We start from the raw sequence: 121,896 nt of genomic DNA, 5'->3' as shown, positions 1-121,896 counted from the left end.
CATGCTCGGCAAGGCCCCCTTGCAGCAATACAGTCGCCTTTGGGTTTCGGCCTGTACAGCAGCCGTAGGCCGGCGCGGCTGTCCGAGCCGGCGCCAGCGTTGGACAGCCCTCCGTCCGATGAGCTGCACGACTCGTTCGAGAGCGGGATCCGCGACGAGTTCAGCTTTCTGCGGGAGCCCGAGTCCGAGGACTCCACCTTCTACGACGACGACGTCTACCCCGTCCACCTCCCCGAGCAAGGTGAAGGGGTCACCTCTGAGCATGAGCTTGCGCTATAAAGACTGACAAAACATTGGAACATTGCGTGCCGAGTGTTGTACGGAATGGTGTCGCGACAAATCAGCACAGGCCAAGGCAGCACGGTTAGAAAAGCACGGGGACAATGCAGCCCTGCGACAGGAACAACCGCAACCTAGCTACTTTGTCATGTTTTGTCGCCCAGCACTGCGTTGTGGTACCGTATACTGAGCGTTGGTGGGCTCATCGTGCTGATCAAGCGATCCATATCATGGCAGTTGTAACTGAGGCCAATGTACTTTACATAAAGGTAACACCTGCATGTTGAAGTTCTTCACATCACAGGCGACCCAAGCACGTTTCGTGTGTGATTAGGCCCAAAGTGTGTAGAAACCGGAACAACTCGTTCTTTTCAGCGGTCTTCTGAAAACACGAACTAAGGTAGAGGGAACGTGCCACACTTGTGACACGAAGGGAGTACTGAAGGCCTGACCTTGGCTACAATCAAGGTATCTCGGTAATACGCATTCTTCGCGAGAACTTTTCTTATATGAGAACGGCTTCGCGAATATCTGTCGCATGCTTTTACAGCGAAGCTGTTAAGGGTTACTTTCCCCACTATCGTGTCCGCGTGTAGAAAAAAAAACCCGAAGATAGTGCAATATGCCGGGCCGACCCGCGGCGGAGGTGACGTAGGCGGGGAGCACTCCCCATACGTGGGCTGATCCCGAAGATAGTACAATACCTGGCCGACCCGTGGCGGAAGTGAAGCAGGCGTTAAACACTCCCTATACGTGAGCTGATCCAAAAGATAGTGCAATGCCGGATGACGTAGGTGCCGTTCGCCATTAAGGGGCCCATATAGAGAGCTTCGCTGGTCATCTTTCTTCACAGAGTGGAAAGGCACTGAGTTTTTTATTTATAAGATGGGGCAAGCTGTGGTAATATTAGGCGCTAAAAATTATAATAAATTATTTTCTTGCTGAAATGTGCAGAAATTTGCGCAAAAGGGTGATACCCCAAAGTCTTCTTACAGCCCTTGGAAGCAGGCCTGCCTGCTAATCACTCCACATGGCCTTTTCGCTAAATGCGCGCTTTGTGCGCACGGCATCAGGGACCAATGAGGGAAGGGGGAATGTAGGGGTGGTGCGGCATAGTAGGAAAGCTAAGACACCAGCCACATTGACCGCGACACTATGCGAATAATGCGTCGCAGGAACAGAAATCGATAGAGAAGAAGCACGGTGTTAACAAGTTCGCTACCCCGCACGAGAGAAATGGATAAAAGGATAAAAAAAAAATGTAAGTAATGTAAGGTATGTTATAGGCTGGTGTTAGTGACAAATAAATCCTATAATTTCTATTTTTCATAATAATATTCTGGGGCCGAATTCATGAAGCTTTTCGGTTCGTAAGTGCTGTTTGCCAATTGGTTGGCCGCCTTCGATCGCTAATAATACGTCTGACATGATGGTTGAATGGCATTTGCTCTTACAAAGAGTTACAGCGTAAAAAAGCTTTTTTGAATACGGGGCCCTAGTGCCCTTTTGGTAAAGCGGTTGCGGCGACATAAAACCACAATTCAACAAGCACTGCGTAGAGGTGGTGAAGTTTTTTTTTTTTTTGCAGGTTGTTCTTCCTTTTTTAGTATATAGGAAGCTTCCGCTCAGTCCCTGCCCAGTCCCGACTACTTTTTTTTTAGATTCGCCTCCGATTTTGATTGCCTCGAGAAGTGTGCACCATAAAAATTGTTCTTAGACGGGAAAGAAAATTAAAGCTGATGAGAGGGCAATAAAGGCGCCCATACACAGCGTTCAGCATTTAACTTCATATCACGGCAGCCAAGGAGATGAGCTCCGAACTGCGCTGGGAGCTGTGAACGGTGCCCGTCGGTTGGCGGTTCGTTAGCGTCTTCAGAACGGACTGGGCACGCGCGACGTGGAAGAAGACGACGGACCTTCACCGCGTGTGCGCGCGCTGTCGCGCGCTCTCGGTCCAAAAGAACCAGTGCGGCGGCGGGGGCGGCGGAGTCACGCGCCCAGCGGTTCCGAAGGACCACGGTCCCAGCCCAGGTCGTCCGCGACATGTAGCGGCACCGAAGGGGTCCAGCAGCTTTCCATCCAGCGTCCAACCCGGTCCCCGATGACGAGCCATCAGCAGCAGAGTCCGAGTACCACCGCACTGTCCTAACAGAGTGAGCGCACACTAGGTCCAGGTCGGACACTGGACAAGGGCACCGTCTTGCAGCACGGCGCTAAACGCGACGGGGACAGAGCTGTACATATGTAACATGTAAAGAATCACGGATGGAAAGGCAACATTAGGCGAAGCCGATAGCCCTTCAGTGCATGCATGGCCTAGCGATCTCATTGGCACAATTGTAGCTTCCACAAAAGGGAATGAAGGGGCTCCCTGAAGGGGCTCTGTGAAGCCACAGTGGTGGCCCAACACGTGACCTCTTGCGTCGAGTTCGCGGAGCAAAAATCGAGATTTGTTGAGATGCTTGGTTCCCATTAGCTGTGCCAGTAGTTTTTATTCGGTGCGCGCTTGTTCAGCTGCCCTGCCGGGGCTCTGCCTGCAGAGCGGGATCACTAAAACCAACCGCGCACTTTGACGTGCGATCACGTGTTGGGCCACCACTGGCCCAGCAGATTTAGGCTTCAATCGCGTTGCGATATGCTCCTTCCTCATTTTTCCTTTCTCCGTGATTTTGTCTGCTGACCGGAAAGTTGGCAGAAATTAGCCGGCGGTTTCGTCCTTACTAGCTGGATGCAACCATGTGATCACATGCATGCATGCTCTTAACTCCAGACGCCACCTGAGTCGTCTGAGTGGTGTACGTATACTGCCGTGAATCAGCAGCGCAGCGCAAACGTGTGCAAAAAAAGTAATAATAATAAAAAAGACGTGTGAGCATTTTGGTCAAAATCTATGCATTGAACATGTACATGTTGTACGAATGACCAGCGAATGCGGCGGGTGAATGGCAAACATCTCTTGGCAACGAAAGTCGTTGCGAATGCGGCCTCTGGGCCTATATTCACAAAAATGTTCTTACGCTAGAACTGGTCGTAAAGAGTTGATGCCCGCTGAGAATAGTAGCGGACTGGGCGAGTTGGTTGTGCTATGAGTATGGTAGTGCAATACGAGTACAAGGAAGGAAACAGGATGGACGTTTCCTTGTCCTTTCTTGTCCTCATCTTGTCTTGCACTGCCCTACCCATAATGAATCATTGCCTACTAGCATGGTTGTCAGTTATAAAGTTGGTTTTAGTTCATTAAAAAAAAAAAGCCCGTTGAATGAGGGACAAGCTAAAGGAGGAAAATGGCGCACGTGTCCTGTTTTCCTCCTTTACATTGCCAAGTTCTACGCGCCTTTTACAATATGAACTAGTGCCATCCAATGATAATGGTGGACATATTATTAGCGAAAGTGGCCGTTAAATTGCAAACAGCACTTACGAACGGAAAGCGTTCTGAATTTGGCTACTGGGACCGTATTCACAAAAAGTTGTATAACGCTGGAATTGTTCGCAAGAGCGAATTCCAGTCAATCCTGATACTGTACATAAAATTAGCGAATGGGGTCAGCTAATGGCAAACAGCACTTAGTAACGAAGAGCTTTGCCTAAACGTCCCCGAATTCCTGTTTAGTTCGGCTTCACTTCGCGCCTCGAAAGGCGATGTTGAAGGGGTACATCACGTTAGCGTTTTGTCATTCATCTTAAGCTTTTTCACCGCCTGTAATCTTCTTGTTCCTTGTTTTTTACTAATCGCTGACATGGTCCAATGAAAATGTAATCGGTTATATCGTTTCATTTTTTTTTTCCTGTCTTTTTTTCTTACAAGTAGGCGCTTGGAAGCTGCAATCGTTTGATGTGTAGAGACAATGTCGCCAGTTTCATTAGACTGTTTGTGAAAAACTAGCATTTATTGGGCGAACTACCTTTGTGGCAAGGTCTAGTAGTTCAACGGCACACACTTACCGATGGTACCCAGGATTCGATCATCCTTGAGGCAGAGCAAGCTTTTTTTTTTTTTTTTTGATACACACTTAGGTAAAACACTGACTCCGCGTTACACAACACGGTACGATACGCTAGTTTTGATACGAGTTAGGTTCAGGATGAAACTCTGAACCAATATTTTAACGTTGACCGCAAAAGCGAAAGGACGCGGTATCCCATTAGTGAGGAGGGTGCGCGCATCTGGCAGCAGAATGTGCAAACCCTTCACTTCCGCTCAGTTTCAAGATCGTACCGGCGGGCCCTTGACACCATTAACATTACGGCATGCGCCACGCCAATTTCGCGCCATTGCTTTGTGGGCGTGCGGCGCGGAGTGAAACGCGGCGATTCTAACGGACGAGCCTGGTGGCGCAGCTTGCTTCAAGGAGGACTACGGCAGCGGCGGCAGCGGCGGCGGCGGAGAGGAGGCGGACCGGCATCCGCCCTGGTCGGGCCCAGTCGGAGGGCGCTCGGCGACGACTGCGGCCAAGTCTGCATCCAGCGCCAAGAGGAGCGCCAGTCCGGCCGAGCACCGCCGCAGGGGAGCCATGGGTAACGTCCTCTCCTGCTTCCACGGCTCGTTTTCGCCGAGCGAGGCCGAGACCGAGCACAAGTTGCTCCCAGTAGCACCCCAGCCACCGGCAGGTGAGTGAATTTCTACACAGAGGACCTTCCCAACTACATGCCCCTCCCCGTTTTTCTTTTTTTTGACAGCAGCGTCTCCCGATTTTAGCTTGTACGTGCAAGTTCTCAGGCGAGTCTCACTGGGCCAGGATAACTGCTCCACTGGACTTTTCGGTTTCGTAGCTGCCTACGCTAAGAGAGCACGAAAAAAGGCGAGGAGACAGTGGCAATATTGTTCTCGTGGTCAACTGCGCCTCTCTGTCCTTGTCTTTTACTGCGCTCTTCTTGTTATCGCTGAACAGTTTGTTCGGGAGACGTCATAAGTCGATGTCCATCCTGATGTCCCTGATGATGTATTTTGCAGCCGCAGCATAGGCAGAAGCGATACGGAAGTTGTCATCGAATGATGTGGCTCTCCACACACTCGCCTTTCGTGACCGTGATAATGTGGTCACAGTCACTTCATTTTCGCACAGGGTGCAGCCCGCTGTAATTCGCAGTGGTGACGTAAATGGTAATTTCGTTAGTAAGCTGTTTAGGCTGCACAGACTGTTCGACGGCAGCCAAGAGAGTACTCACGGACAGACGCGCGACAGCGCCCTGTATGGCTGTTTGCTCTTCTGTTCGTCTTAGCGCCTTTTGATGTTCGGTGTTTGCTGCCACCTTGCATCTTTATACATACATATTCGCATAGCACATTGTACTATAGTGTAATAACAAACATTATAGCTCACTTTGGCGTGGCAACCATGAATTATGTAGCCATGGTGAACTTTCTCATGGTTATCATTAGTCTAGAGGTTACGAAAACAACCCGAGAACTTCGTTGCATGTCTGGCATGCGAGAATACACACACACAGAAAAAGAAAAAATTCACTGAAGAGTCGTATGACGGGCACCAGTGACCTATGAAACAATGTCTGCGACGCACATCTGAAGGCATGTACGTGGCGCTTACCTAATTAGCTGTAGAAAGCGCGCGTAGAAAAAAATAAGCTCTACAAAGAACCCGTGAACTAAAGCAATTCACGGGGTTGAACGAATTTTGGCACACGCTCTGCTTTCCGCAGTTAACTTTGACATCTCAAAATAATTTTTTTTCTTCTCGTCCGTGTGCGAATGGCACTACCACTTATGTAAGACCCGCAGACATGACACGATATTCATTTGTGCTTCACCTTACGGGGTACATGGGGCCGAAAAGGACGTAAAATTGTGTGTATTTCACTTCCCCAACGAACAACGATTGGCAGCTTCCGCCTGCCCAGATTTCACCTGCACTGCATGGCACGACGTCTGTTGGGGAAAGCGAGCTTGGCTAGTGTTGTGTGGGACGCGCGTCATGATCGTGCGTTGGCAGACAGCACAACACAAATGGCCTCTATCAATTTTTCTTTTTTAAAAAATCATTTCTCCCGCCGGCGTAGCGTCTTCCTTAAAAAGGACCGCGTTCATGCAACTTCAGTTCTTCGCAATCACAAACATGTCAGCGCTTTCCTTTTATCGAGTTGTTGCCGAAATGGGTTGGGAACGTCGTTTGTTACAAGCACAAACAGCTATATCAGAAATGGCGCTAGAAGTGTCTCTAACAGTTTAACGCGAACAATTTGATGCAAACTTACGTGTCGAAGATGTGTCTTCCAAGCAAATGTATACATATAAAAAACACTACTAAATGTCTTCAGAATGGCCCATTCTTACTTTTGAAGAGTGGCTGCTCGTTAGTAATGTTTAGTTCAGAAATGTTTTCAGGCCCATTATGCGCACTGTTCAAGCGAAGGCTTTAAGCAACTCCCGTAGGCAACGCAATAAATGTGATGCTGCGTTTTCTTTCTTTCTTTCTTTCTTTTTGATAGCGCATTATTAGCGGCGACGGACGTAAGCAATTGCACAATTATCGCCGGTAAACACGCTAATCAGCTGAAGTTCACCGATAAAACGTTTAATTCATAGCGTTAGGGAACATATTACAACTGATAAATTGAAGCCAGATAATGCTAACGTCGCATGAGCTTACTAGTAATCTGAGACTATTATTATTTTCTAGACACCTGCCCCGAAAAGTAGCGCGAAATACATAGGCGCTACTTGTAGTTTTTCAGACAACGCGGAAGAAAGGCTTTTGAGAAAATTGTTACATGGAAAACCAATGTATGTTGCTCCACATTTGAGGAGGCATATCGAAACTAGTCCTAGCATATTTATAAACTGGCGCTTCCTGTAGTTTATAAACTCTTTACTTCAAGTGCTACGTTTGTTTTGTAGTATTTATTTGAATCCGAAATTTTTACAAGGTCGAACTTCTTTTTCTGTTAGGTATCGCGCATAGTAGTCTAGTTTGTTGCAAAAATTAACCGATGGTCTCGTCGGAGCCTTTGAGTTTGGGACCTTAGTTTGTATTTTAGGCAATGTCTCTTTACAAATTATTTCACTCACTTGAATTTATTCAATAAATATTGGTCTCAGCCTAAAATAAAATGTACGTGCCTTCAACAGTCATTGGTATTAATTAAAAGGTGAGTTCATCGCCCTTAGTAACTAATGAGCTTATTATTGCCCATTGCAAAATTCCTCATGTAAGCTGCTGCCAATGATCGGCCCCCACACCTTACTTATCATGTATAAAGCGTGTGATCTGACTTAACTGCACAGTGTTTAAATATCACTCATGACATCTTGGCCTCGTCGTTTCAGAGCGCTTCAGCAGTGCTACGGAGGTTGTGTGAGGCAACGACTAAGCTTTATTACGAGACAAAGTCGGCTCCAATATGCGTAATCGAGTCTGACCATCACTGCTAGACCTCACTTAACCTCAATGTACAGCTTGATGGCTGTATTTCAAGAATTTGCATCGCCGCTGGAACTCTGTGAACTGACCAGTCAAAGGGTACACTGAATTCTTCGCTGAAACATCCAGTAGCCTTACGATGAAAGGTTACTCAGTTCATCTTTATCATCCTCCACTCTGAACAATCGAGCCTAATAATAACGCAGGCAAGATATCACATGAGCGATATACGAAGGGAGAGAACAATCGGCCTTGAATGAAACTTAAATGTAATCGTAAATGTCTGGTCCTGATATACGAAGGGAGGTTAGCCCCACAGATCGCCCCAGAAGCTTCGTATAGACCACTCCACACTCTGCGAATACGTTTCGTCGTAGTGCACGCAGCGCCAGTTCGTTGTCCGGGGGCACCAGTTTTCTCTCCCGTGGGTTACCAACAAACTGGCGAGCATAATGGGAGAACGCCGACGTCACTAAAATGTCAACGACGCTGGACACACGGAGTGGTAAAAGGAGCGCCTGCCCTCTTTGCCGCTCAACAGGAAAAGCGCACAGACCCCTACAGTTCTCCTGTTCGGCCCGCGTGTGTTGTCGAAGCTAACAAACGCGCACGACCGGAAGGAATTCGTGGACAATAGCCGCCCCTTTCAGAGGGGAGTCGCGCGGGAGTGAACTTACACCATTGGTAACAGCAGAAACAACGAGAAATGCCCACCGTGATGCAGTGAAGCAACGCGCTAGGGTCGCAGAAGAGTGTTGTCTCAAGTGACGCTGTTTCAGAATGCGGGATTCGCTTTCGCGCTGCGGTGAGTACCTGAAAGCTTCGACGATTGGCCGCTGCCGCCGCAGTCAGCAAAACCTGTGCCACTTATGATTTATATTGTGACGGAAGTTCAACATGCTCGCACGTTTGCGGACGCGTACCGAAGTCGCCTTACCATCATCAATGGGTCCAGACGGCGGCCGGTGCCTGTGGCGTCTCTGAAGATTGAGTGCAGAATGCAGTGGTCCCTGAACTTTACTACTTTAGGCTATGCACAGTTGTGTGAGAGAGGTCCAACGATAGAAAGGTTTGAAGATGCGTGCATATTATGACGAAACTATTTTCTTGTACCTTTCACTATCGGGGAGAATAAATGAAAGGAAGAAACCCCTCGAAGTATATAGACATAAATGCGCATTATTGTTTGCGTAGGTACCAGCTATACCTGCTGGGACGCGACTCCAATCTGCAGCCTGCTTTTTTGATTGCTCATCACTTTTTTCGACGCCAGACGTTCCCCGTTGTAATGCAAGAATTGCGAAAATTATGAATAACTTAAATGGAGAGCCTTGGTACATCGTGTGCTAGTGCGAATTTACAATATTTGTTACGTGCACTTAGTGGTGCCAAACACATTTAGTTGAAGCGTCATTGCATCACTGTCGTTAGTTGCGTTGGCGCCTGTGATCGACTTGGTTTTACCACCTTTAACACCGTGAGAAATTTTGGCTATCGACCAATTGACCGTTTTGCTATTGCTATGACCAGACGTCCTGCCGCAATGTTACGGTAGTTGTACGACATTCTGTTGCTAAAGGCAAAGCCGTAAGTTCAACTCTTGCCCTGGAGGCAACATTTCAACACGGACAAAACTTAGAAGCGCCTTAGCGCTGAGGTTTCCTTGCATAACGACCGTTGAAGCCAATCGAGAGTCATTGCTAATGCGTCTGTCACAGCGCAATATGCGGTTTTTGGGACCTGTATGCTTTAAAAAATATATAAATACAACTAATTCAAAACTGCGTGCGGAATTCCGCTAAGCTGCGCATTTCGAAAGTAGAGGAAGTTGGCGGCGACCTTGATGATCGCGGTGAGAGCGATACAAACAAGTCGCCATGGATGCACGCGAGCCAGACGCGACGCCGCGTGCTGCTTTCACACGTGGGCAGTGCGCAGGCACGACTCACGTGAGCGCGAAATCCCTTTCTCGGTTCCTTTGTTCCGTGACGGATGCAGCGCGGGTCGGTACATGCGTAATGGTCTGCCGCGCTGGCCTACGGCGCTAGGATTACGCGAGTCGCGTCGGGGCTCGGGCCTGACAGGGAAGCGTCTCTTGCGGGCGAAGGATTTACGATGACTTGCCTCATCATCAGTCGCAAGAAAAAAAAAAAAAAAGAAAGCACGTCAAGACACGTTCATGCCAGCGATTTCTCGGTTCCAGGCAATCGTTGGCGCAATTCACGCTGGACATCTCTTACCACGCAATTATTACGGGAATGATTGAATAAAGTGTTTATTGATTGAAAAAGAAGGTCCTCGCCCGTCCTACGTGGATGGTCTTCTTATTCCAGAAAACCTCTGGTGCTTGCTGCCTTTCGCCCGATTGGCCAGTATTAAATTCCTGATCATCCAGGCTCCTGCCAGTGAGCAGCTCCTCCCACATTTCAACGAGGTCGTTTTCGGTTCTTGTGGCTGGTTCTGTTTGTTCTTCGCTCGTTTGAGGCTGGTCTAGTTCTTGAGCTTCAGACGAGGGGTGTTCTGCTGCGCTTTCATCTTTATCTGTTTGACTCGCGGTGCGAGTCTTGCGTGGACATTCGATGATGAGGTGCGCAGGAGTGTCGGGTACGTTGCACTGAGGGTACTGAAATTGCGTCCAGTAGATGCGATGCATAATGATTCCATGTCATTATCATCATCATGAGCCTATTTTATGTCCACTGCAAGACGAAGGCCTCTCCCTGCGATCTCCAATTACCCCTACCATGCGCCAACCGATTCCAGCTAACGCCTGCGAATTTCTTAATTACATCACCCCACCTTGTCTTCTGCCGTCCTCGATTGCGCTTCCTTCTTTTGGCACCCATTCTGTAACCCTAATGGTCCACCGGTTATCTAACCTACGCATTACATGACCTGCCCAGCTCCATTTCTTTCTCTTAATGCTAATTAGAATATCGGCTATCCCTGTTTGCTTTCTGATCCACATCGCTTTCTTTCTGTCGCTTAACGATATGCCCAACATTCTTTGTTCCATCGCCCTTTGCACGCTCCTTAACTTGTTTTCGAGCTTCTTTGTCAGTCTCCAAGTTTCTGCCCCATATGTCAGCATCGGTAGAATGCATTGATTGTACACCTTTCTTTTTAATGATAACGGTAAGCTTACAATCAGGATCTGACAATGTCTGCTGAATGCGCTCCAACCCATTTTTATTCTTCTGTAAATTTCCTGCTCATGATCAGGGTCCCATGTGAGCAATTTACCTAGGTAAACGTACTCCTTCACAGACTCTCGAAGCTGACTGGCGGCCCTGAACTATTGTTCCCTTGCCAGGCTATTAACCATTATGTTTGTCTTCTGGATATTAATCTTCAACCCCGCTCTTGTACTCTCTCTGTTAAGGTCCTCAATCATTCGTTGTAGCTCGTCCCCAGTGTTGCTGAATAGAACAATGTCATCTGCAAACCGATGGTTGCTGAGATATTCACCGTTGATCCTTACTTCAAAACCTTCCCAGCTTAATAGCTTTGATTCTTCTTCCAAGCACGCAGTGAATAGCATTGGGGAGATTGTGTCTCCTTGTCTGACCCCTTTCATTATAGGCATCTTCCTACTTTTCTTGTGGAGAAATAAGGTAGCTGTGGAATCTCTGTAGGTATTTTCCAAGGTATTTAGGTAAGCGGTCTGTACTCTTTGACTGCGTAATGCCTCTATGACTACTGGTATCTCTACTGAATCAAATGCTTTTTCGTAATCTATGAAAGCCATATAGAGAGGCTTATTGTACTCTGCGGAATTCTCGATTACCTGATTAATGACGTGGATGTGATCCATTGTTGAGTATCCCTTCCTGAAGCCAGCCTGTTTCCTTGGTTGACTAAAGTCCAGTGTTGCCCTCATTCTCTTGGAGGTTATCTCGGTGAATATTTTGTATAATATTGGAAGTAAGCTAATGTACCTATAAGCTTTCAATTTTTCAACGTCTCCCTTTTTGTGGATTAGTATAATGTTAGCATTCTTCGAGTCCTCTGGCACCCTTGAGGTCGATAGACAGTTCGCATAAAGGGCTGCTAGCTGTTCAAGCATTATGTCTCCACCATTTTTGATTAACTCGACTGGTAGTCCATCTTCTCCTGCCGCTTTTCCCCGTTTCATGTCTTCCAAGGCCCTTCTAACTTCATCGCTAGTTATAGAAGGAGCCTCTGTAACCTGTTCATTACTACTTCGATTGGAGGTAACGTGGCTGCTTTGGGTACTGTACAGGTCAGTATAAAATTCTTCCGCTGCTTTTACTATATCTTCGAGATTGCTGATGCCCTTACCTTGCCTATCTTTCAGTGCATACATCTTGGTTTGTCCGATGCCTAGTTTCCTTCTCACTGTTTTCAGGCTGCGCCCATTTTTTTACTGCTTCCTCAGTCTTTCTCACGTTATAATTTCGAACATTCCTCGAACGCGTCTTTCTAGCTTATAGTGTTGTTATATGACCGATTAGGTGGTGGGTATGTCTTATGTACTCGTTGCGGCGCGGATTTGAAGTATATCAGTCTTATGCAGCGAAAGTGGATTTATTTTTTTGATAATGTGTCGGGCCCTACGGGGCGGCTTAAAGAGGCACTAAAGGCAAATATTAAGTCGAGCTAGATTGAAAGATTATGATTCTATAACGAATTCTTCATTCGTAATGAAAACAGAGCTTTTGTAAGCGAGAAAATGACCAAAATAAAAAATTGCAGTGGCTCCATCTGTTGTCGATCATGGTAAGTCTTATGTGTAACTCTTATGAATCAGCACCTCTGATTCGCAGAGAGCGGTTGTGACCCGCCACTGCGAACGGCATCGCTTTTCTGTGTTTACAACGGCTGAGGCGGCAACGTGTGGCAATCAACCACCCTGCCGGCTCCGGCAGCGGAAGCTCACGTGACCGCAACTGGTAACCTTAATCCAAGCAGAGCCGCAGAAAGACTCACGCAAGCGGAACACCTACACCCTCCAAGCAGTGCGCTTTGTATATATAGCTAAATAGAGAGTCCACAGTATCGAGGGTGGTCACATGCCGATGACGCCAAATCCAGCGCTCTGGCGCGGGCGGTTCAAATTGAGAAGCAGCAGCGGGACCTTCGACGGCAATTTCCTAGGCAAGAAATTGATATATTGACATGCAGAAAATGATGATAGACCTCTAGACCAATACTATATCGATTTAGCTGGACCTAGTGCTTTCCTTTAGTGTCCTTTTAAGATCTCTGCAGAAGTCGTCAAAATTCGTTGAGGCATCTTGTTCAGGTTACTTTTAGAGGTACCTGGGCCCGTAGTTCCAAAAAGCCTTCATGCCAGAAATTTTCGCAACAGAACATTCCAGCCAATCCTGATGCTGGACACTATAAATAAATAAATAAATAAATAAATAAATAAATAATGAATGAATGAAACTGGGCCAATGGCAAAGAGCCTCTACGAACGGAAAGCTTTGTGAATTTCGCCCTGTTTTGTTGAACTATCCGATGTTGACAACTCAAATAGTCTCAAGCACTTATTCATAAGCGTGGTTGTGCTTCTTTTTCTTCTCTTTCTCTCTCTTTCGTTGTTGCTGGCACACGCTTTACAGTACCAACTTTCAGTACTTTTACAGCAGACGATATACGCACAATTTTTGGGCGAAGCGAGCCCTTGTGGAATCAGTCTTATAGTTCGTCGGGTGATATGCGCGAATTCCCAAGGTCCTGCCATAGTACTGCATCGTGGCTCGTAGTTCGTACGCACATAGACTTATCACGTTTGTCGCGACACGTCGAAACGTAGCGCGGCGCGGGACGACGCCCCCTTTTTTCCTTAACCAGTCATAATTCAGCAAGACGAACATGATCGAGGGAAGGCGGGCGTTGTCCACCTTTCGTCGTTTGTCTTGTCCCACAGCAGCACGCGCATTTGATCCGTTGGCGTTTACGTCGGCAACCGCGCAATGGATTCCCGCGCACGCGCCGGCTTCGCGCGCTGCAGGTTCGACAGCCCGCACAACTCGTGCGCCGGTGGCGTTGTTTATGTGCGGTGGGAGCGGCGCATCCTTTGTTTTAAGCTCCGGCCGCGCACGAGCCGTTGGTCGTCGTTTGCGAAGAAGCCGTAAACCTATAGACGGCGTGACGGCGTGACATTGGAAGTGTCGGCGAGGGATTGCGCTCCCAACTTGGGGTACCGTTGCTGGTACACGCTTCAGTTCGCGAAACTTTGAGTTGCTTACGCAAGGACGGCTTGCGAAGGCACAACGACGAGGCCGTCTATCTCTTGGCATGCAGCTCGTTAAATCTCCGAGACGGTATTTCTGAAAGGTGAGCGCACTTTCAAAAAAAAAAAAAAAGAGAGAGAGAGAGAGAGAGAGAGAGAGAGAGGAGAGACTTCGCGGAATCATGAAGCATATTGTCACACTTTTTGCTAGGTTCCCGGCACCTTTATTTAATAAGAGAGCAGCTGTAGTTGCGCGATCCCGCTGTGGATGTGGTTAAGCTGAACTTCTCTTGCACGGTAAACTGTGTTCGTTTGCAAGGAAAAGCACCACATTTTATGCATACGCAATTACAACGTGGTATAACGGACTGACTGCGGCTAGATTTTGCGTGTAACATCTAACTGCGATAGCCCGTAACTGGAATTCAGGGCCCGCATTCACGAAAACGTTTGCGCGCTAGAATAGTTTGTAAGAGCAGATTCCAGCCATTCGTGATGTTGCACTTATCATTAGAGAAAGCGGCCAGCCAAAGGCAAGTAGTATTTACGCCCGAAACGCTTGTTGAATTCGGCCCTAGACTCGCAATGTTTGGTGCGCCCGTGCAACTCTAGGATGTTCAGAACAATTTCCACCGTCATCACGTGGGTGTTGTGAAATTGTGGCACTGGCTGCGCTTCGAATATCTTAAAATTAAATTACGGGGTTTTACGTGACAAAAGCACGATCTGATTATGAGGCACGCCGTAGTAGCGGACTCCGGATTAATTTTGACCACCTGGGGTTCTTTAACGTGCACCTAAATCAAAGTACACAGGTGTTTTTGTATTTCACCCCCATCGATACGCGGTCGCCGTGGCCAGGACTTGATCCCGCGACCTCGTGTTTGCTTACCAGCGCAACACCAAAGCCGCTTAGCAACCACGACGGGTACTTTGTATATTGTAATACTCGATGTCACAACGCCTCAGTTTTCAACGTTGGTGTTCTTAGGGTAATAACAAATTAATAATAAGGTTAGCTAAGAAGAGAGGATGTCGCTCACTTTGTCTTGATCAGCTTAGTTTCACCGTCCGCCGCATTGGCTGAGTGGCTATATGGAGTTGTGCTGCCAAGCACGAGGTCAATGGTTCGATTCCCGGCCAGCGGTCGCATTCCGATGGGGGCGGAATGGAAACAAAAAGAAAAGACCCACTCGTGTACCGTGCTTTGGGTGCACGTTAAAGAACCCCGTGGTTGGTCAAAATTACCCCGGAGCCCTCCACGCACTCGGCGTTCCTCATAATCCACTGCGCAGTTTCGGGACGTTAAACCCCTTAATTGAATTGGTTTAACCTAGCTTTATCAAGCCTTTTGGTTTGTTTGGTTGACCTAAGTTCGGCACATAAACCTTTGTGATACTTTCTCTAGCATTCTCAGTAAGACACGGTATTATATAGCCTTCGCTAAAAGTGTATAGAATCAACTGCGCGAGTCACCCGCGGTGGCGCTCTGAAGTGAAGGAAGTGGCGATGGCTGGCCCCTTATTCCGTGTTATTGTAAAGCAACCAAACCTCGTTTTTTTCTGTTTCTGACATTGCGGAGCTTGTGCTCGACAATGATGTGCGCCAGATTTCGGGGCGGCGTCAGATAAGGTGTCGGATGCATACGTGTCGTGAGCACTTCTGCCCGAGCCCAAAGCCGTGCTGTTTTGGGGGCATGAACAGTTCAAACAAAGCTCACTATGTGCACACGAATCGGAGAAAATGACACATTAGAGCATAAGAAACGTACGATGGCGGGACAGAATACGTGAATCTTTTGATTTGAAATAGTTGTTTTTGATTGGTCAGCCACTTTCGTTAATAACTTAAGTATCACGATTGGTGAACCTCTCTATTCATGAAACGCTATGGTGTACGGTATGCTTTATGAATAACAGCATATCTTATGAGTCCGTAAAAGGGACATTACGTCGAATGATCGATTATTGTTCTTTCACGAGAACCGTGAATTACTCTCGAATTAAACTTGGTTTATGTTAGGAAGTTAAACGTGCAAAATAAACTTTTCTGTGATTCTTCAAAAGTACAAATGTTATTACGGAATAAAACTTGCAGTTTATTAGACATGCATTATTGCGATATAAGACTAATGGTGATGAGGCCATGGTTGCGGAACTTGCTGGAGTAAAAAATAAAATGAGTTGCCACATATTGCAGCTCGAGACGATGCCAGGTTTATTTATGCACCGCGCATGTTAGAATTTCGCATATATGGACGTCTGCTTCAAGAAGGCCATTCGTAACGACCTCCTTGTCTTGAGAAAGCGCTTAGTAACGCTTCAGCGCAACTAGGTAAACATAGCGCTGCAATCACTTGCACGAGGGAGTTAGTTCCGGTATTTGTGATCCTCTATTCGTCGAAACTTGTCGTCTACCAATACGGCGACCGGCAGACGGGTTCTTGTGCAAAGAAAACTGAGCTCGCTGTAAGACTCTAGACTTCTGTTTTGCTTTTTGCCTATAGTTTTGCTGACTTGGTGCCTCTAGCGGTAACTACGACTTGCAGTGAGTGTATATGCATCTCCTCAAGTACGCTTGGAGGCCGCGGAATCCCGCGAAGGACGATGAATGGAGGTATGAGGTGGCTCACCCGCCATTCGAGTGGGCGAACAGTGCGGCACACATTTAATTTCGAAGGATTTTACGCGACCTACGTGTTCCGTAAGCCTTTTCAAATCATCCGCATTATAATGGCACGCAGCTTTGCTCACGAGTTGCATTCGTGCGGCCTGTTTTCCTGCTCCCTCACTGTTCCATCCAACGCAGTGGCTCACGAGAGGTAGGCACCCCCTTTACCTTTCCCAATAGCAGAAACTCCTCCAGACCTCTCAAAAACAATCCATTGGAGGGAATCGAGGATTGATCCCCCGTATCTTCTACCTGTTCGTTTCCTTAGCATTCGTCTATAAGCAACACGATCTTGGCCACGAATTGGGCTTTCGCTCGGCTCCGCCGCCGAGCGTTAATCGTCGTCGCCTAATCGCCCGAGCGGGGGGGGGGGGGGGGGGGGCAGCAGGCACGCGTTATTGCGCCGATGACGCGGCGGCCCGCTGGTGCGTCCCTCGTCGCGAGCCTCGCCCACCGCGCGCCGACGACGACGACGGAGGCGCGAGGTTGCGCGCCCACGTCGGCCCGCGCGCTCGCGACGAATTCTTCGCGCTTCCTGGCGCGACCGTCGGCCGCACCGTGTTCGAGCCTCGCGCAGCGGCTTCTGACGCTGCACGTGGGCGACAGAGAACCTGCAGTGAAATACAGGCGAGAAAAGTGCTTTGGCAGTGTTTGGACATTTGCTGCGTGGTTCGCCATTGTGAAATCCTCACTGCTGCCGCGCCGCCGGAAGTCGGGGGGGATCTGCGTCTCCTGCTCGCCTTGCGGGGACATATTAGCGGCGCCACATGAACGGAGCCCCGCAGTCTACTGAGCGCCGTTCCTGGCTTGCGTATATTTTTTTCATTGGAACTCCCACCTTCAGTTGTTCTTCCTGGCGCTTCATGTTTGCACGGCGAGTCGGGCGAACGACGGGCTGCCGGCTTTTCCGGTGAAAGCGCGGAGACGTGTTGGTTCTAGGAGGGAAAAATAGGCGCCGTAATGTGTGCGTATGCGTGTGTTGGAAGCGCTGGCCATTCGCGAAACTGTGAGGGGTGGTCTCAATGCACGCGTGGCGGCAGGTGGCGGACGGGTTACGCAACGCGGCTGTGTGCTTGCGCGCGAGGTTGCCCCCATCTTCTCGTCCTTACCCTCTGCGCACGTATAGCTTACGGAACACAGGCTAACCCTGCCGAAAGAAATTTCGCGGAAACGACGCCTTTTTTCCGGTTATTCTTGCTTCCGCGAGCTGTCGGCGCACGCTGTTGACTCTGCGGCGGTGGCTTAGCGTTTCTTGCAGGCGTCAGAAACAGTATTTCTACTCTTTATTTGCCGCACACGTTAAGCCACGTGACTCCTGTCTAACGCGCAACTGCTATCGCAGCCCCAATTTAAAATGATGCCTGGAATGGTTTAAAAACAAAACTGTGGGCAAGCGCTACACAAAACAATAATAAAATATAAAGAAAAATACACGCAAATAGAGCTCATAAAAAGGAGAGTTAACTGGGTGACACCAGAGAAAGAACTCCAAGGACGCGGTGCTGAACCGCAAGGTATAAGCTGTGTTCTTGTGGTTCTTTCTCTTGTTCTCTGTCATGCTGTTAAGTTCCTTTTTAACAAGATGCACATACCAACCAGACCAACTGAGCACGTCCTTAAATAACTGTGTGGTTTGAAAGGGACAGTAGTTTGAAGCAAAGCACAGGGCTGCTGGAAAAATTTAGGGTAAATGGAAATTGATGATCCGTGCGCCTCGTCATTACGCTTACAAGCCCAGTGAACCAGGGCCCGTATTTACAAATAAAGTTCTTACGCTAACCACGAGCATGTTTCCAGCTAATGGCGCTGTTGAACATATTGTTGGCAAAGGCGACTTGCCAATGGCAAACAGTTCTGACGAACGCAAAGCTTTCTGGATTCGCACCCTGCTATACACTCGGAGAGGACGTAGGTTCGGGAAATCAGCGTGTTCGACAGTGCTCTGTGCTCACAACTTATGGCCATACATTATGATCCGAGCCTTGGTGTATAATTTGGGAATACACAAATTAGGCTCAGGCCAGATCATGCACTGACAAGATCTGAAACAAATCTATTGCTATGGACTTTCACTTACAATGTAACCATATATTGCTCTAAAACATTAGCTATTATTTTTTCCCCAACTTGTGACGTCGACTCACGCAGGCCGACACTGCTGCTTCAGCATGCTTCTATTTACTGGTCTGCTCGCTGTGCGAAAGAAAGAAAAAAAAGTGTGGGACATAGGTGGGGTCGGAAGAGCGGGGGACTGTGTTCACAATCGCCGAAATGTCCTGCTCCAAAAGTGCTTCGACCGGGCCTAGTTGGTATGGCATGACTACTCCAGGCATAGGCGCCGACTACGAAGGGGTGGGGAGGGGGAGGCGCTCCCCCACCCCTCAAGTGTCATTACCAGAGTTCTGTTAACCAGATCATTAGAGGCTTCTTTTGAGTTGCCTCTACCTTTTCACTCAAAATTTTATTGTGGCTAAGAGCTTAGTGCATCATTGTTGGCGCGGACGTGCACGGCTTTTAATTCATAGTTTGGTTTTATTTCTGCCAATCCTGACAACAGAACGACCAGCACATTGCACTGTAAGAATGTTTACAGCGTTAAGGGTGTTTTCTTGTCGCACTAGTAACACCCTTACCGTTAGGGCCTTACAAAAATTTGTAGAGACCGACAACGGAGCTCTATCTAGACGTGCGATGACAAAAGATGTAGTTCAAACCTATGTAACCATTCTGACAGCCTTGGGCGTATAGAAATATCCAACAGGAGAGTTTCATACATCTCTCTGTGGAATTCTCTTGTCGGATATTTCAGTGCTCCCAAGGCTGTCATAATGATTACATATTGTTCAACTACGTCTGGAGGCGTCTCCCACGTGATGTTTTTATTGAGCGCCGACAGCCAAACCTATGAGGAGCGCGCCGCGTTGTCCCTCATCATGCCTTCATGTATTACGCAAACAAAGCGCTTCCGACAGATGGCGACTCCGTAAGTCCTCGCCGCCATTACCAACATATGACGCAACGACAAAGTGCTGCTTCTAAATCCAGGTGGCTTCGAGTTCTAATGAAGTTAGAACTCTTAAAGGTATAAAAGCTGTAGAATCTTGGAGAAATCAACTGACGCGTGCAATTCTCCATGCCGCATATCAGACTAACTCCTTTTTTAATAGGTCATGCATATTTGAAATAGGGCTACCACAGGAACAAACCATGCTGTCTTGGAGGTGCTGCGTAAAAGTGAATATAGACCGTTTTTTCATGGGCGCCACCATATTGCTACGCAGTGGCGTCATCTATGGGCAGTCGGCATGCTGGCTTGGGCGAGTGCTCCGTTTTGCACGGCAGGTATACGCTCGGCGGTAGTTTCTGGAATTTGTTTTCGCGCTCGTGTAGTCTATTTAGTGTGACGTGGCGTCTTCTACGTGGAAAACGGTTCTGTGAGAGGTACTGAAGTGGTTTAAGTCAGTACGGCCGGACTTTCTGCTGGCGTTGAGGCGGACGGAGCACGCCGCGCGATGTGTGTGCGCATGTTTGAGCTATACAATTAGCCTCGGAGATCAATTGTGCATTTCTGAAAGTTACGTTCACTAATATGACCTTATTGCAGTATTATCCTCTTGTTCTAAGCTGCACTTTAGGAGCAATGAAACATACGCGACGATCGTAACAACGTGGGTACCGTTCTGCTAAGATAGTAGCTGTGCTGTTATACTTTGACAAGCGTTCAAGCTGTTAGCTGCAGATAACATTGCCTGACTACTTGGTTCGGTGAATGAGGTTTTCACCCATGAATAAAATTGTTTTGGTCAGTAATAATAGCATACCTTACAGTGTGAATTAAGCTTGTCCAACAAAGCGACCATTTACGAACTGCGTGAGCTTCATATATGCAGTGGTAGGTGCTGTATTACAGATATCTTTGTTCTATATAGCACATGGTCCAAGCATACGGCATCAGCGTTTATAGATCTATAAACGTTGTGTGGCGTGACTACGCGAGGTCGCATTGCGGCGTTAGCCCGTTTTCTCTTTCTTTTTCGATAAAGAGGATGATAACCGAATTTTCTTTTTCGGTTGTGTTCGTACCGTTCTCTACGACGCACTAACACGTATTACTAAAATTTTGCCCTCAAAAATAGCCATCGCATTCTTTTTATGCGATCCATCTCACATATTATGGCTTTACAGGGCAAGGAGGCAATGCCGAAGCAGAGAGCTTAAACATGCATTGTGCTGGTTCACCAACCGCAGTGATCGCTGTGTTGAGCAGTGCCATAGGCCTCATGAAGGAAGGCTAGCGTAGACATATAGTGATTTCAAGCCTACTAAACTTGAAATGCGTGAGAACGATGCCGGTGTATCACAAATATTTGATAGCGCCTGTCGCTTAGATGTTTCGTGGTTGCCTTAGGTTGTCCATACACGACCATGCGCTCTTATATATATATATATATGTTTTAGTCCCTACGCCAAGCGATCAGATAATGAGCAGGTTTACCATTTCATGCTGGTAATACAGAGTCACCGGTTCTCTTCGTTTAATTAAAATCGATATACGCAAAATAGCTGACAACACATACACACACCGCGGCTAATAACACGCGTCACATGTTTGCGCCCTCAAGAGATTTCCGCGTACTGTAGTTAGCGTTGCTCCGAAAGGCCTCCCTGACGACCTTATATGAACGGACATTGCGCAAATTTTACAAAGCACGGTCTAAAACACCTCGAAATCGTTCCGCAGCACGCGACAGCAATACTTTCAAGCATCGCCGCGCCGGATCGCACAAGCCAGAGAGGAGGAAAGGCTCGCCGTGCGCCCTTTCCCCCTCGCCCGATGAAAAGGTCCTAGCGCCGAACGTGGATCCACAGTTTCGAGTGACTGTTCGTCCGTGTGGTCACGTCACACGAATCACATTTCTGCATAGGCTGAGTCGGCTATTACGAGCACAAGAAATGTGTGCATCTACAGGCATCGCTGTGTGGCATGAACGCGCATCAAGCGATCGTTTCAGTTATGCACACGAAACATCTCGAATCCACACAGTACACACTTTCCGGTTCCGGGAACTCTATCATTTGCTCCTGCATGCCTTCCCCTCCCTTAATGACCGCTCGGTGCTGCGAAAAACGCGCAGTATCCCGACTTACGACAAAGAGAAGAAAAGACAGGGGCCACAGACAAAACAGAGTCGATATCGTGAAGGAGTTTTTTTTAAAAAGGGTTCACAGTTCAATAAACGTAGTATAAAATCACTTGTTGCTGCTCTTGACTTGTCCATTCAGCTGTTAATAGTGCGCAGTGGCGCTTGTCATGTCTTTTGTTCATGTTGTCCCCGGTCGCTGTGCCATGAATTGTTCAAATGAGAATTGGCCCAGCAACAGATGCCTTCATCCTTGTTGCTGCATCATTAAACAGTGTTCCCAAGCCATATTGACGTGGCGGAGTGTGTCAGGCAAGCACCAGCCAGAGGTGCACGATCCTTCCAGCAAAGCGGCCACGTGGGCTGATGGTCGGAATGACGCGCGTAGGCCCAGTTGGTTGACGCCCAGGCGGAGGTGGTGCGTCGTCTTCCGCTACGCAGCAGAAGGGGCACGCATTGTTCACGTCTGAATCGTCCGCATTTCTCGCGTCTGCCATACATCACCGCCGCCACGCTCAGCGCGCGCAAAGCGGATCGTGCTGCTCGCCTGCTGCTCGTGCCTCCCGACCGAGGCCATCGGGGAAAGAGAAAGCTACTGAATTGCAACCTTTGCCAACAAGCCGTCGACAGCAAACGAATACGCCTTGTCGCTAACGGCTTCGAAGGCAACGCTGGAAAACGTGAAAGAGATAGGCGTCGCTGAAGCGCTTCGGCGACCGACCGACGATCGGTGCTGACATTGTGGACCAAGATACAACTTATTAGAGCGGCACTGCTGTGCTGAAGAAGCCTTCAACCATACCGTTTGCGCAACTCCCTCAAAATTCGGTCATGTCCAGTTCCTTTCTCTGTAGTTTAGCATGCAAATTCATGCTCTAAGAGAAAAAGAAATAAAACAGAAGCTTGCACTGTGACGCTTTGACCTAGACAATTCGTGGGCCACCGCGTCCCTCTCCGCCCAGACCTTGTCTCACCTGCAGACAGCGCGACAGTTAGAGTTCTGGACAAGTAATCATGTCAAGTATATTTTCCTCAATTCGACAGAAAGCTGTCGTCAGAGAGCAGCTCCTAGGCAGTGGCGTAACACTGAGACATATTTTGGAAGAAGTGCGTCCGAGTATTAAAATGCTTTGCTGCCGTCAGATTATCTGTGCCTTGACAGAATCGCGTTACAATATTTAGGAACCTTAGAAAATTTCTTGCATGCTCGCGCGAGTCTGCGTAAAATGCCGAATTTCGATTAGCACGAACGCAACACCTCCATTGTTCCTGTTAATGCAGTCCAAGAGAAAGACTGGCCGCAAGCCAATTCACCATTCTGGCTAGAATCGTATTCAGCGCTGCCTGGAATGCGGGGCATGTTTCCTGTTTGCGGTTCACCCAACTCTCCACCGTAAACTGCTGCATTTTCACAAGGGCAGACCAGACGGTTGACTCGTCGGGTTATTTCTGAACCATCTGGCGATTGTTGTTCTTGCGTCAGTGCGGGGAGACCATTCGGGCGGTGAAGGTGAAGGGTGGGACTAGAGTGCCGCAGTAGGTTCGCTTGTTTTCGGGGACTGCTAATGCTTTAGCTTTATGCTGTCACTGAGTTCTCCCAGTCTTTCCCGGCGCACGAGACCAGCATTGACATAATCGAGACACTAGCGTGAAATAGAAATTATGGGAGAAGTGACAAAAGACGAGAATGAGCTTCAACACCTAATGGACTTTATTACAGTATTTTGAACGTCTTTTTACGTCTTAAAAAAAAAAAAGCAGCTGCGCTCATGCCCACTAACGTACTGTCACGCCGGAATGAAAAGGGAACGGGTGTATAAAAAGAAGCAGAAAGCTGCTTACGCTTAATTACTTTGTATTGTGATGTGTGATCGGTCTGTATTTTGAAGCTAATTACACTCTAGCTGTAGAATTAACCAAGTGTCCCTCAATTAATCACAGCAGTTTCCCACAAACTATAGCGACAAGGAAAAGGGAAATCCACCTCCTAGCTTGTTTTGGTGTTTAGTTACGACGTAATACTACACGCATGCATGTAGAGTACAAAGTTGGAAGGCGTTCGTAGATAACTGTGGGGACAGGTGGTCACCGTTCCAAGCGCGTTGTCACAGCTTACGTTGTTGGCGGGATGGGGTATCGATCCCGAATATGAACTGAAAACGTACCCGAACTGAAACTTTGGCGGGAAGTGACTCGAAAACTGGATCAATATTTTTAGTAGTTACTTGAGCCCGAACCGAACCTGCACCAGAAAAGTATAACCATTACCGGCTCGAGATAAAAAAAAAGTGAGGCATTACAGGGCAGCGCGGTAGCCAACAAATGCCCGTTATGTTACCAAAACTACATTCCTGTCCTTCCTCAGGCACACCCCATTAACAACCAGTTTGATCGCCCAGCAGTAATTTGTACGCGCGATTCGAGACAGATGTTGTCTATATACCGTAAACTACAGGCGCCTAGGGCCGAGACACTTCTATACTTAAGAAATCAAACCATGCCAACCAGCCATAAAATACAAAAAAAGGAAAGCGAACATGATTGCCGTTACAAGAAGGAGGCACGCCAGGAAATATGCAAAGCAGATAATGCGCTCACGGAGGGAACACGGTGAGCCAACCGCGAGGAGCTAGCTGCGTGTCATAATCCTTGATCACACAGTGCCATAGGCGTATAGCTCTCATTTTACCGGGGAGGGGGGAAGGGGGTGTTGGGGCACGACAAATACCCGTATATATATATATATATATATATATATATATATATATATATATATATATATATATATATATATATATATATATATTACCTTTAATAACAGTTGCACTTGAAGAAACTTCGTGTGACTTCGAAGAATTGTTCACTGGAGTGATGAGTGTTTGCAAGACAGAGTTCAATTTCTAGGCCAGATTCCCCTAGCACCACCAGGAATCTAGCGTCTCTCGGTGGTGCAATCTTCCCTCCCGTAATTGTCTTCTTCCCTCCTGTAATTGTCTTATGCTTCGCTATCACTTTAACCGCTTCGCCATTCCGGCAAAACTGCAGCCTCTCTTTTCTTTTTCTTTCTTTCTTTCTTTCTTTCTTTTTTTACTGTGAGTCTGAGTTTAAACGCTGCTGTGCATGTCTGCTATTGATTCTGATTTCGAATGAATCCGGCTTGGACTCATTTTGGTTGCTGAGTGGATTGACCTCTGAATGCAACTGGCGATGTTTCCATCCCTAACAAATGTTGTAAATTATTAGAAGAGCTTTTTTTTTTCTGGGTGCGGAGTGAGGGGAGGCGGAGTCCTTACCATTGTCTACTGGAAAGGGAATTAATCAATACTGAAACACGTATCACTCACGCGCATTTCACACGCCGTTGGTCAAAGACTCTGCCGAAGGGCTCCCTGAAGTCTGCAAGTGTTTTTTTCGGGGTCATAAAAGCCCACGAAGCAACTTGAAGCGAGTTGAACATGCAGTAACATATTAATTCTCTAGGCATAGGCTATCCATACCATTAGAAATAATTGTTAGTTGGTTACCTCTTTCTCTTCAAAAAATATAATAAACTTTGTCCTGTGTATATATGTAAATAAGTTGTCAGTGCATGGTGTTTACAGTGGAAATGAAAAAGAAATGTTGAAGTGAAAAAAGATATATACGGATTAGGTAGCCGCCGCTGGTGCTTCTAATGCGCTTGTCCTCCCATTGTCAGGATTCGCAGAAATAAAACCAAAGTATGAATTAACATCCGTGCACGTCTGCGCCAACAATGATGCAGTAAGCTTTTAGCCACAATAAAATCTTAAATGAAACAAATGGCCTCAAATCCACGCTGTGAGGGTGGTTGGACAGCGAAGCTGTTAACGACAACTAGAACAATTGCCCATTGCGATGTTGCTTGAAATTATTCATGGGGCGACATTCACACGCACTTTACCTAATTATTAGCCTAACAAGTTTCGACGGCTACTTCGTGCATCTACAATGAGTGGACCAGAGAGAAGAGAAATTCGCCGCTCCTCGTATGTACGCTGCTCTTCAGGAGTCCTCACTGTACGTGGCCTTCCCATAGCACTGTCACTACGCAAATCAGTTGCTAGGCGGGTTCTTCTTTTACGTACGAAAGTGTAGTTACGTCACTCCCCGCTTCTGATGCTACAGTCAAGCTGCCGTCGCCGCGGCAGCTTGCGCAACAGTAATCTTTTACCGGGAAACGTATGTGGAGAGCGCTACGTGCTTCGCATTGCATGTAGGCGCAGAAACGTCTTATTGTCAATTATGTGGCACGGATGCGTGTTATTTAATAAAACGTATGCTGTTCTGTATGTTGTATGTGTGATTCCAAAGAATGTATCCAATGTTCATTACACTTTGCTGAGGGCTTCTAGCCTCTGCCTTACAGGGTTATGAGCCATAGACGATATATTTCTGTGTCTGTCGACGTTAAGCTACGAAGAAATCCCTGGATCCTAGCTTCGCTGTAAAAGGCAGCCGCAACTCAAAAATAAACCTGAAATGATGTGGGGAAGAGAACTGTCGTATTTGCACTTTAGTGCGGGGGGTTGCGGTAGGCTTCGGTATCACCGAAAGGTGGGACCCCCCCCCCCCCCCCCAAGTAAACTTGGGAGGGGGTTGCAAGAATATGTTTTGCAGGACCGTTCCGCAGGACTTTGCTTTGCACAAAGTTGGAGGCGTTCGGAAAAGTCAAGGCGGTAACTCCTGTCACAGCCGATGGGTTTACAGTAGGAGGAATCGGTGGATCCGCTGCTTTACTATTTCTTTTCTTTTTTCTTTCGCTTAGGTGCCAAGATAACTGTGCTATCAGTACTAGCCATAGATACCAAAAACTTAGTCACTATTTTGACAGAAATTTGCTAAGCTTTTTAATAATGGCTATAAACATTCTTCTGCGCGCAAGTTATATCAGGCGAAAAAGCGCGCGCACTGCATTATACTGTGCTGCGCTGCTTACTCGTGCTTCTTCGCTCCGCTCCGCCATTGTCACTGCTGACAAGGGCCGACTGTTGACGCATAGGACTGCTTTTCTGCTCGCAGGAATATCGAGGCGCCCAGCGCGACTCTGGTTTTGCGTATTGCCTAAGGTGGACGGACAATGTTGAAACATGTTTGGCGGGGCGAGTTGTTGTACTTGGCAATGCCACAGCACTGTTTTGCGCATAGCCAGGGAAAGATTGGCGAGTCAGCAAAACAAGGCGGCGCGCGTCCGAGTGACCTCGCGAGGGCGCCGCGCGTAAGATGAGCTGCGCGGGGCAGAGGCGCGCTTTACAAGGTCCGCTCGAGCACGCGGTTATTTTGCGACGGCCGGCACCTGGACTTTGTCTACTGTGCTCCTCGCGCGCTCCTAGCTGGGCGCGCGACCACTGGGCGCGGGCCATGCTTGGAAAGATCGCTCTTCGGAAAGCGCCTTTGTGCCCGCCGCGCGCGGGTGTGCAGCTTCTTACCGCAGTGTATCACCCGGTGTGATTCCGCAAGTCACCGTTGCACCATGTCACGACCCATAGGGATTTATTACTACTCGATGCATCGAGTGTTTGACTGAATGTTCGGTAAATGATTCATTCTACGCCTAAAATGACTCTGATGGAATCTGTCTTATTCCAGCCTTCTGGACTTTAACATCTCTGTGCGCCGGCGCTGTTTTTATACACCCTTTTCACCGCGCATCCGTGGTTGTCACCATGTTTGATTTCGTGGTTGACGCGTCCATTACATGCCTCAGCCGGCCTCCTTTTTGCTTCTGTCTACAACGGCAGCGCACGGCACCGGTGCGGCACAGAAAGCCGCTGTTTCGGCGTTTTTCGCCGACAGTCACTGCGTGAACGGCACACAGCGTTGGCCAAAGTTTCAGAAGACATGCAGGTTTCGCATCTATCCTTTCGAGCTCTTCACGCCTTGTCCCAATGGTGAGAGCATTGTTGTACGATGCAGGGCTAGAAATATTTTTCCAAGACACAGTGGTACGTACTATTAACCATTGTATTTAATCACTTACTGTCATTCGCTCATCGTTTTAACTTTATTTATAGCCAATGCCTTGGAAGCCACAGGTTGTCATATTGTTGGTTCAGTAGCGCTTTTCGGTGCGATGTCATTTCTTATTTATTTTCTCACGTTATCACACGTGAATGTGTCGATCGCGCTAGATTGCTTTGTGCTGCCCTCCGTGCAGTAGACATCCATGCTTCCAAGTTTTGTAGTACAGCTTACAGAAAACACGTAATATCGTTCGTCACTCGTTTACCTTGTGGCTCGTGACAAAACATTCAACTCGAACATTCTTACGTAACAGATGTAAACCACTCATTGGTCGGCATACTAACGAGTGCACTCGTATCTGAAACGTGACTGTGAGCCTCGGCGAGTTTCATTGAATGGGGCTGGACGTTAGTGGAGGCCAGAAAAATAATATTAACAAGCTCGAGCGAGTGCTTGCTATATTTGTAGCGCTATCTGGTCATTATATTTTTCTGGCAACTTTGTGTTTGATGCAAATAACTTCAAAATTGTGTTGCCACAGTAAAAACCTTGCTTTTATTTAGACCATGGTCTGACATGTTATTCCAGGATTGTGGGCGCAAAGATACTCGTAGAAGGACGACGAAAAACTGCGAGAGCGGTATCTACAGTAAAGCAGAGTTAAGAGAACGCCATTAAGAAAGGGTAAATTTTTTTCAATGCTTTTCCATTATAAGCACAGACCACTGCGAGCTTATCAGCTTTTAGTACAAAGGTCCATGTGAGAATGCTGCAGTTGTCAGTCCACTAAGTAGGAAGCAACCGCACTCAAGTGTGTACGCGTACAGCATATCTAGAAAGCTTAAAGGGACCCTGAAACGATTTTGACGATTTTGTACAAACGTACTGAGTCGTTAGAGTGTGTCCTTCTGATCATTAATTGACGCATCTAAGTGCTCCGCGTAAAGCGTGTAATTTATTATAAGGTTTTAAAAATGTACATCGCTGCCGATCGCAGCACACTGCTCGGTGGAATTTTCAGCCGCCCCTACCCATGTGACGTAAATCACTCATATCACATCATGTAGGCGAGCTATCCGATTGGCTGCCCAGGGCGCGTCATCGATAATTTTTTCCACGTTTATGGTAAAAAAAATGATGTTTGTAATAGTTGGAATGTTAGTTAATTTGTTTCTATAAAAAGAAAGTAACAGAAAGTGAATGCACAAGAACAATTTCTCACTACACTTAAGCACTTCCGGCACACAGCAAGCGTCGTCTGCTTGTGTTACAACGTGCTCCATTTTGACGAGAGCTCCGCGGTCACAGTCGGTCTCAGTCTTTTCGCGAGCACTATGGTTCGACTTTGTTGCGTTGTGGACTGCAAACGTAGCGACTGGCAATATGTCAAGCTGCGACATAGCGTCCCTCTGCAAGGCAGCAGACGAGTGCACTGGCTGCAGCGCACCGTACTGCCGCTATCCGATCGGCGCCAGGATTTGCGCGTTTGCGGCCGTCACTTTACACCGGAAGATTACTAACGCAATAGCGTTTCGCGAGTCCGGCATTAGGTTAAACGCAAGCGCAAGGGGACAGGGCCTGGCCGTGTCCCCTTGCGTGTTTTTCACGGGATGAGAAGAAGCGCAAATGTGCATGCTCTGCACGGTGCATTCACCTGGTGGCACAGAGCTCAACCACACATAGTAGCAGTAACAAAATGTATTTTTCTTTGCTGCTGGCGTAAATTTTTCGCAGGAGTGTAATCGTTTAAGCGTTGTTTTTGTAAATATTTAAGATGTTTTACGCTTGGTTAGAGCAATATTAGCTCTTTGTTTGGCTGGTTAAGCTCTGCGCCAACGGGTGGCTGGACCGTGGAGACCGATCAGGCAACTCACGTACGTCTACGCTAATGTTCCTTCATCAGCTTGAGTTAATGCCTCTACCGTTCCGTCGAAACACCCGGCTAGCCTTTGGTTACCAGAATACCAGACACGTTCGGCTCTGCGACAGAATGCTCGCAACGCACGCTGCTTCGACAGCTCTCGCTTGGGGTCAACTGCCAAGCAGCTGGCGGAGAGTTTGGAAAGGCTTCGCACGCTCGCTCCTAGAGAATCGGAAGTAGGCGACACGACGTGCCATCATGACGCAGAGCCAGTGAAGGCGGAGCTTAGCCCCGATCACTCGGCGCACGAGTTGAGGGGAAAATGCATGTCTGTGGAGGAGGGTAACTTGTAAAATCGTCCGTAGCTCTCTTAATATGAGACGTACACAAATTGTGGTGCGAATGACCAACTTTAGCTGTGCTCTACGCGTCTACAAAATTTGTCCGAACCATTTCAGGGGCCCTTTAAAGAAAAATGTGAGATTTAGAGTCCTCAAACTGCAAAGTGGGTTATTAGCGACGCAATACTACCGGGGCTCCGGATTCATTTCGTCCATCCGGTATTCTTTAACGTGCACCTAAAGCTAGGTACAGGAACACTCTGCATTCACCCCTCTCGGAAGGCGCCCGCCACGACTAGGAATTGAACCGGCACGGATGCTAAGCAACGGGTATTGAGGCAACAAATGGCTAGGCGCGGTGCAAGCGCCATCTGTTTATAGTGAGCGAACTAACCGGTGAAATGGGACTTTAATTTCGTATTCTTCATCTCTGGTTACCCAGCCTTTGCGAATTAATATTCTGACTACCACCACAATGCGGCCGTCTCTGCGCAGAGCTGAACTCGCGACCTTGGCTTCAGCATCGCGACCGCAGAGGCGCTGAATCGTGGCGGAGACGAGTCTCATATAAATTGCGGCCGTCATGGTTTTATAGTGCGTCTTTTTACTTCATGTTAAGTGCCTTGGACTAGCTAGGTGTAGCCGCGAGATTAAATGCTTGTTTTTGCAGGTGTTTTAGGAATCATAAGAGCGTAATATTTTTCGAGTAACTGTTAAGGTTTTGGTCTGCAAGGTCAATATAGTACAATGCTGCAAGCTCGGTCATCCGTGACACAAAACGTGAATGTGTCCGTTTCGCGCCTCGGGGCCCATGGATGCACCTTCCTTTTCCTCTGGACTCCCACCGCCCCGCGCTGGCTCAGTGGATATGGCGTTTTCCTGCTGTGCCGGAGTGACGGGTTTCATTGTAGGCAGCGGCGGCCACATTCTGCTGGGAGTGGAATGCAAGAATGCTTGTGTACATTGATTCTGACGCACAGTAAAGTGACCTGAGTGGTCAAAATGAAACCAGATTCCTACGGCGTCGCTAGTAGCCCACAGCGCAGCCCTGGACATAGAAACTCACCGTGTCCAAATATCTGCGCACTATACATAACGAGAAACCGCACATGGAATGCACTCTCGAGAATCATAAAAACCCAGAAACGATGCCCATGCATGCGCGGTGGATTTACGACAGATCACTTCTTTGTCGACATTGCATCATCCGTTGTCGGCTGGATGTGTTCGCTCTTCCTATACGTGCGGTCAGTGCCTCGACCATACTGGCGAGTTCCTCCGAGAAGCTGCGAAAGTGTGATGAGATCATAGCGCAGTAGATAAAACCCACAAGTCGGAAACAAGACTCTGTAGTCCTCTTTACCAAGGACGGTAAATACTGCCGGGACAGAGTGCACGAGTGTGCTGGCCGAAAATTATAGGGCATAGTCAGGTATTTTTGTTTGATTCCGACACTGAAATAATAGACTCGGAGGTCATGGAGCTTGAACAGCAATGATGGCACTTTTTTTCTGTCAAAAACTGTTTCAGCCTGGTACAAAATAAATCATTCTCGTATTTAGGGAGCGTCTCGCGCGATGCTACACAATGATATTGTCGCAGACGAAATGCCGCTGTATGCCTTGCGAAATGTTCCCACTATCGGGGCCGATCCTGTGCTCTGAGTTCGTCATCTGCGTTGTGCACGGTATTACGCATCTTCCCGTCACTCACTTCTGCCGCCATTCCCGCTGTACGCGGAAACGACGATGAGCCCTCTGAAACCTGGACTCATGGTCCTACATACTTGCTGCGAGGAACTTCGATTTCACTCAAACTTCCACGCGAGATTTACTTGTTTTAGACGTAACGCTCCCGTTTTTCCTTCACTGCGTGTGCAGTACAAGGTGTGTGCATACTTCTTCAGCTCGCTAAGCTATGGTGGCCAGTCGAACCGATTGCTCAACGGGGTGCATAACAATGAACACATGCCACTAGCACTCATCTGCCTGCCGGCGACGACCGGTCATCTGTCAGCACCACGTGCGCACCTATACGGATCGCACCGCTGTCGTGGTTGGTTTCCACGAACGTCGTCTCATATTACCGGACAGGCGGCTCATTGTTGTCTGCGAGCACATGGGAGCTGCTCCGGTGTGGACCCCAACCTCGTGATATAGGCGTAACGTTTCTCATAAACAACGCCGATGGCAATTCTTGCTGCTTTGTTTATGTCCTTCTGCCTATTATTAATGTTTACAGCTCTTTGACCTTTGATTATACGTATTTTCAGGCTTCTTAGGAGAAAAAATAAAAATAAGGGGCGGGGGGAGTGGGGAGTGGAGCTATTCGCAACTTCTACTTGCTCACTTATTATTTTTTTTTATCTTTGCAAATTCGAAATGAGAAACATGCTGTAATGTTCAGCCTCAATTATTCTCTTTTTGGTTGCTTATTCGAGAAAGGCTATATTTATTAATTTAAATACTTTCCAGGCCCGAAGGCATTACAGAAAGGAGTGGTTCACACAAACAAGTATGTGCTGCGATAAGCTTCACAAAAATGTGTTGTACCCGGCTGTCTTCAAACTTGCCGCGTCCGGTATGGTAGCGATGCAGGAGGGCAGCCAGTTCTAATGGAGACTTGTTCTCGGGATGAAAGAATCCTGGCACACCTATCTTCAGGCTGTGATCTGATAGGGATGATAGGTACGATGGAAGTGTTATAAGCTGCTGTTTGAGTATAGGGTTGAAATTATAAATTTTATGAAATAGACGTAATCATGCACGCTTGCGACGGAATAACAGTTCAGGTAGGTTAAGAGCGCGTTTCATGGACCTAATACCAGCGTAACGAGAATAATTGCACAAAATAAAATGACAAGCATGATTTTGAACATTTGTAATCTGTTGAATTAAAGTAGTTTGTTTAGGTTCTCATGCAGCCGAAGCATAGTCGAGTTTAGACAGAACAAGCGTTTCGTAGAAGTTTAGCTTAAGTTGACTTGGAGCAAAATTGAAGTTGCGCTGTAGGGAACCAAAGTCCACAATTGACATTGTTAATTATGTAATTCATACGTACGTTCCATGGAAGGTTGTTGGTGATGCGAAGACTAAGATACTTGTACGAAACGACAGAGTCTAGTTTGGTTCTATTGAGAAAGTAAGGAATGCCATTCGTTGTGGTGTTTGGACGGCGAGATAGATGCATAGATTTGTTTGTTTTGAGTTGCATGCTCCAGTTATTACACCAAGAAGAAATTCTATCAATGCCATTTTGCAGTTAACAGAGTCACCAGGGCTAGTAATTACGTGGCATAGCACGCGATCATCTGCGAAAACTTTAATAGAGGAGAAATTTACGCTTTCTGGCACGTTGCTAATAAAAATAAGAAAAAGCAAAGGTCCAAGAACAGACCCCTGTGGCACACCAGATGTTACAAGTGAAGAAGCGGAAGGAATATTGTTAGCAACTACGTATTGTGAACGGCATATCAAAAAGTTTTTGATCCAAGAGATAACATTTTGGCCAAGGTTTAGTACATCTAGTTTGACAGAGAGCAATTCGTGAAATACGATGTCAAAGGCCCTGGAAAAATCGAGAAAAATGCAGTCAGTGGCAACCAGTTCAGCGTTAGCAAAGAAATCGTTGGTAAGACATAGCATTTGTGTTTCACAGGAAAACGTTATACTAAAACCATATTGACAGGAGTGAAAGAATGAGTTGGTTTCTAAGAATCTCATGGCGTGTGAAAAAATGATGTGTTCAAAGATCTTGCATGGAATGCCAGTAAGCGAGATTGGACGGTAGTTTTAGGGGAATTGTACGTTACCTGCCTTATGGATTGGAAAAACCTGTCCTACCTTCCAGTCACTGGGTAGGTCTGAGCACTGTAACGAATGCGAGGGAAGTTTCGATAATTTTAGAGGCGAGATCACCTCTGTAAACTTTTAATTTGAAATTTGAATTTGTTAGATTGGGACCAGGAGGAAGAAGATTTGAGATCCAGCTTGCCGACACCAACCCAATCGATCAAAATTGGATCTATTGGTTCGTGATTGTGACTATAAGAACAGGGGGGGATTGTGCTGTGGAGCGTTCTTTTTTGAAAAAGAAATGATGAAAACACGTTGTTTAAGACTGTACAACACTGATTCGGAGGTACATTAGTGCCATCTGCAAGAGTTAATTGAACCGAATTACTAGTAGGTCCATTAAATATACTCCAGAATTTACGAGGTTTTGTATGCAATAGCTCTGGTAGTGTAAGGACAAAAAAGGTGCTCTTTGCATCGCAAATAGCGTGATTGTACTCGGTCTTAGTTGGCAGTAAGCGGACCAATGGTCATCCCTGTCTGTACATTCTGAACGACGGGATCGATGCCGTTTTCTTTTGTTTTTTAGCCATTTTAACAAGTTGTTATACCACGGTGATTGTCCATTAGATACCATGTTTAATTTAGGTACAAAGCGATCAATCAGGGACAGTATTTTATATTTATAAATTGCCCCAGTTTTCCTCAACAGATCCTCTCTCGAAACTCGCCGAGTAATCAACAATGAAATTTTCCATGTCGGCCGTAATGGAGGGTGTATCTGCTCTGCTATAGTTATAAATTAATTTATTTGTTATTGGATGTGATATTCGAATTTTAATTGTAAAATGCATGGCTATATGATCGCTTACCCTTTGAAAGAAGTCCAGAGGTGAAACAAGATCAGGTGGGCTAGTAAGGACAAGGTCAAGTTTGTTGGAACAGGACGCAATTGTGCCGGTTGGTTTAAGAACAAGTTATGTAGGATTGAAGTCGGAACATAAGCTAGCAAAATATGTGCACTATGAAGACAATTTGCCTGAAAGTAATAGAATTCTCCTGCCAAACAATTCCCGGGAAATTAAAATCTCCGAACATAAACAAGGGTACATTAGGACACCGAGTGCTAGACCACATGAAACGTCATGAAGGTTGTTGCAAAATCAGGAAGCAGCATTCGGGGATCCATAGCAAACAAAGGAAAGAACTTCGCGATATTCAAGTACAACACGCACACAGACAAGTTCAAGGAATGACACGACTGGCACTGTATACGAGACAATTTTATCGCTAACAGCAATAAAAACACCACCTCCTACACGAAAACACGGGGAAGGTGGGAGATGGAAATTCAAGACAATGAGCAAAACAAGAACAAGGTGACAAGGCGACATATGCTTTCCTCGCCAGGGTTCTTCTAAAGGGGAGAGTGGGTAATGCGGGTGGGCGAGGGAACGACCGAGGGTCTGTTAGCGGCTAGGGTGTAGAATGGAGAATAAAGGGGTGCTATGTACACGGCCGTGTGTCAGCTGGCGTGTCAACGGCCGTGTGCGTGGCACCCCTTTATTATCTGCTTCGCTGGAGGTCAGTAGGCTATCGTCTCTCTGAAAGACTTGATAAAAGCAGTGCTCGTGAAAAAATTACTAAAATGGAATAAATATATAAATAAAAGAAAAAATAAAGGGAGGAAAAAACACCAAGAAACCAAATAAAAATATCTAAGTGCTGTTGCCTATAGCTTGAAATTTAGCATAGCGAATGGATTCTAAAGCTCCATTTGAAACGTTTATGCCTATTGGTTGCAGTGTCATGAATTTATGGATGAGGTATGATTCTCTGTATTTTCTTTCTCGTTCATAACGGAAATAAGATGTAGAGTTTAAGTTCGTCAAAGTTATGACCTGTTCGTTTGAAATGCTCGGCGACGGCTTTAGAAAGCTTTTTAGCTGTGCCCGCGCGATGTATGTTTAACCTGACGTTCGTTGATTGTCCCGTTTCACCGATATATTGTTTCTTACAGAAGGAACATTCAATCATATAAATCACATCCAAACTTGTAGAAGTAAAGCTAGTTTTCACTTCGTGTGTATAACTATTTGCGGTGCTTTTAATTTTTATGTCACTTTGAAGGTGCCTGCAGGTATTGCACCTGGGGCGACAACATGCTTTTATTACGGGTGAACGATGTTGGGTGACTTTCGCGTGCACTAACATGTCTTAGTTTCTGTTGCGGCGATAGGTAACCCTTGGAACATCCGGGAACGCTTTTCTCAGACGCTTGTTACTTGACGATATTGGGTGGTATTTTTGTAGGATGTTGTTTATGTTTGGGAGGGCATTAGAATATTTTGTTATGAAGGCTGGCGGTCTGTCAGATTCTGGTGTAGGCTGTTGCTTAGCTAATTCTGACTGCCTCTCCAATCTTGACGCGACGTCATGAGCGCTGTCGAGAGGAACTTGTGGATAGTTTCTTTCTGCTAGTGTTGCTTTAAGGTCATTTAGGTGGTGGATATAATCATTTTGTTTGCTGCAGATTCTTTTTATTCGTTTCGCTTGACCGACAAAAATTCCTTGCTTGCAGTGTCCTGCTTGCAGTGACACGAGTGTCATGTTCATTCCTATAGTAAGTTGTACTTTTTCTCGCAGTCGAGTATTTAATTGTGGGTATTTTTTTTCTGGTAGCCAAGTTTCTGTGGGCGTAACTATGTCCCCAGAGCAAACATAAATGAGGGAAGATGAAGCCGCGCCCTTGGGCCGGTATTTTGTAGCGATGCCTTTTCCGATTCTTTGCTTTTGCAGGCTTTTCGCGCTTGGCCAGTGGTCAGAGCGACGGTCTGCCCACATTATCAACGGGATCAGGCGGCAGTGTGTGGTGGATGATAAGAATAGCATAGCATAAGGCATAAGGCAGCGCTACAAAATAGCGGCCTTTGTTTTATATGCTACGTGCGTTGGTAAAAAAGACTGAAGCGTCAGAAAGTTGCTGTGGGACCGAAGATAGCTATGACGTGCTAGCGTTGCGCGCCTTATCTTGTGAGGTGGTAGCAACGCTCGCCTTCGTATCGCGACTAGCGTGAAGCTCGAATACGTTATCTGTGACCGGACAGCACACATACATTTTTCAGAGCGCATCTCTTAGACGCCCGTTCCTGCGTTGAGCGTCGGCGTCTTCGGCGGAACCGAGCGAACGAGCACAGCGAAGGATGAAAGAGCAGATGCGGAGCGCAGTGGCGGATGAAAGACGGTGAAGAGAGCACCAGGCGGAAAGCGGAGGAGGAGGGTGTGGAGAAAGCGTGAGAAGAAAATCGTATTGCTGCGCAACATAGTTTCCTACAATTACTAGAGGGAACTCTGGCGCAGCAATCGTTCAGCCACCATGGGAATGAACGAGACGTTTATTTGAGGGATCGCCAGCCGTTTTTGCGCTATACATGAGTCATATATGCCGGCACGCCTAGGGATAAACGCCTACAACACGCGCTAAGAATCCTCCTTCGTAGTGCCTAGGCAGAGTCATATATTCAAGAAGCAAAAGCCGCCAGGTTTTCTCTCTCACGCCCACTCTTACTCGCGCCTGCGCACAAACGGCTGGTGATCCCTCAAATGAATGTCTCATTGGGAATGATGGGAAGTACATGGCTTTGTCTGATCTTCGTGCTTGTGGATTCAGACGTTCTTTTTTGGCTTTGTTTATTACACTTTATATGCCTTCATTGTCATAAACTTCAGAGCAATCTATATTTCTCGAAGTGCACAAGACGCTGCGAACACGCACAATCGCTACTAATTGCAAACGATTCAGCTTGTCGAGGTGGCCAAGTCGAAACGCGCCAAGCGTCTCAAGGCATTGGCTTACCCGCGATAAATCCACGAGAGCGTTCTATATCGTTTGTCGATGAATGCGCCCGTGGCGTAACGGTTTCAATATCGGGCCTCTGTGCTGGAGGTCCTGTGTTAGAATCCTGCCGCCGGACAATTTGGTAATGTTTATGCAATTATCTATTACGCAGTAATTTGTTGTAAATGACAAGGCTACAAAACCACGAGGTCGTTTGAAGCCATAAGGACGAAATTTAGGCAAATCCATGTACTTCGCATAATTCCCACGCTGGCAGCTTCCGTAGACACTAGCGCCAGAGTTCCCTCTAGTAATTATTGTATGAAACTCTATGCCGCGCAAGACGGGCTCTGCGGCGACGACCGCTACAAGATGGCTCCAGAGTAGCGCGCCGTCGTCTGTTCACCGATGACGAGGTCGATAGGGCATGAGGTGAGCGCGTCCACCGATACCATATATGGAAACAAAGCACTGCATGAGCAGAGGTCTGTCTGCGGCGGCTGCTGTGAATCGCGCACACACGTCACCCACGTGCTGCCTCTCGCGATCTCCCGATTAGCGAGGTAGTCGCACCACACTTCGCTGCTCTTGCAACTTGTCGCATGAGACATTGTCCGCGCCAGCCAATATGTCGCGAAATGAAAACACGTATAGAGCTGCGCTCAAATTTCGATTAGGGAGCATCGTAATCGCCGGTGAATTTTTTATTCACCGTTAACTTATTAAAGCGCAGAGTCTAAGGCTGACCGCTTGCCTTCCCAAATTTTATTGGTTTCTTTCTTGACTGCATGGTGTGTTGCGTGGCATAAATCCTCGCCGATGATCACCCCCCTACCTTTCATGCAGGCTGCTGCTGCAACAACAACAACAACAACAACAACAACAACAACAACAACAACAACAACAACAACAACAACAACAACAACAACAACAACAACAACAACAACAACAACAACAACAACAACGACAACGACGACGACGACGACGACGACGACGACGACGACGACGACGACGACGACGACGACGACGACGACGACGACTGCGACTGCGACGACGACTGCGACTGCGACGACGACTGCGACTGCGACTGCGACTGCGACTGCGACTGCGACTGCGACTGCAACTGCGACTGCAACTGCGACTGCAACTGCAACTGCAACTGCAACTGCGACAGCAACTGCGACAGCAACAGCAACAGCAACTGCGACAGCAAAAGCAACAGCAACCGCAGCCGCAACAACAGCAACAAAAGCAAACCACCCCCACCATAACCACCTTCTTCTTTTGAAAAGCTTATGACAACTACGGTGACACCGTTGAGGATCAGTAACCATCAGTGAAATGTTAGTGAGCTAAGCTTTGTCACATAAATTATGTGGGCGGAAGAGCAGTTCGTCTCGCCATTGTGTGGATGCGGCGCGTGTCTAGCGGAGCGCACTGAGAGCGAGAAATGCAGCCAAAAATTTGCCTTGAAAGCGGGTATTTTGGGGAATAAGTAGGACACCTGCTCTGTGACAAAGAACAGTGGGTCATACGAGCTTCGACGGCCTCCGTGTATGCAGTTCCCAAAGAGAAAACTGTGGCCGAGCTTTCTTTCCTTCTTATCTTTTTATTACGCTTGCATCCCTGTCTTTTAGGGCTGTCGCGAGCCGCAACTCTTACCAACGACCAGACGCCGCAAAAAGTAATCCAAACCGGCTAAAAAAAAAAGAAAGAAAAAAGCCTTGATGCGAAACGTGTTCGGAAGTCCAGTTCATTCTTTTTCGCGGTGTTTTGCACGCACATTTGTACCGATGTAACAACTTTGTGATCAAAACGCTTCGGGTTTGTCGTATGCATAATACAAGACAAGAGCTTCCTGTTCAGTTTATTTACGACAAAAAGAAACAGGGTATGCAGGATTAAAGCCACACGCATTTGAGATAAATGCAGCTTGCTCAGACCAGTCCCATTTCAAGAACCCGTTAATTAGTTTCGCCTACAAGAACCTGGATTACACTTTTCATCACATCGGTCGGTCACATCGGTCGGGAATTGGTGACCCGCACAGCCCATATAACTTAGACGTAAACGTGGAGCAATCAATGCATTGTTTGGTACTATTGATTGTTGGAATATCCATGCAGAAAAGTTTAGATTTAACACAGTACAGCAAAGTAACCGACGCGCACTGCGTCTTATTGCCGCAGTCTGAGGATAGGACATTCTGCACACGAGACGCTGACCATCCTGCGTGCATTTGTCCTATTCTCGACATATGTCACGACGGAGCCCAGTCGAAGTTGCAGCCATAGAAGAGTTCCAACGGGCGTCCTACAACACTAAAATATAGTTAAGCGAAGCCTCGTTTTCATGCCGCGTTTCCGAATCAAACACTATGCAGCGGCACGCGTAAGCTAGAAGTGATACCGGCGCCGATTTTACGTAAACATTAATGTGCTACATTTGCGCTTACGCATTTGCGCATTTGCGCTTGGAAAACCGCAGTGAAAAATGTGCACGGACACGATCGGACGCGCTTGCACGGGACGAATAGGCGTAGTCGAATGATCGATGGTTCACGTACCTGCCAAAAAGTGCCGAGAACAAACCTTGAATTTGTAGGGTTCACGGCGAGTTGATCCACGCATGTTGATAACGGGGATCCATCGCGTCGTCACTGTTCGGAAAGTTCCCTGGTTCTATCGCACACGCGCGTTCACACTTCGCAAAATGCTAAAGAAAAGCACATTTCCACTACTTTGTCTTTAGTTTATCTTCTTTTTCTTTGGAACGATTGCTGCAACAAATGACAGCACATGACACCATTTATTCGACGCGCACTCACCTGCTTACAGTACACGCGTGCGCGGGTTCTCGTTACAGAGTGCGCCAACATGACGCACTGCCCAGTCGCCGCCGTTCGTGCGTACACCCTACAGAGAGAATCGAAACAACAACAACAACAACAACAACAGCAACAACAACAACAACAACAACAACAACAACAACAACAACAACAACGACGACGACGACGACGATGACAGCCGGCTATTTTATTCCGATATGAACCGGACGTGTTCTGCACTAACCATATACAGCCAAATACGGCTTCCTGCCCTGATGTTCACTAAGTAGCAATGTAGCGTGCAAATGAAACGTTATACTAAATGTATGCGTTTCATCGCAGTAAACTGCAGTGAAGGGGCGGAGACGTATACAAGTGGCACTCACGGCCTTTTTCGTGCTGCTATGAATTGCTGAATATTTGAGAGCACTACGCCTACTACGATCATATTGCTGTATGGTATAGAAATTGTTACTCTCACCTGTACTGTTTGAATGAGGTTTTATTATTAATAGAAAAGATGCAGTACAAGGGATTATTGTACAGGAGGAGGTCCCGAGGTCAAAGACTGTAATGGGACCTCCTGTACAGCGTATAAGTAAAAATATAATCAGTTGCAACAAATAATGAAAAAATAGCAAACATAGTGTTGGTTTATGCTTAGCAGTACTAATACAACTTAGCTACAGACATGCTAGTAAAAAATATAATTATTAGTACATTCGACTAATTACAGAAATAGAAGTAACTATAACGCCGTTATGAAAGTAAATGGATAATGAGACATAACCAACCAAACTTTTATTTGTGTAGCGTAAGTATTAACAAAATGTACATTTGGAAGGGAGAAACGGGAAAAACGGAAGACATAACTAAGTGGTTGCAGATGATAAAATATGGTATTTTAGTTGGCGTTTAAATTGAAATGATTTACATGACTTAATGGTAGGAGTTAATGTATTCCAGAAAGAAACGGACGAAAAATGGATACTCTGCTTACTATAATTTGCGCGTACCTTGGGAAGAATAAAATTATTGTTTAGTGCAAATCGCGTAAGATTAGTATCCGTTAGACAAGATGGAGATATCAGACTGTTGCGGTGTGCGTTATCTAGTTGTCGGTATAAAAACATACCAAGATTAAGGTTAATAGGTTCGCCTACAGTAAGAATGCTATAGCTATGTAATAACTGTTTAATATTGAAATGGTTAGGACTGTTAATTATTCTAACAGCATGGTTTTGTAATACTTGTAATGATTGTAAGTGGGTAGCATACGTATTGCCCCAGCATGCAATCCAATAGTTTAAATGTGAATGGATAAATGAGTAGCATAAAGGGAGTAGTGTTTTATGGTTAAATACATACCGAGCTTTTCAAAGTGTCCTTATTCCATAGGTTGCCTTCTGCCTAATGTTGGGTATGTGTTGATAAAATTTAAGGTTAGAATCAAGTCCTACACCCTAACAGTCACAGAAAGCACTATGCGCGATAAGATTATTACCAAGGTAAAGCGAAGGAATGAATGCGGACGAGCGTGGTGGGACGTGAATAAAACAAATTTAGTTTTAGACGAGTTTATATTGAGTTGGTTAATATTGCATCAATTTAACACGTTGTTTAAGTCAGTATTAAGTTTCGAAACCAGGTTCTTTACACAATTGTCAGAGTTAGACAGTTGTGTCATCTGCATAAAGAATACAATTAGAAGTAAGCAGGCAGTTAGGCAGGTCGTTAACATTTATTAAAAACAAGAGTGGGCCAAGTATGGATGATCCGTGTGGTGCGCCAGTGTTTATCATTGATTTAGTCTGTTATCATTGATTGACCGTCTATTCTTACTCTTTGTGTTTTATTTTTTAAGTAATCTTGCATTAAAGTTAAAGCAGGACATAGTACGATAGATTCAAGTTTAAAGGATAAAATGCAATGGTTAATTTTTTTTAAAGGATTTAGTTGAATCCACGAATACTGATTCAGCGTACATGCCTTTATCGATTGCCATCTTTAATTGTTCAGTTAGGGCGGTGAGAGCAAGTTCGCTAGAACAGCTCTTGCGGAAGCCGATTTGTAATGGTGAAATAATACTAAATTTAGATAGGTACTTAGTTAGGCGCTTTTCTACCAGCTGTTCAATAACTTTGCTAACAAGGGGTAGAATGCATATTGGCCTAGAATTATTAATCAATGCATTGTCACCCTTTTTAAAAATACTGCAGTAATTCTACCTTGTTTTAGCTCTTGTGGGAAGGTTCCAGTATTGAACATTAGGTTAATAATTATTGCGCGAACGTCTGAGATTATGTGCGCAGTTAGCTTGATTTGATTCGAATGCATATTATCAAGACATGCACTGGTCGCTTTTAAATTTCTTGTAATGTTTTCTATTTCCTGTGGTGTGTTTGGAAACAAAAAGAATGAGTGAGGTAGGCGTTGTATTAAGTGGTTATATTGCGTGGGTATATGCGAATCGCTACTGAAGAAATTCTGCAAAAGCATCAGCAATATCTTGAGGTGGTATACGCTCCGCCGTTATAATTTCCTTTAAAATATCGCGATTTTTTCGCCTATTTAAAAAATTATTTACCATCTTCCATTTCTTACTATTGTCTTATCCGATTTCTAATAATTTTTTCTCGTAATAAAGTTTTTTAGCTTTTTTTAGTTCGATAAAAAGAAAGTTGGAAAATTTTTTATACCCCCTAGCGAAATTGCCGTTAAACGGCCGTAGTTTCGTTTTCTTATACAGATTGTCTTTTTTGCGAATCAAGGCTAGATATCTGACAGCCAAGGATCCTGCGGGGACGCAAACTTTTTTGCATTCGACTTTGCGGGTGTGACAGTCAAAATACGATTTTAGTACAGGTATAAAGAACGAGAAGGCCGTTTGTGGATCTTTCATATCTGCTATAGAAGACCAATCAGCTTGGCTCAGTGAATAAATGAAAGCTTCTTTGCCAGGTGTTAGCTTTGCGTAAGTGGCTTTGACAGTTTTCATTATTCTAAAAGCGTAAAAATATCGGGTAGTGATCAGTCAGATTTTGTAACGGGACGGCTGCGTCTGGTGGAGATAGCAAATTTGAAAGCGCACGATCGATTATTGTACGATCTTCATAGTTAGTGCACCGCGTAGGCACTTTTATTACGCATTCGTAATCGAAGCTATTGAAACAATTTGAATATTGTAAAGCGTAGGTAGGCGGAGCTGTCTTCTCGGTTAATGTTAATGTCGCCAATAATTATAACGTTTTTATTCTCGTCTGCAAGGATACCCAGCACGTCATGCACATGCAGTCTGCGATTTTTTCAGAGAAACCAGCTACGCCGAGATGTGCTCTTGGTTGCCCAACACGCAAATGAGCTGGCAGAACTGACTTTTAAATATGGAGGCTTAAAAGAAAGGCTATTTGTGCTGTGTTAGCAATTCACCCGTTTACAAAAAATGACTGCCGTGGTTTACAAGACTGTTTACAAGATGACTGTCGGCGGTAATGCCATTAGCGTTCATGCAATGCAGCGACAGGCCTTATTGCCGAGGACACGTTTGCTAAGAATATGTAGTGCTAATTCTAAGCCCTCCATGGATTCGGCCATATGCAGCTTCCACTGCCTCCGGCATGAGCCCACTTCGCTAAGCCACTCGCTTGCCAAAATCGGCTATGTGCATGAAGACATGACGACGACGCAGTGACGACGATTAATGACGAAGAAGAAATTCTCACGCAACCCTTTCACGATCAATGTAAACATTAACATTGCGATTAGTACTGAAGCGATGGAAAGAACAATGATGGGTGTAACGTTAAGGGGACAAGAAGAGAGCAGACTGGGTGAGGGAACAAGCGCGAGTTAATGACATCTTAGTTGAAATCAAGAAATAGAAATGGGCATGGGCATGGACATGTAATGAGGAGGGAAGATAACCGGTGGTCATTAAGAGTTACGGACTGGATTTCAGGGGAAGGGAAGCGTAGCAGGAGGCGGCAGAAAGTTAGGTGGACGGATGAGATTAAGAAGTTTGCAGGGACAACATGGCCACAATTAGCACATGACCGGGGTAGTTGGAGAAGTATGGGAGACGCCTTTGTCCTGCAGTGGGCGTAGCCAGGCTGATGATGATGATGATGATGAATGTAGCGCCACGCCGCACTGCCACCCCCGAAACGCGTCACGCGTGAGGCGCGCACTGCAGCCGGGCTCCTCTCTCGCGCTTCCCACTGGACATGCTGCGCCTTCTGGCGTTGCCGCCGCAAACTACACGCGTGGCGCCTTCGTAAATGCTTATTCAGACACGATTGTCTCAATACATATGTCGCGGCATTTACTCTGCCCAGCACCAGAGAAATTTTAAAGGAATGTTTTTTTTTTAAACTGAGAAGCGGCCCATGCCAAGTGGGAAATACACATTTGCACATACCCAGTGGCTCAAGTTGGCGTCAAAGGGATTCACTGAAGAGTGGCACATACCGAGAGGCACATACCCAATGACATAGTGGGCTATGGGTCGTGACCCAAGTTGGTCCGACGGTTGGTTTCGAACCAGGTTCCCTGAGCACAGCAGCTCAGTGCTGTACCCATTAGACTATGGAGTACCCAGCGAACCAAGTTGTCAGAAAGCGGTTGGAGACCCGGCCTGACAAAAACATAGTCCCCTAAAGTTTGTGACTTTCTCAGAGATTGCAAATCACATTGAAACTCACTCTAATCGCTGAAAGAGACTTCGTTAGTCAGAAAATGCGCAAGAACGAAGAGACGAGTGGCGCCGCCGCCTTGAAGTGCCAGTACCAGCTCGCCGTACAACGACGTCACGGATTTTGACAGCGTCTGTGCGGGTCCAGTTAATATTTAACTGGTAAAGATGGACTACAACGTATCTAAAAAAAATTCAGACTGAACTTAGCAAGTTTCAAGAACTTTTACTGGGCCACAAATAAGCAAAAACATTTTGAAATTCGTGACGTCACGCTGACGTACCGACGTCGCAAAATTTAAATAAATGAAAATTTGGCCTTAATTTTCTTTTCTAATGATCACTATATGACTGCAAAAATAAAAAAAAAGAGTTCTGAATTATATTTTATGAATCTAAACTTCTTTAGATTTACTCTTTATTATCCTTTAAGATAAGAGAGAAAATACGATTGACGAGGGACGATGTTGTTGCTGTGAGACTGGACATTGCTTGTTAGGTTCTTTTTTCCGCGCGATAATGAGGTGTTATACGAGGCCAGAAATTCCGCACGCCGTCCTGCCGTCGTGCGTGAAAGTGCACATAGCTTGTGCTAAAGCGTATCGCAGCTGCCGCAAAAGGCGTCAGGCGACGACAAAGGGCTGCCGCTGTTGCCTCGGGCGAAAGCGCTGACCCCTGCCGGCCTTGAGGGGACACGCAGGGAAAGGGAGTGCATTGCGCAACGGCGCTCCTTTGCGGGAGTTCCGGGGCGCTCCAAGAAGTGGGCCTCTCACGATCAGCAGACACAGCGCGGCCTTGGCTTCGCGAAGAAGTGTGCGTGCGCACGCAAGCGCTGTCTGCCCCCTCACGCACGTAACACACACGCACACGCCTCCCACGTCGCCGATGGACGGCTGCGGAGATGATGCCCACACGAGACGCGTCGCTTTATTCTGCGATCGCTGCTGACGGCCAATTCCGCACTGAACGGAGCTCGGATGCGGGTCAGAGATCGGAAATCAGCTGTGTGGGCTCGCAGTTCCGAACGGCCGCAGGTGGAACAGCTGTAGACGCTTGCATGCACCGTGTATGTGCACATACGCACACACCTCAAGGAACTGCCGAACCGCGCCTTCTATCAGGCTGGGCATCGGAACCAAGGCATTCCGTTTTCTTTTCATTTGTCTCTTACTGGTTTTAGACCTTTTCCTCTTTACCTTGTTCGAGTATTTCATATAACGCAAGCCCTTCGAGGGCCAGCTGATGCCTTAAACACAAAAGATGAACGGACAAAGCACACATTGTAAAGAATCTTCGTGAACTTGCTTTTGCTTGTGGCGTATCGTGTTGCAAGTGACTTTATTCCCGTGCGTATGCCGCTGTGTCGACATCCGGCGTGTTAAGCTTAGCCAGGCCTTGCTCAGAAGAAAAAAAAAAAAGTCCTAAATATAGCCACCTGGGAAGAATAGCGCACCGCTATCGATATATGTTTTTTGCATTGTCTAGACGGAATGAAAGCTCTCAAAAGGCCGACCCGTTTGAGCAGCGATTCCGTATATATAGGCGATATCCAGTTACGCAGGTTCTGCTGTTTGCAGGTCGTTTAATTGTAAAAGGCGGGGCATATATATATATATATATATATATATATATATATATATATATATAGCCAAACTTCGAGGTGATATACATATAGTTTTCTCTTAAAGCCTGCTTTCAGCGACAATCGGGACTGATTTCGCATTGAGTGCTGCCTTATGTAATCAAGCGTACGCTGTCCAAAGCAGTCCAAGCTGTCTCATATCCCGCGATGGAAGCGCAGCAATTTACCTCCATCGTTCTATCAGTCATTGACGCGAGTTCAGTGACAACGCAGACCCTTCCTGTCTTCAAACGTCCACCATGACAAATGTACGCCACGAACAGCTGTTGTCGGTATCAAGTGGACATCTGTGCGTTGCGTACCCAATGGGGCTTGGTTTGGAAATGGCTTGTCTCGCCAAACTCAGGCATTGATATGACAACAAACACACGTGCGTACCGTCGAAAGACGAAGGCTGCCTGCCTAGCCTCGCATTGACCTTGAGTGATCAGCGAGACGCCTGATCGAAGCTTATGAAGTTCCAGCGCTCACAAATACTTGCCGGTCTTGGCTTTTGTTCAGGAATACATGTTGAGTACAGAAGATGGGTATAACGCTCTGACTCTGCGCAATTCCGTACGTCACAGATGCCGCATTCACAAAGCTTTTTGTTTGCATGCAGTATTTGTCATTTATCGGCCACACTCACTAATATGTTATTACGACCGACAGACGCCTGTTTTTAGAAACAGTTTTAGCGTAAGACACGCCTTGTCAATACCGACCGAGAGCTTTTAGTATCCTGCTCATTGTCTTCCTACTGCGCGAAGTTAAAAAAAAAAAAAGATACCGTAATTTAAATGCTGCAAGTTTATTAAAATACTCTAATCCACTGTATTTTTGAATTGCCCGTGCTGGGATTAGAACGCAGCGTGTGGGGGCACCATGCCGCGGTAAGTGTTTCGGAGTTTGATCGGCGTAGGCCACGTGTAGATTGTAGGTGCGAGTTTTGCTCTTAAGAGGAAAGGAATTCTAGGTCGTCTAGCTAAAAGACTTCACGTGAAGAACCCGAACTGAGGCGGCGAGAACTTCGACAACTATCCACGGCAAACAGAGCAGGGCGGTTCTAAAGTTGCTCCGGACGTACCAGTAACATTGTGAAGGCATAAGTGTTCAACCTGTCGTATTGAAACAATTTCGCATTTGGAGCACATATTGTAAAAGTGCCGAATAGAATAGAATAGAATAGAATAGAATAGAATAGAATAGAATAGAATAGGGAGCATTTTCCCTCAAGCACTCTAGGATTATTGAACGCATTGTTAAAGGAATTAATTTGTCAATACGCTCCTGATATTTATGCTTGTCTTGAAAACGTTTGATCATTTTCTTCTAGCTTGGGGTATGAATAGAAGAAAAAAACATTGTAGGCATAATTAACAGTGCTCTTAGAAAGTAATTTACCCTGTTAGTGAAGTTTCTTGCAAGCAAGAAAACATGGAAAGGTGCAAAAATACGAATAAAAAGTACTTCTGCGACCTAATTGGAGCGGGAATAGCGAAATAGCGTGTGTATACAATAAACGAACGGAACTGCAATACGCCTAAATATGGAAAAAAAACAAAAAAAAACAAAAAAAAAAACAAGTCGTTCGTGTCGCATACACGGAAACCTAGAGGCAAACACGTAGTGTTTTTTGATACGTTATAGAATCAGAGCTGGGGCTTACTAGAATATGCTCGAATTCTAGCACGCTGCAGTGTGCTACAACTCTTGTTAAATCGTGCTTACATTATGCAACGTGACTGGGCCCGAATGCTTCTACGGCCACTTTCATGCTTGGCTGTCTACGTGGAGTACAAAAACAAACTAAACCAACTCTCCATTTCGTGAAGTGTCGCTCATTCACAACGACTCAACTTTGATATTGAACTTCTTAAAAAGGCCTTCCTTTTCTTTTCGCAATGATTTGCGGGAAGAAAACAATCCGAGGACGCCTTAACGGTTAACGCCGCTTAACGGTCCTTCGAGTCATGAACTCCTTGCACGCAAGCGAGCGCGTTGAGACGCTTGGCATGTTTTGATTTGGCCTCAACCGAGGCGTAGTTAGAACGCAGGCGAGAGCTTGCGCGGCTGTAATGCTTTCGCATTCCCACACGTAAGCAGTCTTAAGTGTCTCTGCCGAATTCCTTTTCTTTTGCAGTTCAGTAGGAACGACTTCTTTTTTAAGAGGGGAAGAAAATATACACACGTCAGCGGAGTGTTAGTTTGGGCCTCTTGGGTGCATACGTGGGGTAACAAAATCACAACTCAAGACCAGGACAACCGCAGACGACATGCGTGAGAGCTGACTGGCAATCGTAATGTTTATTTATGGTGAAGACCTATGCGATGATCGCGTCGTCTACGTATGTTGTTGTTTTGCACTGGGAAATGTTCGCATACACAGTTTCTCTTTTACTACGCACACTTACCAACTACAGACTTTACTCGAATTACGTCACTATACATATGAATTATCTACCTGAGGCGGAGATCATTTGCAAGAAAACACACAGTAATTCATTCACTAATTAAACGAAATAAATATTTAACATCCCAATTACAAACCTTATATATACAGCTCATTCTTACATCAGATTTGAAAGAAACTAATAAAAATTAAGTTACAGGGTTCTACATTTCAAAAATGGCCATAGAGGGCGAAATAACTGGCATCAAATTGTTCGTTTAAATTTACCTCATTACATGCGCTGCACCGCGAAGTGCAGCTCTCCGGCCATGACCCTCTGTGACGCAAATGAAGCTGCGGTCACACTTTCCTTTTCCCGCGACCTCATTCGGATTGGTGGTTTGCGTGGCTCGCAGTTAGAATTATGACTTTAGGTGTGTGTGTGTGACGGGGGGGGGGGGGGCGGGGGGGGGGGGGGAGGGGTCGTTATAGACCTTTATCGCGCGGAATGGCGAACCTTTACTTTACGCCACCTTTCTACGTCACGGAGAGGCTGCAGACGGTTAGCCGTGCTTCGTGGGGACGCGCCCGTAATCAGTTAAGTTGAACGAATAATTTGACGCCAGTTATGTCGATTGTCATGGCCGCTTTGAATTGTAAAACACCGAACCGCAATCTTATGATTATTCCCTTCAACATTACAATATAACATTGTGCTTTATTGTTTGTAACTAATAATTTTATTTATGTAATTAGCGTATGTAGTGAATGGATTGCGTTTTTTTTTTTTGGTGTCTGCCTGAGCCGATGCTTCATTTGTAGTCACATGATTCGAGTAAATTTCGGAGGCTTTGTTTAAAAAAGTGTTCGAAGTAACACAAACAAACAAACAAAGAAACAAACAAGCAAACGCATACATACGCACACGCACGCACTGTGTACGAGATGCATTTACAAATTAGGCCTGAGTTTGTGTCAGTAACTGGAAAAGAGATAGTAAAAATCGTTTGCTTAGTCTTCCGAAATAACAGGAATGGAGGCTGTCTGAACAAAAAAGCGATTGCACATTTTTTGTGTGCTTCGACCCGAAGTAAAGAACAATGAGGCTAGAGAAATCATCGGGGAAGGTAATTGTTAGTGCACGAAGCGACTTCTCGCAGGTGGGGGCAGGGTCTGTGACACTCTGTTTGGAGGAGCGTTCGCGCACTAGGGCTACAGGGGCTGAGTTCACAAAACTTGTAGTTTGTGAGTGATCTCTGCCATTGGCTGACCGCCTTCGCTAATCTTATGCCCAGCATTAGGACTGACTGGAAAATGGTCTTACAAATATTTCTAGCGCAAGAACGTTTTCTGAATACGGGCCAAGGTTTTATACCTTTCTTCTTGCTTTTTTAAAAAACCTACTTCTTTATCACACCTACGGCCCGTGGGTGTGTTGTATACGGTTGAATGGTGAGTGCACAGGTCACTTCTAATGCGAGACACTGCCGCTGTTGCCCAGAGGGCAAGAGCGACAGCATTGTGCAGGTGCGCAGCGTGGACCTACGCGTGGCTGACAACGCCGAGCAGCACCGCACCGAGGACTATGAGCTGACCAAGGGGAACGACCCGGTGCTGGTGGTGCGCCGGGGGGATCCCTTCAGGGTGGTCCTCGAGTTGAGCCGACATTACAATGATGACAGAGACGCCCTGGCCTTCGTCTTCACCGTCAGGGGTGAGGCCGCAAAACCGCGCTGTCTCCCTGGACAGAATTCGCTAAGCTTTTCGTTCGTAAGAACTGTTTATCATTGGCTGGGCACTTTCGCTATTATGTTCGCTTTTACGACTCGTCGGCGCCTGTTCTTACGATCTTTAGCGTGCAAACTATCCTATGAAAATAGGCGCTCGTCTTTCCCTGGCTATAGGACTCGAAAGGGCACTCCTGGAAGTTGTTGTGCAACTTAGCTGCTTCAAAATTCCAGTTTCTCGCCTTTACTGCAGCATCCTCTTCCACGTCCGTCCCGTGCGTGTGTCCACAGAGCCTGTAGGTTTCAAAAGATTGCTACAGGCACAGTAATTTGGTAGTGAGCTGCAACTTTTTAGAGCTATGACTAGTAATGACTACATTTGACATAATTGCTGTCTCGCATGACGTAGAAGTATTTGCTTTTCGTAAACAATCGTTGCAAACAGAGGAGTGAAGGTATAGGGCTGAACGCTTCACAAAGAGCTGAATCTCGATACGCACTGATATAGGGCTTCAGGAGCGCCTTGTACGATATAAATAAAGAACGGAAGTAATGGTGAGGTATACGCTGGCGGGTTTCTGAACTGGCGCGATGCAGAGGAAGAAAAGAGCTGAATCAAAGAGCTGAATCTCGATACGCACTGATATAGGGCTTCAGGAGCGCCTTGTACGATATAAATAAAGAACGGAAGTAATGGTGAGGTATACGCTGGCGGGTTTCTGAACTGGCGCGATGCAGAGGAAGAACGTGACAGGCAGCGGCTAAAATCTCAACCAGACGTACGAGCTGGAACGCGTCAGCACGCGCTCCGCCGCGTCTACGCGCGTTCAGCGTTCAGGCGTCTACGCGCGTTCGCTTGTTGACGCCTGTCGGCGTCGAGACCTATACTCCGTTTCATACTCAACGTGCAACGTTACGGAAGAAGTTCGGTCACCAAAAAATATATACCGCTCCGCGCGTTCCGTTTATGCTTCGCTGCGCGATGCGCCTATGCCACCGGCGTATGCTAACGCTAGACGCGCGAGCGTGCGCATAGCTGTCTGAGCGATGGCGCAGCCCTGCTGTGTGATGTAGTGGCTGAGAAGATAGTTAAACAGGCGTGGCATGGTACGGTTGTTGTATGTATGAAGTTGTTGAAGGTCATCGTGCTGAGGTCGCTGAAGGGATAAGCGTCGGCCAAGGCAGCGTGAAACCTAAAACTGGAGATCTAGAAAACTGAGCCCCTCCTTCCTTTTCCGTCGTCTTTTCTGTCTTTTAAGGTGGTTTCCTTCCTCTTAAAGAGCAACTCCGGCGTTTTTTAACCATATTACGATATTGTCATTCTCAAATGGCATTGGCAGTCTTGCCACCGGTTGGGTGGTTCAATTTGCTTAGAAACTCATAATAATTTTAAATAATCAGTAAACGAGGTACCGAAACCGCAATGTGTAGCTGCTTCGTGTAAAGTCAGCATGAGTCAATGACGTCAGATCCCACACACTAGCATAATGCAAGCACACACAATGCGTGCTAAACACGCAGTACACATGGTGCTAACGCCAGGAAAAGCCAAGCTGACGGTGTCTTCTGAGGGCGGTGATTTCAGCGACAATTTCAGCGACGACATGGGCGCTTAAGGGTTGCCGTTTGCTTCCGACCCTCCGCCGCGCGAGGCAGCTGACGTGCCCCAAGCTCAACGCATTGTGCTGCGGCAAGACGAAGAGAAGCACCGGTTATCACGCCTGTCAAAACGATGATTGTCGACCGTTGCCTCGTAGATAAAGGAATCAGCTTCGTTTTCCTCAGCGAAGTGATGGTGTAGTCTCTGACGTCACAACCACAAGTGGGCCAGCAAAATGTCATACATTCGTGGGCGTGGGTCGGGAGCACGCAAAAAATGTTGAAAATTCATTTTCCGGAAAACTAAATGACCTGCAGTCATATCGTTCGGCACAGAGAATGAGAGTGTATATTCAAAACAACGTATATTGAACATTGACAAATCGCCGGAGTTGCCCTTTAAGCACGGGGAATGTCTCAGATACCTAAGTTTCAGCTGGCCGAGCTTTCAATTCAACACCCCCCCCCTCCCCCATTTCCTCCTTCAATTTTACTTAAGTGCCATCTATGTCTGGCCATACTCGCGAAGATATCATTATGATGACGATCGCTGTCATGAATGGAGGTCATCCAAGCCCCAGCAAATTATGAAACGCTGTATACGTAACACAAATTTTGTGAATGCGTGCCCTGTAGGAAACTTCGCTCCCATTCTCAAAACTTCCTACGTAACAGTATTTCCGCATATCTCGAGTTCGTTCACACGCCACCTATGACAGCGATCGGCGTGATGATCGTTGCGCCGATTGCCGCTCACGGATGGCATTTACGTAAGAGGAGTTAACGAATACACCCTTGATACAGAATCTTTGGTCACAATAGGTACAACATATAGTAAACATTCACCACAATAAGCAACAATAGGTAACACGTTATCTTAAGCTGCTAACGCCGACTTTAATGAACGAATTTGTTAGAATTTGTTAGAATATTAATTTGTTAGAATTTGCTTATAATCCCAGGTTTTTTCCCTTGGCCTTTTATACACAACTTCCGCATGGAACAAAGTGCATACGCATTTCGCATTTCAGCTGCAATATAACAAAGAAAAGGCGAGAGTTTTCATCTTTTTTACACAGCACCACAAACGGTTTGAACAGTGGCATCCGCGCACGCAAGGCACCCGGCTGCCATGACGCATGTGGTAAGAAAGGAGAAGCCTCGTTTTAGAAAGGGAAAAGAAAGCGCTTTGACCAACCTCAATCCTGTCATCGTCTCTGTCGAAGCCGTGCAGTAAAGGTGCTGACTGTACTGATGAAATGCGTGCTTCGCGAAACACCGTGATGCCTTAGGCGCCAAGCAGAACGCAACATAGAACGGACAACGGCGCCCGTCGGCCCTCTTTCTGTGGTGTTCCACTTGGCACCTAAGGCATCACGAGGAATTTATATCAAACAGCCCAAATTTTAGTTGTGCTTCGCGAAACGTCTTTTGTGTGCGTGTGTACATGCGCAGGGGAAGAGGCCCCGTCCTACACCAAAAACACCGTGGCTGTGGTGCCCGTTGGCTACCGGTCGTCCACCGAATACTTGGGAAGTGTCTCCTCCTGGACGGCTCTCGTCACAAGGGCTCGCGACAACGTCATCGACGTCGAGGTAGAAACATCCATTATCCGATCATGTACTCTCTTAACTTCATAGTTATAATGTAGTGTGTGCCAGGTGTGCGAATGTGACTGGAACAACCCTATAGGGGCTTGCGATTTTTAGAATTCTGAAACGCAAAAAAAAAAAGACAGGCATAATAAGAAGAATAACTTAAGGCATGCGTGCTTAACGAAGAGGACATGGTTGTTTACAGGTGGCGAGCTAATTTGCCAGACACTGTGTCGCGAGAGACGTCTAACACGCACAAATAATAAACAAGACAGGACGTACCAGGCTAGAACAGAGCAGAGACACTAAAGATAAACATTATTTAGCTATGTTTGTAAATTACCCTTCTACAATACCAAAAAAATTCACCCCTACCGTGAAAGGAGGCGTGATAAGCCAGAAAAGAAGCAGCAAAAGACGAGTGGCGACGCCGCCTTGAAGTTTCCGCAACTGCTCGCTGTGACGTTATGACTTTTGACCGCGTCTGCTCTGGCTTTGTTAAATTCTTATTGGCAAAAATTGACTACGTTGTTATTGTAAAAATAAGGTAATCACTAAACGTAGGAAGTTTCAAGAACATTGAATGAGCCGCAGCAGCCCAAATGCCAAAAAAAGAAAAAAACTTTGAAATGTGTGACGTCACAGTGACTTACCATCGCATGGCTTTTGGCACGAAATTCGAAAAATTGAACTTTTACTGTAATTTTCTCCACGATAAAATAACCATTACCGCAATATCAACGAAGATAGAGTTCTTCAAAAATACTTTATCAGTCTAAGCTGACATAGGCGTTTTCTTTCAGTGTCATGTTAATGCGGCAGTATGAGGTCAAATATACTGGGTGTTGCTGCGAAGACTTTCAGTAATTAAAAAAAATAATTTGTGGCAGATAGCGCAGTTATAATCTTCGATATGTATTGCCCAAACAGGCGGACATTATCTGGGCGATAAGTCGAAATGCATAATGAAATAATTAGCAAAAGTTCACTAATTATATTTTAACCAATTACTTTACAGCGAATATTGCAATTTATAAATTGTAGCCTGGAAGTTCGCAAGGTAGCTATAATTAGATAGGTAGTAGATTGGAACGAATTCTCATGATTGCACGAGTTTCGAGATATTAATTCCCGAACTTTGAGAAGAAATACATAGGCAGTGCAGTTACTTTCGTGTTTCAATGCACAAAACAGCGTTTTGGTAGAAAAGTAAGTGGGACGACAGTGCATTTTTACAGCAAGTTTGGTGGTACATATCTCTAAAAAGATGTCATCCTAAGCACTGTATTCAAGCGGATATGCCTTGCAGTCCCACAAGCTGAAATTTGTAAATTGCACTATGTGATAAAGTAATTAGTTAGGAACGTAATTATTGAATTATTGTTAATTAGTAGATTAGGCATTGCGATTTATTGTGCAAGTAATGTCCGCCTCTTCAAGTGCACCAACTCAAAGAGTAGAATTGCGCTATCTGCCACAGATGAATTTTTAAAGAAATTCTGAAAGTCATCGCAGAAACACCCAGTACGTGGATCTGAGAACAAAACTGGACGCTGTTGTGGGAATTCACGAAGTCACACAGGCTCTTTAATACGCCATGGCGAGAAGTTGGACATTTGTCCTGGAGAGAACGATAAACGTTCATTTTACGCCTATATCATCGTTATTTCACATTGCGAAACGCCTTGAATATCGACGTTATCGATTAAAAAAACTCAGTGCCATTCCACTCTGTGAAGGTGGATGACCAGCCAAGCTGTGTATGTGGACCGCTTAATGGCGAATTGTGCATTACTGTGCGCCAAACCCCGTATGCACATAAATGGACTACGAGGCACGACTATAGTCGCTCGTCCACGATGTTGAGCCTCGGAAGATGATGAGGCACCGGGGGTATACATACCCATGCATCTTTGCAAAACGCGGCACGATACCTTTTACTAACGAATCCCGGCGCGTAGAACAAACGTGCATCTCACCGCCCTCCGTGGGCACACACTGCTTCACCGTAGCCAAGGTTGGTTCCCCACAATTGGTTCCCCACAAACTTCCTCTGAAACCTGGCCGTGGCTCCGATGAAACGTTCCAAGTATTCGGGATCTGAGCCACATGGACGGTTCGCGTTCCTTTACGCCTCGCGGTCCTGGCGGGCAGCACACTTACGGGACCGCCACCATGATGGAGCGGAAGGAAAGGAAAGGAGATACGCAAACGCTTGGAAAGTCAACAAAGAGAGGGTGGTGCGAACGTAGACATGGCCAACGCGAGTCAAAGTATAGTATCTGTTCTTATCAGCTTAATCTGATACGGGTTGTATTTGGACCTAAGCTATTAAACGTATTTTTGTAAGTTGGCGGAGTGCTTAAATCCTGCTTCACCTCCACCGCGGGTGGGCCCGGTATTGCGCATCTTCGGTATCGGCCCACCTATGCGGAGAAATTCTCGATCTACACGGCTCGATAGACGTACGCATTTTCCCCCGCAACCTAGCCGTATGCAGCTTCGCTTAAAAAAAAAAAAAAAAAAAAAGAAAATACATAATGAACACGGACAGGAAAAGGCCCGGTACAAAGTTGAAAAATTGTGTCCTGCCCTCTGTTTTGTCTCGTCTTTCTTGCATTTGTGCTGTTATACTACTACTACACTATTTCTACCGTAACCAAGAATAAAGCTATAGCAAAGAGAGAAAGCGAGGGAGAGATGAAACAAATGCTTCAAGGCAGAACGCGACGTAGTCGTCTCCCAGCAAGTCCTACGCCATAAAATAAGGATTCGATAATAATTCGCAGTCTTCAGTCAACCGTTTTCCAATTGAGGTGCTCGCTCGGAATACTTTATAGTTTTTTTTGTTTGTCTTGCTGTTGAGCCAAATTATCGATATGAAAAAGATGAACAAAAGATAAGCACCTTCAACGTGGTGACTACACGCATTTTGCACGTTTGCAGATCACACCTCCTGCCAATGTAATAGTCGGAGACTGGATCATGGACATTGATACTAAGAACCGTTCTGAGAACGACAACACTGGATTCCGATACACACACAGGGACCCAGTCTACATTCTCTTCAATCCTTGGAACAGGGGTAAGCACCGAGCGTTTGAAAGTACAAAACGCTGTTAGTTCTGTGTTTAAAGCAAGTAAACTAATTTAGTCTCCTGGCCATATGGAGTTCGCTTACGCGGTTATTCTGTCGTGCAATTAACGCGTGAGAACCTTGCACTGTTTTCTGCAGCCGACACTGTGTACATGGACAATACCAAGATGCGGTATGAGTGCGTTCTAATGGAGAGTGGCCTCATCTGGCGAGGAAGCCACAGCAGACTTAGGCCTACCGTGTGGAGCTACGGCCAGGTACGGCAAAATAAATAAAGGCAGTTCATTTCTATTAGCGTAGTATATTGTTAAAAACCTGAGCAACGCCCACTTCTCTTCAGGTGCAGTGAATGCCTTTAATTGCCGTTAAAGCGGCTTTCATAAAAGCAGATTCATTTTCTAGAGGATTCAAAGGATGGTGCGGTACCTTATGAAAGGAAGGTATCGCCAGAAAAAAATAAGCAATCAAGGCTTCCTCGTGATTACTTCTGTACCAAAAGTGTATTGAGAGGACAAACCACTGAAAGTGCGACCCTCCCTCTGTTCATTTAACTGAAAACCAAAATCGAGAAATAGATTGTTTGACAAACGTGTCGATGACTTGTTCTTAAACCGCACTGGGCCGCTGCGAATACGTTTTGATTTACACCTGCATTGTGTCGTAGGACTATGCCTAGTGTTAACACATGCAGACCAATACTTTGGTGAATGGCGTTGCTGCGCCATGCAGCTTGTGCGAGCGCGTGGTATACCTTCAATGCTTCATATCGTGTTTGTTCGAGATATTTCTTTACTGAACGCTGAAGCCAAGATACAAAAAAAAAAAAAAAGCAATGCTTAACGGTGGAAATTTCGCCTCGTTAAAAAAAAATAATTTGCTGGCTTTATCGTCTTGATACTGCGCATTAGATTATGAGGGACGCCGTAGTGAACAGCTGCGGGTTAATTTGGACCACGTGGAGTTTTAATGTGCATTTAAATCCAAGTACACGAACGTTTTTGCGTTTAGTGTCTGTCGATAAGCTCTCGATATCCTCTGATAGTAGTTTTCACTTGTTCTTTGGAGGAGTAATGTAACAGCCGCAAAAAAAATAATCTTGCGTGTACTGAGTTCGGTCAAGTGACCCAAGCAGATTACAAATACAGGATCCAATTCTGGCTTTCTTTGCTCCTCCTCGGTGGCTCAGTTCGAGAAGAACGTGCTCGAATGCTGCGTCTACCTGCTGCGACACGTGGGACGGCTGGCGTCTCCAGCGTGTGCGGATCCTGTAAAAGTTGTCAGGCACGTCTCCGCGGTGGTAAGAGCCAGCCTGCAGGCTGAGCAATAACCTGTTTCCAATTTTTGCAGCCGCGAAGTACTTTACACAAAACTTCGATTGCTGTGCGCGCCGCGGCACCACAAATTGCTGACTTTGGCGTACACGTCATTCCAGGTCAATGCTCCGAACGACGAAGGTGTCATCGTGGGCAACTGGACAGAGAAATTTTCAAGCGGCACACCTCCAACAGGGTGGACAGGGAGCGCCTCAATATTGCAGCAGTTTTACAAACACAAAAAGTCTGTGAAGTACGGCCAGTGTTGGGTCTTCGCAGGCGTAGCAACCACTGGTGAGAGTTGTTCTTCCTCTATCCTCTCTGGTCTAAAGCTGCTGGGTGCAAATGATGCTTTCTAGCAAGCATCCTGCAAAACTTTGCTTTAACCGAACGTTAAGACCTTATAAGCAATTGATGTATGTCCACAGTTTTTACTCGCAAGAAAGAAAAAGTATAGGTCTTAGATTTATGAAAACGTAGAGCGACATGGGACAGCCTATCTCAGCTATCAATTGCTCACGATAACACACACACACACACACACGCACACACACACACACACACACACACACACACACACACACACACACACACACACACACACACACACACACACACACACACACACACACACACACACACACACACACACACACACACACACACACACACACACACACGCGCGCGCGCATGCACGCACATGCGCACACGCACGCACACACACACACACACGCACGCACACGCACGCGCACACGCACACACACACACACACACACACACGCACGCACACACACAGAGAAAATGCCGTAAGCACGGCATTGACATCAGGACGGTGAAGTACACCACACTGCAAGCACTGTGTCCTCAGATACTAATGTTTGCGCCGCAGTGCTTCGGGCCCTGGGCATACCGTCTCGGCCAGTGACAAACTACTACTCGGCCCACGACACGCACAGCAGTTTGACCGTGGACCAGTTCTACAACGACAATGGGGAGGCCATTGAAAAGCTGAACAAGGACTCGATCTGGTACGAAGTTTGAATGAGGATGGTCCTTGATGTGCACAGCGCACGTCCCATTATGATTAACTGTATTCAAGGCCGGGTAGCACTGCTTACCTATTAAATCCACGTTTATAGAGGAGTGGGCCCAGCAAAGGTATGCGAATTTTCAGGAACTTCCATGTGTGGAACGAGGCGTGGATGACGCGGCCTGACCTGGAGCCCGGAGACTATTCTGGCTGGCAGGCCATCGATGCCACACCGCAGGAAGCCTCGGATGGTGAGTCGCGCGCGCAGTGTTGGTGCAAATCTAGTTAGTGACTCTGAGGTCGTGTAAAATGATGTATGGGCATATAATGTACGGCACTGCAGAGAGCTTAGGATAGGACGAAGGACAAGTCGGTTTACTCTAGGGCTTTTGACACTAAAGGCAAATATTAAGTCAAGTTTGCTCGAGAATCTCTAAGGCGTCAATATTATCGCGAACGGAGCCTTAATAATCGCGAAATTGAGGTAAATGCAGGACATGGCTAGAGACTCCCCCAGGACATTCAAGCACTTGCCCTATGACGAAAGCACTCCTCAATCAAATTCTGTCAATAGTACTCAACCATTCGTTGCAAAAACATCCTTGCATTGTATTATAAGACGAAATAAAATAGTACTTGTCTAATTCTATTTCATTTTTTTAGAAAAAAATAACCCATTGAAATTACCGTTGACAACGACGCGGGTGGTCGAAAGGTTTCATTTTCGCTCAACTCCGCGCCGCCAACGCTTTCGCGTTTCACTAGTTTCGTTATCGCGTTGTGCTGCGCAGGTTTAACCGGCTCGCGAAACTAGCACAAACTGCAAGCAGCAGGGAATTAAATTCCATGTGATGTCACGGGATGCCCGAACTGTCCACGCCACTTGACCAACTTTGTTTTTGTACGTCTCCGTTGTTTGTCCGTTTCCCTACTTCCACCAAGCTTCCAATCGCCTCTTAGTAATCTCTATTGCGGACATGTTTACTGTCCCCCTGCTCTCGCTGAACCCAAGGGCTTCAAGGAGGCCAGAGGTGCCTAAATCCACCACTGGGCAGATATCTTCACATTCGAATAAAACATGCTCCATCGTGTCCCTAGCTTTATCGCAGTAAGCACATGCTTCTTCTTCCTTCTTATATCTCGCTTTATAAGTGCGTGTTCTAAGGCATCCCGATCTCGCTTCGAAAAGTAATGAGCTTCGCTTTTAGTCTGTCTTGGCTCGGTAGCGCCGTCTGTCGCGCAGGGTTTTACTCACCGACAGCAGCAAAGGGTGGTGATGGCGTATGCAACGTCACCATTCCCCCCCCGTTGGGTGGCGGGAGATTTGAATTTCGAAAAGTGCATTCGGACCCTTCAAATGCAATTTTCTCGTAAACTAAGTCTTTTCTTGGCGCAACACAAGCGTTGCGGAGTTTCTGGAATGATATTTAAACAGTCCACGTCGACTTAGTATTTTCTTTTAGTGTCCCTTTAAACTGCAATATAATATAATGCAGCTAAATTTGTAGGCAGAATGTGAGCGGCTACCATGGAAATCACCATCGCAGCTGCGAATGAACTGACTTTCTGCGCGAGCATTTCGCACCTGGAAATAAGGTTACGACACAAAACAGCAGGGCGCACAGCGTAACTCCATTTACTGGTTCCTGCTATGTGGGCCTCGTATTATGCAGGCATCTACCGCTGTGGACCAGCTAGCGTCAAGGCTATCAAGCGGGCCGAGATTCTGAAGCCTTACGACGGTACGTTCATCTTCGCGGAAGTGAACGCAGACCAGATCTACTGGCGTTACCAGGGCCCAATGCAGCCACTCAAGCTCATTCGCAAGGCCACAGACAAGTAAGACGCCATAGTTCAGTAGAAACGGTCATACAAGGCCGAACACGGTGCCATGTATTGGAGTCGGGAGGGCAGGTTAATAGCTTCCGCGGTCTTTGGGTTATGTCGGAAAAGTGCTCACCCGGGAAAAAACTTGCAGAAGGGGGTACTTCCCGCCCTCAGAACTTAATCCGGTTAGTGGCATGATTCGGTATATGCAAAGAAAGAACATTTAATTTAATATGAATGGAGGGCTTAAAGGGACACTATAGGGAAATATGATTTCACCTGTATTAATACATTACCCTCATATAATACCAAAAACAGCACTCTTACTGCGAGAAGAGGCTTGGTCATCTAAAAAAGGTGCCAAAACGAAAGACTGGCGGCGACATCGCCTTGAGGTTCCCGCAACAGTTGCCCGTAATATCATGGATTTTGAAGGCGTCTGCTAGGGACTTTTTTCGGTAAACATTAAATACATTCTGTGCTAATTGGACCAAATATTGAACATATATGAAGTTTCGGGAACATTTACTGAGCCCTATTCAACCCAAATGCAAGAAAAAGGAAAAAAAAAAAAAAAGACATTGCGTGACGTCACGATGACGTACCGGCGCTGGGGCTCTCACACAAAATTAAAAAAAACAAAAATAGAACTAGGACCTTCATTTCCCTTCGATATTCAACTTATTATCACGAAATTGAAAAAAATTGTCTTTTTCAAAGGAAAGCTGCTTAATCAGTCTAAACAAATTTATTATTTCTCTTTAGTGTCCCTTTAAGAAGCACAACTTTGTAACGACTGCCTGTTGACCAAAGGCCGTATGCTGTCCCACACCCGTCGACAAGAGCGAACAACTGGTATCAAGCGCCTGAATGTGGCAGCGCTATGAACGTCTCGTGCCGGTTCCACAAGCGAGTAGCGCGAGTGGGCGCACTTCCGGCACGATACACCGCACGTCGCTGGTTCCCCATCGGGCGCAGTCGAAATTTTCATTTGGACTGGTTTCATTGTGATCCCACGACAGAAAGGCGGAACGAATCGGCGCATCTTCACACTCTGGCCAACTTGTCTGGCGCCGTCCGGCAGTGCTCTATGGCGAATCGTTTTGCTCAGTATGCTTCGAATGTCAACTGTACTTATTTAGCGTTACAGAAAGAGCATTGAAGATGTACCAAAAAAATGTGCTAAACGCACATGTGTATGAACAGAGAGAAGCAAAGACAAGAATGGAGAGATAAAAGCAATCGCAAGTATTTTTAAGCGAGTAAATAAAGCAGATTCTTACATGTACGGCTCTATACAACAGACATGCCCCTATCAGTCATGTGTTTCATAAATTTGGTTAATTTCGCCTTTAACAGGGCTCTCGTCCAGTCCGACCTTTTTTCTGTCATATCGGGCGTTTTGAGCAATATGTGCGCCAGAATATTTCTTCACAATGCTTTTGCTATAGGATTAATCAGTGGTGCGTTTTATTTTTTTTCTTTCTTTTAGGATTGGACAGTGTATCAGCACGAAAGCCGCTGGTAAATTTGAACGCGAAGACATCACAGATTCTTACAAGCACCCCGAACGTGAGCTGGCTGACCTTTCTTCCTTTCCGCTAATTCATCTGTATATGCAATATTGTGCTTAAACATGTCACGAGGTCTCATACGTTTGCCATGGACACAGTACCGAGTGATCAACTCGACATGCCAAATATAACGCAGCGTTTCTCAGGTCCTAGAGTTTATACAATATAATATTCACTGAAGGTGCGGCTGCATAGGGGTGCGTATGGCGTGCTCTCAGCACTACACTCTTAGGCAAAGTTACACCCTTTGGTGTGTATCACTGCCACACAATAATCGTCATCTGCCTTGCTTGCGTTTTTTTTCTTGAAAACGCCGCGCCCAACTACTTTCCTGTCGGGAATGCTATGTCATGCTGATAACGCGCATGCCGTTCGTTACTGGAAAGTACCGGGCTCGCCGCGTTAAAGAAAGGAAATGCGGGCAAGACAGATGACGATTATCGTTGTGTGGCAAAAGGGTGTGATTTTGCTTAAGAGAGTAACCCGCGGACTATCACTTGGTGGCGAAAGCGGGCTTTTCTGCATAACTCAAGAGTCTCGTGGGCAGCATCCCGTCAAGAGCAGGGCAGACGTCAGAGCAGAACACAATAAAGGTGACTTTTACTGTGCCCATTGAAGGGTGAAGGTGCTGAACTTGAAACCTTTTACGCCTCACGAAGGAGTTGTGACGTAAATAGACATTTCGTTTATTAAATTGAAGCTTTCTTAGTGGGCCCTTCCAGGCTTTCCTGACGGTGGCTGCTGCTGTCTTGCCGAATAGGCGCGTGACTCACGTCGCGTGGCATGTGCGCGCGAAACCGCGTTCATGCGAGAGCACGTGTGCACGCGCCAGTTTCCATTGGACCATGGACGCAAGAATAGAACTGAAAAAAATATTATCCAACCACATTACCGCCGTCTTTTGCGTCCTACTTCTCTCAGTAGCCATCTGTGCGCCCCCCATTCTTTCCTCTACAAGCACCACTGCGTCAGTGTCTCGCAGTGGGCATTCGCATGAGCTGGCGCTTGTGTTTCAGCGTAGATTATGGACGGTGTCGCACGTAAACATGAAAGTTGCATCAGAATAATGTCGTTGCCGGTACGGTGCATAAACGTGAATAATGCATGACATTACACGTTGGACAGATGACAATAAGGACAATTGATTCCAACTTGTGCGTTGGATCTGCATAATTACTATTTATATTTGGTTTATATACACTAAACAAGGCGAAAAATTAGAGCAAGTGTGACTTCTGGTCGAAACGCTGCAGCATGGCATTCATTTATAGCAACGTACACTGGCCAAAACGCGTTGGCGGGCTAGTTGGTTTGAATCCATGATAGAGTGCGTAAGCGCGACTGAACGAGGACGTAGAAAAAAGCGCTGTCTCTGCGTATTTGTTTCTTTCTACGTCCTAGTTCAGTCGCGCTTACGCACTCGATCATGTATACTGACCGCTAGTTAGAGAAAAAATGCGATCCATCGCCGATAGTAACCCGAAAAAAGTAAATCACTGAATCATGTTCGAACTTTCTTTGATACAGAATTTAAGCGGCAGTCTGGCTAACGATATGTGCATCTAAGTTGCGAAAGTCACGACGCGCTTCGGTAACAGGAGGCCGGGACGGCATTCTTAAACTTGAGGGGGCAATACAACGCCAAGTCAAAGTAGCTCGTTCGTAGATTTTCGAATCGGCTACTTCTACCCACTCACGTGGCGTACAATTAAGTCACTAGCCACGTCCACAGTTGTTTGCGTACAATAAAGTTTAATTCCATAAAGAGGATAACTGTTTCCTGACTTTTCACATAAACGAGCCGTGCCCATAGCCGAAGGTGTGCCTTCGTAAATGGACTGAGTTTATCAAAACCATGCATACATGCCGCTTCGCGTGTCACTGAAGCTATGGAACGAGCGGTGGGGCTCTCGTAGCATACCCAGTGTCCGAAAGTTTTACGGAGTAGCGAAGACATTCACACCGTAGTGGGTCAAAGCGGCAATGGTGTGCTGCAACTTGGAAGGAAGCTGCTACTTCGATCCGAGCCTAAGTTGGTCGCGTTTTGTCGGGGTCGCATGGGAAAACAGCCACGCATTGCCATCTATGTGCACATTAAACACCAATGAACATAGAGAATGCTCTAGGCCGGAGCACGCCAGCGTACTTCCTTCGGTCCTAACGTAGTGTGTGTCTCTGGCGGGCGCAGACACACAAGAGGAACGCGACGCGATGCTGAAGGCCCTGCGCAAGTGCAACCACGCCTACTCCCGCTACTACCTGAACGATGAATTGGAAGACGTCACGTTCGACTTCGAGCTTCTGGACGACATCGTCATCGGCTCCCAGTTCACGGTACGCTGCGCGCAACAGTAGCCCATCGTGGAGATGCTTATACGGACCAGCTTCGTGATTTGCGGGACGTAACATGAAACTTCGACGAGGGAAGCAATGGCATAATAGGCAATGGCATAATAGCAATAGCCAATATTCTAAGCAATGCTTAGAATACTATTTTTTTAATGCGAACGCAAGTGGCATTGTTCGTGGTCCTTCTTGATTTTTTTGTTCTTGTCACTATATAACTCTCCCGAAAGTTTTCAAGTAAAAAGCTTTCTATTGTGTGAAGAGATGTAAAAAGAAACGAGCAGTGCGCGACAGCTTGTCTGTAGCATGCTTTCCCGTGGAGTATTTCTGAGGTGAAGCCTACCTGTTTTCTCCCCTGTTGATTGCATACTAAACATAGTAAACGTCTTTGCGTTTTTCGACGCACGCTGGACACTTCGGCTCATTCGACAATAACATTTTGCATGGTGAAAAGGGACGGCGAAATGCACTTGTTGGTTGTTAGTTTCAAACATCACTTACAGCGCATACAATGACAAGGGATCAAAAGAACTCTTTTGGTCCCTTGTCCTTGTATGCGCTGTAAATGATGTTTGAAACAATGAAATACCAACTAGCCCATACCCAAACCTTGGTTGTTAGACGCGGTTTAAACTTCTCCACTGGCAGACCTCCACAATGTACTCAGATGCAACCAAAAAAACACGAAAACAGATGTTATGCTCGCTGAAACAAAACACTAAGGAAACAAAGGCAGGAGGACTGCAGGGCGCGAGCCTGTGGTGGTCGCATCCGAACGTCAATGTCGCCGGAGCTTGTCGCCGGATGGGAGGTCACAACGCGTACTCGGCAGATAAACGCCGCGATTCGCCAACGTGAAATGTGACCGCAAAGGGGAAAGATGAACGTTGGACAAACAAGTCTAGCATCTATCTTGTGCGCGTACTTCTGCTGACCGGTCAGTTTCGATGGTGGTGAAGAAATGATATATAATGGTAACAACTAACAAGCCGACCTTTTTTTTTGTCTAATGCATTACATAGTGTATAGATAACAGGAGTAGAGAAGTCGCATCGGAGAGAGAGAGAGAGAGATAATGCTTCTTTGAAAAAGAAATTGTCTGTTGTCGCCATCCAAGATATGGTGTCTACGATCAGCAAGTTACTGGTGGTGGGGACGGCTAGTTGTACCCTGGACGAAAATAATGTGCGGACATCGATTGCAGAGCAAGGTTTAGGCATCCTATCACGGGGTTGTCCAGCTTTTCCAATGAAGGCACTTGAAGGAGGGCAATATCATACCTGTCTACCTGTGAACTTCAAAATTCGTAAAAGTCCCGCGGGAATGAAGAAAAGGGGGCGGGGGTACGGCACGAATTGTTTTTAAATTTTTTCCCTGAGGGCACACTTCTTGTGAGATAAATGTGTAGTTAATTAGCGATGATCTTGCCTTTCTTGAGTGCATTTTAAATATATCTTGCGCCGCCCTATCCTTCAATGCTTCTAAACCAATTTTTTTTAGCGAACAGTATCTATTTTTCGTATAACCTGACGACAAAATTTTCAATTTATAATTTCGTAAGCTTCATGGAAAAATCGGGAGAGTTGGCAGGTATGGAGCGGGAAGAGGTAATATGAAGGCACCAGTAGGTGTGAAGAGCATTGGAGTGTTCCCCACATACCTGACAGGATCGACAGCCGCGACTCTGTTCGAAAGGAGATGCTGCAAAATTGAAGCTACCCGGGTCAGAATTGCGGTGGTTGTTTCATTGCTGAACGCAAACTTGCCTTAAAGGTTTCGCAATGTAACAACCTGGGCGCAAATAGTGACTCTATTCACTCTATTTAGTCAAAATTCTTCTGACGGATGCCTCAGTAGAGGGAAGAACGAGGCTATGTTGGCACGACGTCGTGAAAACTGTACCAAGCATTACGAACACCACACACTTTATGACCCACTGTGCTCGTTGTGTGCGTGTGTGCTCTTCGTATTTGTGTGCGTGTGTGTTTTAGAGCGCAGCTCTTAGGCATCCGTTTCTGCGTTGAGCGTCGGCGTCTCTCGGCGTAACCGAGCGAACGAGCACAGTGAAGGATGAAAGAGTGAACGCGGAGCACAGCTGGGGATGAAAGACGGCGATAATGAAGAGAGTGCGAGGAGGAAAGTGGAGGAGGATGGTGTGGCCAAAGCGTGAGAAAAAAAGCGTAGTTGAACGAGAAAACCAGTCAAAAACTGACTGGTTGACTGGTTTTCTCGTTCAAGTATGTACCAACTGGCCCAGATTTCAACCCTTCTGAAAAGCGTAGTGCCGCGCAAGACGGGTTCTGCGGCGACGACCGCTACGAGATGGCGCCAGAGTCTGTTCACCGATGACGTCCACCGATACCATATATGGAAACAAAGCGCTGTATGAGCGGAGGTCTGTCTGCGGCGGCTGTTATGAATTGCGCCCACGCGTCACCCACGCGCTACCTCTCGCGATCTCCCTGATAGCGAAGCAGTCGCGCCACACTTCGCTCCGTTTGCAACGTCGCGCAAGGGACAGATTGTCCGTGCCAGCCAATATATCGCGAAATGAAAACGCGTATAAGCTGTGCCAAATTTCGCATTACGGAGTATCGTAAACGTCGATTAATCTTATTTTGTAACATTTGGGGCAGTTTTTACGTTGACAGATGCTGTAGTGTGATACAGGAAAGAAAAAAATTCTCCTATGTCCTCTCTTTTTTGTACGTAGAGAACGAAGCCACTAAAGTACGACAAGAAAGCTGCACGTGCGTGCACCAGACCCTTAGCCAGGCCCGAACTGCGGGCGATTTCGCTTTCCATTCCAGCGCATGGTTTAATAAATTTATTAATCTATTAAAAATACTTAACAGCACCTGTTAGAGTGCACCTAATACTAAATGAAAAAGAACAAAAGACATCGTACTGAGGGAGACTGCGCAAACATCTTTACTCCTCAAACCTGTTGTGGGCGGCGAGGTTACTGAGTAGTGGCTGGCCGAAACTCGCTTGTGCTTCCGTCGTTTTGCACGATGGAAGCACCATGATATAATAAGTCAGTAACGTATAATAATATCTTATTGCCGTGATCTAATGCGTCAAATACGAACAGTGAACTACTCCACGTGCACCTGCCATCCCGTGCAGGTGAGGCTCAGCGCCAGGAACAAGAACCCGACCAAAGAGTACTCGGCACACGTCGTCATGCGCGTCGAGAGCACCCACTACACGGGCAACAAGAGGAAACTGGTCAAGAGCGGTCAGTTCGATGTCACCATCAAGCCAAACTCGAGTGAGCATTCCCTCCACCTCTGCTTGTTTCATTTCTTCATTATACCGTGTGTCCCAGTTAACGTTAGTCAAGCTGTTCAGCGAAATATAGATTTAAAGAACATGGTACAAGATACAATTATATTACCTACGGCGTTCGGTCGTCAGAAGTCTGACGATAGTAGGTCTGAAAACTGTATCTTGCACCGTGATTTTTAAATCTTACTTTTTTTCGTTGAACAGCTCTTAACGTCAGCTGGGACGCTGTATATATGATTAGTCCAACGCCTCTTTCCTGCCCATCGCCCAACCACTGTCGGCTCTTCTTCTGCAATGGCGCACGCACGCTCTTATTCGGCGTATGGTTGGGGTAGCCATTGTCCCCCTGTGGGGCCGTGCTATATAACGCTTTCTCTCTCTCTCGCTTGGAGTTTCGTCGCCGTGCGGTTCACTGACGTCCTTTGCAACCGTTGCGTTCGAACTGCTTAGGCGCTGGGCTTTGCTCCCACCACGTCACGTGCTCCGAACATTTCATTCGTGATGTAATTGTGGCGCAATATTGAGCAATTTTGAACAATCCCACGAGCACCCGAGGCGTCTCCGCAATGACATAGCTTCCGCTGCAAGCCGTGTGTAATGCCTTACACAAGGGGCCGGAACGTTGCCTGCATCTGTGCCTGACTGCCGCGACTTTGCTCACTCCGTCCGTAGTTTTCATAGATTCTTAATATATTTATGGGGCACAACGCCTGTCAAACAATGAATCAACTTATGGACGAAATATCGCCCAAAATGTATTGGGTGATTAGACTAAGAGGCACTACAGAGAACCACCATGCAGGTCAGTTGATACTGTAATGGTAGTCTTCTAAAACCCTAACGAACTTCCTCTGGTGGAAGAGGGTTAACTATCAGGAAAAAAAATGGAAAAATGAACGAGACACTTACGATTCCGCGCCTAAATCTGTGGCGCTAGCAACGTCAATGTGACGTCACGCATTCAACTGTGTATTGTTATCTATGGATTGCTTTTATGCTGTAAAAGCTGTCGAAAAATTCTAATTTTAGTATTTGCACGCTGCCGCACGGCGGTTTAACTAGCGATAAACAGCTAGTTACAAGCGGAAGCTAGCCTTCAAAATAAATAGCGTCATGAGAAGCTGGTGCGAAGCTGGCACCGCCACTCGTCTTCCGTTGTTGCGTTCTGTCTGGAGCGCCACGCCTCAGCCCATTGTAAGACTCATCTGTTTACTATTCGTTGAGCGTAATCTATCAATCTAACTTTACTGAATTTTCCTCAGCTATCGCTTTGACGTAATGGCCCAGCCAAGAGCCACGTGCTGCTGTCGCCGGCAGTACCACGCATGTACGAGCAGCACAAGAACTGAGGCGGAAATGGGGCGGTAATGCTTTTCAGGCTGTTAAGTACAGAGATGCGTTAAATATGCGAAGGTGTTGAGACACTGATGGCAAACTAGACAGTTTTTGTTGCGTTGTGCTTCCCCTAACGATGCTGTCTGTGCTGTCACTAAGCTATAATGCAATAAAATAACATTGCAATGACGTCTTTCTATTGTTGAGCCATTGGCAGAAATAAAGCGACAAATAGTAGGCGGTTGCAGTGGTGAAAGACAGCACATGCGAAACGCATGACCTTGCAGCGCTTGAGCTCCAGAGTGGAGTAACGAACTGTTTGATTTTTTTTTCCGCGGTAGTTAGCTTTCTGGCAACACTCTCGCTCTGCCTTGAGTTCAGCAGTCTCATTATTCACGTATCTCAGCCGGGTGTTTTTATTTACTTAATTTTACTCTTGACTGCACGACGACCGATCAGCAGAGAAAAAAAGCCTTCCAACTCAAAGTCTTTTGAATTGTAGTAAAAACGTGGAACCGGCGAAGAAGTTAGTGATTTAGCTCGTTTGTTGGCATGTGAATGCCTCACAGCGCATATAAAACAGCAATATATTGTTCGTGATGTTCATTTTGTGCTCATTTTGCGTTCGCTTGGTATGCCTAGTTCATATGCCAGGGTGTATGCCTGTGTAGATTATATCGCAACTCTGACGGACGTAATGAAGTACCACTGCGGCGCGAAGGAGCGAATGTCTTTCTGTTCCTGCTGATTTTCCCACCTTAAGTGTAGTGGCTGTTTGCAATCTGTGCAGGAGAGGAAGTATCCATGGAGGTGACGTACCCAGAGTACGAAAAGGTGCTGCTGGACCAAGCCATGTTCAACATTGCCACACTGGCCACCATCAAGGAGACAAAGTTTGACTACTTTGCGCAGGACGACTTCAGGGTGCGCATGCCCGACGTCAAAATTGAGGTCAGTACTTTATCGCAGCAAGGCGGCAGGCCTAAGTGGTAATAAATAATGAGACCATTTCCCTACGGCGCTTGTAATAGCCTCGGCTTTACTTTAGTTGTAAAACCCCCTCATTAAAATTCAGGGAGCTTGACAACGGACTGCGCTCCGGGGCGAAATATGTAGCTCGTTTTTGCAAAAAGTAGGGCTAGCGTGAACAAGCCTCGGTCATGTGTTACAACGGAAGTGAGAGCGAAGATAATAGACGATGAAACCGTTCTTAGAAAAAAAGAATTCGTGCGACTCCACATTCACACATCTCCCAGTTCGTAGATTTGAACAGTATATGCAAACCGGCTTAATATATTAGGCCGGCTGGAGCGCGGGTTATGTGATGAGAGCAGGCGCCTGCAGAAATTGAAAAAGAAAGAAGCTTGCCAGCATGAATGTCGCCAACTATGCAGTTGACCCGTCGAGAGCCACTCTTTGCCGCCCGTGCGAAAGTTTGAGGCCGCTTAGAATTAAATCTTACGATGCTCTTTGATTTTTTCGGCATGCACGCAGCTTCGATGAGCAGTGTGAGCCCTGTATGATAACGAAATGTACGCAGCCGGTCGCCATCAGACTAAACCGTGTCGTAGCCCTGGTTTGGTCTCATTGCGAGGATTCCGCTACGAAGAGCATGCGCAAGTGTGCGCTACTTCGACCGCGCTCAGAAATTTTGACAATTTATAACTCTATGCATAAGTCATATGTCCTCCAAACATCAGGACCAATCTGCTTTCACGCAGTTACCCAGCGGGAAATTTGCCCTGCATGAAAATGAAAGTATATATGCTTACAACCTGTGTGACTTGCAGGCCGATGGTGATGCGATCGTAAAGAAACCACTGGCTGTCAAGGCCTGGTTCAGGAATCCACTTCCAAAGTCGTTGACCAAAGGATTTTTCCTCATCGAGGGACCGGGGCTTACGGAACCGCTGAGGCTGGCCGTCAAGCAGTAAGTAGACTACGGAACACAATTGGGAAGTAGAACGCATCTAAGAGCTTCTAGTCCACTATACCAGAACAAAAATTCTAAAGGCAACAAGGCTTCGCCAGAACGTCCCTTCGTATCTTCATCGTTGAAGGCAGAAATTATACAAAGAAAAATAAGACTATAGTATTAGAATTGTGCCATAGGTTGTCACCTGTAGTAGCAGACTTGGTAACTTGAGACTCGGCCACGAAAGATGTCGTACCGCTACCTATGAGACTTCCTCGCAGATCCGTGCTCCCTCAAGGATGCAGAAGATAGCGCCAACTTTTCCCCCTTGTTAAAGGGACCCTGAAACGATTTTGGCGATTTTCTACAAACGTACTGAGTCGTTAGAGTAGGTCCTTCTGATCATTAATTGACACATCTAAGTGCTCTGCGTAAAGCGTGTAATTTATTATAAGGTTTTAAAAGTGCACATCGCTGTCGATCGCAGCGCACTGCTCGGTGGAATTTTAAGCCGCCCCTACCCATATGATGCAAATAACCCATATGACGTCACATGCGCGAGCTATCTGATTGGCTGACCAGGGCGCGTGGTCGATAATTTTTCCAACTTTATGGTGAACAAATGATGCTCGTAATAGTTGGAATGTTAGTTACTTTGTCTTTGTAAAGAGAAAATAACTTAAAGAGAATACACAAGAATAGTTTTTTAGTACACTTGAGCACTTCCGGCACACAGCAAGTGTCGTCTGCTTGTGTTACAACGTGCGCAGTCTTTGACGAAAGCTCCGCCGTCAGTGTCGATCAGTCTTTTCGTGAGCACGATGAATCACCCTTGTTGCGTTGTGGGCTGCAGACGTAGCGACTGGAAAGATGTGAAGTTGCGAAATCGTGTCCCTCTGCAAGGCAGCATACGAGCGAACTGGCTGCTGCGCATCGGACTGCGGTTATCCGATGGGCGCCAGGGTTTGCGCGTTTGTGGCCGTCACTTTACAGCGGAAGATTACTAACGCAATAGCGTTTCGCAAGTCCGGTATTAGGGCAAACACAAGCGCAAGGGGACAGGGTCTGGCCGCTTGACTGTGCCGGGATGAGCCATGAGATGAGCAGAAAGGTAAATGTGAATGAACTGCACGGTGCAGCCACCTGGTGGCACAGAGCTCAACCATACACAGTAGCAGCAACGAAGTGCATTCTTCTTTGCTGCTGGTGTGTATTTTTCGCAGGAGTGTAATCATCAACACGTTGTTCTTATAAATGTTTAAAATGTTTTACACTTGGTTAGAGCAATATTAGCGCTTCGTTTGACTGGTTAAGCGCTGCGCCAACAAGTGTCTGGACCGTGCAGACCGATCAGGCTGCTCACGTACGTCTACTCTGAAGTTCCTTCATCAGCTTGAGTTTATGCCTCCAGTCATTTGCCGAAATGACCAGCTTGCCTGTGGTTACCGGAATACCGGCCACCTTCGGCGCTACGACAGAATGCTCGCAACGCACGCTGCTTCGATGGCTCTCGGTCGACGGCCAAGCGGCCAGCGGAGAGGTCTCGCGCGGGAGGAGGCGTGCTCCAACAACCGGAAGTGGATGATGTGACGTTGCATCGTGACGCAGGACCAGTGAAGGCGGAGCTTAGCGCCGCTCGCTCGGCGAGCGAGTTGAGGAGGAAAGGCATGGCTAGGGAGGAGGGTAACTTCTAATTGCTTGTAACTCTATTAATACGTAACGCTTCACTTAAATTGTGGTGCGAATGTTCTACTTAAGCTGTACCCTATGCGCCTACAAGAGTTGTCCGAACCGTTTCAGGGGCCCTTTAAGAACCACTTCTCTGTACTCGCAGGGATGCTTTCCATTGGTTTGCAAGAATTGTAGCTTCTGCCATCTGAGACTGCCCAAGGCCCAATTCTTACAGCCAGAGTTTCTCTTAGCTGAAATCTCAGTCTCCCAGAGGCAGTCTGAAATTTCAGCTAACAACTCAGCGTTCCGACACCTCACGCTGCTTTGTGTGGCAGAACCGCACGTTAAAAAGCAGCCCGCCTTACTCCTGCTGCTGAAGTGACTATACGTGTTGATGATCGGCAGTGCGCAAGGTGGCAATTGGAATGGCACCTCGTGGAAAGAAGGAATCACCAAGGCAGCTTGATTTTATGCCACCCTTCTGCATAAAAAAAAAAAAAAGATGGGTTGGACAGCGAGCCGTGCGTAACGAGGTAAATTGAACGAATGACATGGTGGCGGGCATGTCGTTCTTCCCTTCAACTTACTAACATAAACATCCGCTGTAAAGTTCGTAATTAGGAAGGTAATTGATGCACTTAGTTAAATTAGTGATTTGTACTCTCGCTTCTTTCGTACGAGATGTCTGCCTGTGTAGGTAATGAACCTACATTTTTTTCGAGTAACTTTTATACACCTTGTTTTCTAAGTATACGTTCTTTAAGTACACCATTTAAAAAAGCATTTTGTACGTTGTCGCTTAAGAGGAAGCTTTAGCTCAGGAGCACCCGCCGTAGTGGCTTAGCGGCCATGATGTTTCGCTGCTATGCACGAAGTCATGGGTTCGATTCCTAGCCGCATCGGCCACATTTAGATGGAGCCGAAGCGCAAAAACGACCGTGTACCGTGCATTGGGTGCACACTAAAGAACCCCAGGTGGTCAAAATTAATTCGGAGTCCTCCACTACGGCTTGCCTCACAATCATAACGTGGTTTTGGCACGTAAAACCCCAGATTTTAATTAGTTTATCATCGTAAGCATCAAATAATGCATTTCTTTTCATTACTTGCTCTATATGTCCGCACATTCATTGAACAGTTGCTCTAGCAACTCATGCACTTGAGATAGTCCAAATTAGGAGCGCTTTCCCTTGCCAATACAGCGTATTCAAGGGCATGCTCTAAGGGTGTTATAACTTGAGGAATGACCGCAGTGAAGTACAGGCAAAACATTCGGGAAATAATGGTTACAGCAGCACGCGCTTTAATACTGGTAGCTGGAAACTCCAAGTGACGCAAAGGAAGCGATGTGGCGTTATTGCAAAGCAAGACACCCTTAACGCGCGGGATGATACACGTCCTCAGTTCGTATAGTCGCACAAGAAATCCCCTCACAGTGGTCAAGCTAATCGTCATGCTAATAAGACCACTCAAGCTAATTTTTTTAGCTCGGTAGTTTCTATAAAAATACGCATGAACGAAGAAATCACAATGTTCGGCATCAAGTGCATCGAGTTTGATAAGCTTTGTTGCATTTAAAATAAAATGTTGAACTCTAGGGACACTAGGATGGCAGGGGCCTAATTCACAAAGCTTTTTGCTCGTAAAAGCTGTTTGCTATTGGCCGGCGCTTTTCGCTGATTATATCTTCAACATCCCGATTGGCTGGTAGCCGCTCTTGCGACCAGTTCTAGCGCAAGAAGCTTTTTGCTAATACGGGCGGGCCCAGGGGACGAATTCAAAAAGCTTTTTGTTCGTAACAGTTTCCATGGACCGGCTGTCTTTCGCTAATAATATGCCCACCATGACGACTGGTTAGAATTTGCTCTTGCAATCAATCTTTGCGCAAGAGCTTTTGATGAATACGGACCTAGATTTTTATTAGGCCGTCAGTTTTTTAAATTGTAGAAAATTGCTAAATAAAAAAATAAAAACTCAAGTACGAAGTTTTCAACTCAGCAATAAACAACGACATCACAATTCATGAAAATGCACCTATTTATACATGTTAAACGGCCAAACTTAATGTAATGTACACCACTCTCAAGCATAACACTAATTTGTCAGCAGGACTTTTGCAAAACCCTCGTAAGCATTGTAATAGTCTCACGTACGCTGTAAACTTATATAGCCAATTTGTTCGCTCATGTACTTGAACAGCTGCAGTTTGCAGAACGGCGATATCTGTTTTTAGTGCAGTTCTACAGATTTGTAAACTTGTTGCATCAATTTTTACACACTTGCTAATATTCGGCAATTTTTTTAAAGCGTATGAAGTCCTAAATATACTCCTTACTACCGTTGCTACAATTGTTTTCTTTCAAAAATAACAATTTTCTTTTTTTTTGAAGTTGGTCCAGCGGTTGTCTCATGGGAGAATTTCTGCGTTTTACGTGTAATAGAACAGAAAAGTCGGAGTTAACCTCGAGATAAAGATTCATTTTAAGTGAGAACGAGGGAAAAGCAGTCCATTACTAACGTTAAAGCCAAGGTCACCGGACTCGCAGATCCCATTCTTTTCGGTGACCCTCTTCCGACTTTCTAGCTTCCTTGTGACCTCTTGCACGATGTTTCTCTTGCAGGAAAATTCCCCCGGGTGATGAAGTGAAGGTCACCTTCTACCTGACTCCCAAAACTGCTGGACCCAAAGCCATCATTGCCAAATTCAACTCCAAGGAACTGACCGACGTGGACGGCTTCAAAGCCATTGAAATTAAGGACACGCCTTTATTGGAGGCCGCCAGCTTTACGCCCGTCGCCGCCACTGCTTGACGACCAGAAGTGCCCACCGAGGGATTTGAGATTGTTCTTTATTATTTCTTTTTGCAAGAAGACAAAGTTCTACTCTACTACGTTAGTGCGGTCACTTGCCAAGACATGCTACTTAATGAAAATTAAACCATTTTCCGAATATGAGCTAGCATATTGATTCGATCGCATCTACTGCTGACACTCATTTTTTGCCTTAAACAAACCGGTATAAAAATTTGGTGGTAAGTTGAGCGGTTAAACGGAATCCACGGCTCGCTATATTGCTTTCCTTGTCTTTTCCCAAAACGTGGCATTTTGCCCGCTTCTGCCTCGCAGTTGACGCGAACAAACAGCGAGTTTAGCATGCACTGCGCGGAAGGGGGCACTGTTGGACGTCTACGAGTGGGCAGTACTCGGCCAAGCAGCTAAGTGACAGGAAAGTGACCATCTTACTACTAGCCCAAGCGGCGAAGTTGGAGCACCGGAAGCGGGCTTTGTATACATAGAGGTGTAGGAACGCGCAAGTTGTAGCTCGTCTTGCTGCACCGAAGTAACCAAAATTATCACGATACGTGTACTCGTCATGCATCGAGATAATTTCTGTTACTTTGTCGATACAGACGCGCCTAAAAACCACCTATCGCGGGCGGTGTTGACGGAGATGTTGCGCAGTGTGCTGCCACTTGTACAAACGTGCCACCATTGGAACTACGGTCATGCGACGTTGCCTGCAAACAGGCCGTCAGACATTTCTCATTTCACCTTTTGTAACAAGCAGCTCGGTAAAACTTCAATGCCAGTAGGCGCCACAGCAAGGGAGCGCCAAAGGAGGATTTCAATTTTTGAACCAAATTCCCATAGTTTTCTGCTTAAATCAGCGCCTTCGTAAACACGCACCCCCAATTACAACTCCCCCGCCCCCTCGAAATAAAGAAAAAATGAAAGGAAAAGCCCGCGTATGACTCGCAGAAGTAAGTAGATAGACCCCAACTTCCCGCAATCGTGCTCCAAATGTGGTCACGCAAGCTGCTCCTTCGACCACATGTTCTGGCTTTGCCCGTACAACGCGTGCTCCGACCTTCAATACAAGTGGGACGCCTTGCTGAAGAGCTTGGATTTCATGAACCAACTACAGGCCGTCCAGAGCGCCCGCGATGTCGCAGAGAGTCACCACCTCCCTGTCCCGTCGTGGGCGGAACCACCAACTTGATTGCGGAGCCTTCGGTTCCCCCCACTCAGTGGCAGTTCTTGTCACTGCCACTGAGCACAACAATGCTCAAATCTTGTAAAAAGAATCTCGTGGATGAACGACTCATCCACGTCGTATCTCTGGCTCGCGGCTCTGTTCCCCGCCTGTTCGCCGACGCTCATGATATTCCGCAACGCTGTAAAGAACAGCGCAGCTCTCGTGATCTGAGTTCGCTGGCGCCGTGTACATTATTTGACAACTGCTAGCACAGTAAACACGCAAAAAAATTCGGCAGCATGTTACACTCCTGTAACACGTGAATGCGAAAGCCTGCTGCACACTTAATAATGCGCCGTCTCGCGTCGTCGCGTTGCTGCTTTCGCAGTTAGGCTTCTGCTCCTTTTCGACGCGTAGCTGTGGCTTCGCGCACTCCTATAGCGTGGTTGGACTCGCGCCAACGACATTTCTCTTCGACTTTAGGTTGCATGCTCTCAGCAGGGGATTGAAACGTATGCTATTCTGTGTGTTGTATGGGTGATTTCAATGAATGTATGCGCCGTTCGTTTCACTTTGCTGAGCGCTTGTAGCCTCTGCTTTAAGGGTGTATGAGCCATTGAGAAGGTCACGTGGCTTTTTTTTGTACCATTGGACTAGACTCCGTGTTTCTGTACGTCGCATGCGCGATTCGAATGAATTTATGCACCGTACGCTTCACTTTGATGAGTGCGTGTAGCCTTTGAATACGAGAGGGATGAGTCATTGCTTTTTCGCTTGCTTAGGAGGCTATGAGCCATTGCTGATGATGGCAATTTTTGTACCATTGGACCGGACGACGCATTTTCTTCTAGGCCATCGGCGGCATGAGCCACTTAAGCTAAAAAGGCGATCTGAAAAGAGGAAGAGAATGGGCAACCACCAAAAAGGGGGGAGAGAGAGCAAAACAGCAACTTTATTTTCATGTTGGGTGGGTATGGTGAAAAGGCCCTCAGTTCAGAGCCTCGCTTGCGGCATTCTTCAGTTTAGCACTGACAAACGCCGCAGGGTACTGAGGGTGGTCGGCGCTGGTGGGTTCTGTCAGCCATCTGGCATGGGGTTTATGGCAAAGATCTGTAGGTCCCGTGGACCAGAGGATATGGGATGTCTTCAGATGTTCACCACAGCGTCACCCTATTCATGGGTGAGCGCTTTGCTTAGCTTGGGGAATTGCGTCTTGCCTCCAGATAAGGCCGCAGAAGCAGGGGAGCCCACCTTGTCGAGCGGGCTAGTCGCGGAATGTCGGTCGCCTGGTTCAGTCTCTCAGGCGAGCTGATTAGCTCTTTCATTTCCCGGCATCCCGTCATGACTAAGTATCCAGAAGATTTCTAAAGGACCCTGTTGGTGCTCTTGCATAAGTGTGGAGATGCGGGCCGAGACATGGTTGCGCATTGTATTGGATTGGAGCCAACTTTATTTATGCCTGCAGTTGGGCTCTCGCGCACCCCGACGAGGGCCTACGTCATCTACGAAGTCGCCGTTACTTGGCGCGGGTATCCGCTCGCCGTTGCCGGCTCGCTGGGTCCCTGCCTTTCGAGCACCTCGAGGCCCTGCTGGATGGCCCAGAGCTGTTCGTCTCGGTCGTAGCTCTTCGCGGCTGTCTCGAGCCGCGGTGGGAGCGTTCTTGATTTTGCTTCTACTGGATTTTTAACGCAGTCCCACAAGATGTGCGTGTAATCTGCCTTCTCCCTCCGGCAGACTCTGCACTTATCGGTCGGATATGTCTCGGGGTACATGCGATGCATCAGTCTCGGGCTCGGTAGCGATCCGGTCTGGAGCTGTCTCAGTAGTACCGCCTCCGCTCGACTCAGCCTCGGGTGCGGGGGTGGGAGAGTCCTGCGAGCCAGGCGGTAGGCCTTCGTGATTTCGTTGTAATCCGTGATGCGGTCCTTGGTTCCGAACCACGTCGGATGGTCTGTCGCCGGGGAGCGGTTTGTTCGCGCTCGCGCCGCTGCGTGTGCCGTCTCATTGTGGTTCTCATTGCGTTCTGACGCGTCACCCGCATTGCGCAACAATTTCCTGCATGCTGCCATGGAGTTGGTAAATATGATTGTTGGGTAGGCCGAGTTGCTGGGGGGCATGTGTTTGATCGTGATTGCAATGGCTGTCAGCTCCGCTAAGGTCGGATCTGTCTCCGGGAGAACCTCCGTCTGTATAGTTTGGAGGTTGTTATTCGCGACTGCTATAATAGCGGAGCTCTGTGCCCCAACGCTAGCATCAGCGTAATAGAAGATGCCATTAGGTTGCCTTGCTGTGTACCTCTTGAAGTAGGCAACCAGTTGACATCGCCACTTCTTGTTTCGTTCGCAATTCATAGGGCGTGGCGGTGGAGCTATGGTTAGGAGTTCGCATTGTTTCGGATTTATTGGGCGCCTGACCGCAATAGGCGAAGTTAACCGATGCTATGTAAGATGTATGTGCCTGAACATATGTGCTGCAAATGAAGTTCTTGTCGACGGCGATGAATACTAATTAGTTCCGCCACCGTGTTACGAGAACCCAGGTCAAGGAAGAGCTTAGTGCTGGCACTAAATGGAATGCCGATGACCAGCTTTGCCGCTTTTCGGATGAAAGCATCAAGGCGATTGATGTCTTGCTGGTGGAGATTGGTGCAGGGCAGGTGGTACCGCAGACGCAACGTAGTGCGTTTCGCAGTTGCAGCCTATCCTCTTCCTTCAGCGCTCTGGCTCGGTTGGAGACGTTATACGCATCACGTGCAGCACCGGTTCTTCTTGCCTAAGCAGGTGCTGCACCATCGGAGCCGGACCTCGATCTTTCTGGATATGGAGACCGAGTATTTTAATATAGTTTGGTTGGGAAATCGGCACGCCTTCATTTACGATTTGTGGTGGGCGGTTGCCATCTTTTGTGGTGAACCAGTAGCAACTCGGATATTTACGGCGCACATCTAAAGCCAATGTTCTGAGCAGCCTCATGAACCCCGTTTATTGCCTGTTGGAGAGCTTCTTGGATGTGTCCTGGCGAACCCATCGTTACCAATATGGCGATGTCATCTACGCAGATCGCATATTTGACGTGGTGGATGTCTCGTAGCGCTCTATGTACCACAAATATGGCAAGATTAAAGATCACTATGGGTGAGATTGTTGAGCCCTGCGGGATACCTCTCTGCGGATGGGGATACTATTGTGATGTGGTGTCACCTACTCGTAGCGTGTAAATGTGGCTCCATGGGAAATACCTGATATAATCGTAAAGCTTGGTCCCGCAGCCCGTAGCTTCGAGCGTTTACAACATAGCGTCGTGGTTAACACAATCAAAAGCTTTTTTGAGGTCGATAGCAAGAATGGCTTTAAGCTGAGAGCTACTTGGTTCCTTAGTGAGTCATGAAATATTTATAAAACCAGTTTGACGCGTCTGAGCATTGATGCACGAGCGAATGGAGCATATATGCTGGCGTGTGCTGTCTAAAGCAACGTCCTGTGCCTTTTTTATCTGCTTTAATTTTTCTGCATTAAGCTGAGGAAGTGAAGCTGAGGAGGTTGTGATTTTGTCGTCGTCCAAAGGGCGGACGGATGGACGGACGGATGGACGTACACAACAAAGCCAGTATTGAGCTTGACTGTTTTCGCGTTGCAAATGCAGGTTATCATAATGCATAGTTGCAATACGTATAGTTCAATGCCCGTTTTTATTTAAGAAGCATCGATAAATGTTGACTGCGGTTGCAAGGTAGTTGTACACATCCCATTTTCAGGATAAATTGTTGCGTTCGAGCCTTTTCCTTTGTTTTCATTATGGGTGTACATATCGCAGCCTACACTCTAATCTCGGTAACCTATAAGTTTACCTATAAACATGAGTAACAAATAAAATAACGGTTACATCGTCCGCCCTTTTGATGTTTTCATCATATTGCTCATCCTGAGGGTCACAATGACGCAACTGAGTGCGACGGGAGCTGTTTATTAGTTACATTGATCTGCTGCCGGCATGTAACCTCTATATCGTAACCCATTAAATTCTATGTAGCCTTTATCCGAGACTTTACGGAGACCTCATATAGGGAGTGGAAGTTCGCAATTTGCACATCATCAAAGCGCAGGATAAGTTGCCTGCGTGCACACATGGTTGATCCGCTTGATAAGCACGTGTGCGGCTGATCAGACGCAAATGTTGCCTGAGGGCAAATTACTCATTGAGCCAGCAGAGCTGCATAACGGAAGTAGCCCGGGAGAAAATAATGTCCTGCAATCGATTCTTGCCGAAAGTAGAGTCCCCGAATGAACAGATATTACACAATTAGCGCTTTTCACAGGCCCTGCATGTGTCCTGCAGAAAGCTGCCTCGTTTTTCTACCGGATCACATTCGGTCGCTACACGCGATTTGGTTGTATATAACATTTTAAATTACCAGATAAGCCGACACATGTCAGCGCAAGTGTTTTTGCTGATGTTTGTTTTTATTCACAAATAAACGGATTGGAGACCGCTTTTGACACACGTTAACTTTATTTCGTGACAAAATAATGCCCCTCTGGCACTTCTGGCTTGTTCGCGAGGCGAGAAAAAGAAGCACCATTACTATTTTGGTTTATATGGTTGGAATCTGGAAGGCCCCTTTGTCGTGGTTACCAAGTGCGAATTTCGTTGGGTGTATTCATCGAGCGAGCTCAATCGCGGACTGATGTATCAACATTTTCCTCACCAGTTGGTGCAATGCATCGTTGCCTAGAAAGCGCCCAAAGCACTTAATGAGTGTTGCCCAAAAGAAAGATATACTGATTGAGCATTTTTAGCAAACACTCTCCGCAGGCGAGGTGCGGAATGGGAGCAAGCAAAATGGAATCATTAATGCGCTTGGCACGTTTTTCCCATTATTATTTGCGTACTAAGGAACGGTACGAGTAAACCCCTGCAGCGCTCCATATTTCGCTATACTGTACCACATGGTTGTTCCAACGCGCCAATCCATGCCAGTGAGTTGGAACATGTACCATGCGTTCTAACCACACTTCTGCATTACACTGCCATTGCCTCGCATGTACGTACATGCCCTTCTGTGCGAAGAAATAATCTGATAAATCGAATGTTAGACAGGGTCTATGGAAGCGGCTGTATAGCTGGTAATGATGTCTATAATGCGCCGAACTCCAGCCAAGCTGTAAGCGTCGATCATGGTGAGTATATAAAGCCAATTTCGCACAAATAAATACATACGTATATACATAGAAAAACAGTTTCCTATGTCTGTTTTACAGCATACGTTATAACAGGCGACATTCGAGCTTTGCGCGCCGGGCATTCTTTCTACAAGGTGATTTCTGTGGGTGCAGCATTCCATAAAAAAAAAAAAAAGAGAACGTGGGATACGACTCTCTGAGAATCGCCAATAACTTGAATTTCATAGGGAACATTAGGAAGGCGTGGAATGACAATAATTAGTTCGCGAATTACATAAATTTTATTTACATTTTACATTTTTTTAATTTGCGGGCCATATTCTGCTGATATAATTGGAGCCCTGAACTAGTGAAAGCTAGCCCAGGGGGTAAATATCGGCTATAAATACTTACTGGGCGCAACAGGCGGATGCCATCGGCGCTCTGCGCGCTCAGTTTTGGTTTACAGGCGCACTTAACGGAAAGCTTACTAGGCCCTTGGCGCCCATTATGAAATTTATAGCTGAAATTTAACCGCTGGGCCAGCGTGTCGTTCGGCTATAGGTTGAAATTCTCTAAATACAAACAAAATAAGAATACTACTACTTTCACAGTTAATTTCCACTTCATGTCCGCCATGCTCCTGAACATATCGACGATGCTTGGAAATTCTTGAAAGCGTCTTCCCCTTTTCATAAAAGTTCAGACCCATTAAAAAAAACCCTGTACATCAGCGACGTGCTGCTGCCAAGCTTTGCAGGGAGCAGTCACTCGTAGCGGATTACGTGATAAGGTGGCACTGTCTGTCGGGCGTTACTGAAAACAAAGTATGTTGAACTTCAAAAATTCTCATCAGGCGTTTTAAAAATAAAAAGGATTGTAGTAAAAATTGTGAAAGTACACAGTGACTTCAAGGTATTTAGAAAATGCAGTAATGTCGATCAGAAGTGCTGTCACAACGTCGTATGTAGTTCCCGCTGGTATCTCGCATTATTGGTTTCCATATTCTCGCATTTTTTACGAGTAACTGATTTTGGCATTTTCTTGCTTTAATGCAGTGAAGAGACAAGAGACATATGATGCAAATACAGAAAGTCACAGTAGATCTTGGGAAGAATTTAATAATGGTTAGTGCAGTAGAAATTTATGCCCAATTCTTTGTGCTTTCTTTGGTGTTTAATGAAACCAGAAACGAAATTTTCTTCAGGCCAAGTTGCTCATAGTGTGCTGGGCCACTACACGTTGGCAACTTCCTCGCGGCCTGGTTGCTCAAAAGGTTGGACAGCTGTCAAATATAAAGATGTTTTATCACTCACGATCAAATTTACTTTCCCGCAGCACTCCTTGGACTATGCGCTGGCATGTTAATGGCACAGATGCCACTGCAGCTTGTGAACTGCAAGATTCTGGAGAAAAATGTGGTGTGGATATAAAAATATTTCGACTAATCCTTTAAGTGTGAATGCAGTGGTAGACGGGTTAAACTGACAATAATATAAAAAATCCTGATGATTTATATCCTTTGGAAATGCCTCACTGTTCTAAATTAGCTAAATTTTGGTTTGTGAGAACTCCTGTTTTGGCTCCCCTCAAAGTTTTCTAATTGCTGTTCAACAAGTGAGCAATAAGCTAATTTCTTTTACAGTTTGTTGCAGTCTACTGTGTCCTAGTGCTATGCTGTTGCTGGAAATACGAACCACTTTCCAGTCTTTATGTATATTATATGACTCCATATATAAGGAAGCAGAATATTGTCCTCTTACTTCACATGTATCAATTATGAGGGAAGCATGACGGGTTAGCCTAACTCAACCTAACAGTTCGATGCGCCAAGTACACTTGGTGCATCAAATTTGCGGACCATTAACTAAGTTTGGCTGTACTTGGCTTTTTAGCGATATTTTTTTTTATAATTCAGTAAACTGGCACTGTTTCTCCATCTTTCTAGCATGCATTTGCACATTTTATTCTAGTAGTCTGAAATCAGCGCATATATTTAGAATAAGGTACTTTGTTGTTTACAACAAATTCAGACTTACGTACCACATCTCTTGGTGAAACAGTTGAGAACAGCAACTTACGACGCACCAACGACCTGTCCCTTTTCCCTACAAGAAGCACGGATGATCTGTCACTGCTACCTAAGAAAAACACCAGTGACAGGACTTGGCTGCCTACGAGGAGCACCAGTGACCTGTCCCTGCCGCCTACGAGAAACACCCATGATATGCCACGGGTACCTACGAAAAGCAAGGTTAGGAAGTAAGTCTGCAGTCCGTGCCAATTCCCCACAAGGTACTTTTATGGCTTTCTACATCATACGAAAGATGTGCACATGAACAAAGTAACACTAGAATTTACAATTTGCCACATGCGGTATGCCCCCAATAAACATTACACGGATCACATAGAAAAACCTTGCTTATCATCTGCTGTTGATAACAGGTTAATACCTGTAAATATGCTTGACTCGGAAATGTCTAGTACTCACGCTGGCAGCCTGTCTTTTTGCGCCTCGTACATGATGGTTGCGGAAACTAGTTCAGCTAAGCAGCTGACCATTGAGGCTAGCACAAACATAGTGCTGCAGAGACACAGGCTTCAAGCCCACAATTGGTTACCAAACTTTCATGCTTGGTCACACATCGTCATGCTCAGTCACACATCGCTGTACGAAATTGGCTGCAGATGCAGCAGCACATTGAGTTGTAGATATCTTGGCAGCAGCCGGCGTTGCACTTGATGTTTCGGCTATTCATAATTCCAGTTCAAGGAAGGCATTTTATTGTTCCGAAGATAGATAGATAGATAGAATAAACTTTCTTTTCCAACCGATAAGGTGGTCTACCCACCCCCCGACACGCAGGTCAGGGGGCGAGTGCCGCCGCCTCAGATGCAGGCTGGGAGGTCTTGGGTCCCCGCAGCCTCTCCAGCCAGTTCGACGAGCCGGAGCTGGAGCTCAGAGTCCGAGCTGCGCAGCAGGGTCTCCCAGGTGTCTCTACTACCTATTTTCTGCGTTCCCCCGGGAGAGTACGGACATTCCCATATAATGTGGTCGAGGGTTCCTTTCGCCCCACAAAGATTACATCTATCGCTCCTGGCTTCGGGGAACATGTGGTTCGCCATAACCGGGTGCGGATGCGTATAAGTTTGTAGTCGTCTCCACGCGACTGCTTGTCTGTTGTTTAATTTTGGGTCTGGCGGGGATACCAGTCTACGAGCCAATCTATAATGCTGCGTGATCTCCCCATATTTTAGCATGCGCTCTCCGCTCCCTCGGTCATCGAGGGGCCCCGTAGCGGCTCGGCGGTAGAGATCTCGAGCCACCTCGTGGGCCACCTCGTTGCCGGGGACGGCTTCGTGCGCCGGAGTCCAAATTATTTGAATTTTTCTGTCTAACTTTCTCTGGCCTAGGATTCTGGCCGCTAAGGACGAGATCCTTCCCTTGCTAAAATTTTGTATGGCAGTTTTGCTGTCACTGATCACAAATTTCGCGTCTGTTCCAGCGCAAGCTAATGCGATCGCAATTTCCTCGGCAACTTCTATGTTGCGCCCGCACAGAGTGACAGCGGTCACGGGAATACCCCGGCCGCTGACGGCCGTTGCCACCGTAAAACTGCCGCTACCTCCCGCCGCGTCTACATAGGGCACCTCATGTTCCGAAATATTACCGAATCTAATTTTTAATGCTTTGGCTCGTTTATGCCTCCTGTCTTTGCTATGTTCCGGGTGCATGTTTTTTGGCAGGTGGGGGATAATCAGATGTTCTCTCACTTCCCTATCTACTTCCACCTCTTGGGTGGGGCCTCTGTCCGGATTTGTTCCAACTTTGGCCAATATGGCTCTTCCTGTCCTCGTGGTGCTAAGTCTCTCAATTTGAGAGGTTCGCACCGCTTCCGCCAGCTCTGCCCATGGGTTGTGTACTCCTAGAGCCATCAGAGAGAGAGAGAGAGAAAGGCAAAGGAAAGACAGGGAGGTTAACCAGAGATTATCTCCGGTTGGCTACCCTGTACTGGGGGAGGGCCAAGGGGATGCGATAGGTGAGAGAGAGAAGGATTAAAAAAAAAACTACACACACACGCACGTACACACAAACTGTTTCTGTGGGCACTGTCACGCAGCCCGCAAGGGCGTTCCTAGTGTTACGCAGTGCACCGCACAATCCTGCGTCACACAGTGAAGTCACAATCTGTCAGAAAGATCAGTGTCCTTCAAATACCGCAGCAGCGCCTTCATAGCCGATCGCGCCGATGTTCGCGTAGGCCAGCATCCAAGGATCTTGCCCTCTGTCAGTGGGCGCCTGTCCAGTTTGTCTAGGGTGGCTGAGAGGACCGCTCTTTGCGGGCTGAAACGAGAGCACTCACAAAGAAGGTGCGCGACTGTTTCATTGCACCCGCAGAAGTCACAAAGTGGGTTGTTGGACATTCCGATAAGAAAGGAGTACGCATTTGAAAATGCTACTCCAAGCCATAGACGAACTAGAAGGGTACAGTCGCGTCGTGGAAGCTCGGGCGGAATACGGAGTTGTAAATTAGGGTCCAGGCTATGAAGTCGTGCACTTGTGAAATCGGATGAATTCCACTGAGCTAATGTCAGGTCGTTTGCCAGTACGGCAAGTTTTTTCGCTGCGTCGGCTCTCGAAAGAGGAATGGCAACGCAGCTGACGCCGTCATGGGCAGATCGGGCAGCTGCGTCTGCTCGATCATTGCCGTGTATGCCACAGTGACTAGGCAACCACTGATATATGATATCGTGTCCTTCGTTAACTATGCGATGGTGTACTTCTCTGATCTCTGCGACGAGCTGTTCATGTGATCCATGGCGCAGTGCTGAGAGTACACTCTGTAGGGCTGCCTTGGAATCGCAGAAGACTGACCATGCATGGGGTGGTTCTTCCTGAATGAAATGAAGAGCCGCACGCAAGGCTACCAGTTCAGCAGCTGTCGTTGATGATACATGCGACGTTTTTAGCTGTATTTCGACGGATCTTGTTGGTATCACCACAGCAGCAGCTGAACTTGCAGATGTGACTGAGCCATCGATGTATACGTGTACGCGGCCACTGTGCACCTCATGTAAAAGTTCTAATGTGGCCTGCTTCAGTGCAAACGACGGCATGTTAGCCTTTTTAGTGATTCCTGGGATGGTGAGGCGTACTTCAGGTCTGTGCAGGCACCATAAAGGTGAGGATGGTCTTGCTGCAGGCATGTAGTTCAATGGCAATGAGGCAACAATCATACGACTGATAGTTGCGTGTGGCCTTTCTGCGGGTAGAGCGGCAAGGTGGTGAGAAGGTAGTCGGGCAACGTGGCGAATATGCGCTCTGAGAGCGTCGGTTACCAAGTACGTTGATATTGGGTGATCTCGAGCTATGACAATCGTTGCCGCTGTAGACGCACACCTCGGAAGACCGAGACACGTCCTTAGGGCTTGAGCTTGTAGTCCCTGGAGTACACGCAGGTTTGTTTTGCAGGTGTTACCAAGCACAGGGAGGCTGTATCTTGCGAAACCGAGGAACAATGCGTTATAAAGCTGCAGCATTGATCGCACCGATGTGCCCCATGACTTCCCGCCGAGAAATTTGAGGAGATGTATTATTGTCAGCAACCTCTTCTTTAGGTACGAAACGTGCGGGCTCCATGATAAGTCGCGGTCGATAATTACCCCTAAAAAGCGGTGTTTACGTGCATTTGCAACTGCTGAATAACGCTGCATTGCCTTCCGAGTGAAAGTAACAAGGCAGCATTTCTCTGAAGACAGCTCTAAGTTCTGTTTTCGCAAGTACAGTGATGTTAAGGTAGCTGCCTTTTGTAGCCGTGCTCGTACCTGCAGTCTTGTAACAGCAGACGCCCAAATGCAGATGTCGTCGGCATAGATTGATACTTATAATAATAATATATGGGGTTTTACGTGCCAAAACCACTTTCTGATTATGAGGCACGCCGTAGCGGGGGACTCCGGAAATTTTGACCACCTGGGGTTCTTTAACGTGCACCTAAATCTAAGTACACGGGTGTTTTCGCATTTCGCCCCCATCGAAATGCGGCCGCCGTGGCCAGGATTCGATCCCGCGACCTCGTGCTCAGCAGCCTAACACCATAGCCACTGAGCAACCACGGCTGGTTAGATTGATACTTGAACTGTGTTGGGCAAGCATCTGACTAGGCCAACGAGCACTAGGTTGAATGGCGTCGGGCTCAACACTCCGCCTTGCGGTACTCCACGGAACGTTTGGTGTTGAGTCGTGGCGCCTTCCTCGGTCATGACGAAGAAATGCCTGTCGGTCAAATAACTGCACAGCCACTGAAAAGTGCGGCCACCGATTCCTGCTTTAATCAGAGCCTCTATAATGGCATAATGTGCTATATTATCATAGGCGCCTTTTATGTCAAGGAATAATGCCGCAGTGAGTCGTTTCATCCGTTTTTGATGTTGAACATACGTGACCAAATCGATGACATTATCTATGGATGAGCGCCCACGCCGGAAGCCAGTCATAGCATCTGGGTACACGTTGTAACTTTCCAGGTACCATTCTAGGCGAGTCAAAATCATTCTTTCCATTATTTTGCCTATGCAACTGGCCAGAGCGATGGGGCGGTACGATGACAAATCTAACGGTGATTTGCCAGGTTTGAGAAGCGGAACCAAGCGGCTGCATTTCCATTCACGTGGAGCCATACCATTGCGCCAAGACTCGTTGTAAAGGTTTAGCAGCATGAGTCGTGCTTTCAGCCCAAGATTGGCGAGCGCCGCATAGGTAACGCCGTCCGGCCCAGGTGACGAAGAGCGCCTGCAAGTCGCTAGTGCCGCTTCAAGCTCCTCCACCGAAAACATTACATCCATGCGGGGATCCCGTGGCACAGGAGTGGCACATGGTGTAAGGGCGCGTTGAGGCTGCGAGCTGGCAAGTCTTGAGCAATATTCTTCGGCAACGTCTATTTCGCTGCGACCTTGTTGCAATGCGAGGGACTTAAAAGGAAGACGCTGTTGCGGTGATACGCGAAGTCCACGCACAGTTCGCCATATCTGGGATAGTCGCTGACGTGGATCCAACGACTCACAGAAACGTTTCCATCTTTGAGATTGAAGTGCATCGATGCGGCGTTGAATCTTCTTTTGCATCCGCCTTGCCTCTCTGAGATCATGGATGGATTTGGTTCTCCTGTATCTTCTTTCAGCCCGCCGGCGAACTGCTCGTAGTCGCTGCAGTTCGGCTTCAAATTCTTCGTATTTCGGGAAAGGCTGAAAAGCACGCGTAGTATCTTGCATGGCTTTTTGAATTTCGTTTTCCAGACTTGAATGGTTCCCTTGCTGACATACTTCCTCCATGTGGGACCGAAACGCCGACCAGTCAATTCTCCGGAGTGTCGTGGAGGGGCATTTAGATAGTCCCTTGATCTTCAGGTACGTCGGAATGTGGTCGCTTCCACGGGATTCGATGTCTGGAAACCATTGCACGTTTCTTTCAAGACGCCGAGAAACCAGGGTCAAGTCTAGGCAGCTGCTGTATGTAAGCCCGCGTAAATATGTTGGACTACCATCGTTGAGGCAGTAAAGGTCGTGCTGTGTGGCAAAGGATGCTAGTCTCCTTCCCCTGGAGTCCATCTTCAAACTCCCCCAAAGCGGATGGTGAGCATTAAAATCTCCGGTGATAATCGTAGGGTCGGGTGTCGCTGATAGCACGTCGTGCAGTCGCTTAGAGTCGAAGCCACGTGAAGGAGCAAGGTAAACAGCGACGAGTGTGAACGTAAGCTTGTTCGTTTTCACAATTAAACAAACGTACTGGTTGTCGTCGTGAGGTGGAACTGGGTGCAACACGTATGTCAGATCACATCTAATATATACAATTACCTTGCTCACATCACCACAGGTAGAGGACATGAATGCCTCATAGCCAGAAATGCGTATAACATTCTGCACGTTCGGTTCGCAAATCACAAGTATGGGAAATCGGTTTTCGAAAACGTAGTGTCTAAAATCAGAAATTCTCGATTTGAGACCACGGGCATTCCACTGCAATAGAGATGCTTTCTTGACTTCCTTGTGGAAGGGCAGCGAGGGGCGGGCCATGGTGCTATGCGATGCTTTCAAGTACTGGAGTCAGCGCGTCCAGCACTTGCAGTGCACTACGAGCAGCCGGAGTGTCCATGTTTGTCAGTAGTAGACGCATGACATTCGTGAGGGATTTGAGCATAGCAATCACTTGTGAATCCTTGTCTCGCATTTGGTCAACTGAAGTGACATTTGACGTTAAGTGGCGAGTCATGTTCTGTGGCTCTGGCGCGTGGCATGTCTTCGGCAGTGCTGGCCACACCTCACTTGATGAAGCAGAAATAGCAGGGCCGCTTTTATCGTTGACATTCGTGCTCTTACTGGAGACAGATGGAACAGGAGGTGGCTTTGTCGGACGAGACTTTTCCCTTGAACCGAAAGAGGATTTCGTAGACTTTCGTTTCCGGGAGCGGTGTCGCCTTATCGCTGCAGAAGCATCTCTGTGTGATGATCCGTCTCTGGCCATTTTTCGCAAGATTTTCTGCTCTTTCTTTAGGCGTGGACAGTCTTTTGAGGATGCGGCGTGTGGGCCTTGACAATTAGGGCACTTGAGCTCTGTTGCACGGCAAGCGTTCGTGTCGTGTTGTTCGGAACATCGTGGGCATGTCGCTGTATTTCGGCAGACAGCGCTCACATGTCCAATTCTTTGACACTTTCTGCACTGAAGTGGTTTGGGTACGAAAGGTCGTACCACATGCCGAAAGTGTCCGACCTTTACATGTGACGGTAGGCAGTCACCTTTAAACACGAGCCTTACACAGGTCGACTTGCCGAGGCGCCGAGCTTGTAGTAAGGCAACACCATCTGTGGCAGGTTTGATTAAAATTGGCAGGTCGCTGTCGCTAATCGATGTGTCAATATCATAAACGACCCCAGCCGTGGTTTCGTTGTCCTGCGGAATGAGGTAGTGGACGTTGATCTTGCCCAGGAGCTTTACTGCCATCAAAGCATTGATTGCGCTTTGGTTGTGGACATCAATAGCCAGGACGTTCTTTCGAGTATTAATTCTGATATCCTTGATTTCTCCTGGGACAAGAGCCTCCAGAGAAACGGAAATCGCTTGTCTATTAAGGCGGTTGAGGTTGTCGGCAGGTGTGTCCGGTACAAAAAGAATTGTATGCGCAGATGGCCTTCGCTGTGGCATGACGGTAGACTTACTTGACGAAGACCGTCCGCTGATGTTTCTTCTCTTGGCCTTGCGATGTACCACTCTTTCGAAGCCTTCGTCATCTGAGGCGTCATCGCTTGAGCAGGAGTACAGCGCAGTGTCCTCGCTGTCAGCTTGACTAGGAGGGCAATTTCTCTTCCTCGGGCCGGTACCTGCCGAAGCAGTCACGTCGCGTCGGCATTCTGCCGACTCCACTTCCATTGCCGTGGCAATGGGAGCGGCGTCACCCACTAAAACACGGGGAAAAACCGAAAATACTGCAGCGCGAAAGAACAGTGGTCTCTACGAGAATCACTTCGTCTTCTGTTGATGTCTCACTGTTGATGTACACATGGGCAGTCCCAGCGCTCCTTTTACCATTTTCTCATTAGAGAATCAATCTTTTCTCTTTCCACCACTTTCAAATCGAGATATGGCGTTGCATAGCTCACCCGGCTGAATATGTACGCCTGTATTAGTTTAATTAAATTTTTCTCCTTTAGCCCTCGGCCTTTGCTGGCCACCCGCCTAATTAGGCTCAGGATCTGTATTGCGTGATTCTGCAGCCTCTTCACGGTCTCGCCATTGTGGCCGTGTGACTGGAGAATCAGGCCCAAGATTCTAATTTGCTTGACTATTGGTACCTCCTTACCCGCCACTTTAATTTTGATCTCCGACTTTGTCCCCGTCATGAAGTGCCAAGAAAAGTGCTCGTGACCGCTCTCGAAAAACTGGACAATTGCCCCTTTACAGAGGAAAAAACTCTAGGACATTGGTCCAGACGGGCTTCGGCGCTCAAGGCCTTAAGGGCTTTGCTTAAGTTTTTAAGGACATGCGAATTGTGCGACCGCCTTTGAATGTTGTAGCACGTAGTTTCGCGTTACTGTTTGAATTTTCTGGTTTTCATTTTCTTTCCTCTTCTTCTTTCTCCTTTTATTCCCTTTACCCCTTTCCCCAGCACAGGGTAGCCAGCCGGTACTTACACTGGCTAACCTCCCTGTCTTTCCTCTCGTTTGTCTCCTCCTCCTTGATCTCCGACGGTGCCTTGCACCTTAAGTGTTTCGGGTTGTATATAAACAATTCTGATTTCTGCGGCGGGCATGCTAGGCCTCTCTCGGCCGCGTAATCGACTATGATGTCGGTGGCGGCCTGGAGCAGGCTTTCGACGGCTGAATCACTTCCCCGGTTGACCCAGAAGGTGATATCATCCGCATATATACTAAATTTTAATCCCTCAAGCTTTGCCAATTGCTCGGGGAGGAATATATGTGCCTCCAGTAGAGGTAATCCTTCATTGTGGGAGTAAAGGTAAAGGCTATATTATTCCTCTTAAAAACCTGCTTGAATATCTGATGCACCACCGAAAGTTTTTCCATTGCTTCAAGTCCAAATTGGACATCTCAAGAAGTTACCTCCTCAAAGATTTCACTGATGGCACGAGATTTCAGACACATCCTGTTGGGACTTCCCGTGACAAAAATTTAATTGTGGTGTTACGAGAACGAAAAAACAGTCAAAAACACAAAGGACAAGAGGAGAGGCTCACACCACAACGACCAGTCGTTGTGGTGTGAGCCTCTCCTCTTGTGCTTTGTTTTTGACTGGTTTTTTTCGTTCAAGTATGTACCAACTGGCTCAGATTTCAACTCTTCTGCTATGTTACGAGAGTTTTGAGCATTACATTAGATGTGTCAGTGAAGTAGGAAGTCCAAACTACTAAGGCTCGATCAATGTCTGTTGATTCTGTGTAACACACCTGTCTAGTTTCCTAGTTCCAGCATTGCTAGCTCACATTTCTCCTTTTGCCCTTGTTGGTACATGTTTTTGTTTTATTATGTGGGCAAATGCGACATTCAGGCTGTGCTTTAAACTACACGAATAAACTCCGGGCAGTGATTTACGTCATTCTTAATTTGTTTTCCTAGATTGCTTTGTCAACTGATGAGCTTCAAGTAACGGCACCTCATATTCACGTGCTCCTGACAGGATCTGCATTTTTGCTGGCAACCAAGTCGAAGTGATCACTGTCTCCACACCTGGATTACAATGTATACTTATTTTACTTATTTTTTGTCTTTTGACGTATTACGTTAAGAACCTAGAATGCCCATTTGCGTTTTACCAAATGATTACTCTCGTACAAAAAGTTGTGCTGCCAGGAGACAAGGTAGTAAATGAACTGTTTTCTGCCCTTCTGAAGCGCCTCTTTGCGCTCCTAAGCAGGAAAAATGTCATCGAGGGAGTTGTTCTGTTCTCGCTGCTTTCCATGTTTATTAGCAACTGTGAAGCGACAGAAAAACAACATATGTGATTTACTTCAATGCTGTTGGTTAGCTCCAAAGCTGGGAGAGGCTTAAACCCATAAGCAGCTGTTTTCGCACTTCATACACCTTTATTTTATTTTATTTATACATACTGCAACCCTAAGAGGGTCATTACAGGGGTGGGGTGCAAAGTCAAGGGTGCCACACACACAGCAAAAGGGGGTACACAAATCAAAGGTACAAAGCAAAGCACTAGTATAAGGAATATTGTTCACTTCCAGTCACAAGCGGTGCATTTACTTGCTCTAGTCATTTGTTTCTTTCATTTGTGGTGAAGGCTGCTTAATCTTGTTTTACATGCGTATTTATTAGTTTCAGAATTTCTTAGAAACATAGTCTATGCATTTCGTTGACCCACGTAGATGGTTCTGTTTTGCAAACAAATAATGTGCACTATTTGTCCTTCCTTGCTCAGTGCTAGCAGATGAGTATATACATCTGCACCTGTGCAGGAATATAGTGTTGCAGCTGTTATTATGTACCATCATTTGTGATATTTTTGCATTTCACACAGTTGTGGTGCCCTGACAGCACATGGGAAGTCTCAAGGATGGTATTTTTTGTATACGTCTTGTTGAACAAAATACTCATAATAAAGAATTTCGTACCCGAGAGTATTCCAACTTATTTTTCGACAACATTCACAAGATATTTAACAAAACAGCTTATTACAAATGCTCAGGCGCGTAGTTAGCAAGTGAAACATGATATTGCGTTTAAATACATGGAAACAACTCATTGTTACTATATTATTGCCAGCAGCTCTTTGCAATATGATTTTACTCACCTGCATTAAATTATAGCCAACCTGCAATATCCACCAAGGTGTTGGTGCCAGAAGTGCTTTTTTTTGTTGAGTGTGTACTTCAAGCTAAAATATTTTTGTGCCGGAAGGAGGATGAATTTTTATTAAATAGTGGCTCTTTACAGACGTAATACTGTAGGAACTGGAAGTATTTTTGGGTTCCACATATTTTGGAGGGACACTAACTCACAGGCAGTATATGTTTGAAACCTACAGCTGAGTTATATGGCCGGTCAAGCAGGGACTATACCCAAAAGGGTAGGTTAAATTAAGGGGTTACTTCAGCTATTTATAGAGATGTTTGTATTTTGATTGTGCTATATTTTTATTGCTAACCTACAGAGCATCTATCACAACGTCATGCTTCAAAATGTTGTACATCTCGAATTGGGTCAACGTTCTGATGCCTGCCAGTTGCGTCTGATTTCATCCCGCAGGTGGAGCTATTCACTGCTTGACTCTTCCCGAAAGTGAAGCGAGAGCCTGGCACTGTTGCGGGTAAAGTGGGTCCCGAAGCAAGACGGCTGTAATGCGCCGCGAAAACATGGCAGCGTCGCCCCCCATCCGCCTATTGTGACGGCGCATTGCAAGTCAGCAAGGCAAGACCGCAGGGAGAAATAAGCCCTCGGACAATTGAGGACCAAACAGCAACCCTCTCCGCCGGGTGTGACACCATCGCACGGGCGCCTACCATTGGCCGAAAATGACGGCACCTGAGCAGGCTTGCCGATTGGGCGAAAATGGCGTCACCTGAGCGGGCTCTCCCATTGGCCGAACGTGACGTGTCTTCGAGACACCGAAGGGCTTAAAAGACGCAGACCGGGAGGAGCAGGAGAGCATTCCTAGAGCATTCCTTGATTCATCTCTTTCGAACTTCTTGCGACGGGCCGCAGCGTCCGAGTTGCTGCCGGCCCGTAATGACTCTAAGGCTGTTAATTGACTCTCACTGTAAATAATGTAAATAAACCTCCCAAGTTTTCATCCCGAAGTCCTCCTCAACTCCTACAGCAAGCAGTTTTACGTTTTGAGGTGCCTGGCGGAGATTACGTTTTTAAAAACCTAGTGTTTTATTAGCAGATGATATGATGTTAGAAATATGTTTATGCCAAGACAGATCATTGCATACAGTAACACCTAGGTATTTATAGGACTCTGCTAGTTCGAGAGGCATGCTTCTAATTTGGTAGGGGAATACCAGGGGATTACTGCTACGAGTGAAAGACATAACTTTACATTTTTGTACATTAAGTTTCATTAACCAATCGTCACACAATGTTAGTATGTTGGCGAGGTCTTTCTGCAGGGCTGTTTGATTGCAGGTGTTACGTACAGTGCGATAAAACACACAATCATCGGCGAACATTCGGATATTACAGAACACATGTGAAGGTAAGTCATTAATATATAGTAAAAATAATAGAGGGCCATGAACCGATCCTTGAGTGACGCCTGATGTTACTGGCACAGGGTTAGATAGGCGATTATTTACAATGACAGATTGGGAGCGGTTGCTAAGAAATTCAATGATCCAATTCAAAACATCAGGATGCAAATTAAATCTTGTAAGTTTCAATATTAGACGCTGATGAGGAACTTTATGGAAGGCCTTAGAGAAATCCAGGAAAATTGCGTTAGTCTATATGTTACTGTCAAGGTTAGTGTGAACATCATGCAGGAAAATGGCCAGCTGTGTTTCACAGGAGAAACCTTTGCGGAATCCGTGCTGGGTGGGATAGAAAAAGTGATTCAAGTCAACAAAATTCATGACATGTTCCATGATTTTGCAGGGGACGCTTGTTAGAGAGATGGGGCGGTAGTTAAGAGGCGAGTTTCTGTTACCTGATTTGTGGACTGGAACGACCTTCCCAATTTTCCACTCATCTGGAATGAAACCTGAAGAAAGAGACTGGGCAAATATCAAAGACAAATATGCTGCAGAAATAAGCTTAGTGTTTTTCAAAAATTTTGGGTTAATCTCGTCTATGCCGGAAGATGATGAACACTTGATTTTGTCAATGATCGCACAAATACCGTCTGCATTGAAAGCAATGGCTGGCATTCACGAGTTTATACTAAGCAATGACGAAACGGGAGGCGCATTAGATTCGTTTGTGAACACAGAAGCAAAGGCCGAATTAAACACGTCGGCGCAATCGGAATCATTAATAATTTCGTTCGATTCGTTACTTATCTTAATAGTGCGCGTTTCGCTGTCATTTATAACTCTTCAAAATTGCCTCGGGTTATTGATTAATAGGTTTGGTAGATTATTGGGATAAAAGGAGTGTTTAGCGTGACGCAGTGCGTCGACGTAGCTCTGTTCGGTTTCATAATATTTATCCCATGCGCATGGGCGTCCTTTCTGTTTGGCGGCGCGATACAGACGCTTTTTTTGTTTTCTAGGCGTTTTAAGGCCTTTGTGAACCATGGTTTTTGCTGATAAGAAAAAAAGGTGATTTTCGGAATAAATTAACTTGCAAGATCACTTAGTTTATTTTTGAAGCGCGTCCAATTGCTGTTAAGGGAATGGTCTTGAAAAGTTGATTCGAATACAGGAAAGAATGTATTCATAGCTTCAGTTATAGCTCCGTAATTTCCTTTGTCGTATAGACATATTGTTTTCTTAAAGGTATCCCATGTCAACAAATTGGACGAAAAAGTGGCATGGATGACTTTGCGATCACTGATCTCAGGCAAATAAGAAATGGATGAAAGGCTGTCAGGGTGGTCGGTTAGTATGAGATCGAGGACGTTAGCAGTTTGCTGCGAAATCCGGGTTGGTTCAGTTACTAGCTGGGAAAGGTAGTTAAGGCAGAAATCGACAAAATTTTTGGCCTCTGTGTGGCCGGATACCGAGAATGATTGTATGGTACGCGAGTCTATTTGTGGGAAGTTAAAGTCACCGAAGAGCAGGATTTGCGCGTTTGGGTGGGTGGTTACCAGTTCGCTTATGACGTTGTTAAGTTGATGGCAGAAATCAGAAGTAGCACTGGGTGGTCTGTAACAGACACCAAGTAGCACTTTTTTTGGATAGGTATGCATTATCACCCATAACAACTCAAGATCTGATGTAACGTTCATTAACGAGCATGGCAACTGCTCGCGAGCAGCGACTAGCACACTACCACCACGGGTTCCTGCGCGGTCGTTCCGATAGAGGCGGAAACCGGGCAGGTCGGCTGGAACTTCGCTATCAGTTACGGCGCTGCTCAGCCATGTCTCAGTTAGTAATAGTATGTTGCTACCGGTAGATAAAACTATTTTCGACACCAATTCACGCTTTGGGAGGAAACTGCGCACGTTCGTGTATATTATAGGAAGCGAAGCGCTATCTCTGGAGCAAGTCGGTGTTATTTTTCTGTTTGGGGTGATGTAGCTGCTATGCCAACTCTTTGACACTACTCGAGGCGGCATCAAAGGTGTATCTTCTTGAACCGATGATGGATGGATGGAAACAACTTTATTCTGAATCCGGCAAATTTGACGACCCGGGCTCAGGTCTCCCATGAGGGGACTTCGAGGCCTTGCCTCGTCGCCGCCTCTCGGGCTTGCTGGACAGCCCACTCTTGTGTCTTGAGGTTAGAGCTGCGCAGAGCGGCGGCCCACTTCGACGCAAGAGCCTCCGGAGCTACTGCCATTATAGCTGATGCAACCCGACACTCCCACAACATGTGTGACAGCGTCGCTCTAGTGTCCTGACATAGTTTGCAAAGAGCAGTCGGGTACTGCGCGGGGAAAATGTGCTGCAATCGCACCGGACTGGGGAATGTTTGTGTTTGCAATTGTCGCCAGATGACTGCCTGGCGACGTTTCAGCATGGGGTGAGGTGGGGGCAGCAACCGCCTGCCTAGCTGGTAGTGCTTGGTGATGTCACTGTACCTGACCAGGCGTTCTCGCGTGTTTTGAGCCAGCAGTTCCGAACTCGAAGAGGCGGTCTCCGATTCTGCGCGGCGGGTCAGTTCTCGCGCAGAGCGGTGTGCTACCTCGTTCAAGTTAATGAGGCCCTCATCGGTGGGGGTGGCGACGTGCGCTGGAAACCATATGATGGCGGTGTTATCGAAGTGCTGTCGACCAGCTTTCCTTAGAATCTGGAGAGCTTCTGAGGAAATGCGCCCCCGCGCGTAGTTGCGAACTGCGGATTGTGAGTCGCTAAAAACTACCTCGCAGAGGGGGTCGGTAAGCGCAAGCGCAATTGCTGCCTCTTCTGCTGTTTCGGGGTATTCCGTTGCGAGACTACACGCGTGCGTAAGCCGGGAGCTAACGTCTACGACTACCGCCGTGAATCGGTGTTCTCGTGTGTATTCTGCGGCGTCTACAAAGCGCGTAGTCCTCTTTCCACCCAAGGAGCGCAGCAGTGCCTTGGCACGGGCCTGGCGTCGGCCCCGATTAAATTCGGGGTGCATGTTTCGAGGTATAGGGGCGACAATCAGCGTGTCGCTGAGGTCAGGTGGAATGACCTGTTTCTGACCGTGTTGGACATGGTAGTTGAAGCCGAGTTTCTGCAGGATGTACCGGCCCGTGGCTGTCAGAGACATGCGTTCGAATTGAGAGGTTCTTTGCGCATCCACGATTTCCTCAAGTGTGTTGTATACCCCCAGCTGTAGCAGACGAGCAGTGCTTGTGGACTCCGGTAGGCCAAGGGCGATCTTGTAAGTCTTGCGTATAAGGGTGTTGATTTTCTCCCTATCAGTGACATTCCAGTTGTGGAAGGCAGCCACATAAGTGATGTGACTGATTGCGAAAGAGTGTATGAGGCGCATGACACTGTCCTCCTTCATGCCCGTATGCTTGTTTGTAATGCGTTTGATCAGGCGGGTAGCCGCTGTAACCTTGCCTTCGATTTTGCGGATAGCTTCTATGTTTGACCCGTTGGCTGTTATATGCATGCCTAGGATGCGTATCTTCGGGACTCGGGGAATGCAGGAGCCGTCTTGCGTATAGAGGAATATGTCGTCACATTGGCGCGATTCGGCTGTAGGCTTGGGCCGGCGGCGCGAGCGGTAGACGAGCAGCTCCGATTTCAGTGGAGATAGTCGGAGACCTGTGTCTTGGAGGTAGGTTTCGACTGCAGATACCGCTGCTTGTAAGGTGCATTCTATCTGACCGTCACTGCCCTTGTTGACCCACAGGGTGATGTCATCTGCGTACAAGGCGTGATGGAGGCCATCGATCTCGTCGAGGTAGGCCGGGAGACCCAGCATCACGAGGTTGAAAAGGAGCGGGGATATGACCGATCCTTGAGGAGTGCCGGTGCTTCCTAGTGTATGTTCGTCGGATGTCATGCTGCCGACCGCGAGGGTGACTGTGCGGTGCGAGAGGAAGTCTCTGACGTAGTTGTAGCTTCGCTCACCCAAGTTGAGCTTGTTTATGCGGCTCAGGATTGCTGCGTGTGCTACATTGTCAAATGCCTTTTCCAAATCTAGGCCGAGGATGGCCCGATTGCCACTAGTTGGGTCATTGATAATGTGGTGGTAGAGCTGGAGCATGACGTCTTGAGTGGAGAGGTGTGACCGGAAGCCCACCATAGTGGGTGGGTAGGCTCCAGTGTCCTCGAGGTGGTGGTTGATGCGGGAGAGGAACGCGTGCTCCATCACCTTGCCGACGCAGGATGTGAGGGAAATGGGCCGCAAGTGGTCGAGGCTGGACGGCTTGCCTGGCTTCGGTATCAGGACTGCTTTAGAGCGTTTCCACGCCTCTGGGATGCAACCTGCTCGCCAGCATTTGTTGATGTATGCCGTAAGAGCGGTTATCGAGGCATCATCGAGGTTTCTTAGAGTCTTGTTCGTAACTTTGTCGGGACCAGGTGCTGATTTGCCATTAAGGTCGTGGAGAGCTGCGCGGATCTCTGACTCGTGAAATTCTTCATCGAGTGTCACATTTGTCTCTCCAGTGTAATCTCCGTGTTGCACATCGGGCCGTTGAGGGAAGTACTTGGCTAGCAGGCGTGTCACGAGCTGGTGATCACTCGTGGTAGTCTGTTCCTTGTGCAAAAGGCGTTGCAGGTTTGCTTGCTGAGCAGACTTGCTCTGCGTTTCCCCCAAGAGGTGACGAAGGAGACGCCACGTGCTGCCATTGTGGAGCTGCCCATCGACCGCGTTGCAGATGTCATACCACTGTTGGCGGCTTAAGGTCCGGCAATGTTCTTCCAGCTGGCGATTGATATGTGCGATCTTCTTACGAAGCTTTCGGTTGTGCCTTTGCTTTTTCCATCTTGCGTTTAGTGACGTCTTCGCTTCCCAGAGGTGGGCTAGTCGGCTGTCGATCTTGTCAACCTGGACCTCGGGTGCGAGCGTCTGCGTCGCCTTGTTCATGTCGTCGTTGAGCGTCTCCATCCATGCCTCGATGTCATCGATGTTCTCCTCACCTCTCTGTTCAGCTCGCTGCTTTCGGAATTTGTCCCAGTCCGTCCATTTGAATAGCTTAGGAAAAGGGGGTGTACCCGCCTGAGGAATTCGTGTTTCTATGATCATGTGGTCACTACCGAGATCTTCAAAGGTATTGCGCCACATTGCTTGAGGGATGTTACGGACCGCCGTCAGGTCTGGTGTCGTGTCTCGTGCCGTAGACGTGCCCGTGCGGGTCGGTGCCGTGGGATCGGTAATAAGAGTTAATTCGGCATCGTGTAGGTCCTGCCACAGGCGTCGACCTTTGGCGGTAGTGTAGCCATAGCCCCAGGCCTCGTTCGGGGCGTTAAAATCTCCCCCCACCAGAAACGGGTTTGCGCCTGCCAAGGCAAGCGCCCCTCGGAACAGAGAGAGGAAACGAGCCCGTGAGTGAGCCGGATTACTATATACGTTGAGGAGAAATACACTGTGGTTGCGTGTTCTACAGGGAAGGAGCTCTACAAGCATGTTTTCCGCATGTGTGCCGCTTACGCTGTGTTCTTGCACTACTGTCCCTTTCCGAATTAAAATTGCAAGTCCGCGATCAACGGGAACCGATGAACAAAGTCTTAAAGCGGAGAGAAAACGGAACGCCTTTACCTTTTGCGAAAGCAACGAGATGTTTTCGGGAATTTCGTACTGATCGCGAAAAGTCCTCGCTAATATTGTAGTCAGTGCCCTTAAGCATTCGGCCACTCGAAAGGATGTTACCTTTGGTTTTATGGAAAGTAAATTTTGCTATGAGGGGGCGAGAGTGATTGGGGGAGTGACGACCGATGCGATGTGCACGTCCTATTTCTTTTGGGTCGATGGTTAGTTGCAACCTATCGCGGCAAAGTTCCACAATCAATCTTTCGGAGTCGGCAGTGGTTTCCGAGCTGGAAGGGTCAGGAATGCCATAAAAAATTAGGTTGTCCCGCCGTGAGCGATTTTCGGCATCGTCGATACGTGCTTCGAGCTCGGAAATACGAAAAATAGCCTGTTCAGTCGTGGTGCGCATTGCATCCACTTCGTTTCGAATGGGCAAAAGCGTCTGGTAGTGACCCTCAATATCGTTCATTCGTTTGCTTAGATCAGTAATTGCTTTATCGGTAGAAGTAAATTGTGACTTAAGACCATGAATTTCAGTGATCAGCTGGTTCTGACCGGCGGTTAGTTTTCGCAATTCGGTTAGTAGGTTTTCAGAAATGTCAGGACCCGGGTTTGTTTCCACATCACCGGTCAAGATCAGCAAGGCATGAATAATATGAGCACATTCGACAGCAATGGCGGCACAGCAGTGCGGGCTCGGCAACAGCATCAGGAAATAATCGCTAGATTTTTTAGCAAAGAGAGCATATGCAAGGTAAATATACCTGGTAGCGAAGCTTCCATAGGAGCCCATACGTTCAAAACATGGCGGTCCATCGGCGGTTCATGGGGCTTAGCGCCATCGGTATGTGGTGGGAACACTTCCGGCGGAAGAAAAAATAATGTGACGCCATGTCCGTTAAAAGCAGAAGTGATGTCATTTTGTTTTCGAAGGCGCGAAATTTGTTTTGTTGTCCATCTTTTGGAGCTACATATTCAAATGCACTGCCATTCGACTTGATGGGCGTTTCGAGCTTTCAGCGTGGAAAGCGATGCAGGAAAAGCCCAGCCGTACGGTTGTCGAAATTGCATCCCTGCACAGAACATACTTTCTTTGGAGGCCGACGAAAGCTTTAGGTGTAGAGTGCTGATCCTATTGTCGGATGCGAAAACAACTACAGAATTATCTGGCGGTCGTAACTCACTACTTTTGACTGAACAGATTAAGAAGCGATGAAGCTACCCGCGTCACCAAATTCAGACAAACTTCGACAAGCGAAAAAGCACAAACTGTGAGGGGGGCGTATTTCAACAGGTGAACCAAGGTAAATATACCTGGTAGCGAAGCTTCCATAGGAGCCCATAGGTTCAAAACATGGCGGTCCATCGGCGGTTCATGGGGCTTAGCGCCATCTGTATGTGGTGGGAACACTTCCGGCGGAAGAAAAAATAATGTGACGCCATATCCGTTAAAAGCAGAAGTGACGTCATGTTGTTTTCGAAGGCGCGAAATTTGTTTTGTTGTCCTGCCTTTGGAGCTATATATTCAAATGTCCCGCCATTCGACTTGATGGGCGTTTCGAGCTTTCAGCGTGGAAAGCGATGCAGAAAAAGGCCAGCCGTACGGTTGTCGAAATCGCATCCCTGGCCAAAACATACTTTCTTTGGAGGCCGACGAAAGCTTTAGGTGTAGAGTGCTGATCCTATTGTAGGATGCCAAGCCCGTCGGCCAGCGCAGTCGCGCGAAACAACTATACAATTATCTGGTGGTCGTAACTCACTACTTTTGACTGAACAGATTAAGAAGCGATGAAGCTACCCGCGTCACCAAATTCAGACAAACTTCGACAAGCAAGAAAGCACAAACTGTGAGGGGGGCGTATTTGAACAGGTGAACTTTACGAGTGCGCCTTTCTGCCCATTTCAAGACGTGCATTGCATTGCGAGTGATAGTGGCGTCAACGCCCCCTGTAGCGATGGGCGCTGAAAAGAAATGCATTTATTAATAATAATAAAATTAAATAAACTTGTATATTCTTACCTCTTCACGAATATATAAAATTGAGTAGGAATTTTATTTTCGTTGAATGGATCTAACTGTGTCTCGCTTGAATTAAAAAACGCGTTTTTCTTTCCCAATGTTTGTTCCGTCCAAACATAGTCGCGCTTCAATCGCGGCTCCCATAACCCCCCATGCTGATGTCGGTGACAATCTGTACTGAAGCGCTTTTCGCCCGAAGCTTCGCGACCTATTCGAATCGACCTTGGCATATGGTTGACTAACCTGCATTGCAAGAGCAAGAGGTTTAGCGAGCTGTGCAGATGCGCAGTCGCCGAGCCCACAAAGCTGTGTCGACGGCCGTCCCCAGTTTATATCTGGTGACTGCGTTGCCGTTGATGACGATGGGGATTGCCACCCCCGACTGAGGACCACCGGCCGCCCCTTCTGTAGGATGTCCGGGTATGACGCATCGCTGGTACGGAAAACCTGGATGTTGGCTGGCTCGTTTCCTTGGCAGTCGACCACGCACCTCGACGAAGCTGACGTAGCAGCAGCGGTTATCGCAGGCAGCAGGAAATGCACGGTAGCGAAGGTGACGATCTGCATTGCAAAAGCAAAAGGTTTAGCGAGCTGTGCAGATGCGCAGTCGCCGAGCCCACAAAGCTGTGTCGACGGCCGCCCCCAGCTTATATCTGGTGACTGCGTTGCCGTTGATGACGATGGGTATTGCCACCCCCGACTGAGGACCACCGGCCGCCACTTCTGTAGGATGTCCGGGTATGACGCATCGCTGGTACGGAAAACCTGGATGTTGGCTGGCTGTTTCCTTGGCAGTCGACCACGCACCTCGACGAAGCTGACGTAGCAGCAGCGGCTATCGCAGGCAGCAGGAAATGCACGGTAGCGAAGGTGACGATCTGCATTGCAAAAGCAAAAGGTTTAGCGAGCTGTGCAGATGCGCAGTCGCCGAGCCCACAAAGCTGTGTCGACGGCCGTCCCCAGTTTATATCTGGTGACCGCGTTGCCGTTGATGACGATAGGGATTGCCACCCCCGACTGAGGACCACCGGCCGCCACTTCTGTAGGATGTCCGGGTATGACGCATCGCTGGTACGGAAAACCTGGATGTTGGCTGGCTCGTTTCCTTGGCAGTCGACCACGCACCTCGACGAAGCTGACGTAGCAGCAGCGGCTATCGCAGGCAGCAGGAAATGCACGGTAGCGAAGGTGATGATCTGCATTGCAAAAGCAAAAGGTTTAGCGAGCTGTGCAGATGCGCAGTCGCCGAGCCCACAAAGCTGTGTCGACGGCCGTCCCCAGTTTATATCTGGTGACCGCGTTGCCGTTGATGACGATAGGGATTGCCACCCCCGACTGAGAACCTCCGGCCGCCACTTCTTCTATAGGATGTCCGGGTATGACGCATCGCTGGTACGGAAAACCTGGATGTTGGCTGGCTCGTTTCCTTGGCAGTCGACCACGCACCTCGACGAAGCTGACGTAGCAGCAGCGGTTATCGCAGGCAGCAGGAAATGCACGGTAGCGAAGGTGACGATCTGCATTGCAAAAGCAAGAGGTTTAGCGAGCTGTGCGCATGCGCAGTCGCCGAGCCCACAAAGCTGTGTCGACGGCCGCCCCCAGCTTATATCTGGTGACTGCGTTGCCGTTGATGACGATGGGGATTGCCACCCCCGACTGAGGACCACCGGCCGCCACTTCTGTAGGATGTCCGGGTATGACGCATCGCTGGTACGGAAAACCTGGATGTTGGCTGGCTCGTTTCCTTGGCAGTCGACCACGCACCTCGACGAAGCTGACGTAGCAGCAGCGGTTATCGCAGGCAGCAGGAAATGCACGGTAGCGAAGGTGACGATCTGCATTGCAAAAGCAAAAGGTTTAGCGAGCTGTGCAGATGCGCAGTCGCCGAGCCCACAAAGCTGTGTCGACGGCCGTCCCCAGTTTATATCTGGTGACTGCGTTGCCGTTGATGACGATAGGGATTGCCACCCCCGACTGAGAACCTCCGGCCGCCACTTCTTCTATAGGATGTCCGGGTATGACGCATCGCTGGTACGGAAAACCTGGATGTTGGCTGGCTCGTTTCCTTGGCAGTCGACCACGCACCTCGACAAAGCTGACGTAGCAGCAGCGGTTATCGCAGGCAGCAGGAAATGCACGGTAGCGAAGGTGACGATCTGCATTGCAAAAGCAAAAGGTTTAGCGAACTGTGCAGATGCGCAGTCGCCGAGCCCATGGTGTGGGACGGACAACAGATATGGAAACGCGCGGAAGTGATCATTTTCCCATCCTTGTAAATCACCCTAGCATGCACAGTGATATCAGGCGTTACAGCAGACTAACCAACTGGAAAGCTTCTCGGTACCGCCTAACGAATCAAATTAATCAACATACAACAGTTGAAAGATTCACTCAATTTTCGGAGGATAATGTCAACATATGTACAAAGAAGGTTTCGATTCCAAAAGATTATGCTTCAGCTGACGGAGAGTATGAACACCTAAGAGCCATCAATTAAGCGCCGATCCGAAAGAGCGTACCGACGAAACGGAAGTTTAGAAGCATACAAAAACACTCACAAAATTCACAATGTAATGCGCAGACGCATGGAAGATTTAGGCAAACGGCGCTTGCGCGATTTCGGCGGCACTTTGTCTCCTCACACGTCTGTCTCACGAATTTTTCAAGTAATTCGTTCTTTAAGCGGACCTGTAACGCACAGCTTCCGATTTCGTGCTCTCGCTGTAGCTCGGGGCACGTGTGAGATAATAGTTGCAGATGACTTGTGCGAGCTTATTTCCAGACCTGCTTTTCCATCACAAGGTGCAGAATTTGATAATTCAGTAGTGTTAGCTAAGCAGAAAATTACTGCTTGCTATTGGGCACAACATCCTCAATTAAATCATGCTTTCATATCAAGCGAGCTTCAATGTGCGATTGCATCATGTCGCCAAAAGTTTGCTGCTGGGCAGGACGGCATTACGTGCACTATGCTAAGAAACCTTGGGCCGATAGGTACAAATGCTCCCTTAGACATCTACAATAATCTATAGATAGAAGAAACTGTACCCGACTCTTGGAAAGTCGCTTGAATCATCCCAATTTTAAAAGCGGGTAAGACGCCCTTGAACCTTTCATCCTTCCGCCCAGTTAGTTTGACAAGTTGTTTGCGCAAAGTAATGGAGAAAATGACTGACGCGCGACTTCAATGGTGGTGTAATGAAACGGATGTGTTGTCCAACTACCTAGCAGGTTTTACAAAACAGAGATGCGCAATGGATGCAATATTGGATATAGTAACCTGTGTGGAATATGAACGTGCACGTGGAAACTTGGCGATAGCAGTATTCCTAGACATCAAGAAGGTATTTGACACTGTTAGTCACGTTCATGTTCTGCTAAGTATGTTGGAACTTGGACTGTGGCAGGTCCTTGCGATGGATCTCTGAATTTTTATCAGGCCGCAAAATATTTGCTCAGACGGGTTAACGAAAAAGTGCTGAACAAGTTGTCAAGCAGGGAGTACCACAGGGAAACGTACTCAGCCCTTTTCTTTTTAACTGGGTCATGACCGATTTAACAAGGAGACTGCCATCACAGTTAAGATTTTCACTGTATGCCGATGACGTGTGTATTTGGACATCTGGGTCTAATGATCAATTACTTCATAAGACATTGCAAGACGGAATAAATATCATTAACCAATTTTTGAGAGAGAGATGAATGGTTCTATCACACGCAAAGACAGCTGTATTGCCCTTCACTCGGAGGCAGTTAAAAATGTTCACTCCTAATCCGGAAGGACAGCCTCTAATGATTGTCACACAGCATCCATTTCTTGGTATAATACTTGATCGGCAGCTATCCTGGGTACCCCACATAAGGAGGAGGAAAGAACTTTATTGGGTCCTGAGGAACCCCTTCCCAGGGTCGAGGTCAATGCAATAGTGACTACTTCGGAGACTTGCAGGCACATCATGGGGCGGACCAGTATCGTCCATGCTTACTGTTTACAATGCATTAATACGACAAAAAATTGCGTATTCCGCGCCCGTCTTACACGCACTTTCCCGCACGTCAGAAGAGCGACTTCAAAGACTTTTAGCTAGAGGACTACGCATGTGTCTAGGAGTTCCACGAGCGACTTCTAGCTATCTTGCAATAGCTGAGGCTCGCCAATCACCATTTCCAATTATGAGAACTACAGAAACATGCCGACATCATTTCCGTCTTCAAACACAGCATAAAAGCCACCCATTGGCTCTAGACATAATGCAACGAGACAGAAGTTATGTTCATTAAGAAATTCGAGAAAAACTTCATATATTGACAAGAAATAAATTTTCGATGTCGAATATACTCCATGGCTGCTTACACTTCCAAAAATCGAATTGTCAGTAGGCGCGATATTCAGAAAAAGAGACATGTTCATTCAAGCTGCTCAACAACTAGCACTTTACCAGGTATATATGCGGTATTCAGGATAGAAATACGTCACTAAAGATGGCTCTAGTACAGCAATCTCTTCAACTTCAGCATTCATTTTACCGCACCTCAATAAACAAGAATCATTTAAGTTATCTCGTGCGACTTCATCCACGACGGCTGAACTATTCGCAATCCTATACGCGACAAAATTTATAACGTCAGTAAAAGATGCGCAAAAATGGGTAATTTTCAGCGATTCACAGGTGGCTCTAACATCACTCTGCAGCACAAAAGGAAAAACAATCAGTGAAAGTATAATATACGAAACACTTAAAGACCTCACAAAGGCAAGCCAAGCGAAGCATGAAATAGCATTCCAGTGAACACCATAGCATTGTAACATGCCTGGTAAACAGCAGCCGATGAAGCAGCACGACAAGCACACCTCAAGGTGATGTGGTTCCGCTCCCAATATCAACGAATGAATTACGCTGCATTATAAGGGCAGCGATTATTATGTGACAATCGTCTTTATAATCATAATGTGACAATCATAATGTGACAATCAGTCTTTCAAAATGTGTAGAAATACGTGGTTTGACCAGAATTCTAAGAGCTCGGATTTGCACGTATCATATCGATCCGATTATTGAATTTAAATTTTTGTTGTCATTAGACATAAATATGAAAACCCTTATTCATCGATTAAGGCTAGGCACTGCCTACACAAAACATTTCTTACATAGAATTGGTCTTGCGGAAACCACGGAATGTGATTGTGGATTTGTAGATGAAGATATACATCACCTTCTTCTAGATTTCCCACATCACGACACACCAAGACGCCGACTTAAATCAACCCTAATCATATTTAGACCGCAGACCTTTCCGTTTAAGTAAACTTCTGGGTCCTTGGCAAACAACGGCCTTGCAGAAGAGCGCTTTAAAAGCATTAATGACTTTTCTCGAAGACAACGGCATTATTGGCCGTTATTAACACGTTCTTTTCATGCGAATGTCGTTGTATATATGTATGTGCTTGTGGATTATGTTATGTTGACTGTTCAGTTGTGACTATATGTGATAATGCATTTACAAAATGTATGCGCCACCCGCTGACTAGAGACTGTAATATTAGGCGACAGTATCATTTGTATTTTTGAAACTTCCTTCTACAGAACTGTGGAATCATCTAACTTGTAGATTGTATGTACCACGTATTTTTTACGTCATATTAATACTGTGAAAACGTTGCTTGACAAGTTCTGGTGCTTTATGAAGAGGTTATTTGATATGTAATCTTGAACCCTGTATGTTGCAGGTTAGATCCATTCAAGAACTAAGGAGTAGCCGGCGCCTTAAATTATGCATCAACAGCTCCTTATATCATGTAAAAAATACGCACTCGAATGTACTGTGAAATAACAATAAATGGACGATTTTCAAGCTCAAATAAGTGTTGGGAAGGAAGACGTCGGCAAACGAGCAGTGAAGTCTATCACGTTTATGTTACCGCGCTCATAGCGATCATGCAGTGGAAACATACCAGCTTACGATATGGCTCCAAGCTTACAGAGATGTTGTTATATAGGAGAGATTGGTTAGGCAACAGGCAACGGGCAGCTAGGTGCCTGTGCATTATGAGCCGTAACGTTCCGCGATCGGGCCAGCAGTCCATACATTTCAATTGGATAAGCAGCCAATCTTAGCATGACTATTCGTTTTATAAAGCCCGGTTGTCAGTCCGGAGCGTCGGTCTTGTGAAATAGCACGCGCTGTGGCGGTTGCGCTGTGTGGTTGCGCTGCTAAGCCCGAGGGCACCAGTTCGAATCCCGGCCGCGGCGGCCGCATTTTGATGGGGGCGTAATGGAAGAACGCCCGTGTACTGTGCATGGAGTGCATATAACCCCAGGCGGTAAAACTTAATCCGGGGTCTCGTACTACGCCGCTCCTCATAATCATATCGTGGTTTTGACAGGTTAAACAACATACTTTAAAATAATGTCAGCATTTAGATCACGCAGTTATCTAGGAGGTGCTGCTTTGTCGCGCGACAAGAGTGGGATGGACGCGACTGTTTTAGCGTAGTGCGGTGCGCCAACTGCAACAGCATCGGGCTGCACCGAGGGGCCAGATGTAAGCGTGTCGAGGCAGCCGGGCGATAACAGCTCAGGGAAAGGTGTTGCAGTAGCGGACACGCATCACGTAATGCTGAAGCGTTCTAAGGACATCTAAAATGGATAACATAATGACCCTGTGCTAGAACAAGCAAGTGGCCCGTGCACTGTGGGCGCATGCACAACAAAACACAAATGCAGCCGCGTTTTCCCCCCGTTAAAGCTAGATGAATTCAAGTGAGAGCGTTTGTTGCCTTTTTTTGTTTCTCGCAGGTGCAACACATCGGATTGGAATCAGCCACTCGCACATGATACAAACAGCAGTGCTGCCTGCCACGTTTTAAGAAACGTTTGTCTGTGTACTTGTTTGCCACTGTATTAACAAGTGCCCACTCTTCACCCTGATCTTTTCTTTTTAGACAGTACATAGACGCCATAACAATAGTATTTTTCTCGACAAAGTCTTGGATGTGAAGCTGCTCAACTGTTTTGTAACGCTGCTTCTCTTTGTTCAACAAGACATCGACGGCGTGCTTTAGGTGCTTCGCGCCGTTTAGCTAAATGGTTGCCTTCTGGCCTCGGGTCCCTCGCTTGAGCAACGAAAACGCTGTGCTTCGACTCTTTGTATTTCCTACTCCGTCCCATCTTTGGGACGCTGCCCCTATACGGAAGTGTAGGCAGGCAAGATGCGGATTTTAATAACGTCGCCTCCGGCACTGCGCATGAATCCGATCCCGTGGTCTCAACCCATCCATAGGCCAAGTAGCAGGCGCAGGAACCTTTAATAGTAGCCGCTGCGTGGAAACCGGGAAGAGTAGGGGGAGGTGCACTGGAGGAGAGGAAGGTTGCTGCTCCCGTGAAGTAAGGCGGCGGGATGAACACAATACTTCTGACGCGGTTGTCTAGTTCCCGTAAGGAGCACATGGTACTAGAAAAGCCTCTCGTATTTCTGCTCACATTTCTGCCACTACTAAGCGTGTAACGCGAGATGTTGTGGCAAACTTTAACAATAGCCTCCTAGACTTCGTAAGCCGTCGTAGCAGGGCCTGTAGCTGTCAGATCTCGGATGTCGAACATTAATTAAATGTTTGCTCATTTCATTGTTTCATTTCATTTCATTTCATTGTAAAACAACCTCAAGAACCCTCGCAAAAGCAGCGCATTCCCAAAAGTGCGGGTAGATGGCAAAAAATAAAAGTGTTGATCTTTGTCGTACCTGAAAGTGTAGGTGCACTGAAAATTAAAGGTGTATGCCTCTATTGTTGACTTAAAATTAGGGAGTTAAGGGTAACAGTCGGCGCAATATTAGCGGGTTTTCCGTAGGGTTGCGTGCTACTTTGACAGATTTCAGCCATCGTCCGCCGTGTAATCGCGCAGGTCTCCTGCTCCTCCTCATCGCTTTCAACATCCTCACTCGTGGCTTTGTATGCCACCAGCCAGACTTGTACGTAACGAATTACATGCAATTACTTACTTGTAATCAGTTAGGTTTTCTGGTAATATTGTAATTTAACGATTACCTTGTTTAATCACTAACGCTCACTTAGCGCTTATTTTTAAATAACGTTTTTTTTTTTCTCTCTCTCTCTCGTCTGCAAGTGCGTATAGGCGGCCTTCATAGGCGATACGAGCTGCTGCTCAATTGTTCGCGTAGTACAGTTTATGACTTCTGTGATACAGATAGAAGCTTTCGGTCATTAAACGCTTATGTATTTATCTGTTTTATATTACGTGACTCATATACACCTATCTAAGTGATTGTAATACACGAGCGGTACTTTTAGGGCTATATAATATGCAGCTTTATATTAAATTATATTACAGATTTGGCCACTTCTTCAAGGAATGTGGCCGTTTGCTGGTGTCTGTATAAATATGAGTATAAATGGCTTAAGAGTGAAGGGCGCCGAGAGGAGGTCCATCAGATGTTGGCCGACAAATTGAAGCGGCGTTCCTATGGCTCGATGGCGATGAACACTCCGGACGCTGACGCCAGGGAATCACATATGTACGATTTCCCAGTTTCTTTCGCAGGCCTTATCAGGATTGCGTTCCCCAAGCCTCAGCAACAATGAAGCGCTGCGCTTCATAGACAGCCCAGACTCAAGCATCTTAGCATTCGGTAGCCTCCATCTTCTGAGCAAGGTGCACCTACTTCACTACGCAACCCTTTGCAACGCGCGCACCGAGCGAGTTTTCAGTGTCACTGCAGATGTCTTTAAGAAGAAAAGGGGAGATTAGCGAATAACGCTTTCAAAAGAAATTCTTAGTTAATATAAACGAAGTGGGAAGGGCTGCAGAACACATTCAGAGAGCCAGATCAGCTCGTTGTATTTACTGTATTTGCGCACGATAAAGTGGGGAGGAAAGTGGATTGAAATAATCGATGACTTTTTAGTAAGTCCTCAGTTACTTTCGTGCGGCAGCAATCGGCAACTGTAATCAATTACATTTGTGAAAGAAATAATTATAATTGTAATCGGTTACCTTTTTCTGTAACGTGCACAAGTCTGCCACCAGCACAAGAAATACTAGTACTACTACTACTACTACTACTGCTACTACTACTACTACTACTACTACTACTACTACTACTACTACTACTACTACTACTACTACTACTACTACTACTACTAATAATAATAATAATAATAATAATTGTTATTATTATTTTTTCCACTACACAAGTCAGGGAAGAAATATAGTATTGAAAACTACCGGCCGATTTCTATATTGCCGGTTATTACTCAGGTCATAGAAAAAATTATTTTCCACACTACGTGTTCTATTCTTAACAAATTTTCCATCCTAACTGATCGACAGTTTGGCTTTGTTTGAGGGCGTGGTACTATGGCACTGCTTGAGGAATTTTCAGATGAACTGTTCTCGGCATTCGATCAGAATCTGTTCACGTGAGCACTGTTCTTAGATGTAGCGAAAGCGTTTGAATCCCTGAATCCTCAAATCTTGTTAAGTAAACTGCATTTTTGCAGATTTCGTGGGCCTTTTTATAATATTCTCGAAAATTACTTGAGCAACAGATTTCAAGTGGATATCGATGATAAGGGCGTTTTTAGTTCTAAGCTGTCGCTGAAAGCTGGAGTTCCTCATGGGTCCATTTTATCGCCATTGTTGTTTAATAGCTTTGTTACTGACTTTCCTTTGGCAATTTCTAGATGTTCCATGTTCCAGTATGCGAACTACACTGTGTTATTGGCAAAACACCTTTCTTACAAAATGTCCACTGAAATGTAGCAAAATGACTTGCACAAGGCAATGCTTTGGTTTACTAATAATGGAATTGTTGTTAATGCGCAAAGAACACAGCTTGTTTGTTTTCGCTCTCCACTCAAGATTATTGTAATTAACACGCCTCTCTGAGAAAGACTGTGTTTCTTGTAAATGTGCGCCTATCCCATACGTGGACTGTCTCAAATATCTCGGAATCGATTTCGATAGTAACTTATGGTGGCAACATCACTTATCACTTGGTTGTTCTAAACTGAGGTCAGTAGCTTGGCTGTTGTTTAATATAAAAAGTTTCGCACCCTTGCCTGTAAAAAAGATTACTGTAGATGCACTGCGTTACATTGTGTTGAGATACGGTATCACAGTCTTCGGCTTCTGTTCGGATCGTTGGAAATGTAGGGTAGACAGGATTACAAAAAAATATTCTTAAAAATGTTGCCTACAATTCCCCAACAGTAACAGCTCCAAATATCTTCCGTGAACTTGGTCTACCAAATTTTCATTCATTGCTTATAGAAACAGTTGTCGTCGAACATTTTTTGGAATTCCGCATTCAAACAAAAAAGTGCCGCCACAAGAGATCTTAGAAAACACGTCCGGTATGTAGTTCCTCGTTCAGCCACAAGGTATAGTGAAATTTTCAATGCGACATCGAAAAGTATGCTTTAAGAAATTTTAAAGCAGCGATGGCGAAATTGACCTCTAGAACGTTTTTTGCATCATAATATTTACTTCAACTTCCTTCGTTTTAAGTAGTGTAAACAAATGTTATATTGTTCTTCTATATTTTCTTTCGTTCATTTTTTATTCTACACGTCTCATCAATTTATGTATTTCACCATGTGTATCATTTTCATAGGCACGGTCCTACAAGCCAACTGAGGCTTAGACCGGCCTGTTTATGTTGTTTTGTGTTTTTTGGTGGCAACAAACATTGTTATTATTATTATTATTATTATTATTATTATTATTGTTATTATTATTAATCTTCGTAGCCTATTCCACGTAGGTAACCGCTCTTTACCACCGGCTGGCTACCTTCCTTAATAATGTGTTCAAGAACACGATATGCTGGGAACGTTTCTTCTTACTAAAAATTGTAAGAACCTTTTTGTTAATATAGGGCTAAAAATATTTATTTTAGCTTTGCAGTCCTTTGCTATGAAGTCTCCTGACGACCGGTGAGAACGGCATTTGGCGATCTCTTGAGACATACCCAAACATTCGAGATGGTCTCACTGCACCAAGCTTGGCGGAAACTATTGCCGAGTGCACTTACTGCTTAAGATGCTGGGACATTCCAGGGGTGATGTCCGGATAGTTGCTGACAAGATGATGCGCCGTGAGACTGCCGGATAGCCGGCTGCAAGATGTTCGTATGCCGCGCGCGAATCTTGCAGAACATGACTTGGCAAAGCTTTAAGTGTCATTGCATGTAACATTGACAACTTCGCGAGATTCGTCGTAGCTTACTCACCAAAAGAGGTCCATCTTTCTACGGTGACTGACACCCAAGTTTCTGCGGCCAAGCACCGTGAACAGAAGTATACCGGGCTATTCACTAAATGCGTTCGAAAGCCCTTAAGATTGTGGACGGTGAGATAACTAAATGATTTTGTTTGGATTACTTTCATCATAGAGGCATACATACGAAAAAAAATCAGTGTAGTGCTTAGACAAGTTACATAAATTCGATTTATTAGCTTTCTATGAGAGCAACGCGATTGAACCCAACGGAAGACTATAGAAGCGCGCCATTTGAAAGAAAGAAAGAAAGAAAGAAAGAAAGAAAGAAAGAAAGAAAGAAGTATTTTCTTCTGCATCTTTACAGAAACGGTGACAAGAGCAAAAGGCACCAAGGCCTGAAAGAGGCTCCTGCTCTTTTAAAATTTTGGCAACAGCGAATAGCTTACACGTAGCACAAAAGTAAATGCAACATCGTCACTTTAAAATTTTATAGCAGAAAAAAATAGCATTGTCAATTAGCCCATTACAATGATAAATAACTACTAGAATTGAAATTATTCGTTCTTTTAGGACAAGTGATACGCAGTTACTATATTACATACGCTCAATACAAATATATCAAAATAAATTACAAATGGTCAGTATAACATCCAGCACGAAGTAACATTACACAGACTTCAGGCTCTTAAACAGCGTGAAGAATTTATATAAAATATAAGTATCAAGGAACAGCAATTAACAATCTAGTAATCACAGCACACTTTGAATTTATAATGGGAAGTAAAAAACAGTCAGTAATATTCGATTTCCTTTTCGATTAACAAGAACTTGAAAGATTTCTTAGTAAGCATATTGCATTTCGTAGTTCCTAGACGATTAAAAAATGCAGAGATTTGATAAGTTACATGTTGTCTGCCATAATTGGTTCTCGTCCGCGTAACTCAAATTGCTTTTCTACGTAGTGGATACCGATTTTGCGATAGTGACCCATATACATGAAGAAGTTCATTAGCTTTTATATATTGCAATAAGTTATAATAATAAATTTGGGAGGCCTTTAGTAGTTCATATTTGATAAACAAAGGCTCTGTACTCAAGTGTTGCGGCCTTCCTCGATAATTTTCTAAAAATATCAGCACTCTCTTTTGTAATATAATAAGTTTCTTGTAATTCTGCATATATATAATTTGTGTATAATTTTGAATTCAGCAGTTTAAAGAATTGAGTTGTCGTCTTGTAAGTGACTGGTGTATTTATGTATCGCTTTAATGTTTTGACTTTGTTTTGACTTTGATGTTTTTCTTGACAACATTGTGTAATGAAAAAAAAAAACAGGAACTCAAAATGCTTGTTGTTATTATTTTTTTTGTTTACTGCATTGGACGGTGTTAAGTGTATATATGCGAGAGAATGTATTAATTGAGGTAATATTAATTTAATATGTTGTTTCACCAACTGCCTGGCCATTTTACAAGCACTGCGTGCTTAGATTGACCAGCAAATTCACCCTGTACAAAGAAATTTGGATAAATGAATGAATGAATGAATGAATGAATGAATGAATGAATGAATGAATGAATGAATGAATATAGTGCCCCATACTAATATAAAGTAGGAAAGCCTAGAGTAAAAACATGTATAATAAAGGACAGTTTTTAACTAAACAGGCATAAAGTCACTAATTTTAAGGAAACAACCTGTAATTTTGCTAAGCTCAGCTGTAAAGTTAATAACATGTGTATTCCACGATAGGTCCTCTCTAAACCCCCCACCAAGAAACTTGTGAGCTTGTACCTGTTACACTTCAGCTCCACAGAATTTGACTGTAATTTTATGATGGCGCGGTTTGTTAATTGGTGCAAATATTATGTACTTCGTTTTGTTAACGTTTAACTGTAGCTTATTGATGTGTAGCCAATTCGATAGCCGATCTAAATATGTATTAATTGAACCTTGCAACTCTGTCATCGATCTCTCCCCCCAAAAACACACATTAGTATCATCGGCGTACATTATTAATCTTTAGAAAAATGGATATAAAGCAAGATCATTAATATAAAGGTTAGACAACAGCGGACCCAGTATCAGAACTAACCGTTTACAGAAATAGAAAAAACTGTCGCTGCTAATTTTCACAGCATAATTAACTTCGGACAACTTCACACATTGAAAGCGAAACACGCTTAAAAATGACGAAGCAAAAATTAGCAGCGTCAACTTTTTCATTTCTCGAAACGGTTATGAGCTCCTCGAATGGCACGCTTCGTCTTATATCGGGGTCAATCGTATGGCTCTTTTGTTTGCAAGTTATTTAATCTAATTTGTATAATTACTTGTCTAATCACTACATCGCATTGTTTTTAAATGTATGCCTCTTTGGTAAATGTAATCTAGAGAAAATCATTTAATAATCTCCGTGTCCCAAATTTTAAGGCATTTCTAACATGCTTCGTGAAAACGCGGTGTATGGGCAGTGCAGTAGAACGCTTCACTCTCCAGAATTGTCCCCTGAAATCATTTCAAGCGCTTTTGTAAACAATTAAGAACGTGAGCCTGCGCTCGCCCTGCCCTTATCTCGCCGTCGTTTCCATTTGTGCTGTGATTTTTGTTTAGATAGGAGGCACTGACTAGCCGAACAAGACGGTCTTGTCAGCAATGACGTAGAACGACAATTTTTGTGCGTCATCTGCTGTCATTTTTGGTTCCTAAGCCGGCCGCACAAGCGTCGCTCTCAGTGTTCGTATCCATGGGGAATGGATCCGTGGGTATCCAGGGGAATCCATGGGTATCCCTCTAACGGCGTTTCAAATGGCAATCCGTGAAATTCTGTTTGTTTGTTTATTTAAAATGACTCAGTTTCGCTCGGAAGGTTAAGCAGTGATAGCGATCGCAAAGTATTAAACAACTACACGAAGTAGATGTCAGTTTCATCGGCCGTGTAAATTGTAGTAAACAATCGCTTACTAATTAGATTAACAAACATGGTGTCCCGCGCGCACAGGAAAACATAAACAGATCGCGCGTTATGACCACGAACACTCGCCGTCAACATATGCGCGATGGAGAGCGCCGGAAACGGGAAATGAGCGTTTCGTGTTGTCTCTGGCTTCACCGCATCTCGGAAACTTGAGATTGTGCGACCTACATTATTATAGGCGCCCGGTAACACAACGCGAATCAAGGCACCAGTCATATCGGCTCGCCCTTAACTTTGCACCCGCCGCAGGTTACCGCTAAGATATGGCACATGACCCGCATAGGCGCGCGGCCGTGCGAACAGCTATGCCAGCCACGCCGCGGCCTAGAGAAACGCGCGCTTATTTGCCTCCCTTTCCCCCCTATCTTGATCGCGTGACGCCCAACATAGGGCGTACAGGAAGACGGAGCGCATCAAGCCTTCTCAGCTCACTCTTGCACCCACAGCTTACGGCGCGCGGGGCGTGATAAGATCTTATCGCACATTGACTTTATACGCAACATCAAGGCGACGACGGCGGCGAAAATTCGCCTGAAGTGCCCGTATAATTGATATCGCAATAAAACGCAAGTTTTTCGTCATGGATAATTCTGGCCTCGACTTTTCGTCTTTGTCAAATGAGCGGATGGGAAGGGGCACCTAAGGTGCGCTTCTGCGAACTGACCGGCAACTATAGCAGTCCGACAAAGTGGTTGCGCGAGGCTGCTAAGAATGCGTCCTTTCATGACTCGTGCCTGCTGTGCACTTTTCTTTCTTTGATCTGAGTATACACGTGCGTTCACTAATCGCCAACGAAACGCATCGGCTAACCAAAGGCGTAAAACGGACGCCATCCACTTTTAAGAAATCGGGTCTATTCTCAGTGCTCTCTTGCTCTTCCCGCAAGAAGAAGGCATGTAGCCATGAAGCTGTGCCTCAACACAATGCCCACTGTCGTTTCCATTGTCGCAGCCGTCTGTTTTGTGTGCGTCTGCAGTGTGTTCGATCGCACAGCTGCCTACCGCTACCTGCGACACCCGTGCAGCGTCGGCCGTGCGCAGCAGCAGCTGGGCCGACGGCGGAGAATGTCCTCCGCGGTGTCACGGTGCGGCTAAGCACAATGCATCGAACGAGCGCTGGCCACGTTTCGAGCTTCGCTTAACCACTGACTCTATTAGAGCTTTCATTGTCCCACACCGTGGTACGCGAAAACCACGGCGCGCAAGAGCCGAAAAAGAGAAATAAAAAGGTAGCGGCGAAGGTGGCTCGCGCAGCTGCGGCTCCCGTGCCTTTCTCCAAGGAAGCGGCTCCTCTACGCTCCGTTTTCAAGGTCGCCTGTCGGCCCACCGAGCTATGCGTTCGTGTAAACAGGAGCTGGCTTTCGCGATCAGCGTCTTCATGTGCGCAGGAAAAAAAGTTCGCTAGCAGTTACTGCTTTCAATCACGGGCGGCCAGACAGGATATGCGTCCGCGCGGTCACCGGTGTGAACGCGTGCTCTCCACTAAAGGGACTAAACAGCCCTAATTCAGAAGAGAAGTTGCAGTGCGGAGTCAAGATTTAGACAAAAGAACTTACCTTCACAGAAACACTCATGCCATTTAAAGGCAAATTCTTGTAATTATAACTACTGTCATCGGCTACCAGTCGTTCTTGTCCGCAGTTTCTAATAATTGCTGAATTCCGCAACGTGAGGATGTGGTCTATATAATCAGCGCGGATTTTACTGTTAAGACGCCAAAGCTGTGTCGATCTGGACAAGAGCTATATTGCTGCTTACATAAGGAAAGAAACGTCGCCAAGAAGAATCGAGCTGCTGGGAAAGTTATTGACTCACTTTCGACAGTTTCAGACAACTTCGAAAATTTGTCAATATAGCCTTGTTGTTGCTTTCCCCTCAGCTTTCGCTTCCTTCCCTCTCACTGCTCCATAAAGCAGCCGGCTGCTCGCTTGGCACAAGATATGTCCTACTTCAATCCAGAGTGCTTCCGGAATCCCTCCGCTCGGATTCGGAGGATCACGACTACCATCCGAGGAAGTCATAAGTAAAACACCTGTCGCAGAATTGTAATTTTTTGTGCTTAGTGTTTGTGTTTTGATAGATAGAGAAACGTCGATTCAAGTTCTCATCCTGCTTCTAGTGGCAGGTATTGCCGATTTCCAATCAGTGCTGCTCAGTCATGCGTGCTTGGAGAGCAGGACTTCCCTCCCCCCCGCCCCTCGATTAATTAAAAGAGGCCAAAAACCACGCACATATATCCAAATATTTAGCATTACTTGTACGGATTCCGTGACTGATTCTACTCGTATACACACTTCCGCGTGTAACTGAGCGTAGCGTTATCCGGAACGAATTGGGTCTGGCGAACAGAATAGGAGCGTGTTCGAACTCTTTATCGCAGCAGTAAAATTTAACGGTTCTCTTTGAAGACGCGCAGAAAGAACTTTCGACCGCAATGTTTTGCTAGGACTATAGCCAATGCACTACCGTGGCAGGATGCGTAGATGTGTGGGCTTGAACAAGCATTATAATAATTCTTTGCATTTTTAACAGTTGTTCAGCACATCAAACGTAGCGCTTCTTAAAAAACCGAGCTCATCTTCCACTCACTTATTTGAGCTTGTAGGAATCCATCAAAAGCCTTCCTTCTTTGCGGTCAGTCTACAGGCTTAAATAAGCATAGTGACACGGGGCGCAAGAATCATCTCCACAGCAGTACGCGTATACACAGGTTCGGAACGCGACGGACGGGCGTTTTCACCGCAGTAGTGACTTTCAGTTGTGGGCACAGGTTCGCCCTTAATAAATATCGTTGCTTTATGAACATGTGTTGGACCGCTGGGCAGTGGGTTTGAGCCACACCTGACGTGGTTCGCTCGGCTCCCGCTTTTTGCCATCGTTTTCGGATGTTTTTCGAGTGTGTACCCCTGAACTTTCCACATTTCCGGATCTGTGAAGTCACGAGGAACACGCCGATACCCGACTTTTGTGGGTGGGTGGACTTTTGTGACATTTCTTCCCGTTTTCTTTCGACTACGCCATCACTGTGTGCTGAGCCTAACCGTGTTAGGGTTCGCGAGGCGAGGCATCGCTCGCCCACCTCTTCTCGTCAGAGGCTTTTTCCACGGAATTTGTGATGGAGTGTGAGGTGGAAGGGGAGCTTTTATCCCCCGAGGACTTCACTAAAGACTCCGGGTGGCAGCTCGTTGCCGCCAGACGTTCTTTAGGGAGCAAGAGAAATGCGGCCAATGCCAGTGCGGCCGACGTTCAGCATAACGCCGGTTCCAACGCTCGGCGTCCCGCCGACCGCGCGGGCATTAAAAGCAAGATAATTCGAGGGGCCAGGATGCCTCCGCTGCCCAAAGAAGAGGCAAAGATCGTCGTGCGGCCCAGGGGAGGCCTGTGTATCAGCAAGTGTGGACCTACCGCAGTCGCAGACGCCATATGGCAGACTGCCGGGCTCGATCCGGCGTCGCGAGACACGGACACGATGTGTCCCAACTTTCAACAAAACATAATGGTGATCAGCACACCAAACCGGGACAACGCTGCACGCTACGTCGGCATCGAAGGCATCTCCGTCGCCGGTCAACGTTTCGAGGTGAGCGCCTACGAGGCCGCCCCCCACTACACGTGCAAGGGCGTCATCCGAGGCGTCTCCCTTACCGACGGGCCCGCGGTGCTCGACAAAAAACTCGTAAACCCGAGGAATCCCACGGCGCTGGGCGCCAAAAGAATCAAGAACACCGGCACCGTGGTGGTCCTGTTCGAGGGGTACCGAGTGCCAAATTTTGTCTCCTACGGCGGCACGATCGTCAGGTGCACTTTATTTCGCAAGCAAATGGACGTGTGTTACAGCTGCGGCAGGCTCGGACACCGCTCCGACGTCTGCCCTTCGCCCAAC

General features: G+C 46.6%; 1 protein-coding gene and 1 pseudogene across 1 annotated transcript; both read left to right on the top strand.

Moving 5' to 3' along the window:
- The first annotated feature begins 1,590 nt into the window (after positions 1–1,590).
- On the top strand, positions 1,591–76,292 carry LOC126546225 (annulin-like). Its single transcript, XM_055062173.2, has 17 exons — positions 1,591–2,432; positions 4,621–4,890; positions 50,519–50,731; positions 53,799–53,938; positions 56,885–57,023; positions 57,174–57,292; positions 58,222–58,332; positions 58,468–58,642; positions 59,238–59,376; positions 59,523–59,629; positions 61,052–61,217; positions 62,698–62,777; positions 64,968–65,113; positions 68,255–68,399; positions 70,542–70,702; positions 71,542–71,681; positions 75,959–76,292. The coding sequence occupies exons 2-17, from the start codon at positions 4,794–4,796 to the stop codon at positions 76,146–76,148; spliced, it is 2,268 nt and encodes a 755-aa protein (XP_054918148.2). The 5' UTR covers positions 1,591–2,432; positions 4,621–4,793; the 3' UTR covers positions 76,149–76,292.
- Positions 56,193–56,369, top strand: LOC126546383 (U2 spliceosomal RNA; annotated as a pseudogene).
- Positions 76,293–121,896: the final 45,604 nt, after the last annotated feature.

Source organism: Dermacentor andersoni, chromosome 1 (genome assembly GCF_023375885.2).
Source record: "Dermacentor andersoni chromosome 1, qqDerAnde1_hic_scaffold, whole genome shotgun sequence".
NCBI lineage: Eukaryota > Metazoa > Arthropoda > Arachnida > Ixodida > Ixodidae > Dermacentor > Dermacentor andersoni.
This window is presented reverse-complemented; position numbering and strand designations above follow the sequence as displayed.

Bases quoted from the DNA above. Each gene is read 5' to 3' on its own strand.
- LOC126546225 (XM_055062173.2), top strand. From the start codon at position 4,794: ATGGGTAACGTCCTCTCCTGCTTCCACGGCTCGTTTTCGCCGAGCGAG. The intron at 4,891-50,518 runs GTGAGTGAATTT...GCTGTTGCCCAG, and splicing joins AGCACCCCAGCCACCGGCAG to AGGGCAAGAGCGACAGCATT. The intron at 57,293-58,221 runs GTACGGCAAAAT...TCGGTGGCTCAG, and splicing joins CCGTGTGGAGCTACGGCCAG to TTCGAGAAGAACGTGCTCGA.